At 38.2% G+C, this 144179-nt stretch overlaps 1 protein-coding gene across 6 annotated transcripts; it reads left to right on the plus strand.

Annotated features, from left to right (window-relative positions):
* The first annotated feature begins 1460 nt into the window (after positions 1 to 1460).
* On the plus strand, positions 1461 to 93745 carry OPA1 (OPA1 mitochondrial dynamin like GTPase). 6 transcript variants are annotated; one of them, XM_060150307.1, is made up of 31 exons: positions 1461 to 1658; positions 5242 to 5560; positions 6222 to 6318; positions 9001 to 9108; positions 10161 to 10214; positions 10894 to 10961; positions 19499 to 19609; positions 24987 to 25040; positions 27794 to 27898; positions 29555 to 29641; positions 30296 to 30409; positions 32317 to 32397; positions 32523 to 32597; positions 32925 to 32996; positions 33077 to 33176; positions 33881 to 34011; positions 36638 to 36710; positions 36803 to 36875; positions 38135 to 38250; positions 39161 to 39225; positions 39992 to 40068; positions 53219 to 53384; positions 55631 to 55783; positions 57159 to 57267; positions 57788 to 57867; positions 60965 to 61105; positions 62925 to 63041; positions 69751 to 69844; positions 70354 to 70464; positions 91506 to 91580; positions 93613 to 93745. In XM_060150307.1, the coding sequence occupies exons 1-30, from the start codon at positions 1627 to 1629 to the stop codon at positions 91568 to 91570; spliced, it is 3048 nt and encodes a 1015-aa protein (XP_060006290.1). In that variant the 5' UTR covers positions 1461 to 1626; the 3' UTR covers positions 91571 to 91580; positions 93613 to 93745. The 6 variants fall into 6 exon arrangements, with proteins under 6 accessions (XP_060006290.1, XP_060006292.1, XP_060006293.1 ...); XM_060150308.1 differs by having other exon boundaries at positions 1463 to 1743; XM_060150309.1 differs by lacking the exon at positions 10161 to 10214.
* The last annotated feature ends 50434 nt before the right edge of the window (positions 93746 to 144179 follow it).

Here is a 144179-nt window from a genome sequence, read left to right on the forward strand (position 1 = left end):
GTAAAGATAACCCATATATGGAAGGAGTTGCCATTATTTGGTTTCCACTTTTTTTTCCCATAAAACAACTGGAATTAACAGTAACAAAGGAATTTTTGCATAAGTCTACAATCCTGGGAAAACCTACATTTTGTACAGATCAGTATAGCAAGTTCCCATTTGTACTTGCCATTAAAACAGTCACCACACTAAATATAATAAAGAAAATCCCAGAGTCCTTCATTTGGGAAGTTTACTACCATAGGCTGGGTCTATATTTGGTGTTACTGTGAATGGATGCACACTGTCTTATGAGTCTGATGATTATGGGAAAGGAATTTTGTGGGTAGCATGTGCCGGGGGTGGAGTTCTTAAAATGAAGCGGGCATACCCAGCCCTCTGATATTGGGCCACTAATTGACTTCACTACCTTCCACAAGCCACATACCCTGTATGGCTCCGTTTCCACATAAAATGATAAGAGTTGGAATGGGAAAAGCGTATTTAAAGTCATAGAACTGACTTAGACTACTTAGATAATGAAGACAGAGAAGAGAAGGGGTCCAGGATCTCAAGAGATCCTACGTTTAGAGGCTGGGAGGAGGAAATGGCAAAGGAGACTGGGGAGTAGCAGGTCCTTGAGAAAAGGTGAATGTGATGTCCTGAAAGCCAGGAGAGGGAAGACGATTAAGGAGTGTGCTGAGATCCAATATTCTGAGCTGAACGCGGAGCGGTCCAGTGACCACTGGCAATATGGAATTGTTGGAGGCTTTGACAACAGCAATTTCAACAAATTAGTGTGATTAAAAGCCAGATGAAAGCCGGTTAAGGAGTAAATGAACAAAATCATTTTTGACGCCTTTATAAACTGCACAAGCTTGTCCCAAGCCCTTAGGTCTCCTAACTCATGACCCCTTTTAGATCTGACCTTCAGAGATTCTAAAGCATTTAACTTGTCCAGTACTTCTCCAGCCTCCGGAGACTGCTCTAAGAATATGAAAGTACTTCGTAAACAAAGAGGCCAAACAAAGGAGCAGGGCAAAGGGGCAGCCGTGGGTTTTCATTACTCTGTTCTATTACTCTATCCCTGTACTGTATTCATTTTGTATTCCCTAAAATTTCCTCTATGCTCCTGCAATACCAAATTTTCCAAATGGTAGCCACCCAGTAAGAATTTATCACTCCGTATTTCTCGCCCTTCAGCCCCTGCCCCACACCTCGACCCCTCCCCTCCCCAAGTCTTTAACCAGAGAGGCACGAATTCACCATTCCACTCTGGAAACAAAAAGGGACGGGCGGGTCGGGGCGGGGTGGGGAGAAGGGAGGGAAGAGGGGAGGGGAGGGGAGGGGAAAATACTGTGGTTCCTACAGAGGCTTTGAGCGCATGCGTGAGTCCTCCCCCGGACCGTTTGTGCTGCCCTCCTAGGAAGAGGGGTGGGGTGGAGGCTTGCCCGACGGACCGAGTACGGGTGCCGAGCAGGCTCTTACGGAAGTCCATTCGCTATTGGGAGGTCCGCAGTGGCTGCTCTGTGCCCTTGTTGCCGAGGGCCTCTTCTTCGGTCATTCCTGGAGTAGGAGCCGGGCTGGGGCTGACACAGGGGCTCCCCCCGGTCGCCTCGGCGCCTGTGTGACCTCCTCGCTGGCGGGATGTGGCGACTACGCCGGGCTGCCGTGGCCTGGTAAGTGCGGGCTCCGACCTGGCCCCGTTATTTCCGGGGCCTCCAGAAAACGAGGTTGTCCCATCACGACATACAGAATGTGCAGGTAACTCTCAGGCCAAGCAGAGAGCAGTTGGAGGATTCCGGGATATTTTTGAGGACCCGGAGTGACAGGAGCCCTGACTAGGCTTACCTAGGTGCTGTCCCCCGTACTGGCCCCTGTCCGTGTTCCTATGCCCCTCGGAAGATTCTGGGCGCTTTTCAGTCTTGGCCTTTTCTATTGTCCTTTTGTGCCTGCCCCTTTCACCCTTCTGTCCTCGCTGTTATCTCTGTCTCTGGTGGCTTCTTGTTTCTGTCCGGGCTCTATGACTCTAACCATGTGTCACCCTTGCCGCGTCTCTTAATTCTCACTGTCTTTGGCTTCTGCCTCCATGCCAGCTTACATTGCTTTTGCAGGTACCTGAGCTCCTCTCTCGGGGTGAAGGGGACTTTGCCTCTTTCCTTAGTACGCTGAGTGAACATGATTTGGAGTCAGATCTGGAGCGGTGACGCATACATGTAGTGTCAGAGATGGTGATTAGAGATATTCTCTAAATAGCAGCTTTTTTCAGTGTTTAGGAAGGGAGACTTGCTTTTTGGATGTGAGGTGGTGAATGTAGCACCACCTTTCTAATCACTGTGTTATTGTTGCCCTGGTCTGTGTTAATCCTAAACCGAAAATCATAGAAGTATTTACATTCCTATGGGTTACTATGTGCATTTTAATGAAATTAAATTTGACTTTAATCTTTACACGTAGCTGTGTTCTAGTATCCTTAGATATCTTCAGGTTTAACTCATTGTTGCAGGCATTTGATGAGAAGTAACATACATCAAGCAAGGTTGGAAAAACTTGGTTTTCCTGAATTAACTCAGTCTCTAAACACCTGTCTTGAATTTTTTTTTGGAACGTTTTTAAGTGGTGTAATTTATAGTGTTTATAAGAGAGGGGATCCATTTGTTTTGTGAAGGTTAATTTGAATCTAAATTTAGAACTGAATGGCATACAATAGTTGAAGTTTCAGTCAATTAGAATAATTGAATAAGTTACTTCTAATGTCATGGAATTTTAATTTCTGAGTAAATCCACAGCCCTTGGTACTGAACTAAGTTATTTACAACCTTTTTATTTCTACTCCTCAGTATTTACTGTGGAAATATATCTAATTTTCTTTAAATAAGAAAAGACTTTGCAGAAAATAGCATACTTTGTTGGAGCAATTAAGATATGTAGGAAAAACTTTAAAAATTGAGTTTCCAACCAACTAATTATCAACTGATAATTGTTTATTCAATTGGATGCTGTCGGCTAAATTGTTTCTAAAGTTACTTTTGACTCTGTAGTCATGATTTAAAATGTCTTATGTTGATAGCACAGTTTAGCTGCCTGCTGAAGTAGAGATGCGTAAGGTCAGATGCCCCAAGTTCTGGAGTTTGTCTTTTGATGTAGTTCCTATGCATGTTATGAAGGAGTACATTTAATTTTTTAATAAATAAACATTCTTTGACATATATATCTAAATATGTGCTCATAGACATGTCAGAAGACCAATGGACAACATTTATTTAGGTGCAATAAATATTTGCATAAACTTGTTGAAAAAATAATAACATGCTAGGAAACAGTACATAGATTAAAAGGAGATGATGGATGAGTGTGAATAGATGATTTCTGGGGTTGGGGTCGGGGAGCCTTGTTTTGCATCACATTTGATTTTTAGTTTGGCCTAATATATAAAAGTATATATTCAAATTCCTTTTCCACCATTCACTAGTCATTCTACCTTAGGCAAGACACAGTTTAAAAAAAGCAAGTTGGTCAAATAAGGATACTTACCTTACTGGGTTTTTCTGAGAGTTAACAGGAGCATTTGTGTAAACATCTGTCATAATGCCTGGCAGTTAGGTACCCCTTTCCCCTCACTGTCCGTCTTCACAACATTATTTCAATGTTCCTTGATTCCTTTTCCTTAAGATATTTCTACTCCCGTGTAACTAAATGAATTAAAAATTTATTCTTTAGTATGGGGCCTGGCCCATAGTAAGCACTATGATGGTGTGTTGAATAAGATAATCAGGCGTACGTTTGTTCGTAGGAGACTTTCATTCCCTGCCAGGAAGGACAGGAGGGAAGAGTTCAGATAGTAACATGTGCATTTAGATTCTTTTCTCTTTGGGGTATTCCCCCTTCTTTCTTTCTTTTTCTGGGGAGCCAGGTACATGAGGTGTTAATTTTTCCTTAATTTCCATTCCTGGACCATCTCAGGATTGTGAAACATAGATGAGAGGGCAAAGAATAGATGTTATAAGCTACTGGAGCTTCTGTGCTTAAAAGTAAAAGTTTACATGCCTTTTTTTGTATAGGTGCATCCATAATTCACATTTATTTTCATAGCACCATTTTAGCCTAACATTACATGAAATCTTTTCGTATATCTACATGGTCTTCATATTTATCACTTTAATGGCTATACACAGTATTCTCAGTATTCTCTTTTGTTTATGTACCATAGTTTATAAATTTCTGTTCTTAATATTAGATATTTAAGTGGTAACATTTTTTGCTATTACAGCACATCTTTTCTTCCAGTTTTACTGAGGTATAATTGACATACAGCACTGTATAGGTTTAAGGTGTATAGCATAGTGATTTGACTTATATACATCATGAAATGATGACCATAGTAAGTTTAGTGAACAGCCGTCGTCTCATACAGACACAAAATTAAAGAAATAGAAAAAAATATTTTTTGTGATGAGAATTCTCAGGATTTACTGTCTTAACTTTCATATATAACATATAGCCTATTAATTGTATTTATCATGTTGTACATTACAGTCTTAGTATTTATTTATCTTAGAACTCTAAATTTGTACCTTTTGACTGCCTTCATTCAATTCCCCCTTCTGCCACCCCCTTCCTCTGGTGACCACAAATCTGATCTCTTTTCTATGTGTGTTTGTTTTTGAAGTATAATTGACCTACAACACTGTGTTAGTTCCTATTACACAACATGGTGATTTGGTATTTCTGTACCATTTCAAAATGATTACCATGATGAGTTTAGTTCGGATATGTCACTATACAAAGATATTTTGTTTTCAACTTTACTGACAGCAAATAGCTGTCAGTAGTTAATAAAATAAGTCTCTACCTTTTTTGATTTCAGTTTTGATTTCTTGGACCAGGATCATAGTCCACATATAGTAAATTAGGGGACAGGCTCTGGAGTCCCACTGCCTAGGTTTGAATCCTTCCTTTACTCCTTATGTCAGTGGGGACTTCAGCAACTTACTTATGTCTGTCCGCCTTTTCCTCGTTGGTAAAATGGGGACGATACTAGTACTTTTATCATAGGATTATCAGCAGGATCAGATGAGTTAGCTCCTGCTGCAGCAGTGCCTGGCACACAGTAAATGGTTAGTAACTGTGGGCTATCGTAAGACACAGTGTGATTGGTCGTGTGTGCCTGTGTGTTTTCCCTTTTGCATATTGCTCTTTTATATCGTTTCCTTTGCATTGTTTCCCCATCTGATCTTTCCTCCACACCTATTTTTCTTTCAGTGAGGTCTGCCAGTCCTTAGTGAAACACAGCTCTGGAACAAAAGGAAGCTTACCACTACAAAAACTGCATCTGGTATCACGAAGTATTTATCATTCGCATCATCCTATCTTAAAGCTTCAAAGACCCCACTTCAGGACCTCATTTCAGCAGTTCTCCTCTCTAACTAACCTTCCTTTACGTAAACTGAAACTTTCTCCAATTAAATATGGCTACCAGCCCCACAGAAATTTTTGGCCAGCAAGATTAGCTGCGAGACTCTTAAAACTTCGGTATCTCATACTCGGATCTGCTGTTGGGGGTGGCTATACAGCCAAAAAGGTGAGGTTAACTTTCCTACTGCTTTTCCAGTTATTCCAGCATGATTGTTTTAAAGTTTCTTAGCATATGTCGTTTTTCTTTAGTGCAGTAGAATGTAATTAGATGTTTAAACATTTTTTGTGTGTCTCTATTATGTGCTAAATTGTTTTAATGGTGCTAATAGGAAAATGCTCTCTGAATCTTAGTTATTATAAGAGATGAAAATGGCCTAATGGAAGGAGCACTGGTCTGGGAGTAAGAACACTTAGGTTTGATTTTCAGCTTTGCCATTTAGTAGCACAGGCAGGGAAGTAAGTGGCATGCTCATGCAACTACTTTGTGGCAGCTCTGGGACCAAAGGCGGGGTATCCTGATCCGTGGTCTGTCTTCCTTGTATTCCTCAGTGTTGTTTAAAGCCAAATCATGAAACCCATTTGCAATAGGAGTACATTTTGAATTTTTCCATTTTCTGTATTTAGTAAAGGAGCATTTACATGTTTTATATGCTTGTCTGCTAATTTACTTTTAGAAGAGCAGAGGCCACTTTGTTTCTAAAAATTCTGAACATAATACATTGCTCTTAGTAGCTTAGCATGTTTTAACAAAATAAATTTAAATAGTTTTTTTTAATATTTTATATGGCATTCAGATCATTTGATTGGCATACTTTCTTATCTTTCAGACTTTTGATCAGTGGAAAGACATGATACCTGACCTTAGTGACTATAAATGGATTGTGCCTGACATTGTATGGGAGATTGATGAGTATATCGATTTAGGTTTGTATCAACATTAAAATACTTTTCTTGGTTGTATCTTTAGGAAAGAGAAATAGTTGTATTGAGATAGCTCCTTAACTCTAAGTTTAAGGTTGTAGCAGTTTTTTTTTTTTTGACATCTTTATTGGAGTATAATTGCTTTACAATGGTCTGTTAGTTTCTGCTATATAACAAAGTGAATCCGCTATACATATACATATATCCCCATATCCCCTCCCTCTTGCGCCTCCCTCCCACCCTCCCTATCCCACCGCTTTAGGTGGTCGCAAACCACCGAGCTGATCTCCCTGTGCTATGCAGCTGCTTCCCACTAGCTATCTATTTTACATTTGGTTGTGTATATATGTCAGTACTACTCTCTCACTTCGTCCCAGCTTACCCTTCCCCCTCCCCGTGTCCTCAAGTCCATTCTCTACGTCTGCGTCTTTATTCCTGTCCTGCCCCTAGGTTCATTAGAACCTTTTTTTTTTGATTCCATATATATGTGTTAGCATATGGTATATGTTTTTCTCTTTCTGACTTAATTCACTGTGTATGACAGACTCTAGGTCCATCCACCTCACTACAAATAACTAGTTTTGTTTCTTTTTATGGCTGAGTAATATTCCATTGTATATATGTGCCACATCTTTATCCATTCATCTGTTGATGGACACTTAGGTTGCTTCCATGTCCTGGCTATTGTAAATAGTGCTGCAATGAACATTGGGGTGCATGTGTCTTTTTGAATTATGGTTTTCTCTGGGTATATGCCCAGTAGTGGGATTGCTGGGTCATATGGTAATTCTATTTTTAGTTTTTTAAGGAACCTCCATACTGTTCTCCATAGTGGCTGTATCAATTTATATTCCCACCAACAGTGCAGGAGGGTTCCCTTTTCTCCACACCCTCTCCAGCATTTATTGTTTGTAGATTTTTTTTTTATACAGCAGGTTCTTATTAGTTATCCACTTTATACGCATTAGTTTATATATGTCAATCCCAGTCTCCCAGTTCATCACACCACGATGTTTGTAGATTTTTTGATGATGGCTGGTTGTAGCAGTTTTATTTTAATGATAAAAGTAGTAGAATAGGAGAAAAAAATGGTAAGAAAAAAAATCATCCACTAGTTCATCAGTTTAACACAGCTGCCACTATCCTTAGGGATGAGTTTCTTTTAATTGTACCTATTTTGTGTATGTGGTTAATATTTTACTTTGCTTTTTAAGAATTATATAGTCATAGTGAACATACACTTTGCTATCTTGTCTTTTGCTACCTAACACATTTGTCAGCATTTTCTACTCTGCCGAGCAGCCTTCTTGAATATCATTTTCAATGTTGTATGATGTTACCCAGAACAGATGCACTGTGCTTCACCTAACTAGCTCCCTTTGATTGAGTACCTTGGTTACCTCTACTTTTTGTAACCAGATTCCTTAAAAGCCTGCTAGTGTCCAGAGTAATTTCTCCTGTTAGTCTTTCATTGTTCCCTTTTTCAAATAATAGATAGATGAGAAAAAAAGTATATTTGGTAGTTATGATTGCCAGTAACTCATGGTGATCTTTAGAAAAAGATTTTTTTTCTGATGAAATTATTTTCCTCAGGTCTCTTTTTTAAGACTTTGTGTAGACATTTTTTAGACTTTAGCTTAGGTGTATATGGGGGTGGATTTGATCTCTGCATGCACTATTCACAGCACTGTCTTAAAGGTAAAATTGTTGCATTGACAAAGATATTTACAGGAAAAGCACTCCTTCAAATTACTTTTCTAACGTTTATGAGAAGAGCTTTTAACGGTATGCATTCACTAATCCCACGCTGGGTTCTGAAGCTAGACTGTCTAGGCTTAAACGTGACTCCCCCACTTTGCTGTATGTGCAGGTCCTGTTACTTAACCTCTGTGCCCCATTCCTCGTCTGTAAAATGTGGTTGATGAGAACTGTTTTGTAGCATTGATATGAAGATTAAACAAGTTAGTGCTTTTATAGCACTTAGAATAAGACCTAATACATATTCTTATTTTGAGAAACTTCGTGTTTTATCTTCTCCAGAGAAAATTAGAAAAGCCCTTCCTAATTCAGAAGACACTGTAAAGTTGTACCAAACTTTGACAAAATTGTTGAGTATTTGTAAACAAAAATAAATACTTGATCACTTTATAAATAAAGCTAGCAATAATAAAGTAATGGCTTGTCTTGAGTTCAGAGAGTTTTTTGAAGTGGTAACAAGTGTAAGTTTTCCTAGGGAATACAAAAGGAGAGAGAAGAGTAATGGAATTCTGTTCTTAAACTTGAACTGGGATTTCATCACTTTTTTTTGAATTCAGGTCAGGTGCTACAAAGGATTTTTCTTTTTTCTTTGATGCATTGCCTTTCTGCTGTGACTTCCTCCCCAAAAATACTTCTGTTTCCAATCCAGTGTTAACATTTATACAGTGTTTCTGTCTCAAGGCATTTAACTTATAAATCAAAGATAACCCTCTAAACCGTATGTTTGGTGAGTCTTTTTTAAAAATTTTTCATGGCTTATAGAAGATCATCAGAATAACACATTGTTTCAGATATACGTAGCAGTTATAGTTGGAATAGGGAGAAAAATGGAAAAAAACATTTAAGTTTATATATAATTATTTAAATTGTATGCATGTTTCAATAGTCAAATTCTTATTTTGAGACTGTTTCTTTTCTCTTCTCCAGAGAAAATTAGAAAAGCCCTTCCTGATTCAGAGGACCTTGCAAAATTGGCACCTGACTTTGACAAGATTGTTGAAAGCCTCAGCTTATTGAAGGACTTTTTCACCACAGGTAAGGAAGGACGTGTGTTTGATCTCATTTAAAATGTCGGGAAACACAGAGGAAAAATACTTAAAATGTATTCATTTGTTTATTTCCATCTTTTATTTATTTATTTATTATTTTAAATTAACATTTAAAAAAATAAATTTATTTATTTTGTTTATTTATTTTTAGCTGCATTGGGTCTTCATTGCTGCGCGTGGGCTTTCTCTAGTTGCGGCGAGCGGGGGCTACTCTTCCTTGCGGCAGGAGGGCTTTTCATTGCGGTGGCTTCTTTTGTTGCGGAGCATGGGCTCTAGGCATGCGGGCTTCAGTAGTTGTGGCACGTGGGCTCAGTAGTTGTGGCTCGCGGGCTCTAGAGTGTAGGCTCAGTAGTTGTGGCTCACGGGCTTAGTTGCTCCACAGCATGTGAGATCTTCCCGGATCAGGGCTCGAACCTATGTCCCCTGCGTTGGTAGGCGGATTCTCAGCCACTGCACCACCAGGGAAGTCCCTATTTCCATCTTTTAAATGAAAATATTTAGTACAAATAAAAGCCAGGTTTTTGATAAAAGGATAAACACAACGTTTTTTTGCTCTGTGGTTTTACTATTTTTTAAATTTATTTTTATTTTTTGGCAGTGCCACGCGGCACACGGGATCATAGTTCCCTGACCAGGGTTCAAACCTGTGCCCCCTGCAGTGGAAGCACAGAGTCTTAACCACTGGACCACCAGGGAAGTCCCCGTGGTTTTAATTTTTGTTTGGCCCAAGAAAATGAAAATTTGCAAGAACTTAAACATGCTTGGCTTTAGTCAGTGAGGGAAAAATAAATCACTTGCTCTTGACAAGTAGATGACACTTCCTATGTGTTTGCTGTTCATAACTGGTTAGAGCCGATTTGGTGATTTTAAAACAAATTTAATTATAACGGACCATAATGAGTAGAATTTACTAAGGCTAGTCCTGGTGTATTTGCCCAATTCTGCCCTATCATGATATAAATCTGAGGTCTCAGACATCTTTGTTTGCTCATTGTTAAATTTTACATTTCTATTTCCCCCTTTGCTGATTTTTCACAGGTCACAAATTGGTTAGTGAAGTCATAGAAGCTTCTGACCTACTTCTCTTGTTAGGTGTGTAAACAGATATTTTTGCTGATCTTAACATGCCTTTTAAATGCATCTAATAAACTAGCTGCAAATAAAATTGCAGACCAAATTTATAATATTGCTTATGCTAAATTTTAAAATGTCAGAATTATATTGGGCAAATTCATTATCCTTTAGGTGGAAATAATAAAATAATTTTTTTGTGGTAAAACTAAAATTCCTAAATATGTGTCTATATTATAAGATTAAAGCTATTAAAAAGAAAGTTTGGTTAACCAAAATGTTTTCTTGAACCTGATGTGTTTGTTTCTGTTAATTGAAATGAAAGTCATTTTAATTTGTCTCATCTGTCCTGTCACAGTTGACATTTTTAATTTTTTTACTGTATATGGTCTATAATGGCAGTAGTGTATGGCTGAACTGTAAGTACTCTCATGTAAAATAATCCTTATCAAAGATTGCCTTATTTTTTATTGTAATTTTCAGTGATATTTTAAAAAATCAGTTAAACATGTCCTATAATGGTTTTGAAAATTTTTTTCTTAGCTTAACACTGTGTTCCTTAAAATAAGAATAGCTTTCCAAAAAGTGATTTTTGCTCTAAAAATCCTTTTATCTTTCAACCGACTAAACATAATTTGGAATTTAGTTCAGGCTATTGACTTCACTGGAGAATTTAAAGGACTGCATATTTATCTTTAAGGTTCACCTGGAGAAACGGCATTTAGAGCGACAGATGCCGGGTCTGAAAGTGACAAGCCTTATAGAAAGGTACGTATAAGGGAGCATTCTTCACGTAGATAGTCTTGAAAGATTTTTTAAAGTTTTTACCTACCCTGGAAGATCTGAAAATGGTAGCATCCGAGAAGCAAACATAAAAGCATCCAGTGGAGTTATTGTTATTATTCTTGGTACAAAATGCAAGGTATTATTCAACAGTTCTGGAAATATAATTGGAGAAGCCAGTTTCCCTCAAATATGTCTGTGAAATATTAGTTTCCAGGGTTGTCCCCAACAAAGGGTTTTGTTGTTAAGTATGTGTGGGGGAAAGCTGGTATAAATAAAACAAGCAGGCTTCTTTTCTTTTCCCTAGGATTTCTCAGACCTTAATATATCATGTGCATTGTGAATCTCTAAGAGAAGTCAAAGTGTGCAGGGTTTTCCAGATTTATTTAGCAACAAAACCCTTCTTCCATGAAATACCTTCTAGGGACTAATGTTTCATGGTATACAGTTAGGGGAAATATTAAGGGAACAGCAAGTTTGTTACTAAGGGATAAATAGACTTCTGTTACATTGCTAGTCAACAAAATTATGTATGGGGTTATTTAGGGTATGTTAATTTCAATTCCTGCATTAAAACCCATGTGAAACTTTTAGGAGAATTGCTGATGTAGAATAACGTGCATTGTTGTGTATTTATATTAATATGTTAACCTGATACTGTCTTACTCTTCATTTTTTTCGTCTTTTGAAATTGGTAAGATAACTGATTCCTTGGAAGTTTTTTTTTTTAAATAATAACCTAGATAAATAAATATCTGGAAAAAATACTCCATGAACATTTAAAAATTCAATATGAACATTTAAAAATTAAATGATGAAGGTTATTATGGTTTTAAATCATTGAGGTAAATAATTTTATGTTTTTTGGGGAAGCAGGAAGAAAGTAATTCCTATGTGTAGATTTCCATCTTGTTTCCTGTCCTTCAACTTTGAGTTTTTTACATGATATTCCAAGTTTTAATTATATTTCAAAAGATTTTTTTTCTTTTGTCTTTTAACTTGATCTTTTGGAGAAAACATTTTTCAAAATGTGTGTGTATACGTGTGTGTGTTTGCCTTTTAACTTGATCATTTTTGATACCTTTTCCACTGGCATTATTTTAACCAAGGGATACCCTTGACTATACATGCTACTGGAAAGAAACATTTGAATAGAAATTAGCCTATGATGCACAGCTTATTTTGAGCCAAGGCCTTGTCCCTTAATGCAGATAGACTTAATGTGCAGAGAAAAGCTAATCTAACTGGGGAGAAGGAACCCCTGTTACAAGTATGGTAGTATGGTTTTTGAGCGACAGGATTTCTTGTTGCCTAGATCAGTTAAGGGAGGCTTGCATCTCTGTTCTTTTCTGATATGGCCTAGGATTGTTTTGGTAAATGAGAATCCTGTTTGGGGCCTGACAGATAATTCCCTTAAAATCCTGCTAAGGTGATAAATGAGTAGTAACTGATAAATGATCAAGAGCTCTGCAGTATAGAAGAAACAAGAGAACTGATCTCTGGGAATTTATATTTACAGATTTTATTTTATACAGTAGACAGGAGCAAATTTATTGCTTTATTTTATAATTTACTTTGCTTGAAGATAAGTGCTGTTGTAGACTGTTCCTTTTTAACTTTTCCATAATTTATGGTGATTATCTTGCCCATTAAAAACGCACCAATTATTTCCAACTATTTGTTTTAAATTAAGCCATTTTCATTATAGGTTAAATCAGATAGTATTAAATGCTAGTATAAATGTTTACTATACAGAAAAAGTATTTTCAACCTCAACTAGTGGTTTTAAATTTTATTAATATGCAGCATTATGTTTTCAAGGCTTGACTGTTACCTGTGATATTTGAAAATAATGAACTACTCAGACAAGATGCAGATAAACTGATTGTAAGAGACTTGTCTGTAAATTGATGGTTGAATGTAAGCATGGAAAGGGAGACCTTAGCAGAAGCCTTTTTGAAATTATTCTAAAGCATCAAATTTGAAAATTTGGGCAATAATCAGAGGTGGTAGGATGGCATCCAGAGTTCAGATGATACCTTTTTGATTGGTTCAGTCTGGTGTCTGAGAGCCCCAAGATTTAAAATGGTGTTCATGCCTTAGCTTAATGATTGTTGGGTTTATACCAAAGTTTCTCGCTAGACTTCTATTAGAAATGTAAAAGGAAATGTGAATCAGGTTTTTTTAATGTAATAAATTAAAAACATTTCGACTAGAAGTAAAAAGAAAACTTGTTCTTTCTAATAAGAGAACACATCTGGAAAAGTGCTGGCAAATAGAGGGACAATTAGGAACCTAAGTCAACTGAAGTGAAAGTGAACAGGGAGTTGCAGGAACACAGATGCCAGATTGACTTGAGTCAGGCAGAATGAACCACACAATAGACAGATTACCTGTGGTTCCTAGTCTGGGGTCATTGGACTTTTAGATGTTCTGGAAAGTTGTGATTGAGGTCTTCAAAAAGTCAAAAAGCATCTATTCCCACATAATGCTACACAGGCTAACTAAACCTCAAGTTTCTTTGATTTTGCCTGTATTTATATCCGTTCAGTTTGTGGACAGTAATGTTTATCAAAAGTTCTTCTATGTATTTTTGATAAAAAATGGAAAAATACTGAAACCACATTTTAGTAAATGCTTTTAGTTAGTCAAAAATTTTTAAACTTGTGTTCACTATAGAAAAATATTAGAAAGAGCCCTTAGTGTGACCTGAATAATATTCTTGAGACCTGGAGACCTTTAGAACTACCTGAAGACAAATTTGGAATTGGAGTGGCAAGCCTTTTTTAGTGAATTAATGGATTCACGTGGTTTGTAAGTCAGTAGATTTCTGTATATCAGTCATAGTATATATAGGTGACAGGACCACTTAGTGTATCTCCTTTTTTTAGATTCAGTAACATTGTTGTGTTCTAGTGAAAATTAATTTGCTAAATGAGACATTATCTGTGCTTTTGTTCTGTCATGTTTCTGATGGCTCATAAACATCTCATAGAAGTAAGGAATATGGTCATTCTGAAGGGTACAAGCCCATTTATAATTTATAGAAAATATTTGAAGTCCAAATCATAAAAAGTATTGTTACTCTTTTAAAAATAATCATTAAATAGTAATTATCTTCCTTTCCACGTTACTGTAATTCTTATTTGTGTGGCTTTACTTATTTTATACCTACCCTCTGAAATATCTCTCTTCCCTTTTCTCTGCCTAATTTCCACTCATCCTGAAAGCCCAGTTCAGTTGTCACCTCTGTGAAGCCTTCCATAACCATTTTAGTCCCAATAATTATTCTCTTAACAATTTAAAACATTTCACAGATAAAACACTATTTACTTTGGCTTTTATTCTTACTGTTTAATAGGCTATTTCTATCACAAAATCTCTGTTCTCAGAGCGCCTAGGATAATGCTGAACTCTTAACACAATTCATCAGTTGATTTAACTCAGTAAAAGTCTGATATAAAGTAAGCAAATTTGATTAATGCTAACAAGAGTGGGCCCAAAGATTTTATGTAATGTGTCTTTTTGCTCTGATTACCTTTGAATTTCTCCTGGCCTTCAATATTTGACAACTATTGAGGAGAGCAAGTATGTGAAGGTAGCACTTATACTCGGAATTCTGAGTTGTAACAAAGCAGTGTTGCTTAAGTAGGACTTAACATTTCTGGGATTCCTCATGCAACAAATAATGTAAACTGTGGCAAAATGAAATTCTCACAACCAGCACCATCAAGTAGCCGCAGATTCAGGAAACTTAGGTTTCCTAAGCAGCTAACAATTGGCAACTATACTTGGTTAGATACTTGTTTTATTCCTTAATAATAAGCATATTGCATTTTTATGTCATTTAAAAAACATTAAATATATACTGTGTACATAACACTATTTTTAGGTAATAATTTAGAACAAAGAGGATTTGGTAGAAATTGTATTATCGATAAAAACTATTGGTAATAGACTGATTTGTTCATCTCCTGAAATTAATTATTTGTAGAAATTGTCCAAATAGGATGCGATATTTCTCAGTTGGAGCAAATTAAATAATTCAAGTAGAAAGACATACTTCTTTCTGATATCCAATAATAAACATATTTTAGTTGGCTCTAAATATCTTGAGCTGAATTATATATTACTGGGAGGGAGGAAAATAGGAAAATAGATCTTTTTAGCTAATGAAATAGCAGAATTATTTAAACTTTGAAAAGTAGTTTAGTGCCTAGGAATATTTTTTAAATGGAAGGGGAAAGAAGTCTTCACTTTCACGAAGTTCTTTTCTGGACCCAAGTTACTTTTAAAACTAATAAAACGGGTTGGCAAGCTTTTCCTTAGAGGCCAGATGGTAAACATTTTAGGTTTGCAAGCCCTGTGGTCTCTAGGACTACTCAGGTAGACCACTGTACTTTGTCAACTCCTTCTCTAAAGAGTAATTTACATTTGCCCTCCGAAATATTGCAGTTTTACCATTTTCCTTATTTAAATGTAAATTGAACGTGAAGGGTCAAAGGCACTTTGAAAATAGTGAGACTGTAGAGCTAACAGGTATCAGGTGTAGACTTTGGAGTCACACTGCCTGTATTCAGACTCTGTCCTTCCTGTTTTCTGAGCTGTGTGACCTTGGATAAGTTCCTTAGCTTCTCTGAGTTTTTGGTTTCCTCTTCAGTAATAGGGGGAACCCTACCTGATAAGGGTTATTGTGAGCGTTTCGTAAAGCCCTTTAGCATAAGATCTTGGCACATGATAAAACTAAATGAATACTAATGTAATGATAATAATAACACTTAGAATTATTCCATGAGTTAGCATATTAACAGTATTTGATTAATTTCCTCCCCTTAATTCCTGTTGAATCTGTTCTGGGGATTGTGATAAGTGGGAAAATGGACTGTAGGGTTGATGTGTAGCTTATTTACAGAATAGGCAATTTTTAGGAAACCCAATTTGGATTTTGTGCTGTAAACTGTGTGCGTTTTTAGGTAAAAGTAGGTTATCATTTAATTCATTCAAGCAACAGACATGGGCCAAGCCCTATCCTAGGTGCTGGCCATAACACATCTGAAGTGTCAGGCCTTATTCTGTGTGTTAGGTATAAAAACAAACAAGGTATGGGCCCTTTAGAATACTGTTAAAAATATAGTATTGGGTTGGCCAAAAAGTTCGTTCGGGTTTTTCCATATCTTACAGAAAAACCCAAACAAACTTTTTGGCCAACCCAATATTTTATTTTATTTTATTTTATTTTTTTTATTTTTTTGGCCATGCCTCCCGGGTTGTGGGATCTTAGTTCCCCAACCAAGGATCGAACCCAGGGCCCCAGCAGTGAGAGCACCAAGTGCCAACCACTGGACTGCCAGGGAATTCCCCAAAATATAGCATTTTAAATGTATTCACATAAGAATGAGTCATAATTTCAAGATTTTAAAAAATATTTTCTAACAAGCTTATCAACTTCTAGAGGTATTTGCAGCATTTTCAGTTGACATTTTGGTTTCTGGAGTTATCACTGATTTTCTTGGTCTGACGTTATACTTTTTTAAAAACCCGAAAACACTGTACATGAAATATGGGACTATGAGAACTGCAGCGTCAAATTGACAGTAACCAGGAGATGTTTAGAGAGTATTCATCTGTGGTTGTTTACAATAACTATTGTTAAAGATCACAATTAGTACATTTTTAATGTAATATATATCATTTAAAAAACAATTATGTGCTGTTTCTTGAGAGAAGAATGTTCGAACTTGGGAAAATATTTATTGAGTAAAAGTGTTCTGTTCATGTAAGGAGGCATGAACAAATACCTCATCTTGCACAGGAGGCACACACATTTTTCCCTTCCTTATTCCACAAACCTTAGCTTTAAAAGCTAATCCAGCTGTGCTTAGGGTGAGATTTGATGCCTAAAGTTGGATAATGGTAACCTTTTTTAGTATAGTGTATATAGCTTTTTCTGTGTCTAATTCTTGTTTTCTTCCTACTTTTTTTAGGAGGTAACAGTTAATTTCAACTACCTTCACATAAAAGTGCTTCAGTAACAGACTTGGAAGGAAAGTGAGGTGTCACTAGAAAGAGAGGGTGTTTTTCTTGTAATAGATATTGGATATTTACCATATACTTTGTATGTACATATAAACAGTGGATTAGGGAGGGGTGTTTAAGCTATGAATAAACAAGAATCCTGTGCCTGATAGACCAGCACAGTTAAGAAATGTGGAATATTTTCTCACTGCTTTAGCATTTTATAACTTATACTACTGGGTATTATGTTAATTAAAGCACAGGTACACTAATGTGTAAGCCAACATGGGAAGCCATCTTTAAAAGGGAACTGTTTTGAGAAATCTAAACACTTGGATGAGTAGAAGAAGTGATTATGATAAATGACTAAATGAATAAAAATGAGTTGGATTACTTTTCTTTCTGCTTGATGAAAGGCAGTGATACAAAAAATGAAAAAAAAGGACATAAAAAATTATGGGAATGATGAGGGTAGTGAGTTGGCATTGCATTTCTTTGATAGATTTATCAATGACCATAAAAGTGTTTATTTAAAAGATACATGTTAAAAGATAACCGCAGGTTTTTATAAATATATTTTGTACTATTGAATTTGGAAACAAATGTTGAAAGTTTAGTTATGTTACTTGCCACTTTGATGTTCTCTTACTTTTCATGAAGAAATATCAACTAGTTTCATCCTTTGATTTATATAGTAAGTCAGCCAGTTTCATTATGTTGGTATAACTTAATGTATTAAAACTAAGAATCAAACAAAATAAAAATCCCCCTAATTGTTTGCCAATATTTCCCTTAATTTAAAGTGCTTTACTGTAATACAGCTTTTCTATTTGTATTTCTTTCTTTTCTGGTAAACTTTTTTATTTATATAAATCTTTGGATTATATAAACTAAGTTATTAAGCCTCCAGGTGAGTCTACTAATTAAAATTTGAATGTAACGTTAACCAATATTTCGTTTTAAGAAACTTTATAATTGTACTATACAAAATAAAATATTTTTGGCAGTTATTTTATAAAGCTGTGAAGCTATTTGAAACTCCTAATGAGTGTTAGTTTTCCTAATTCTTTTTATTATTATAACTTGGTAAAAATTGTTCTCCCAGGTAAACTATTCTTGTACAAATTAAAGAGTGACCTCATTCATTGGAACTTTGCCTTTTTAGGGTTTCTAATTGAGAAAATATAAGGTTCCTGACATTGTCAATTGCTAGTTGTTTTTTCTCCTACATTTCTTGAGGTTGATTATCTAATAGACAGCAATTAAAAACACTGTACAGAAAATGACATGTATTTTCGTTTCATGTCACAAGTGAATACATTGCATCAGATGAACATTTCATGATTATTAAATGGAATGAATTTTAAACATAGAAATGATGATTTTTTTGTGCATAGGTCCAAACTAGGTTTTGTTTCATTTTTATTTTCATAGTAACTATATTATCTCCATATCTTAATTATGTTATTTTGTTGAGCTTGTGCTTTAGTAATTGATATATCCTTGGTTATATTCTCAGAGGCCATTTTTATTTAGTGTCAAAACAGCTTATAAAAAGTGAAAATTCAGTCAAACTACTTATTTGATGTTGTATAAAGCTAAAACAGTACCTCAAACATTATTTTTTAATTTGCAAAAAAAAAAACCCTTAGATTTTAATCAAATAAGATTCTGTGCGTAGACATGTAAAATTATGAATTAATGTAAAACCTTGATTAACTTGATGCTCAAAACTATGTTTTGAGGGATCTTTATTTATTTACTTTTTGGCCACGCCATGTGGCATATGGGATCTTAGTTCCTGGACCAGGGGTCAAACCCACGCCCCCTGCAGTGGGAGCTTGGAGTCTTAACCACTGGACCTCCAGGGAGGTCCCTTGAGGGGTCTTTAATTGAAGACATCAGATGTCAAGGAAAACTTAAGAATAATAATTTAATAAGTGATTAAGCTATTATGTATTCTCTATTTAGTCTTATGAAACTTATGGTTGAGAATTAGAAGATTCAGACCTTTGAAATCAACACTGTTCAAAACTCAGTTTTGTTTTTTCCCCCATATGTATCAAGTCAGGAGCGTACACTAGTTCGTATTGGCAATTCAAAAATAAGGGTTGAAGTATTTGTTTTCTCAGTTTTTCTGTTACTAGGACATTTAGTTAACTATAGTGCCACCTTCCTTGAGCATTCCAGTTAGTCTCGGTTTTACTGTATGTTGATATTATATATCTGGCTCGTTTTATTCAGCAGTCACTTATTGCATTTTCCTTTTCACTTATTAAACTATGCTGTTTTATATTTCTGAGACATAATTTTACTGAGGAGAAAAATGGAAATGTAGTACAGAACCTAGTTATATAGTGGCTCTAAAGGTACATAACTGAGTTTCCATTTTTGTTATAAGCTATCCATTCTTCTCTGACTTACATCTGTTCCTTTATTGTGCCCTTTGGTTTAACATTGTTCTCCTCCCCAATTTTCCTCTTCTCCTCGTTGTAAACTCATGGCAGGGTCTGCTTGGTGAGCTCATTCTCTTACAACAGCAAATTCAAGAGCATGAAGAGGAAGCGCGCAGAGCCGCAGGCCAATATAGCACGAGCCATGCCCAACAGAAGCGCAAGGTGATGGATGGTTTAAGGGGGCTACTGATATGTTCACACTAATCAGCCGTTTCTACCAGGATCGTGTCACCTTAATCCATTCATGGACTCCAATTATGAGAAATTATTTTTGACAAAGTAAAAATATGAAAGGTAATAGAGATATGCAACTTTCCTAGAGTAGGTAAATCTAAAATATTAAACATAGGAATTTATTTTCTGAAAATTAGATTATCTGTGAGGGTTCACGGATTTGTACTTAGATAAGAATTATGAATTGCAGCTTACTTGGTCCAGTTATTGAGTCACCTTAAATTTGTAGCCAACTTGTCTATTCTCCAAGTTTTCATTTGTAAAATGAAAAGGGTTACTGTGAATGACCATGTTAAATTAAAGAATGAAATGTATTTGTTTTAGTTAAAATGAATCAGCAGGATTCTGTTTTGACTTAACTTTGGGGCAAAGTTATTCTTAGATACTTTGATAAATTTGTATAAAGGTTTTCCACATTTATTAATAAAGTCAGCACAGATTTTCACCTTGTCTACTGCAGGATTGAACGTTGGAAATTTGATATAATTCTGGTCAATAAAGAACAGATTCTGATAAAACTCAGCATAACAGTATACAAATGTTTGGTTATAGGAGCAACCAAGGAATCCTTAAAGATATACTTTTGGCTGTTAGATGATCCTATAGTATAGATCCCAAGGTTAATGTTCTAAAGAGACTAGAGTCAAATGAACTGTATGTAATGATTTTAAAATTATACTCTAAGATCTTGAAATCAGCTATTTGTGTTACATATATTAGATAAGAAAAATTTTGGAGTTAGGTGCAAATCTTACTCAGGAAAAAAGATTCAGTCATATAATTAGCTTCCTGTAGGTTCTGATATTGAAATCAACCAATATTGGAGATAATTAGTACAATAATTCTGCTGGCTAACCCTGTCGCATTTGGTGGTGGTTAATACTTGAGAATACTCATCATAGTTTTCATTTATTTTTTCAGTATCACTACCTGGCTTTTCTCAATTCCATGGCTGTGGAATCAACTCCTGTATGTTGTTTAGCTTTCAGTGAATGAATAACATAGGTAGAAATAGAAAACAAGTTATTTTCCTACTTGTGTTAAACCAAGGGAGGACTTATTTTGGCTGCGTTGGGTCTTCATTGCTGTGTGCGGGTTTTCTCTAGTTGTGGTGAGCGGAGACTACTCTTCACTGCGGTGTGCAGGCTTCTCATTGCGGTGGCTTCTCTTGTTGCAGAGCACAGGCTCTATGTGCGCGGGCTCAGTAGTCGCAGCACCCGGGCCCTAGAGTGCATGGGCCAGTAGTTGCAGTGCATGGGCTCAGTAGTTGCGGTGCGTGGGCCCTAGGGTGTGCAGGCTTCAGTAGTTGTGGTGAGTGGGCTCAGTAGTTGTGGCTCACGGGCTCTAGAGAGCAGGCTCAGTAGTTGTGGCACACGGGCCTAATTGCTCCGCAGCATGTGGAATCCTCCCAGACCAGGGATTGAACCTCTGTCCCCTGCATTGGCAGGCAGATTCTTAACCACTGTGCTACCAGGGAAGTCCCAAGGGAGGGCTTACTTTAAATGGTGCTTTAGCATTCTCTGTTCCTCATGCTGTTGAGAGTACCATTTAAATATTGTAACAAGTTGGATGCTTAGGCTAAGCCCTCTGTTCCTTAGCTTTGTTACAGAAAGAAGGGGAGGGAGCTACTGTGTTTTGGTACGTTAGTTAGGAATATGAATATAGCTCTAGTTACTAGTAGTTCTTGTGTTTTTCATAATGGTAAAATAATTTGCAATGAGTCCTATAGATCTGCTATTTTAGGATTCTAAGATACAGTTTAAGATTATTGATGTGCTGTTGAATCTGATGATTTAAGCAGTATCAGTAGTGAATATTGTTTATTTTCTACACTGCCAAGGGTTAATGTTCATTTGGGGCCAACTTTACTAGCCTTTTTTCAGGCTTACGGTTATCCTTTCTATTCCTAGTATTTATTGGATTATCCATGTAACCCTTTTATTCCTCACTTTACACATTTGTAAAAGAGCTACTGGCAGGACTGTACCTCCATCTGTTTTGTTTATTAAGGCATACTTAGTAGAGCACAAAACAGGGCTTGTTCCTGCCCACTTTGCAGTTACCTTGTGTGAAAGTAAATGAGACTAAAAACAATTTATGCTCCTCTATAATAATATCATTCCTTTTACTGTCCTTAAAGATGGTTTCCTTACTGTATCTTCCCCTTTATTCCCCCTATAGTTAGTACACAGATGACTTTTCAGCCCTACATTGTCATAATGACCAAAATCCTAATGTGATTAGATTTTTATCATTCTAAGCATTTGAGGTTTGCTTGAGGTACAAAGCCACAGCTACTTTTTGTTGCTTTTTGACCATTATTTCTTATTACACCTTGAAAATATAAGTAGGCCTTCATTATTTATGTCTTATTAGTAGCAGCTAATAGATTTACCCTGTATCATCTGAGCAAAGGAGCTCATGCAGAGACAGCAGATTAAGACTGCCATTGATAGGTTTGCCTCCTGTGAATATGTACACATACATAAAAATTTTTACGAGTCTTATGCATTTCTGTATTTCAGAATGTCCAGAATTGCTTAGTAGGAAGAGATACTTAAAATTTAAAAATCAGGCTTGGTTTTGTGAGGAGCTAGTAAAGGTTTTTCTCTTTCAGCTTTAGCTTGTTTCTGCAGAGGGTTCCGCTTTTTCTCCATCAATTTTACAGCCCTGGAATTGTAGAAAAGCTCTGGTTTCAAGACTATTGATACCCATTTCTGTCAGGGTGAGTTTTAAATTAATTTCATAATGAAAACTAAATATATTAAACAGTAGGACAAGAAATTACTGTAAGTAGCTGAATTTTACCAGTAAAGTGCATCAAAATAAAATATACCCAGGTTGCTAGTTAAGACCTCAAATAAATGATAGACTAACAATAGCATGTACTAGTCTCTTAAGAAAATATGTAAAAGTATCTTATCATTAATCTTTAATATTTATTTTGTGAACCTAAATGTTTTGATTTTATTTCCTAGAAAATATTAGGTCTAATTCTTGATTCCACCATCACGTGTCTTTTATATAATAACATTAATCTTTTAATTTAACATTAAACTAAGCAGATAGGAAGTGTATTGGTAAAACTGCATGAGTTGTTCCTAACAGTCTTGCCAGAAGTGCACATGATAAATTTAAATATTCCTAAGAATCCAAATTTATGAAAATCTTAACAGTCATTGTACTAAATACTAATATTAGCATAAAGATTGTATTTGTAATGTTCTAATAACCTTATATCATTTTAACTCTTTATATATCCTTTTTATTTTACCAAATTATCAAGGTAACCTTTTATAGTCCTTGGCTTATAGTAAACATTCTAACTTTGTGTAATTGTATTAGTTTCTTAATTATTGCCCCAGATATAGAGAAATGTCGGATTTTCTACTGTAATTTATATTACATGAAATCATTAAATATTCACATCTAAAACTAAAACAGTTTATACTAATATTGTTTATACATTTCATACTAATTTAACTGCATTGGATGAATAGTTAACGGAACAGAGTAAATCAGAGAAACTTTCAAAATGATTTGGGAATATAATCTGCATAACAAAATTTTTATGACCATACTATTACAGTATGATGGCATGCCATATGGTCAAAATATGGAATTATTTATTTCTTCACTGGCCTTTAAGATTTTGTTCTTTGGGTTGTGGGCTCCTCCCCAACGTGCTTGTTTCCTCACATTTTAGGAGACGATTAATAATTCTTGTCCATTTTACAAACACATAGTCAAATGAAAAACACTTATATCCACAAGTCTCTGGCAAAGTTTGTTTTATATTATCGTTTTTCTAATTACCAAACCAAATTTAGAATTTTTAGACATAGGCTTTTTAGGAAAAAATGATACATACCTATCATTTCTAACAAGTATTGTCATTTTTATTTAAAAGAATTTTGAGGGGGCTTCCTTGGTGGCGCAGTGGTTAAGAGTCCGCCTGCCGATGCAGGGGACATGGGTTCGTGCCCCTGTCCAGGAAGATCCCACATGCCGCGGAGCGGCTGGGCCTGTGAGCCATGGCCGCTGGGCCTGCGCGTCCGGAGCCTGGGCTCCGCAGTGGGAGAGGCCACAGCAGTGAGAGGCCCGCGTACTGCAAAAAAAAAAAAAAGAATTTTGAGGGAAATTTTGATAAATTATTTGGAAATAGGAATTAAACTCTCAAAATAACTTTATTGCATGGATGAGAGTTATTAACGTCTATCTCAATAAGCAAATCATTTAGAATGTTTTCATATATATTTGCTACCATGATGTCTTGACTGCTTAAACAGCCAATGAATAAAGATGAATAAAGATTTACATGAATTTTAACTTGATTTTTGTCTCCTGTGGAATAAAATCATCTCTAAACATTTTGAGTATCAGAAATTAGATAATTATTTTGAAAGACTGAGAATGGCAACTTTGGCATCTCACCAGGGAGTCAAAGTACAGTTACATGTATTTGTCATAAATGACATCATTTTAATTACAGTTGATTATTGTGTTTTATATTTGGAATTGTGACTACTTGAAAGCCTGTTATAGAATAAAGTTTTTTGTTGTTTTGAATATTTTATCTTAGAAATATTAGCATTAGTAACAATTCGGAGTAGTTTCCCCAATACCTGTGGATTTTATCCTACTTTTGTTTTATGTTGAAATCAATTTTAGTTGCTTTACTCAACTTCATTGCTCCTGATGCATTCGCTTTATTATGGGTTAGCAGATTTTGCATTGGAACTGAATTTAAAAATAAGCATCTGGCTCCACTTAAAGCTCTGAAAATGCAAGTTGTTCTTTGCATTTATTAAACGCTTTCCTACTTACAGAATAGAAATGGATAGTGTTTGCTTAAAGATACACTATGACCAATGAACTTTTCAGTAGCTGTAAATGATAACATATGTCTGACTTCCCAAAACATTTCTGTAAGGATATTATTGCCTTATTTGTCCAAGCATCCAAGTCCCTGTGCTTGAGTACAAAATAACCTATCAAGAATATAGTAACCATATGTGTTGCTTTCTTGTTTTTCTAACAAGCCAGCCATATATGACTAGAATGGCAATAGGAAGATGGTTGCTTTTTAAGGTTTTCACTTAATATAAAATTTGGATGAGCTATTTTTATTAATGAATAAGATATTTTTACTTAAGCATTTGATTTAAAATTTGCTTTGACTAAATATCCATATAAAGCCAGTAGTTTTCACTCTTAAAAATGCTTTTTTAAAAACATTAACTTACTGTATATTCTATATAAACCTAATTCTACTCCAATAAAATTATTTATTTTAAACATTTAGGTGTCAGACAAAGAGAAAATAGACCAACTTCAAGAAGAGCTTCTGCATACCCAGGTAATTCTGATGAGTAAAAAGAACCAGAAAGTTTTTCTTAAACTCTAAGTTTGGTGGTATGGAAATTTATCTTTTTTTAACAAAGCAAAATTTAGAGTGGCTTAATGATAGAACCTTATTATTATAAGTAGATGCTCCCCAAAATGCAAAAACTAATTGAGAAATAAGGAATAATGAAGGAACTTGATAAGTTTAATTAACTAATTTATGTGTAAAAACCTATATTTTAGTGAATCTTATGCTTCTAATTTTAAAGAAAAACTACGGCAAAAACTGGGGAAAGTGACCTGTCCTTATATAAATCTATGTTTGCAATTTTACATTGATAGGCTAATTAAGTAACAGTTAAAGAAACTGGAGTTGAGTCTACCACAGTTCTTCTCTGAAGCCCAAAGCCAATCAGATAATAACCTTTCCAAAGGTATTTCTAATACTACTATGAAAAGTTATTCTCTTATAATTGATGATAACAATTATCATTAAAGACTTTTTCTGTGCAATGTAATTGAGTAGGTAACATTGTAGTGAAAAATTGCCCCATCACCCACTCTATCTTTAGTTATTCTATGTAGATACAATGACATGCAATAATTAAGAATAAGTTAAAAAGACTTATTGGGTCTCTCTTTTTAGGGGAAAAAAATACAAGGACAATCTAGATGAAATTAGGAACTAGTATATTTTGAGTCCCAGGTTTTCTTAATATCTATGCATTATTCTTACACTTGACTATATGTTAGAATAGCGTTTGCTCTGAGCAGCACTGTATATATTTGTTATGGCTTCCCAGCCAGGTGATTACAATCTGCAGCCAGGGATTAAGAATCATTGGCCTCAGAATGTGGTCTCTGCAGCATTAGCATCAGTAATGTCCTTTGGGAACTTGTTTGAAATGCAGATTATTGGTCCCATCCCATCTTCACTGAGTGGGAAGCTCTGGGTGTAGAACTGAGCAATCTTTGTTCTTAAAAACCCTCAAGTGATTCTGATGAATTCTTAAGTTTGAGAATTACTGGTCTAGACGTCTTTGCAGGATGACCCAGCAGCACATCTCTGTAGGAAGACTGCAGATTGGCACCTGTACTAAAGAGTGTTTCCAGCCCCAGAAAATGTAGACCCCATAATTGATTCCATATTTACCAGGAAGTGAGCCAGTGGAAATCCTGCCACCCCTATATATACCTATTGCTATCAGCCCTTCAATTTGTACAGTTGTTGTCAGCTGCTAGGCATTGACAAACACTTGATGGAGAGTTCATGATGTAATAATAGCGTTATCTATATCAGTAGTGTCCAGTAGAAATATAATGCAAGCCATGCACTGTAAAATTTTTATATTAAAATAAGGGTGAAAAGAAATAGGTAGAATTTTGATGTTAATAATAAATTTAACCCAGCAGATCTAAAATAATATCATTTAAACATCTAATTAGTATAAGAAATATTAATGTGGTGTTTATGTATTTTTACTGAATTATAGAAATCTGGTGTGTATTTTATACTTAACTCATCTCCATTCAGGCTAGCCACATTTCAAGTGCTCAGTACCTGCATGTGGCTAGTGGCTACCATCCATATTAGACAGCACAGATCTAATTCTTAGATAATTACCAGTATTTTGTTATATATACTATTACTACAGATAGATGAACAAATTCTGTAAAAATATATTTATAATAGAATCTAGCCTGTAGTTCTACATGTCTCGTACTATTACATAATATTTTCTTTAATTTGGCTTAAGCTGGACATTCTCTGAGGATAGAGCCATGATCTCTTGTTATTTACTGTATGCTTGGAAGATTATAACAACCTAACGTTTTCTAAGAAATATTTTCCATTATAAGAGTCATGTTATTGTAAGTTGGACATAAACATCCAGTTGGTTATAGGAAAGAGTAATTCTTAATAGTTTTCTGAACATTGTTAATGTTTAGAGAAGAAATAATAGTGTACAGAGAAGACCAATTAGAAAAGGATCACATTTATTCTAGAAGAACATTGTATAGCCAAGCATCTACTTTGACAAAAAAGCCTGTCTAAATGTATTAGTTTTCTTTAAATTGTTCTTATATCAATATTTTAAAAATTAATGTGTAATTTCTGGCCACAGAAACTTACCAAAACTTGGAAGAGTTTGACCCCTCAACTCAGACCTGTATTCAAAACTCTGTGACCTTAGATAGGCTACCAAGCATCCCTGACCTCTGATTCCTAATCTGTATAACCTTTGCCTCACTTGAAGGCTTACGGGAGTTAATGCAGATCAAACAGTCAGTAAAGGGCCTGTCACATACTGAATAGTCAGGTACTGTTAGCTATTTTTATTTCATATCATTTTTATAAAATAATATGGGGGATGGGGAGAGTTTGAATTTTTGTCAAATGTCCCTTTAATGAAGACTTAAAATTTTGTTGTAATAGGAAATATTGCTTCATAGAGGATACTTAAGAACTTCCTTCTTCAACTCCTTTCATTTTTAGTATTTTTAATAATTTCTTCAACATAAACAGCAAAGACTTTTCCAAACAAAATTCCAATTGAAATAGAAAACTATAATGAAGCTCATTGTTTGAGATAATATTCATAATTTATTTGTTCAACATTTTCATAGATGACTTTTAAATGAAATAATTCATTTTAAGTAGGCAGGAGATATTGCTTCAGGATCTTGGAAGATTTTAATTTACACTTAATGTTATTTTTTAACCCATCTCTTTCTTATAAAGTTATGTGTATTATTTTGTTGCAGTTAAAGTACCAGAGAATCTTGGAACGGCTAGAAAAGGAGAACAAAGAATTGAGAAAATTAGTATTACAGAAAGATGACAAAGGCATCCATCACAGAAAGCTTAAGGTACTTTAAGTTTGTCTTAATTTGTTCGCTCTCAGAACTTTACCACTTCACATTGTGTGTTGATCAATACCGGATTTTAAGGAACTGCAAAGGGTTCTATCCTTTTATTTCTAACCTGATATGCTTAGGGGATAGGGAGGTCTCTTCCTAAGACTTTCCACAAATTATAATCTTCAAACATTTATTTTATACTATATCCATAAATTTTCATACTTTCAAGAGTCATTTCTTGTGAATCAGTTTATTTTTTCTGAAATATTTAGTTTATCTCTAGGTTTACTTAATTTATACAGCTATAAAACCAGCAGTGTAAGTTGATAGAAAGTTACATATGTCTTATTTTCATTGCCTTACTTGTATTGCCACTCAATGAAGAGGCCACTTCCTCCAGTTTTACAATAGTTAATGTTTTCTTCTGGAAGGTTCCTTAGACATTTTAAAGTATTTTTGAAAAAGCATGCTGGTATTGTTATCATCAGCACATTGGTAATTACGATTATCAGTTAATTAAATCTTATTATTCCCCACTAAACCAACCTTTATGTGCTAAATGAAATTGAAGTAATTCTTTGAACTTAAATGTCATATAAGTAAACAGAATATGTACGTAGCAAAACTGCAATAAATCATGGCACATTCATTTTGTAGCCAAGGTCAAAAGATATATAGCCCTAGTTTAACCAACATGTATTAATAGTTGTGACTCCAAATTACGACTGCATAAAACAAATAAGTAGCATGACTTTATTTATAAGTCAGCACATGGCAGGTGGGAAAAACCACATCCAAGTGTTAATATATATTGAGAATTATATATATTAACACTGAGAAATTGTATTTTCTCTCATAAAATGAAATGGTAATGAAAATTCGAAAAGTTTTTGGTTTATTTTTAGGTGGAGGGGATAACAGTTGCTTTCCTTTTATTTCTAGGTGTTGAGAGATGAAAGTCAGTGTAGACCCTCATTTTGTTCCTACTTTGGCACTGAAACTTACCTTTAATTATTAAATGCTTGATAGTAACCTTTTTCCCAGGCCTGTGTATATGTTCAATCATTCCTCAAATACTTGAAGCTTATAATTTTCCAGGCACCGTGTTTGATACTGTTTTTACTGAGATGTCTGCCCCTGGTGCTCTTACATTTTAGTCTGCCCAGTTATCAGTGTACACTAATCATTCATACTGATTTAACAATAATCTTGGTGATTCTTTCTCTACTTTACCAGTTCTTCAGTCTCTCTTTCTCTCCCACTCTGACGCATACACCAAACATTCCTTTCAGCTGGTCACCTGACCCCTTATTGGGCGTTTTTTGGTGTTAATGGTCTTCCTTTGTTGGGCACTTAATGTTAGCTCTTCAATATTAAACAATAACCTCCTCCTTTTACCATTTAATTAGAAGGTTCGGAAATCATGAATTAATATACTGTGTTAAATCATTGTCTCTTTAAAATAAATTTGATAAGAACATATGGAATTTTATTCTGTACTGTTTTACATTTACTAGGAATATTTATTTGCATAACTAGGAAAAGCAATACAATTATTATGGAAACATTTTGAATGTATCAGCTCTTTTATCGACACATCTGTGGTTTTTTAAAAATGTTTTCACTATTTTAATTTCACTATTACTAATTTCTTGAATTTTATAGAAATCTTTGATTGACATGTACTCTGAAGTTCTTGATGTTCTGTCCGATTATGATGCCAGTTATAATACACAAGATCATCTGCCAAGGGTAAGTAAAAAATTAGTACACAGTGAACTTGCCCATTAGCAAAAAAGCACTGTAGTTTTTTAAAAAGATACATACATAATACATACACATATGTATAGACATAGACAAAGACATAAAATTTTCTGTATAATATTCATGTATTCTAGGTGATGCCCTAAGCATTGAATATTGTTTGACTCTTTATTTTGGTCCATTGGTTTACTTATATTTATGCATAATAAAGTAAGGCTTTCAAATATTTGGCATTATGTATTCATGATATCCATGATATTAAAATACCTGAATGGTGGATAAGATTAGGTACATGAGTGAAATTTAACCTTATAGAACTGAAAATGTCTTTGTAAAGAGTAAACTAGCTATGGAAAAGATTTGTGGAATATTAATGTTAATGTGTTTTTAAAACTAGTGGTTTAAATTAGCATAAGTTTTTAATAAAAATTTGGCTGTAAATAATGGATCCAGTTAATGTTTTGCTGTTTATGTTTTCAATACACATCAATGTATGAACCATCATTTTTTTCTGGATGATATTTTAAAATCATTTAATTGTGGATAATTTTTAAGACTAAAACTTCTCAGCAGCATTCCAAATCTATTAAATTTAAGTTGGTATCAAAAGATATGAATATGTGGTATTTATTTTGTCATAAGGTTGTTGTGGTTGGAGATCAAAGTGCTGGAAAAACTAGTGTGTTGGAAATGATTGCTCAAGCACGAATATTCCCTAGAGGGTCTGGGGAGATGATGACACGTTCTCCGGTTAAGGTAAGAAAACAGGCCCTCTGGATTAATAGACTTACTGTGGTGGTCATTTTGTGATGTATTTAAATGTTGAAGCACTATGTTATACACTGAAACTAACATGGTATTGTTTGTCAACTCTACTTCAGTTAAAAAGGAAAATAGGCCAAATGAAGTTCCTCAGGAAAGTAGTCACTTTAATGAAGTTTGTCCATTGTGTTAAAATGAAGAATTCTGACAAAAGAAATAATTGATATGTAGCATTTGGAATTATTGCTAGTGTAGAAATCAGTAGGCAGCATCCTTCAGGCATGAACAAAGATCAGGAGTTTTTCTTGCTGTAATGTAGACACAAGGATGTGTGTGTATGTTTTAACTCAGCTGAATGGATGGAGTAGGTATAGAGTGATTGGAGAAATGGAAAATTGAAGTCACCAAGAATGAAGGCTAGAATAGTGGTAGAAAGTGAGACAATGAGGCTGATGCTGAAGTCTTGCAGAATTGAGGTCTGTTTATAATTACAACAGGCAGTCTAGTGTGATTCAGACAGTGCATCGTTTGGGGTCTGGCTGTGATTTCAACCATGTTGTGTAAAACTAGTTTCTTTTTCATTGCTTTGTGTTATTGTGTGAATATACCACACTTTATAGATCCGTTTTATTGTTGATGGGCATTTGGAATATTACAAATTTAGGGGGAAAATAATGAACTGACTATATCATGCTCTGTAATTAACTGTAAAAATATTGTGAACCTACCTTTTACATCGTAACCAGCACCCTAATTGTAGTGGCTATGGCTGATACTATATTTTAGGAAGGAGTTCACTTTCTTCCAGCAGGCAGATATCATGGACAGATTTCCTTGAAACAGACAAGGCTGTTCTCTTTTCAGTTTGTCATTACTTCACTAGTATTTACCAGGACTTCTCCTCCTTCATGGACTCTAAACTCCAGATTTTTGTCTCCCCTTGAAGAGTGAAATTGCCAAAATCTTGACTTAATATTTTAACTTCTTTAACAGCTTCTTTGTTCCTTAATGCGCAAATGCCTTAAAGGGAAATTGTGCGTAGAATGTAGGGCTCAGTTTTTGGAGATTTATTTCTGCTGTCCATTTTTCTCTGAGAGTTTGGCATCTTAGATGGTGGCTGCTTGATAGCCCTGGAATCCGATTTTGTCTCTTCAACACAGTGAGACTGCTACAAGTTTTAAACTTCTCTTTCAGGCCACCATGTGCCACAAATCAGCAAATGCCCTGAGGGAGAATAGCTGCAGGAATATACCCATCCAGATCCTTTGGGGTCCTGGACTCAGTCCAGGCTGCTCAGATGTCTCCAAACAGCTAGGTTTTATTTGTTATCCTCTGTATGCTTAGCTAATCTTAGTAGACAGAATTGTTTTTTAAAAGTGAAATGGAATCATTATAGAGAAGCTTGAAAAGTTACAACTGAAAAGTTAAGGAATGTGAAGTTTAGAAGTTTTCATGAAACCACTGACTGTTGACATATAAGTTGTTAGAGAATTTCTTGCTCAAATGTCACTCCTTGGGTGAAGGCTGCCTTAGTTCCCCTTAGTACTGCTCTCCTCTGTGGCATCCTAGGTTTTGCTACACAGACCTATTCTCTCTGTATATTTCTCCCAGTATATAATGAGGCCTAAACCAGTTACAGTCAATTCTTCGAGTTCCCCCATCTGCAGTGCCTGACACAGTTGGCTCTCAATAAATAGGTGTTGAATAAATGAATTGTCCTTTACCTAAATTTACCTTTGAAGTGAAATGCAAGATTTCCTTTTAGTTTTTCAAGTTTTGAGATTGATGGCTTTCTGCTTGGTACTCTGTATAATGTTGACTGGAAAATGAGAACCATATAAGTGCTGTGGGAATTAATAGGAATTGTAAATACAGTCTTCTCAATGTTCTGTTAATTTCAGGTGACTCTCAGTGAAGGCCCTCACCACGTGGCCTTGTTTAAAGATAGTTCTCGGGAGTTTGATCTTACCAAAGAGGAAGATGTAAGTAGAATTTGTATGAGGTTTATGTATGTAACTTTTTATAACATGTGTAAACTTACAAAAGACAACTAAATGGAATATTTAACTGAAGATTTCCTTAGGATTTTGTTGCTTTCCATTGATAGCTTGCAGCATTAAGACATGAAATAGAACTCCGAATGAGAAAAAACGTGAAAGAAGGCTGTACTGTTAGCCCTGAGGTAAGTGTTGCAATTCATTTCAACAATGTTTTATGGAAATCCAATGTTTATGATTTGAAATCATGGTGTTAGCATTGATGTTTAGATTGCAGCTGTTCCAAGATGCTTAGTCTTTTTTTTTTCTTTTAATATTCCAAAGAATATTGTTTTGTGGATAATTTTCTATGATAATTACTGTTATGGTCAGAAAAAGCATAATTTTTTTCTGAGCTGCATATCTGAATGGATGAGATACAGAATTTTCAAAATATGTGTCACCAAAAAATTCCTAACAAGCTGCTTCCCAAAATTAGTTTTTTGGTTTTTGGATTTTTTTTCCCTGCACAGACCATATCCTTAAATGTAAAGGGCCCTGGACTACAGAGGATGGTGCTTGTTGACCTACCAGGTGTGATTAATGTAAGTATCTACAAAATGTGTGTTTTATCTTCCTATTGTGAAAGACATTTATAATGACATTTAAAACCTTTTTCTTCAAGACTGTGACATCAGGCATGGCTCCTGACACGAAAGAAACTATTTTCAGTATCAGCAAAGCTTATATGCAGAATCCTAATGCTATCATACTATGTATTCAAGGTAAGTTTTATTGAAAGATTTTAATTGCACTAATATTCTTCCTTACTTAGCAATCAAAGCTTTGTTCTACATATGCATGTTACATAAACATACAAAATAAATATGTTTTGTTATCTCCTCTTACTTGTTCGTTTTATTAGTAAATAGAATTGAAGTTGGTGATATTTTGATAAATTTCACTGTGTAGGCATCATAGACATTTTTATTGGCTAGAATGTCTTTTCATAACTAAGATAAAATATTAAGAAAAATTTTCTTACTATAATGTAGACACAAGGATGTAGCCTGTTGAAGTTTTTAGAACCTACTTTGTAACCATTACAGTGTCTTATTTATTTATTTATTTATGGCTGCGTTGGGTCCTTGTTGCTGCGCATGGGCTTTCTCTTTTGGAGAGTGCGGGCTACTCTTCCTTGCGGTGCGCGGGCTTCTCATTGTGGTGGCTTCTCTTGTTGCAGAGCATGGGCTCTAGGCCTGCGGGCTTCAGTAGCTATGACGCATGGGCCCAGTAGTTGTGGCTCGCGGGCTCTAGAGCACAGGCTCAGTATTTGTGGCGCACGGGCTTACTTGCTCCTTGGCTCCTTGGCATGTGGGATCTTCCCGGACCAGGGCTTGAACCCGTGTTCCCTGCACTGGCAGGTGGATTCTTAACCACTGTGCCTCCAGGGAAGCCCTACAATGTCATTTTTCAATCTTTTTTTCAGATGGATCTGTGGATGCTGAACGCAGCATTGTTACCGACTTGGTCAGTCAAATGGATCCTCATGGAAGAAGGACAATATTTGTTTTGACCAAAGTAGACCTGGCAGAGAAAAATGTGGCTAGTCCAAGCAGGGTGAGGGCAAGTTCTTTATACAAGCTTCAGTTATGACAGGGACTGGTTGGGGGAATAAAAAATTTCCTTGTGAAATACAAGTAGTAATGGGATTTTTCTTGGTTCTCGTTAAAAACAAAGTATTGTATAGTTATAGTAAATTACTTAAGTGCAATATCCAGGTATAAGTGAAATTCCACAATTGTAATCAGTTTGCTTCAAATACTTAAAACTGCTAATGTTGCTTACTCTAATTTAATTTAAATTTTGTATGTTGACATACAGTCATTAACCTCATTTGTGGTATTTTTTGTTATAGTTTAAACTTTTTTTTTAGTTGATGTTCATTAATTAATGTAAAACTAGTGACAGTTTAAATTCCTTTTGGGCCTTATTTTATTTTGTCCTGTTTTTTTAAAATTTTTTTATTATTTATTTTTTTCAGATAAACATTGCGTTTCTTAACTGATGAAAGACTGTGAGGCAGGTTTTCATAATAGAGAAGGCATTGGATGGGGTGTCAGGGCTCAGCATTCTTATCCATGCTCTACCACCAACCAGCTGCATGTCCTTGGGCAAATCTTGTTACTTTTCTGCATCCAGTCAGTGCACCGTCCAACCTATTAGTCTAGTTGATCTCTAGGTCATTTTCATTTCTGAGATTCTGTGACTTCTATTCATGGTATTCAGTGTCCCTTCTCTCCTCCTCCCTTAACAAGGAAAGTATTTTATTTCAAGGTACGATTGTGTGCAAGGTTTATTAGGACATGCTCTCTACTTAATTATGAAGGCATAAAAAAGTGGGTAAAAGTGGGTAAAAGTGCACAATCTGTAGCCAGATTGCTTGGTTTCACACCTGCGCTACTGTTTGCTAGTTGTGTAACCTTAGGTAAGTTGTTTTACTTTTTCAGTGCTTTAGGCTTTCTCATCTGTTGGAAATGAAGATATTAATGGTACTGTCCCATAGGTAATGAAAACTTATTGAGTTAAATATCCATCGTAAAGTGGTTGAAATAGTGCTTGGCACAAAAGTGTTATGTAAATAGTGGCTATCATCTGTTGTTATTATATCTTCATCCCCCATGGAACAACTTCAGATATAAGTACCCATCCCTCTGGCTACTGCTTAGAATTTCTGTTTTTCCCACCCGAAACTCTGTAGGACTATGCCTCTGTGATGGGGTTCCCAAGACAGACCACCCCTAGACTCCCTGATTCCATAGGACTCACAGGACTCAGTACATAGTCATACTTCCACCTAAGATTTTATTACAATGATAGGATGCAAAGCAAAATTACAAAATGAGAAGGTGCAGAAGGTGATATCTGAAGGAAACCAAGCTCAAGTTTCCAAGAGTTCTTTCCTAGTAGAGTCATACAGGAAATGCTTAATCCTGCCAGCAACAAGTTACTCATTAGAGACACAGCACCTAAGGTTTTTATCGGGGGCTGTTCATGTAGCCACCCTCAAGTACCAAGATTCCAGACGCCCAAGGGAAAGCAGATGCTCAGCATAAACCACATGGATTGCACAATGAGCCACTGTTATTTAGGGAAAGTTTTATATCAGTGTAGGGAATTGTTTACCAGTTAAGTTCCCAGATGCCAGCCAAGGACAGGCAGGCCTTTCTGAGGACAGCAATCTCAGGCCTGCTGTGTTAACTCTTTTCTGTACAGCCTCAGTGACCTTAGCTTTGCCTTATTTTTAAGGGTAAGGCCTGCCCTTGGCAGTATTGGTCCTGATAGGGAGGAGGGGAGAAGTGAGGTAGAAGCAAATTTCTGCGCTTCCTTCCCATTTCCCATCATTCCTTTCATTTTTCTCCTCTTCTTTAGGAAAATGAGTTTGCATTTCCTTTGAATACAGTTGAAGCTTATATCAGTCTTTTTTTATACCAAAGATTTAGCATTAGCCTAGAAATGTAACTTGTCTTAGAGGAGGGATTCTTATCTCAGTATTAATCTTAATGAGCTTCTGGGAGTAGGAACTCTTTTATGTTATGTGTGAATGATAGATCTCTGTGCAAATGTGCATTTTTCTGGAGACAGAGTCTGTAGTTTTTATTTCATTTAGAAAAGGAGTTTTGACCCTAAAAGAGTTGAGAACCACTGGATCCAAATTTTTTTTTTATAGAGTTAAAAAAAGAAAAAAAAACTGTCCAACTTTGTTAGAATTTAGATATTGGGGAAATAATAATAGCAGCTACTATTATTGTGTGCTTCTGCATGCCTGGCACTGTGTTAAGTATCATATAACCTTTTCAACTACCAGTTTGAAAAAGTTAAGTAGCTTACTTAAGGCCACACACCTAGTAAATGCCAGAGAAGAAATTCAAACTAAGGCCTGACTCCAAAGCTCTATATGTCATTCCAAGTTCTAATTTTGGTACTTAAGTTTTAACAATACATTTTTAATATAACAAAACTAAATGTATTTCATTTTTTCCTCAAAGAGCAATTGAAATGCATTTTAGTACTTTTGTACAGACATATATAGCAGTTGAAATACATTTCAGTACTTTTGTACAGACATATATTTACCCAAACATATACATATATAGCATTATTAAATTTGCTTTCTAAATAGCATGTTATGCTTTAAAAATTATGTAAACTTACATCTGTTTATTTTTCCCACTTTTGAAAATAGATTCAGCAGATAATTGAAGGAAAACTCTTCCCAATGAAAGCTCTAGGTTATTTTGCTGTTGTAACAGGAAAAGGTATGCAAAGACAGATTATTATAGTTTTTTGTTGTTTTCAAATAATAAAAATGAATTTTCTTAGTGAGAACTTTACCATCATCTCTCCCTAGGAAACAGCTCTGAAAGCATTGAAGCTATAAGAGACTATGAAGAAGAATTTTTTCAGAATTCAAAACTCCTAAAGTAGGTATCTTGTTTAAATATTTAAAGAATTTATAGTGAGGGAGTAGCTTCAGCTGTTTTCATTTAAAAGTTTGTTTTATAGCTATCAGTTTAACATTGAATTTCCAGAATTGAATTCCCAAATAGCGATCTGTATTTAATAAGCAAGTCCTCAAGCTACTCTGACAGAATTGGGAGCAGTTTATCACACAGTACAGTACATGCTGTTGTAATAAACTGCCCCTTGGCATATGGGCATCGGAGACCACACTGACACCACTTAAGTTGTTTTACTTATAAGGTGATTTTTTAAAATCAACACTTACATGTTTAAATGCGTGTACACATTTCTCTTACAGTATTGGGGAAAGTTGGAGTGAGGGGTGGGAGTGTGAAAGGGGTGTCCTTAAATAGATATTGACAGAAATTAACAGAAAATAAGATACTGACAGAAAAGCAAAGAAGAAAAGCTAAAGGGCAACTGAATTTTAAAACATTACAACATGTAGAGAGTCTCTTGAACTGGAAGAGTGTGTTTGCCTCTATATTAGTATAGTAAGTCAAGGTAGTCTTTTCACACGTAGGCTTGAGAATTGTCTGTTGGGTTGGGAGCTGGCAAGTGGGTAGAACTATGCTATCCAATATAGTGGTCACTAGCCTTGTGTGCTTGTTTAAATTTATTTATTTATTTTTGGCTGTGTTGGGTCTTTGTTGCTGCACGCATGTTTTCTCTAGTTTCAGCAAGCAGGGGCTACTCTTTGTTGCAGTGCGCGGGCTTCTCATTGCGGTGGTTTCTCTTGTTGCGGAGCACGGGCTCTAGGTGGCGTGGGCTTCAGTAGTTGTGGCTCTCGGGCTCTAGAGCACAGGCTCAGTAGTTGTGGCGCATGGGCTTAGTTGCTCTGTGGCGTGTGGGATCCTCTCACACCGGGGCTCGAACCCATGTCCCTTACACTGGCAGGCAGACTCTTAACCACTGTGCCACCAGGGAAGTCTCTAAATTTAAATTAGTTAACATTAAACAGAAGGAAAATGTGAGTTCCTCAGTCACACTAGCCACACATTTCAAGGGGTCAATAACCCCATGTGACTAGTAGCTACCATATTGGACAGCACGGGTATAGATTACTTTCCTCATCACAGAAAGTTCATTGGACTGCCCTAGTATAAAATGATTAAGTGGCTATTCTCATTATGTTGTAACAAGCACATTCTCAAACTTGGTGATAGTATTGTCCTTTCTGCCACTTTAATATACTTTAGCTCTGGTTATTGTTTTGTAGGACAAGCATGCTAAAGGCACACCAAGTAACTACAAGAAATCTCAGCCTTGCTGTTTCGGACTGCTTTTGGAAAATGGTACGAGAGTCAGTTGAACAACAGGCCGACAGTTTCAAAGGTAAGTTGGGTTTTTAAAATAAACTCTCAAATTTAGATATTTTATTAGCTGGCAGTCTTGGGCATCCATCAGATTCTTTACTTCCTTTGTTTTAACAGTTGCTTTTCATTCATTTACTATAAGATAGTATGTAGGAAAAGGAAAACTACAAATCTTCAGTTGTATGAGAGCAGGATTTTTCTTTTCAGGGGAAACATTACTAGGAGAACATTACAAAATTTAAACAGAAAGTTTGCAGTAGTGTTTGGGAGAAAGAACCTAGTATAACCATAGAGAACTCAGATTCTGCCTTTTTAGAGGAAAGAGAGGAAATGTGTTGGGAAGCAGAGCAGACAGTGTACTTTCAGCTACATTGTACTGGTTCCTGAATACCACGCTTTCCTGTTCCATGGCTTTGCTTGCTTCCGTAGTTTCATTTGGTGAGAGTATATCCTCCGCCCATTTTCTCATTAGGAAAGCCTACTTATTTATCCCATTAGTCCCTCAGCAACCTTGTAAGTGTTATTCTCATCTTACAGAAGAGCAAACTGAGGCAGAGAATAATATACCTAAGTAACACACCCAGCATCAAACAGTAATAGATAATAGACCCAGGGTTTGAATGGGGTTCAAAATCAGGATTGAGTTGGTGGTATGACTTCAGAGTCCCATGCTCTTAGCAGCTGTACTAAATTGTGTCAGCTGTGTGCTTTGTGGACTGAAAATGGAGAAACTAAAGTCAAAGGGATTAGTTTGGGAAACTGTTGTAATAATGCTATTCTGAGATATTGAGAGCCCAGAGTACTCAGGAGCTATCTGTGCACACTCAGAAATTCAGTTAATATAGCAGATATGTGAGAGATAGCCTTTAACCACTGCATCTGGAACTGAAGAGAATCCTCAAACTTGAGCATTTTTCCTTCTTCCTCAGCAACACGTTTTAACCTTGAAACTGAGTGGAAGAATAACTATCCTCGCCTGCGAGAACTTGACCGGGTAATATTTATGTACCTCATGTATTTTGTATATATCTAATTTAGTATTGTGCTCTAACAAAGTTTATGTTGACAAGCAGAATCTGGTAAGCTAAATTGTTTTGGTTTTAACCATGATTACTAATTTAGAGTTGCAAGAATACATTTCCACGAACAGTTGTCACTTTTACAAATAACTTAAATTATTTATTACATAATAAAAAAAGTAATTAGGGATCATAGGATATCCAAACAAGTATTGAAAATCTTTTTCTGAAAAGGTGAAGAATAGTCTTTCAATGTCTTATAAATTAACATATTTATGTAATGTAAACTTAAAAATTATACATCAGCTTTTTAACCTTTTCACTGTTCATACTCTAAGTTAATAGGTCTTAAGTATTGGTTTTCCTTGATTTTAAAATGCCATCAGTTGTAAAACACAGCATCAGATTACTGTTAGTAATACACTAAATTAATCTGCGTTGATAACTTTCACATAACGTTTGTTATGTAAAAAACTTACCTGAACCAATGTTCCGTGAAAAACTGCATTCAGAGTTGAATAAGGTAGACGTGTGTCAGTGTCTTTGTCCTTATCTGGATATTGGCATTCCTAAAGAAAGAGACTAGAAGAGAAGAGCGTTACTTGTTGGTCAGGCATGCTTCAAAACTAAGTCCAGCCAGTAGCTTGTCAGAGGCCTTCCTTTTAGTTATCTCTGAAAATCATGGCAGGGCAAATTGACTATCTTATGAAAATCTTACTTACGTGTATCTATATTGCCTAGAACGAACTGTTTGAAAAAGCTAAAAATGAAATCCTCGATGAAGTTATCAGTCTAAGCCAGGTTACACCAAAACATTGGTGAGTATTTGACCTTTTCTCAAAGACTTTACTATGTGAATTATAATGGAATACTAAAACTTAGATTGATAAAGCAGTGATTTATTGTAGCCTTGGCCTGTCCCCCCAAACACTTAGTAAATAGGCAAGAACATAAAAGTATGTTTTTTTGCAGAATCTAACCACTATTCTAACCAATTAAATATTTTAAGTATAATGAATTATGTATTTATTATATATCTCTGAGAAGAGATATTCTGAAAGATAGCTTTCTCCATGCTCTTTTTTTTTTTTTTTTTTTTTTTTTTTTTTTTTGCGGTATGCGGGCCTCTCACTGTTGTGGCCTCTCCCGTTGCGGAGCACAGACTCCACGGCCATGGCTCACAGGCCCAGCCGCTCCGCGGCATGTGGGATCTTCCCAGACCGGGGCACGAACCCGTGTCCCCTGCATCGGCAGGCGGACTCTCAACCACTGCGCCACCAGGGAAGCCCTCTCCATGCTCTTTTGAAATCTTCATTCATCTTAGGTTTTTCCTTATCTTAATAAATACATAATTTTGATTTCTATAAAATCATTTAGGTAAAAGTTTTATCAAATTGTGCTTTAGCTAAGTATCAAACAGTCTAACAAGACTGGTTGCTCTTGTTGGATTACACTTAGAGAACAAAACTACAGAGAAAATTGCTGTAGGAGAAGAGTATATTGCTTTCAAATTCTCACATCTGCATAAGAACACTGGTGCTTTTGTAATATGTGTCTGATATGTTTTGTACAGATCACATTTGAAATTGAATCCTGTTTGAGATTTTTTTTTAAATAGCAAGTAAATGCATTCTTTTGAAAAATACTCATGCAAATCGCTTTTAGGGCCAAGTGTCACCTTCAATTTATGTTTTATGTAAATATTGGCGCTCTTAAATATGTTGGAATGGCAGTAACCAAAATAGGTTCCATGTACCTCAAGCAAGCTATGTATAAATAGCTTAAATTTTAAATTTTTATAATCGTATTTTAATTAACAAATCCCTTATATAAAAATTACCTTTATAATGAAGTCTGTAGTTTAAGAATTTATTATTCTTGGAGCAGAACTGCCATTTATTATGAATATTTTCTGTAACTCTTATATTTGCTCAGTTGAAGATTATCAAAATGGAACTTAGACAGTAGTGTCCAGTCCTTAAGTTTGTATTCAGTACTACTAGTTTCCTTATGTTGGTGCCCTTTCTTCCTCAGTAGTGAACCCTTTTCTCTCTTCAAGTAGTCAAAATTTGCCTATTTTTAATCTCTCTCCTTATCCAAAAAAGAATTCTGATCTTATCTGTTGATTGATTAATCATATATATATATATATATACACACACAAAAAAAACTTATCATTATTATTTGTATTTTAAGCCAGTTCTATGGCTTTCTATAAGTCATCCAGTTTTTGAAGTTTGCAAGAGATAGATATGTGTGTGTGTATATATGTATGTATGTGTATAGTATATACATATACACACATACACACAGAATGAATAGTACTACTTACCTTACTAGGTTGTATGAAGATAATGTACAGAAAAGTGATTTGTAAACTATGATAACTCATAATGCTATTTATGGGAGAAAAATGTGGTGCCTCTGTGAATTTCTGGCATCATCAAATGGAATGGTTAGTTTTGTTTGGACAGAGCAAGTCTGAAATCAAAGTGTACCTACACTTAAGCGAGCCTTGAAGATAAATCTAATTTACTTAACACACGGGTGGTGAAGGGAATTTGTGAAGGGACAAGAAACCTATATTGCCAGATTGCCTATTGAGAAGGCAAGGGAAAGAACTAGGACATCTGGCTGCTAGAGATTTATTCTTTGAGCTGCTGGATCTTTTCATCACCACCCCTCCACCTCCACCGCACCCTTTTTCCCCAGACGCTGTAGCTTAACACAAACATAGATCAAAATAGCAGGTCCTAATCTTAGCTGTTTGTGCCACATTGATTTCAACTGCATTGCACCCAAAATGTTTTATTTTTGTGACATAGTTGATGTTGTATCAGGTAGTATCTTTTTGCTGCTTAATACCTTATGTGACACTTTAGGATACAACTCTAAGATGTTTATAATTATTTAAGTCACAGGACTGTTTGATCTGTATTTGGTAATTTGGAAGCACTGTTACAAGCATTTTGTCATTCTATACTTCAGTCATATTTTAAGAAAGTTATTGGAGGTTTAGATTTGACATATGATTCATTAGAGTAAGAAATAGGCTCTCAGCGCTTTCACACAATATACTTGATCTTTAGGAGTCGATTACGGACACTAAGCAGGAGATAGTTATTTTATCCTTATTTAGAAGGATAGCTGGCAGGATTTATAGAAATACACTTAAAAATGGTATCGCAGTATACATACAATTTTTGGTGAAAAGTGTTAAGTTTATTTTGTTGAAGTTAAAAGAATGAAAGGAATATGGGAATGCACAGTTAAGTACCCTAACTCAGATGTAAGGAATCAAAAACGATTTCTTATAATTTGAGATTTAAAGAGTGAATAGATACTAGGTAAAGGCAGTGACCAGAATATTGCAGAGGCCAAGAGGTGAGAGCAAGAAAAGTGACACAAGTAACTGAAGACAGGTACCTATGGCTTTAGCATAGAAGGAGGCAAGAGGAAGAAGATGAAACGGTGGATATAAGCAAGATATAGATGATTAAGGGCCTTAGAAACCATGTTTAGAAGCTTGAAATTTATCCCACAACCAGTGAGGGCCAATGAAGAGGTTTAGGCAGATTTGCATTTTAAAAAGATTTTTGTAGTAGGGAAAGTGGAATACAGGTGGAGAAAACTGAGCAAGGAGACAGTTGACTGTTGAAACAATCTAGACCAGAAGAGATAGTGGCTTGAACTTGAATAGTGGTTGTACAGGTGGAGAAGAGGAGTCATTTTTGAGATATTTGAGAGGTTACCTAGAGGATAGAATTGACAGGATTTAGTGATTGGATGTGTAGGTAATGGAGAAGAGGAGTCAGTTAAAGACTGAGTACATCTATATCCAGTAATTATATTGCTAGGGCTCTATTGAAATGAAGATATTTTTGACGAAGATGAACACATAAGAATCTTCACCATGGTTTTGTTTATAAGTGTAAAAAATTGAAAACTTGTGTTTTTATTTGTAATTACATAATATTTGATTTATCCATAGAGTGGATTACTATGCAGCCATTGAAAAATGTAGGATGTCAACATGGAAAACTATGTACAATATACTTGAATATTATATTTATTAAACAGTATGTGTAATATCACCTGTGTAAACACACACAAATAGTAATGTAGGCATTGAATATTTTTAATGATAAATTAAGCTGTGAATAGTGGTCATTTAGTGAAAGAGACATTATGGAGGACTTCTTACTTTTTCTGTATTGGTTTTAAATTATATGGAGTAAGTCCTCTGCTTTAAAAGAAGAAATTTTCATTTTGAAAAAAATTTTAATTAAAAGGGCATATAGGTAGGGTTCAGGAGATAAAGGGGGTGATAAATAGAACTATAATGGTAGTTGTATTTTGTGTATTAGTGGTATTTATCCCTGGACGATGGCAAAACTTAGAGAAGAAGTCTACAATCACCTAGAATATATACTGGGGGAACTGGTCGATGTGAGTAGAGGACTGATGGTCTGGAAGAGAGATTGTGGGGTAAGGAGAACATCCACTTCCTGACTCTGAAGCACATTCAGCTAATGAGCAGCTTCCAGGCAGCAGAATTTGAGGACAGTTACTGCCTGTAAGGGAGGGTCAGGAAAGGTTTGAAGATGTAAGGAAAAGGGAAAGAATGAGAATATAAAATGGTTTGTTTGTTATGGAACAAGGTATTGGAGGCACAATAAAAGTTATTGTGATGGAGGGGAGCAGGGGGAGTCTGGACGGAGGACAGCAGCTTAGTGATGAAAGGGCAAGTGAGCTGGGTAAGGATAAGTGACAGCAGCCACCTTTGGTGGATTGAGAAGCTGCAGCCTCCTTTGAGAAAGTTACCTAAGGCTTGTCAGAATTTGGTGGTGTGGAATTTTGTTATGATCTCCTTGAAAGGGTGTCTGGGTTGTAGAGTCCTGTCCCATAGACTCCTAGGAAGAGATTAACAGACCATGTCTGTTCTGAGGCAGGAGCAGCAAAAGGCGTTCGTGGTCAGAGGCTGTATCCTGATTTTTTGTTCATCTTTCAGATATCTTGAGTTTGTGTTTAAAATTGTCTGAATAGATGGCCCTGACAAACTTCTTTTCTTCCACCTTGCTCTTAAAATTCTCCCATTATCTGTCATTAATGCCATGACTAAATGGACTTTGTCCTTTTGATCCTCAGTGGTGTATTCTCTCCGCATATTCATTCTCTCTCTCCTTCCTTCCTCCCTTCTTTCCTTCCTTTTGTTTTTATTGAAATATAGTTGACATGCAATATTATGTTAGTTTCAGTGCACTACATAGTGTTTTGTTTTAACATCTTTATTAGAGTATAATTGCTTTACAGTGGTGTGTTAGTTTCTGCTTTATAACAAAGTGAATCAGTTATACATACACATATGTTCCCATATCTCTTCCCTCTTGCATCTCCCTCCCTCCCACCCTCCCTATACCACCCCTCTAGGTAGTCACAAAACACCGAGCTGATCTACCTGTGCTATGCGGCTGCTTCCCACTAGCTATCTGTTTTACGTTTGGTAGTGTATATATGTCGATGCCACTCTCTCACTTTGTCCCAGCTTACCCTTCCCTCTCCCCATATCCTCAAGTACATTCTCTAGTAGGTCTGCATCTTTATTCCCGTCTTGCTCCTAGGTTCTCCTGACCATTTTCTTTCTTTTTTTTTTTAGATTCCATATATATATGTTAGCATACGGTATTTGTTTTTCTCTTTCTGACTTACTTCACTCTGTATGACAGTCTCTAGGTCCATCCACCTCACTACAAATAACTCAGTTTCATTTCTTTTTATGGCTGAGTAATATTCCATTGTATATATGTGCCACATCTTCTTTATCGATACATCTGGTGATGGACACTTAGGTTGTTTCCGTCTCCTGGCTATTGTAAATAGAGCTGCAATGAACATTTTGGTACATGACTCTTTTTGAATTATGGTTTTCTCAGGATATATGCCCAGTAGTGGGATTGCTGGGTCATATGGTAGTCCTCTTTTGAGTTTTTTGAGGAAATTCCATACTGTTCTCCATAGTGGCTGTATCAATTTACATTCCCACCAACAGTGCAAGAGGGTTCCCTTTTCTCCACACCCTATCCAGCATTTATTGTTTGTAGATTTTTTGATGGTGGCCATTCTGACCAGTGTGAGATGATATCTCATTGTAGTTTTGATTTGCATTTCTCTAATGATTAATGATGTTGAGCATTCTTTCATGTCTTTGTTGGCAGCAATCTGTATATCTTCTTTGGAGAAATGTCTATTTAGGTCTTCTGCCCATTTTGGATTGGGTTGTTTGTTTTTTTGTTATTGAGCTGCATGAGCTGCTTATATATATTGGAGATTAATCCTTTGTCAGTTGCTTCATTTGAAAATATTTTCTCCCATTCTGAGGGTGGTCTTTTGGTCTTGTTTATGGTTTCCTTTACTGTGCAAAGGCTTTTAAGTTTCATTAGGTCCCTTTTGTTAATTTTTATTTTTATTTCCATTTCTCTAGGAGGTGGGTCAAAAAGGATCTTGCTGTGATTTATGTCATAGAGTGTTCTGCCTATGTTTTCCTCAAAGAGTTTGATAGTGTCTGGCCTTACATTTAGGTCTTTAATCCATTTTGAGCTTATTTTTGTGTATTGTGTTAGGGAGTGATCTAATCTCATACTTTTACATGTAGCTGTCCAGTTTTCCCAGCACCACTTATTGAAGAGGCTGTCCTTTCTCCACTGTACATTCCTGCCTCCTTTATCAAAGATAAGGTGACCATATGTGCATGGGTTTATCTCTGGGCTTTCTATCCTGTTCCACTCATCTATATTTCTGTTTTTGTGCCAGTACCATACTGTCTAGATTACTGTAGCTTTGTAGTATAGTCTGAAGTCAGGGAGCCTGATTCCTCCACCTCCGTTTTTCTTTCTCAAGATTGCTTTGGCTATTTGGAGTCTTTTGTGTTTCCATACAAATTGTGAAATTTTTTGTTCTAGTTCTGTGAAAAATGCCAGTGGTAGTTTGATAGGGATTGCATTGAATCTGTAGATTGCTTTGGGTAGTAGAGTCATTTTCACAGTGTTGGTTGTTCCAATCCAAGAACATGGTATATCTCTCCATCTATTTGTATCATCTTTAATTTCTTTCATCAGTGTCTTATAATTTTCTGCATACAGGTCTTTCATCTCCTTAGGTAGGTTTATTCCTAGATATTTTATTCTTTTTGTTGCAGTGGTAAATGGGAGTGTTTTCTTGATTTCACTTTCACATTTTTCATCATTAGTGTGTAGGAATGCAAGAGGTTTCTGTGCATTAACTTTGTATCCTGCTACTTTACCAAATTCATTGATTAGCTCTAGTAGTTTTCTGGTAGCATCTTTAGGATTTTTTATGTATAGTATCGTGTCATCTGCAAACAGTGACAGCTTTACTTCTTCTTTTCTGATTTGGATTCCTTTTATTTCTTTTTCTTCACTGATTGCTGTGGCTAAAACTTCCAAAACTATGTTGAATAATAGTGGTGAGAGTGGGCAACCTGTCTTGTTCCTGATCTTTGTGGAAATGGTTTCAGTTTTTCACCATTGAGAATGATGTTGGCTGTGGGTTTGTCATGTATGGCCTCTATTATGTTGAAGGAAGTTCCCTCTATGCCTACTTTCTGCAGGGTTTTTATCATAAATGGGTGTTGAATATTGTCAAAAGCTTTCTCTGCATCTGTTGAGATGATCATATGGTTTTTCTCCTTCAGTTTGTTAATATGGTTTATCACATTGATTGTTTTGCGTATACTGAAGGATCCTTGCATTCCTGGAATAAACCCCACTTGATCATGGTGTATGATCCTTTTAATGTGCTGTTGGATTCTGTTTGCTAGTGTTTTGTTGAGGATTTTTCCATCTATGTTCATCAGTGATATTGGCCTGTAGTTTTCTTTCTTTGTGATATCTTTATCTGGTTTTGGTATCAGAGTGATGGTGGCCTCATAGAATGAGTTTGGGAGTGTTCCTACCTCTGCTATATTTGGAAGAGTTTGAGAAGGATAGGTGTTAGCTCTTCTCTAAATGTTTGATAGGATTCACCTGTGAAGCCATCTGGTCCTGGGCTTTTGTTTGTTGGAAGACTTTTAATCACAGTTTCAATTTCAGTGCTTGTGATTGGTCTGTTCATATTTTCTATTTCTTCCTGATTCAGTCTCGGCAGGTTGTGCATTTCTAAGAATTTGTCCATTTCTTCCGGGTTATCCAGTTTATTGGCATAGAGTTGCTTGTAGTAATCTCTCATGATCTTTTGTATTTCTGCAGTGTCAGTTGTTACTTCTCCTTTTGCAATTCTAATTCTATTGATTTGAGTCTTCTCCCTTTTTTCCTTGATGAGTCTGGCTAATGGTTTATCAATTTTGTTTATCTTCTCAAAGAACCAACTTTTAGTCTTATTGATCTTTGCTATCGTTTCCTTCATTTCTTTTTCATTTATTTCTGATCTGATTTTTATGATTTCTTTCCTTCCGCTAATTTTGGGGTTTTCTTGTTCTTCTTTCTCTAATTGCTTTAGGTGCAAGGTTATGTTGTTTATTCGAGACGTTTCCTGTTTCTTAAGGTAGGATTGTATTGCTATAAACTTCCCTCTTAGAACTGCTTTTGCTGCATCCCATAGGTTTTGGGTTGTTGTGTTTTCATTGTCATTTGTTTCTAGGTATGTTTTGATTTCCTCTTTCATTTCTTCAGTGACCTCTTGGTTATTAAGTAGTGTGTTGTTTAGCCTCCATGTGTTTGTATTTCTTACAGGTCTTTTCCTGTAATTGATATGTAGTCTCATAGCGTTGTGGTTGAAAAAGATACTTGATACGATTTCCATTTTCTTAAATTTACCAAGGCTTGATTTGTGACCCAAGATGTGATCTATCCTGGAGAATGTTCCATGAGCACTTGAGAAGAATGTGTATTGTTTTTGGATGGAATGTCCTATAAATATCAATTAAGTCCATCTTGTTTAATGTATCATTTCAAGCTTGTGTTTCCTTATTTATTTTCATTTTAGATGATCTGTGCATTGGTGAATGTGGGGTGTTAAAGTCCCCTACTATAATTGTGTTACTGTCGATTTCCCCTTTTATGGCTGTTAGTATTTGCCTTATGTATTGAGGTGCTCCTATGTTGAGTGCATAAATATTTACAATTGTTACATCTTCTTGGACTGATCCCTTGACCATTATGTAATGTCCTTCTTTGTCTCTTGTAATGCTCTTTATTTTAACATCTCTTTTGTCTGATATGAGAATTGCTACGCCAGCTTGCTTTTGATTTCCATTTGCATTGAATATCTTTTTTCATCCCCTCACTTTCAGTCTGTATGTGTCCCTAGGTCTGAAGTGGGTCTCTTGTAGACAGCATATATACGGGTCTTGTTTTTGTATCCATTCAGCCAGTGTTTGTCTCTTGGTTGGAGCATTTAATCCATTTACATTTAAGGTAATTATCGATATGCATGTTCCTATTACCATTTTCTTAATTGTTTTGTGTTTGTTATTGTAGGTCTTTTCCTTCTCTTGTGTTTCCTGCCTAGAGAAGTTCCTTCAGCATTTGTTGTAAAGCTGGTTTGGTGGTGCTGAATTCTCTCAGCTTTTGCTTGTCTGTAGAGCTTTTAATTTCTCTGTCAAATCTGAATGAGATTCTTGCTGAGTAGAGTAATCTTGGCTGTAGGTTTTTCTCTTTCATCACTTTAAATATGTCCTGACACTCCCTTCTGGCTTGCAGAGTTTCTGCTGAAAGATCAGCTGTTGACCTTATGGGGATTCCCCTATGGGTTACTTGTTGTTTTTCCCTTGCTGCTTTTAATATTTGTTCCTTGTATTTAATTTTTGATAGTTTGATTAATATGTGTCTTGGCGTGTTTCTTCTTAGAATTATCCTGTATTGGACTCTCTGTGCTTCCTGGGCTTGATTAACTATTTCCTTTCCCATATTAGGGAAGTTTTCAACTATAATCTCTTCAGATATTTTCTGAGTCCCTTTCTTTATCTCTTCTTCTTCCGGGACCCTTATAGTTCGATTGTTGGTGTGTTTAATGGTGTCCCAGATGTCTCTGAGTCTGTCCTCAGTTCTTTTCATTCTTTTTTCTTTATTCTGCTCTGCAGTAGGTATTTCCACTATTTTGTCTTCCAGGTCACTTATCCGTTCTTCTGCCTCAGTTATTCTGCTATTGATCCCACCTAGAGTATTTTTAATTTCATTTATTGTGTTGTTCATCGTTGTTTGTTTCATCTTTAGTTCTTCTAGGCCCTTGTTAAATGTTTCTTGCATTTTGTGTATGCTATTTCCAAGATTTTGGATCATCTTTACTATCATTATTCTGAATTCTTTTTCAGGTAGACTGCCTATTTCCTCTTCATTTGTTAGGTCTGGTGGGTTTTTATGTTGCTCCTTCATCTGCTGTGTGTTTTTCTGTCTTCTCATTTTGCTTATCTTACTGTGTTTGGGGTCTCCTTTTTGCAGGCTGCAGGTTCATAGTTCCCGTTGTTTTTGATGTCTGTCCCCAGTGGCTAGGGTTGGTTCAGTGGGTTGTGTAGTCTTCCGGGTGGAGGGGACTAGTGCCTGTGTTCTGGTGGATGAGGCTGGATCTTGTGTTTCTGGTGGGCAGCACCACGTCTGGTGGTGTGTTTTGGGGTGTCTGTAGCCTTATTATGATTTTAGGCAGCCTCTGTGCTAATGGATAGGGTTGTGTTCCTGTCTTGCTAGTTGTTTGGCATAGGATGTCCAGCACTGTAGCTTGCTGGTCGTTGAGTGGAGCTGGGTCTTGCCTTTGAGATGGAGATCGCTGGGAGATTTTCACTGTTTAATATTATGTGGAGCTGGGAGGTCTCTTGTGGACCAGTGTCCTGAACTTGGCTCTCCCACCTCAGTGGCACAGCCCTGATGCCTAGCTGGAGCACCAAAGAGCCTGTCCTCCATACAGCTCAGAATAAAAGGGAGAAAAAATAGAAAAAAAGAAGAAGATAAAATAAAGTTATTAAAAGAAAAAATAATTATTAAGAAAAAACGTTTTCTTAAGTAATTAAAAAAAACAACGGACAGACAGAACCCTAGGACAAATGGTAAAAGCAAAGCTATACAGACAAAATCACACACAGAAGCATACACATACACACAAACAAAAAGGGAAAACGGGAAAAAATATATATATATATTGTTGCCCCCAAAGTCCACCTCCTCACTTTGGGATGATTTGTTGCCTGTTCAGGTATTCCACAGTTGCAGGGTACATCAAGTTGATTGTGGAGATTTAATCTGCTGCTCCTGAGGCTGCTGGGAGAGATTTCCCTTTCTCTTTTTTGTTCCCACAGCTCCTGGGGTTCAACTTTGGATTTGGCCCCGCTTCTGCGTGTAGGTCGCCTGAGGGCGTCAGTTCTTCGCTCAGACAGGACAGGGTTAACGGAGCAGCTGCTTCAGGGGCTCTGGCTCACTCAGGCCGGGGGTGGGGGTGGGCGGGGAAGGGGCACGGAGGCGGGGTGAGCCTGCGGTGGCAGAGGCCGGCATGACATTGCACCAGCCAGAGGCTCGCCGTGTGTTCTCCTGGGGAAGTTGTCCCTGGATCCCAGGACCCTGGCAGTGGCGGGCTGCACAGGCTACTGGCAGGGCAGGTGTGGATAGTGACCTGTGCTCGCACACAGGCTTCTTGGTGGCGGCAGCAGCAGCCTTAGCGTCTCATGCCCGTCTCTGGGGTCCGCGCTTTTAGCCGCGGCTCATGCCAGTCTCTGGAGCTTCTTTAAGTAGCGTTCTTAATCCCCTCTCCTCGCGCACCAGGAAACAAAGAAGGAAGAAAAAGTCTCTTGCCTCTTCGGCAGGTCCAGACTTTTCCCCGGACTCCCTCCCGGCCAGCCGTGGCGCACTAACCCCCTGCAGGCTGTGTTCACGCCGCCAACCCCAGTCCTCTCCCTGCGCTCCGACCGAAGCCCGAGCCTCAGCTCCCAGCCCCCGCCCGTCCCTGCGGGTGAGCAGACAAGCCTCTCGGGCTGGTGAGTGCTGGTCGGCTCTGATCCTCTGTGTGGGAATCTCCCCGCTTTGCCCTCCGCACCCGTGCTGCTGCGCTCTCCTCCGTGGCTCCGAAGCTTCCCCCCTCCGCCACCCTCAGTCTCCACCCGCGAAGGGGCTTCCTAGTGTGTGGAAACCTTTCCTCCTTCACAGCTCCCTCCCATTGGTGCAGGTCCCGTCCCTATTCTTTTGTCTCTGATTTTTATTTTTTCATTGCCCTACCCAGGTACATAGGGAGTTTCTTGCCTTTTGGAAGGTCTGAGGTCTTCTGCCAACGTTCAGTAGGTGTTCTGTAGGAGTTGTTCCACATGTAGATGTATTTCTGATGTATTGGTGGGGAGGAAGGTGATCTCCGCATCTTACTCTTCCGCCATCTTGAAGCTCCTCCTCTACATAGTGATTTGACAATTGCATACATTATGGAAGTGTCATCACGATAAGTCTAGTAACCATCTGTCCCCATACAAAGTTATTACAATATTATTGGTCATGTTCTTCATGCTGCATATTACATCCCATGACTTATTTATTTTACAACTGTATGTTTATACCACTATCTTCTTCACGTGTTTTGTCCTCCCTCCCATACTCTTTTGTTTTCTGGTTGTAAGGGAAAAAAGACCTGAAAATTAGCAAGGGAAGACCTGCAGCTAAGCTCATTGACTCAATAGACTTAATTTTACACAAAATATTGAGTGAGTATGAGTCAACTTGCATGGCAGGAAGTGTTGGCTCTCCTCACCCAAGAAAAGTGCAGTTTGGCTTTTGGACAGAAAGGGGTATTTCTGTTGCCCTGAGCTTTGTAACTGCATCCTAAAAGGTGAGGTTACTCCTAAGACTGATCATTTGATAAACATGGTGTTTTTGTATGTTTTAGCACTGTATAACAGTAAAGATTAGTTTGGGAGAAGCCAAATAAATATTTTCTAGAGATTTCAGATTTTTTCTTGATTGAAGTAGTTTTCTTTATTCTATTTAGAGAACCGTATTCTTGTAAGATGTCTTATAAAAGGTAGAATTTTCAGCTTGATTATTCATTCTTTATGTTATCATGAAATGTTGAACAATTTTACCTAGCAATATCCCATAATGTCTCTGTGCTTTGTGCTGTGGTCTGATAAATTGTTAAAATCATACCAAGAAGTTTACAGTCTTGGACTCTACTTCACAGTCAACACATATAAAGTATGTATTAATATTAGGTAAATGAACACATAAAAAGATACTTGGAATTACTAGTCATTAGGGAAATGCAAATTAAAACCATAATGAGATACCACTGTAAACCTATTACAGTGAGAAAAATGAAAATGACTAATCATACCAAATGTTGGCAAGATGTAGAGGATCTAGAACTCTCATACTCCTCTGGTGGGAATGTCAAATGGTTCAACCAATTTGGAAAACATTTTGGCAGTATCTTATAAAGTTAAATATAAAATTACTAAATGATCCAGCCATTCCACTCCTAGATATTTGCCCAAGAGGCACAAGAGCATATGTCATACAAAGACTTGTACATGAATGCTCATAGCAGCTTTATTTGTGATAGCCTGCAACTGGAAACAGCCCAAATGTCCGTCAGCAGGTGAATAAGTGAACAGATTTATGCAATGGAATATTACTCAGCAAAAAAGGAAATGAAATATTAATATACACAACAACATGGATGAATCTCAAAGTAATTATGTTGATGAAAGAAGACAGAGAAAATAAGAGTACATGCTACATGACTGCATTTATGTTAAGTTGTAGAAAATAAACTAAGCTGTAGTGACAGAAAGTAGATCCAGTGGTTACAACTTTTGAGGATGATGAAAAGGTTCATGATCTTGATTGCGGTGATACATAGGCATGTACATATATCAAAACTTTAAATATGTATAATTTATTGTAAGTTGATACTTCAATAAAGCTGTTTATAAAAGCTTAATATTTGAATTTGGTGTTCTTGGAACTTTTTTTTTTTTAATTGCAGGGAGGAAATCCTTCAGCAGTCTTTGTGGGAAAGAGTATCAACTCATGTGATTGAAAACATCTATCTTCCAGCTGCACAGACTATGAATTCTGGAACTTTTAATACGACAGTGGATATCAAGCTTAAACAGTGGACTGATAAGCAGCTTCCTAATAAAGCAGTCGAGGTTAGGATATAATTTAATTAAATGGGTAAGAAGCATTATGTGAAGGGATTAGGAGCTGTGAATTTTAGGTTTTATTCCTATCACAGCCACTATCTTTCTCTTTGGTCCTTATGCTCCTTTTATTCTTTATTCCTAATCTCTATTGGGATTAACCTTAATGCTCCTACCAGTTACTACTGTCAAAAAAATTTACTAATTGGTATGGTGTTGGTCTGAGGGTACTGGTTCTCCTTCCAAAGGTAGCATTTAACAAAACTGGCAAAATTTGTTTGAATGTGAAATATTTTTAACTTCTTCTGTAGTTAGAGATTCCATAAGGAAAATGTTTAATGGATGAAACATTTTATTTGTTGATTTTATGCAGGGCTCAATTTTACTTAAATAATTATTTCCTTAGTTAGGACCCTGCCAGAGGGTTAGACTAGGAATTGTAAGCAAGTACCTTCGAGAAAGCATTTCTGATACCCATGTATCTTGGCTCTACCACTTTGTAGCTATGCAATCCTTGGGCTGTTTGCTTAATAACCTTCCTGTTTTCTCATTTATAAAATAAGGATGAAAGTGTTGCCTACATCATAAATTGTTGTGAGGAGTCAAGGAGTTAACATATGTAGAATACTTAGACAGTATCTGCTCCATAGTAACCATTTGGTAAATGCCAGCTGCTATTATGATTATGATCATCATCCAAGTTGATCTTGCCAGGCACATTACTCTGAAGAACGATTGTTGTAGATAAGAGCCAGTGTGTCCTTTGCTTCGGTGTGAAGTTGCTCACAAAATTAGAATCCGTGTTAAAAATAATTTGGGGGGCTTCCCTGGTGGTGCAGTGGTTGAGAGTCCGCCTGCCGATGCAGGGGACACGGGTTCGTGCCCTGGTCTGGGAGGATCCCACATGCCACGGAGTGGCTGGGCCCGTGGGCCATGGCCGCTGAGCCTGCGCGTCCGGAGCCTGTGCTCCGCAACGGGAGAGGCCACAACAGTGAGAGGCCCGTGTACTGCAAAAAAAAAAAAAAAAAAAAATTTTTGTTTTTCATACCTACCTTAGAAACAAAATGTCAGTGTCTAATTATTCAGGTGTATTTTACCCCTTTCCTATCCTTCCAGTCCTTGCTTCTTTATCTCTGTTCTCAATTTCCTCAAGTCTCTTTTTCTAAGAACTCTTACAGCCACTCTATCTAAGCTCCATGTTGCTGACCCCTGGTCTTGACACATTTCCCCCTAAAGTAATTAGAGAGCTGCTGCCACTTCTCCTCACTACTGGCTCTAACATTTTTCTGGACCCTGTCCCATGATAGCATATTTTCATATCCTAAGGTTCAAGCAGCAGAAGTAATCATAAAAATGGCAAGTGATTCTGTCTTTTGCTGCTTTCTCCCTTCACACATAGGTGTGGTAGAAAGATGTGAACCTGCTGAAGGTCAGGAAACAGATTTTAATACCTCACTCTATATTCTTGGACAGTCACCTTTCTTTATGCCATAATTTCTTAATGTTTAAAACGAAGAGGGCTAGATATAAAATACAATATTAACTAGCCCACTTAGTCCTAAGTAGGTTTAGTTCTTAATTGATTTTGACACTGTGCTCTCCTTTCACTGTTCAGATAATTGGGAATTAGCAATAGTACAAGGCTGAATAATACTCACCTGTGTTCGAAAGTATTGACACATTACCTCATATATTTGCATAAGGGCAAAGATGTGAAAAAACTAAATCATTAAGAAATTTTAAACTTTTTACAGTATGGAAGAGGCAGGCAAACTCAGATGTTGTAGAGAGTGAAGTAAATAAGTAAGTGAACCGAGTCTGGTGGCTGATGTGGCCTGCATGCCTTCTCTGAAGGGACAGGCAGCTCCTGTTTAGCTCCAGCAGGCGAAGGTGTGCAGGAACATGGGCCCAGTGTTGCCAGGTGGTTCAAGTGAGGCTGGAAACATGGATTTTATAGGAAGTCTCTCAGTTTTTAAATGTTGGTTACTATTTTTTTTTTTTAATTTGAGATGCTGTGTATGTGTAGTGAAACATGTCAGGAGGCCAAGTCTATTCCACCAGCTACCAGTATGAGCTCTTGAGGGCAGAGTTTATATTTGCTATACCTTTTTTTAAAAATGTGATTTCATATGTATTTTCTGATTAACTGATTTATCACATCTACTTGGCTTAAATTCATGTGTTTATTTTTCTTGTTACACGTTAAATGAAAGTATGCAATATAGGTGCAGCTTTTTTCTTTTAAATCATTCTAGGTTGCTTGGGAGACCCTACAAGAAGAATTTTCCCGCTTCATGACAGAACCGAAAGGAAAAGAGCATGATGACATATTTGATAAACTTAAAGAGGCTGTTAAGGAAGAAACTATTAAACGCCACAAGTGGAATGATTTTGCAGAGGACAGCTTGGTATGTCGTTTGTATATTAGGGTGCCAGCCTCATTTTTCTGTATAATTTCTCAAATTGATATTCTTTTATAGAATATTTTTATATGACTATTTAAATTAGGTTCTGAATTGAAAATAAGGAAAGAAATAGATTTACGAAATATAATCGGCCTTTTGACGTTTTTCTGCCCTTCTAAAATCGCCCTCTGCTATTTCTTTCTTGGCTATCATTTCAGAAGAAAATCAAACCTTGCAGTAAACAGGTTTCTATAAACTTCCACAGAATTTACATGGGCCTGAACTACGGATAGCTGCTTCTCATTTTACCCTCAGTGGTAAAAAGAATTAGATGCATTGGTTTTCAGTGGAGTTGAGTCACAATGTTAGATTCCTAAAATCATAATGCTAACTACCATGTGTTGGATGCTTACAAAGTACCAGAAACTCTATGTATTTTGTAAGCATTGTTTTATTTTGTTCTTAAGCAGTTCTGTTGTTGTCATTGGCAAAGCTGGGATACGAGCCCCATTGTGTCTTTATTGTAAAGCCTGGCTCCTGACCTTCATCACCTGATAAATCTTTTGTTACGTAGAGTGTTCTCATCACCTAATCAAACCTTTTTTAACCACCCTCTCTGTCCAGACAATTATGGGAGGAACCGTTAAAGATAAGACTGAGCAGTTTTCTAAAAATGCATATTTCGCTGTGGGTTGATTGTAATTATAGGGTTTTTTTTTAAAGAAATGTTTGTCTTCATATTTGAAAACCATATCCATTCTTGTTAAATGCCTTAATAAGATTGGCTTACTGAGAGAGAGTGGTGCCGTTTTCATTCATTCATTAATTCAAAAGCTATAAGATTTGGAAACCAATTTTCTTACAATAAATAACTAACATTTACTTATGATTGTCTAGACCTCTTAAGCTTCCTTCCATTACATTTTCCATTGGTGTTAACAGTGAGATAATGGTTATTGCTTTTTTTTTTCTCCTCTCCTTTTTGAAAATGCTAACACATAGGTCATATGGCAAAAAGAAGCAGTAGAGATGACCTGAATCATTAGCTCCTGAATACCAGGGTTCTAGGGTGTAATTTTATGTAGTTGAATATGTAATTCTCTACCCACCCCCCAACCCCCAGCTGTCTTCTCAATGGTGAGCTCATTTAATTTGGGCTAGGAGAAAATCTCCACTGTTTTATTTTTTAGACAGAAAGCTGACAAATAAGCAGGCAGATAATAGGACCCTCTGCATTTGTGTGGGAGGGACATACTTTTATGTTGTTGTAGATACATCTGCTAGTTTGGATATTTTCTGAGCTGTCAGTTAGAATTAAAATGACTAAAATGACAAGATATCCATCAAAATAGCTGTTTTTCTTTCCTTGTTGTTTCAGAGGGTTATTCAGCACAATGCTTTGGAAGATCGGTCCATATCTGATAAACAGCAATGGGATGCAGCTATTTACTTTATGGAAGAGGCTCTTCAGGCTCGTCTCAAGGATAGTAAGTAGGGACATGGGTTATTGAGTTTTGAGTATTCTCAGTGGATAAAGAGTCATCTAACTGTAGTGAACATTGGTTTAAAAAAAAAAAATCTAACATCTCAAGTTCTTTGTCCGTACTATTCTACTTGAATATTATTTGTGCAATTTTTTGGTCAACTGCTTGTAACTATTAAAAATGTTAAATTGAAAAAAAAAGTGTTACATTGGACACATGATATTTACATGTACTTATATTCTAAAAAGCTGAAATTCAGACTATTTTAGTGTTTGCTACTATACTTATGGGAACTTTATAAGCAATTATACTTTTCATAGATTCTAAACATATATAATTAAATGCTTTCTTATATATGTACCATATCAATTATATAGTTTTATTCTTTATTTCAACTGACTTTATATTGACACTGTGTTTTTGAAGTGGTTAAGAAAGCAAGATAGTATTAGTTATAATTTATGTACCTGGTAAGTGATAAAATTCCTGATAAATAAAAAAAATTTTTTTTTAATTTTTCTAGCTGAAAATGCAATTGAAAATATGGTAGGTCCAGATTGGAAAAAGAGGTGGTTATACTGGAAGAATCGAACCCAAGAACAGGTAAAAACAAACAAATCTTTGGCATTTTAATTCAGGCATTAAAATATAACCTCTGAATGCCTCTAAGCCAAACTTAATAATTTCAAATATTTTATATCAGCCTTTCTAAAAGACAATAAATCTTCAGAAAAAACAGTAAACTACAAAAGAAAGTCTAAAAAAATATGAGGTAGCTTTTTTTATTAAAAAGAGTGGTTGATTACTTTGTTCAAGTGCCTATTTGAGGTAAAATGAAGATTAAATTTATAAACAGAAGAAAAAATGACAGGGACTTCAGAGGATGTAGAATGAATGTGATTAGAATAAAAGATATAATGTCTTTTTAAAACCTTATTCTATTATTATCGCTGGATTTTTCTGTTAGGTGTCTATTTAAACTATTTTATCCTTTTGCATTTTTTGCTCCTATGTTCACAAAATAAGCATAAAAATTCAGACAGGAAGTAGAATTATAGAATTCATATTATAAACATTTAATGATCACTTTAAAAGAACAAAATGGTAAAGGCAAGTATAAATAACTTTACGAATGAATAAATAGAGGGAAAATGTGTAATCATTAAAATCCTCCCCCGCTTCCCCCCACCTGTTTTTATTCTTTCCTTGTTGTTATGGCTTCTTTTCTTATTAGCATTGAGTCTTACACCACCATCTCTTTCTTATGTTAATTCCTTAAATAAAAGATGGTAAATAGAATATAAAATCAAAATACATAGATGAAGGAAGTAATGAATAAGAAAAAGAGGTGGCATCTAATTTACTTTCCTTTCTTCCTTCCTTGAATTGATGTAATTAGAGAATGAGACCATCAGATGTGTGTGTATTGAGAGAGCAGATAAAGAGAATGAAAAATTACCAAATGACATATCATTCCTATTCTTTTTTTATTTTTTTGTTTTTATTTTAAATACAGAGTTAATTATATAATCAACACCCTATGTTTTTCTGGTTTTATGCATTTCTTGTTTCGTAAGATATCTATCAGATATAAGTCCCAGTTTGTCTTAAAATAGTGAGGGGACAGTCTTCCTCTTCTCTTTTTTTTTCTGATATGATTCTTGTGGGAAAATGAGTCACTCAGAGACTGAAAAGAAGCTGAAGAAATGGACAGAGTTAGTGGTTGGGTCATGCGTGTATTCAGAGTACATCAGTTATCTCTGCTATACACATGGGCTGTGAGGAGGCGGTCTTTCAGAATAGAATTCCTAGGGGATTCAGCAGAGATTTCTGACTTTGAGACAGGTAGAGGCATTGATTAGAAAGAACTGGTATAAGGCAGATAAACTCCAAAGAAAAATGGCGTCTGACCTTTAAGGCTTAGTGAAATTAGGCCTAATTAGGTCTAGAACAATCAGTGATGGCAGAACTTGCCTCAGCAACTAGTAGTAAGTATGCTTTGGCCAAACACTCTCAGAGAGGAATGATTCCTGGTTGTAAGTTACTTTCTCAGGAACTTGAACCCATAGGAAATCCCTTCAAGAGAAGCAGAGGAATTAGTTTTACTAATTCCTAGGATCTGTAGCCTAGAAGAGGAATTTGGAAACCCTTCAGAGAAGAGCTTCTCCTAGGGTTATCAGGGCAGCATGTATAAGACTCAGTCTGACTGTAAAACAAACAGAGGCCATAGTTTGGAGTGTAGCGGGGAGGGACAGGAGAACCGCTGGGGAGGTGTTTGTATACGCAGGTTTTGTTTTCTCTGTCAAAGCAAAGCGTCATGTCAGACTCACCGACTCAAGCTCTCCTCTAACCTCTCTAACCCTCCCACTCCCAGTTGAAAACCACTGGTCTAGACTTCATACCTGGAGTTTTCAGTGAGAAACAGATTCTAGAAGTTGAGAATATCCCTAGGTCCCACACTGCAAGTTTAGATAGCTGTGTAACAGTTCCTTTTCTTTTTGAGTTGGCAGGATTTAGCAGGAAAAGAAACTTAAGATTGTCCTTTGCTAAAGATGAGAAATCCATGTTCTGAAAACTATATTTTGCTCTTATATTGTTACTTTTTCCTAATCTTCTGGGGAAAAACCATTCCTTTGAAACATTTTCACTTTGAGCTAAACTAATGAAAATCTTGGTCAGGATAGATGGGAGAGTGGTGTTCTCCTGAACAACCAGCATGGTGGGAACAGGTGGACAGGTGGAAGTGAAACAGGGCAGGAAGAGTGGGAGAATATAGTTGGAATTTTCCTTCCTGTCTCAGACCAAATAGCAGAAGTTTAAGGAAACAGTGAAATTTCTCTTTATTAAATTTCTTCTCATGTTTTCAGAGAATATTATTTAGTAGTTCCATTTACAAGCCGTTTATTTGTGTTTCAGTGTTATTTTTATATAAATACTCAGATTCCGTAGCTTGGTACAGTTTGGGGCAAAGTGCTATGGTAGTAACTTGTTTAGAGTAGTGAATTTGAAGCTAGTTTCCTGTACCATGCAGTTTTGAAAGAAGGATGGAAAAAATGAAAAGATAAAGTTAATTTGACACCGTACTGAGTCTTGCTTTCAGACTTACCCCTAGTGTGTATGCTTTCCTCATTTGGTGAAGAGATTGTAAACAATTATTGAGAAGAGACTGGAAGTGAATTTAAGAATGTTGGGCACCTCACAGAAGCAATCTAAGAACGATTTCAATGCAAAGACTTTTTAAAAAAATCAGACTGAATTTTGTATTTATCAGAAACGGAGCGTATCAACAGGCACAGGGCCTTACAGTCATCCAGTTCTTAGATATGAGGCATTTATAGAACATTATATCTTCCCATGTATATAGGGCACTTTTTCCTAGATTGAAATCATACCCTAAGGTCAAGAAAGGATGTACATAGTAAGGTGCCTGATCCTGTGACTTGGACAGTAAAACATCTCAGCCAAAGTATCGATAAAGTATAGCAAATAGGGTTAATCCCCTTCCCCCCTTGCCCCCTCACATGTCCAGGTTGTTTTGCATTCTTAAGCCGGGGTACTCTGGTTTTCCTTGTTTGTTGTGGTTGAGCTTGTGTCACCAATCGTGCAAAAGTAATATATTTATTAAAATTGGGACTCTGTTTTTATAATTATGCGAAGTCATGAACCATCTAAACACAGTCCTCTTTTAAACATTTCAAAGTGTGTTCACAATGAAACCAAGAATGAACTGGAGAAGATGTTGAAATGTAATGAGGAGCACCCAGCTTATCTTGCAAGTGATGAGATAACTACAGTCCGAAAGAACCTTGAATCCCGAGGAGTAGAAGTAGACCCAAGCTTGGTAATAAACTACTGAAAAGCATGAACTTGCTTCCTTAGTCTTTGTTTCTTGTAGTAAAATGTTACTACTTCTAATGTATTACTTAGATATTTAAGTGCTTAATTGTACTTTGATCCTGTGTACTTTTGCTGACAAAAAGAACTTGGTCATTTTGAGTGTGGAAACAGTTGAAATTTTATTCTCAGTATTGCTTTAAGTATAATGCTTTAATTTGTAAATGGGGAACTTGAGACTTAGAAAAGGGAAGTTCTCTGGGCAAATTCAGCAGTAAGTTCTGGGAAAAGGGGAGAGACCCCACCGAGATCTCTGCACTACGTTACGCTGTTTCAGATTACAGAATGAAATTTTTGCTTAAATATGGCTCACTTAATATGTATGTTTTTCAGTCAAATGTATCTTAATCAGGTATGAGTAAATTGGATAATACCTTTGGCTTCTATCTCATTTTCTTTCTTCATAATAAATATGAGGATATATAATTATAGTTTAGGCTACTTTTGCTTACCTTCATGATGCTTATTTGGAGAAAAATTTAAAAAAACAATTGTGTTTCTGGGCCTGTGTTCCCTAGTTAGTTAGGGTGTAAGGGATCAAAGCTTCATTTTAACATTAGCTTAAATTAGCTTAAGTGAACCCCATTTAGAAAAGTAATTCTAGTGAGGAAAACAATCATTTAAGAAGTTTCAGGGCCATGCATAGATTCTCTTAAATATTTATTTGCTATTTATGTTTCTGCACTTGAGAAATGAGTATACTTAATTTAAAATCCACCAGAGGTCAGAACAAGAAAAGAAAACTGATGAAAAGAAACAGTTAAAGCTGCTATACATCTCATTGTTTATAAATTGAAAATGAAATTAAAACTAATGATTACATGAAATTATTAGTTGAATATAGATTTCATTTATCCACATTGGTCCTAGCTCTTACTAACAGTAAATTCTGTTCGGTTGGATACTTTTGAATTTTATAAGTGGTTAATACAATAGGAGGGATTTTATCCATATCTTAGGATATGAATTGGCTGTATATCTTACTTTCTGTGAGCGAGAAAGTATCAGATTTTTTCCAAGAGAAACTATGTTCACTGCATTTTGTGAAGCTATAAAATAGGTAGCAAAGTACTGTGATAAGAATAGTGGATAGACTAGATGTCAGGAGATGTGAATTCCAGTACACTTCCATTCTATTAGCTAGTAATATTGCCTTTAGTTATTGGTATAATCTCAGCCCCCTTTTCTCAACTGTCAAATGGTGTTGATGATGCTTGTTCTACTTTCTCAACATTATTTTTGTTGTGCTTGAAAAAAGACAATGGTGTGGAAGACCTCTGAACACCCTAACAGACTATATAATAATAAAGTGGTGGGGGTCATATTGCTGAAGGAACAATGAAATTTCATAACGAGAAAGGAAATGTTGTGGGGTTGATGGACATGGTCTGAGACCAGCTTCCTAGTCTGACTCTGACCTCTGACAAGGCTCACAACCTCTTTTTGCCTTGGACACATTACCTCTAACTAGAGGAAGATAATCTCCACCCTCTCTACTCTACAAGATGATTAATAATAATGCTTGTTAGAAACACTGCAAATATTGAAGTATATAGACTGGTAAGGAGTCAGAGTACTAGTGGTCTAATCTTTACCTTGAAAAAAATTTTTTAATGGATATAGAAGGTTGACAGAATAACAACATTGCCATTGGTTTTAATTAACTTTTTTATAGGTAAACTTTGTATATGACTTTTCAGAATGTGTTTGATCAACCTGGAGAGCATACAGTAACTCTTTGGTCTCTTTTCTTTTTATTATTTTAGATCAAGGATACTTGGCACCAAGTTTATAGAAGACATTTCTTAAAAACAGCCCTAAACCATTGTAACCTTTGTCGAAGAGGCTTCTATTACTACCAGAGGCATTTTGTAGATTCTGAGGTAAGGTTTCCAAAAACAAAGAGAAATGTTTTTTAGTGATAGTTGTTTAATTGCTTAAAAGTAAGCTTGAGGTTTAGCATTAACTTTTAAGTCTTTTGATCTTCTGAAAAAAAGTATGCGTAATTTATAGAGTGACCTAACTCTTATTTTTTCAAAGATATTTACCACTTTTGTAGTGATTACATTTTACATACATATCATCCCAGTGCATATTAGATCGTGTGCATATAATAGGCACTACAATACTTTTTAAAGATTTTTTTAAGAATTAACTATGTTAGAAAATAATACTTTACCATTATAGAAAGTAAATGGAATAAATAAATGTTAAAAAAAACAACCATGCAAAAGGAAACAATATTTTATAATCCCCTGACCTAGAAGTACTTGTAGTTAACATTTTTATGTATATCCGTTCACCTCTTTCTATACATGTTGTATGTATGTGTGTGTAGATATATAACATAACCATTTATTTGCATAATGGAAATAATAATGCACTACATTTTTTTATCATGCTTTCCCCCATATTATAATTCTTTATATCATGAAAATCTATTTTTTTGTTTTTGAATTTTTTTCTATTTATTTTTTTTATACCGCATGTTCTTATTAGTTACCAATTTTATTCATATTAGTGTATATATGTCAATGCTAATCTCCCAATTCATCCCACCACCACCACCCTTCTCCCTGCTTTCCCCCCTTGGTGTCCATATGTTTGTTCCCTACATCTGTGTCTCTGTTTCTGCCTTGCAAACCAGTTCATCTGTACCATTTTTCTAGATTCCACATATATGCATTAATATACAACATTTGTTTTTCTCTTTCTGACTTACTTCACTTTGTATGACAGTCTCTAGGTCTATCCACGTCTCTACAAATGACCCAGTTTTGTTCCTTTTTATGGCTGAGTAATATCCATTCATCTTTCGATGGGCATTTAGGTTGCTTCCATAGCTGGCTATTGTAAAGAGTGCTGCAGTGAACATTGGGGTGCATGTGTCTTTTTGAATTATGGTTTTCTCTGTGTATATGCCCAGTAGTGGGATTGCTGGGTCATATGGTAATTCTGTTTTTAGTTTTTAAGGAACCTCCATACTATTCTCCATAGTGGCTGTATCAATTTACATTCCCACCTACAGTGCAAGAGGGTTCCCTTTTCTCCACACCCTCTCCAGCATTTGTTGTTTGTAGATTTTCTGATGATGCCCATTCTAACCAGTGTGAGGTGATACCTCAGTGTAGTTTTGATTTCCATTTCTTTAATAATTAGTGATGTTGAGCAGCTTTTCATGTGCCTCTTGGACATCTGTATGTCTTCTTTGGAGAAATGTCTATTTAGGTCTTCTGCCCATTTCTGGATTGGGTTGTTTGTTTTTTTAATATTGAGCTGCATGAGCTGTTTATATATTTTGGAGATTAATGCTTTCTCCATTGATTCATTTGCAAATGTTTTCTCCCATTCTGAGGGTTATCTTTTCGTCTTGTTTACAGTTTCCTTGCTGTGCAAAAGCTTTTAAGTTTCATTAGGTCCCATTTGTTTATTTTTGTTTTTATTTCCACTACTCTAGGAGGTGGGTCAAAAAAGATCTCGCTGTGATTTATATCAAAGAGTGTTCTTCCTAGGTTTTCCTGTAAGAGTTTTATAGTATCTGGTCTTACATTTAGGTCTTTAATCCATTTTGAGTTTATTTTTGTGTATGGTGTTAGGGAGTGTTCTAATTTCATTCTTTTACATGTAGCTGTCCAGTTTTCCCAGCACCACTTATTGAAGAGGCTGTCTTTTCTCCATTGTATATCCTTGCCTCCTTTGTCATAGATTAATTGATTATAGGTGCGTGGATTTATCTCAGGGCTTTCTATCCTGTTCTGTTGATCTGTATTTCTGTTTTTGTGCCAGTACCATATTGTCTTGATTACTGTAGCTTTGTAGTATAGTCTGAAGTCAGGGAGCCTGATTCCTCCAGCTCCATTTTTCTTTCTCAAGATTGCTTTGGCTATTCAGGGTCTTTTGTGTTTCCATACAAATTGTGAAATTTTATGTTCTAGTTCTGTGAAGAATGCCATTGGTAGTTGGATAGCGATTGCACTGAATCTGTAGATTGCTTTGGGTAGTATAGTCATTTTCACAATGTTGATTCTTCCAACCCAAGAACATGGTATATCTCTCCATCTGTTTGTATCTTCTTTAATTTCTTTCATCACTGTCTTATAGATTTCTGCATACAGGTCTTTTGTCTCCTTAGGTAGGTTTATTCCTAGATATTTAATTCTTTTTGCTGCAATGGTTAATGGGAGTGTTTTCTTGATTTCTGTTTTGGATTTTTCATCTTTATTGTATAGGAAAGCAAGAGATTTCTGTGCCTTAATTTTGTAGCCTGCAACTTTACCAAATTCATTGATTAGCTCTAGTAGTTTTCTGGTGGCATCTTTAGGATTCTCTATGTATAGTATCATGTCATCTGCAAACAGTGGCAGTTTTACTTCTTCTTTTCCAATTTGTATTCCTTTTATTTCTTTTTCTTCTCTGATTGCTGTGGCTAGGACTTCCAAAACTATGTGGAATAATAGTGGTGAGAGTGGACATCCTTGTGTTGTTCCCGATCTTAGAGGAAATGCTTTCAGTTTTTCACCATTGAGAATGATGTTTGCTGTGGGTTTGTCATATATGGTGTTTATTATGTTGAGATAGGTTCCCTCTATGCCCACTTTCTGGAGAGTTTTCATCATGAATGGGTGTTGAATTTTGTCAAAAGCTTTTTCTGCATCTAGTGAGATGATCATATGGTTTTTATTCTTCAATTTGTTAATATGGTGTATCACATTGATTGATTTACGTATTTTGAAGAATCCTTGCATCCCTGGGATAAATCGCACTTCATCATGCTGTATGATCCTTTCAGTGTGTTGCTAGATTCTGTTTGCTAGGATTTTGTTGAGGATTTTTTAATCTAAATTCATCAGTGATATTGGTCTGTAATTTTCTTTTTTTGTAGTATCTTTGTCTGGTTTTGGCATCAGGGTGATGGTGGCCTTGTAGAATGAGTTTGGGAGTGTTCTTCCTCTGTTCCAATTTTTTGGAAGAGTTTGAGAAGGATGGGTGTTAGCTCTTCTCTAAATGTTTGATAGAAATCGCCTGTGAAGCCATATGGTCCTGGGCTTTTATTTGTTGGGAGATTTTTAATCACAGTTTCATTACTTGTGATTGGTCTGTTCATATTTTCTATTTCTTCCTGGTTCAGTCTTGGAAGGTTATACCTTTCTAAGAATTTGTCCATTTCTTCCAGGTTGTCCATTTTATTGGCATACAGTAGCTTGTAGTAGTCTCTTAGGATGCTTTGTATATCTGCAGTGTCTGTTGTAACTTCCCCTTTTTCATTTTTAATTTTACTGATTTGAGTCCTCTCCCTCTTTTTCTTGATGCATCTGGCTAAAGGTTTATCAATTTCATTTATCTTTTCAAAGAACCAGCTTTAGTTTTATTGATCTTTGCTATTGTTTTCTTGTTTTTATTTCATTTATTTCTACTCTCATGTTTGTTATTTCTTTCCTTCTACTAACTTTGGGTTTTGTTTGTTCTCTCTCCAGTTCCTTTAGGTGTAACTTTAGGTTGTTTGTTTGAGATTTTTCTTGTTTCTTGAGGTAGGATTGTATTGCTATAAACTTCCCTCTTAGAACTGCTTTTGCTCCATCGCATAGGTTTTGGTTTGTCGTGTTTTCGTTTTCATTTGTCTCTAGGTGTTTTTTGATCTCCTCTTTGATTTCTTCTGTGATCTCTTGGTTATTTATTAACATATTTTTTAGCCTCCATGTGTTTGTGTCTTTTACGTTTTTTTCCCTGTAATTTATTTCTAATCTCATAGCATTGTGGTCGTAAAAAATGCTTGATATGATTTCAGTTTTCTTGAATTTACCAAGGCTTGATTTGTGACCCAGGATGTGATCTATCCTGGAGAATGTTCCATGTGCACTTGAGAAGAAAGTGTAATCTGCTGGTTTTAGATGGAATGTCCTATAAATAGCCATTAAATCTATCTGGTCTGTTGTGTCATTTAAAGCTTGTGTTTCCTTATTAATTTTCTGTTTGGATGATGTGTCCATTGGTGTAAGTAAGGTGTTGAAGTACCCCACTATTGTGTTACTGTTGATTTCCTGTTTTATAGCTGTTAGCATTTGCCTTATGTATTGAGGTGCTCCTATGTTGGGTGCATATATATTTATAATTGTTATATCTTCTTGGATTGATCCCTTGATCATATGTTGTGTCCTTTCTTGTCTCTTGTAACTTTCTTTATTTTAAAGTCTATTTTATCTGATAAGAGTATTGCTACTCCAGCTTTCTTTTGATTTCCATTTACATGGAATATCTTTTTCCATCCCCTCACTTTCAGTCTGTATGTGTCCCTAGTTTGAAGTGGGTCTCTTGTCGACAGCATATATATGGGTTTTATTTTTGTATCCATTCAGTGAGCCTGTGTCTTTTGGTTGGAGCATTTAATCCATTCACATTTAAGGTAATTATCAATATGTATGTTCCTATTACCATTATGTGAATTGTTTTGGGTTTGTTTTTGCAGGTCCTTCTCTTGTGTTTCCCACTTAGAGAAGTTCCTTTAGCATGTGTTGTAGAGCTGGTTTTGCGGTGCTGAATTCTCTTAGCTTTTGCTTGTCTAAAGCTTTTGATTTCTCTGTCAAATCTGAATGAGATCCCTGCCAGGTAGAGTGATCTTGGTTGTAGGTTCTTCCCTTGCATCACTTTAAGTATATCGTGCCACTGCCTTCTGGCCTACAGAGTTTCTGCTGAGAAATCAGCTGACAAACTTATGGGAATTCCCTTGTATGTTATTTGTTGCTTTTCCCTTGTTGCATTTAATATTTTTTCATTATCTTTTGTCAACTTGATTACTAAGTTTCTTGCATGTTCCTCCTTTGGCTTATCCTGCCTGGGACTCTCTGAGCTTCCTGAACTTAGGTGACTATTTCCTTTCCCATGTAGGGAAGTGTTCAGCAGTTATCTCTTCAGATATTTTCTCAGGTCCTTTCTTTCTCTCTTCTCCTTCTGGCACCCTATGATGAGAATGTTGGTGTGTTTAATGTTGTCCCAGGGGTCTCTTAGGCTGTCTTTCTTTCTTTTCATTCTTTTTTCTTTATTGTGTTCCACAGCAGTGAATTCCACTATTTTGTCTTCCAGGTTACTTATCTGTTTTTCTGCCTCAGTTATTCTGCTATTGAGTCCTTCTAGGGTATTATTCATTTCACTTATTGTATTGTTCATCTCTGTTTGTTCTTTAATTCTTCTAGGTCTTTGTTAAACATTTCTTGCATCTTCTTGATCTTTGCCTCCATTCTTTTTCCGAGGTCCTGGATCATCTTCACTCTCATTATTCTGAATTCTTTTTCCGGAAGGTTGCCTATCTCCACTTGATTTAATTGTTTTTCTGGGGTTTTATTTTGTTCCTTCATCTGGTACATAGTCCTCTGCCTTTTCATTTTGTCTGTCTTTCTGTGAATGTTCCACAGGCTTCAGGATTGTAGTTCTTGTTTCTGGTGTCTGCCCTTTGGTGGATGAGGCTATCTAAGAGGCTTGTGCAAGCTTCCTCCATGAAAATCTTGCTTTAAATAATTCTTTAAAAGAACTGTAGAAAGTTCTTCGAATGGACAACTGCACTTTAATGTCACATTTTACAAAGTAACCCCTAGGTGGCGGTAAACTAATGTATTTTGAGCTTTTTCATACAAGGATAAATGCTTTTTAAAGTGTCCTTCTGAAAGAGCTCTGTTAATCAGCGATCTTATTTGAGACCCCTAAAGTGTTTTTCTTTTGCGTTTTCAGCAGCTTAAAAGAAATTTGTGTTTAAATGTGCCTGTGTAAAAATTGGCAAGTTGTTTGCATAATTTTCATTGTTAGTAAGACCTCTCTATTGAATAAGCTTTCTTTCTTTTCTTTCTTTCTCTTTCTTTCTTGCTTTCTTGCTTTTTCCCTTTCTTGCTTTCTTGCTTTCAAAAAGGAATATGCTATTTTTTTAATTGAAATATAGTTGATTTACTATTTTATATTTGTTTCAGGTATACAGAATGGTGATTCAATATTTTTATAGATTATACTCCATTTAAAGTTATTATAAAATATTGGCTATATTTCCCTGTACTGTACAATATATCCTTGTAGCTTATTTATTTTATACATAGTTGTTTGTACTACTTAATCTCCTACCCCTGTTTTACTCCTCACCCAGAGGATAAGCTTTTTTAAAACATCATTAATGTATTTGCATATGCAGCTGAATTTCAAAAATGGCTTGAGTGTACACTCAAAGAACAGAGGTTAGCCTAAGGACATATTTAAGATAACATGATTGTTAATTGAACTAAATGCTAAGTAAGGATATATTCTGTGAACTTCTGCTTGTATATAACATAATGAAATTCTCTACTTCCCAAGTTTACTTGCTTTGTCATTGGAATCAAAGCAAAGCTATGTAGCTGTGGTGCAAATAAAACCCAAATCATGTAGAACTTTGTGGTTCCTGTGCAGAAAAAATGCAGTAGGTCCTATCTACAAGAGGAATATATGTATTAGGTAAATCTGATTATTTTTTATTAAAGCAGAGGCTGTAGGTACTGACTTCAGGAATTTTATGTGTTCATGATTGTGGTTTTCATTTTTAAGTTTGCATCTGGTAATCTTTATTACCTAATATTTCAGTTGGAATGCAATGATGTTGTCCTGTTTTGGCGAATACAGCGAATGCTTGCTATCACTGCAAATACTTTAAGACAGCAACTTACAAACACTGAAGGTAAGCCACAGAAGGACCACTTTCTAATTTGACATGAAAAATAACAGTAATAACATTTCACTTTAAATAGATGGATGCCAAAATATTTCCTGAATATTAGATTTATTAGAAGACCAAAAATTATAATTTGCCTTTAAAATAGTAATGAAAATAAACCATAATTGAAAAAGATGGGAGATAAACATACCAGGAATCTTTCTTCATTACACAAAAACTCTGTTAGGAAAGGACTCCTAAGCATCACTTAGGTTTTTTGGGGAATCTGTACTTCCATTAAAATATTAGGGCTTAAGAATAGGACTTTCTCTGAGGATATGTGTTAGGTTCATATTGATAAAAGTACTGCATAACAGGTAGATATTCTCCCTATAACTGAGAAGTCTGAACTTAACAATAGATTTATCGTGATGAGAAAAATAAGAACTTGCTCTCCATATATTGTTAATTTTATCATCCTTGTGCATTCATAAAAATCATGCTTCTCATATTTCTTTATTTGCTTTAAACAGTCAGGCGATTAGAGAAAAATGTTAAAGAGGTACTGGAAGACTTTGCTGAAGATAGTGAGAAGAAGGTAAAATTGCTTACTGGTAAACGAGTTCAGCTGGCTGAAGACCTCAGTAAGTAATCCTTCCTGCCCTCCATCTCACTGCCTTTTCACCTTCTGCATGTCCATTTATTTCTCCATCTCATTTTAAACTTACAGAAAAGTATGTACAAAGAGCTTTTTCCCCCTGAACTGTTTGAAAGTTGCTGACCTGAAGTTCCATCAGTTCCAAGTACTTTAACGTGTGTTTTTTAGAAACAAGAATTTTCTCCTAGCAACCATCAAAATCGGGATGTTAATAACACCGATAAATTACTACATCTAATTTTCAGACTCCGTGCAAGTTTAACCTGTTGTCCTAATATTGTCCTTCCACACAAAATGTTCCATATTCATCTTGTGCTTTCCCTGACCAAGCTTCCCTTTTTGGAGAATGATATTTAGAAATCAAGAACTAGGAACCAGATATGTTCATTATTATTGAACTATCACTGTTCCCAGACCCACTCGGTGGAGCGAAGGAACAAATACCATGTGTGTGCGTGCGCATATATACACACAATTACATCTGTATTTCTAATCATATGTATATATCTGTATTGAAAACCATAAGTTGACACCAGTGCTTTCCATTTTAATTTAATAATACCGAGTTCATTCTAATTTCTTCCTTTTCCTTATTTGTAATTCCTTTTTCTGACAGTGATAAATCTGGCTCTACGTATCTTTAATATATTTCCTTATTTTGATCAGTCCTCTTATATGTAACCAAACTTGCTACTGTCCCCTTCATTGCACAAATGTCCTTCTCACCCAGCTCGGTTCTTATCGCCCAACTCCAGGCCACTACCACAATACCTTACCCTGTGTTGACACCCTTTCCACCTCATCTAGGCTCTGACATTCTGTGCCAGGTTGCCCTTCCTAATGGAGTCCTTTATACTGAGCTCATGCTCTGACACTGCCAGGCATCTCTCTCTCTCATTCTTCCTACCCCCTGCCCGGCTACACGAGGACTCTTCCTCACCTGAAGCCCAACCGTGCTTTTGTAGAGATACTGTTTTCATCTTGCTGTGCTTTGGCCGCCTGCACTGACTCTCCTCCTACACGGATCCTCTCCTCACTGCTGGGCAGGTCGCGAACACCCTCTTACACCTGGTCTGGCTTTAACACCTATACCAGGGTGATATGGCTCCTCACCTTCAGCCCCCAACCTAGCTGGGCCCTGTTAGTCACTTTGTCACTTTGTTTTTGGGGGCTTTGGGGGGGCGCGGAGGGACATTTGGTTCTTCTTTGAATGCTAGTGAATTCCTAGCTTTAAGATGTTTGGATTGCCTATTAAGATTTACTTAAATACTTGAGAACCGAAGGAAATCAGTGAGAAGTTAATATTATTAAATAAAAATGAAAATACTGGTGGTTAGTGCTTCTGTTTGAGTTTACCTTGTTATGAGTTTCCCTTATTTCAACTTAATGAAACAGTATTTTTTACTTTCAATGTGAACTTAAATTTACTATCTATGAATTTTCTGATATCCAGAAGGTAGCACATGCTCAACCAAAAGCAGTTCTTCACATTTGAAAACAGTTTCTAAGCTGAGTATTTAGCACTACAATACAACCCCTAGAACATCCAAGTGAAACCGAGCAGCGCTCTCCTGGCTCCTGCTGTGCGCCAGAACACCATGTGCTCCTCCACTGCTTGTCCTCTCTTTCTCTCTCCTCCCTACTCTCTCAGCTTCCTATTTCTTTCTTTTCCTTTTCCTTCTTTCTTTAGGTGATCTTTTTTTTGAAACATATCTCACTTTAACTTCTATTTCCATCGTCTGTTGCAGTTCTTCCAGTTTTTTCATGCTGCCTTGGTGGTGTAGTTAAGTCTGTGCTAACTCATAGAAGGCCTGTGCTTAAATCTGAACTACCATGTACTAGCTATGTCATCTTAGGCAGGGTATCTTCCACAGCCTTAGCTTCTTTGTAAGAATGATACTATAATAGTTTTCTTCTTACAAGGTTGGTAGGGGAATTGGTTCAGAAAAACATTTGGAAGTTTCTGGTTCATAATTTCATGCTAAATTAGTACTGTTACAGGAAGAGATGTGTCAGTATCACAGTGTATACAGATCTATTTCTTTTGTATCCCTCGAGACATAGTTATCAGACAGTGAAATACTTCCATGTGTTCTACCAGCATATACATTTTTAAGTGATTGGAAAATATGTCTTTTCTCATGTTTTATAATAGAGTGTTGTGTAACCCCATCATTTTCTACTCCCAATTTGATTGTTTAAGGAAAGTGTATTGCTAACACAAATTTGTGCACTGTCAAGCCAAGTCTTATGTTTTCCTGAGAAAGTACCCATATGACTCCCTTGAAATGATTTACTACTTTTGTATATATATAATTATTGTCGTGTTAATGTACCAAATAATGTCCTTGGAAGCAAGTGTTTGACCAGTGACTCAGCCTCATCAGTCACACTAAAGGAGATGAGCCATGACTTTGTCCATTAGTTGAAAAAAAATCTTGAGAGTACCTTTTCCTTACTGTTTATGTTCAGTCTAACACTTGCGAATATGGTCATGGATACTTTCAGCCAGTAAACTGTCACAGTTTAATGGTTACTACTGTCTTACACAGATCAAAGTTCCTAGTATAGCATATTCAATTAGAATATGGTAAGTCGGTTAATGAAATTTAGAGAAAGGGAGTCAGAGTTTTTGTTTTTTTGTTTTTACTACAGTTTCAAAATGGTACAGGGTAGATTATTGTAGAGATTGGTAGAAGTTTGATGCATCATATATTTTGCCAGTTTTAAACGTGCCCAATTTCAAATCATTTCACCACTTTACTTTGGGGATTCTTTGACTGGTTGTCCTTTAAGATGAGTACATAAGTAGTACGGTATTCTCTCATATTCTGGAGAAAATATACCGTGTTCAATATTGAAGTGAAGCCACAAAGCTAGAGTTAGGAAGATGAAAGAAATGAAAGAAGAGCTTGCCTCTTCTAGTTCTAGGAGGCTTATGAGATGAGGAGGCATACAAGGAACTGGGACTCTGGAGATGCAGTGGATTCCATAGGTGGAGCAGGGGAAGGTCAGGAGGAACCTGGGACATCTTAGGATATAGAAAGTAAGGAAGTAGTTGAAGGATGATAGGGACAGGTCAACAAGATACAGAAGCCAATGTGCAGAGGTTCCTGTTGGCCAAAACTAGGACAGTTTGGGCATCAATATAAATAAATAAGGAGTTATAAATTATAATCCATTGAATAAAACAGGAGTCCATAAATTGCTAATTATATAAGTAAATGAATAAAATCAGTGATGAGGAATGGGATGTTTGTATAATCACACAAATTGTCTCCATGCAAAATAATTGAAAAGGAAAAAAGAATAACTTTAAAGTGGGGAAGCCTGGTAATAACCACCTTAATCAAGTGGTCACAGTAATATTATCAGTAGTAGTCAAATCAGAACTGTGTGCCACCTTATGGAATGCAGTGAGAAGAACCCAGCGTCACTTCTATGATTTTCTTACCTTCAATGTATAACTTAAATTCAGTCATAAGGATACATCAGAAAAACCCCAATTAAAGCACAGTCTACAAAATAACTGGCTTGTAATCTTAAAAATGTATCAAGATCATGAGAGACAAGGAAAGACTGAGGAACTATTCCAGGTTGAGGGAGACTAAAGAACAAGAAAACAAAATACAATGCGTGATCCTGAACTAGGTCTTTTTGCTCTAAAGGACATTCATGGGACAGTTGGTGGGAATCTAAGGGTTACATGGTAGTAATACTTCATTGTTAATTTTTAAACCTTGTTAGATTGGGATTATTTAGGAAAATATCCTTATTTGTAGCTACTACACAGAATATTTGGGGCTTGTGGGGCATAATGACAGTAAATGATTCAGGAAAAATGTTCTTTGTAGCATTCTTACAACTGTTGCCTAAGTCTGAGAAAAGGGTAAAAAAATATTAAATTTTGTTTTTATAGCTGATAATGGATCAGGGATCATATGAAAATAATTTAGAGATAATGAGACTTGAAAACATGACCTCTGAAGATGTTGAAAGACTGGGTTGCCTCATGGACAGTTTAGTAAAATACATAGTTAATCTTTCCACCTTATTCCTTTTTTGCATTGTCTAGTCATACTCAGAACTGTCTGGTGTTTAAATATGTTCACTATGACCTTGATGAAATTCTTTTGATTTTATAGTGAATTTTATCTCAAAGGATTTTTTATAGATACTTAAATACAGGATTAATTTAGATAAAATCTATTTGGATTCTCAGCATTGTTTTTAATAATGTGTCCAATGTATTTACTGAAACAGACCGCAATTTTAAAACGCTTTCTTTGAAGAGGAAAAAATTGGCATGTTACAGCTCAATTTAAAATGTTTATTTCTATAATGATCTGCTTATGATTTATAAGATGTATTTTATGATTGTCATTATATAAAATAAGTAATAGTGCTAACATCTCACAGACTTTTTTTTGGAATTTATTCTCCATCCCAGCCTGGAAACTGAGTGTCTGACACTGGTAACAACTGCTAGTAATGTTGCTAAACTGAGTTTCATCAGAACAGCATGGGATTCTTTTATTGTTTGCTCTGTAAATATCATATCAACCTAGCTTACTGTGAGTTTTTGGACCTTGATATCAGTTGCATGGGGTTTAGAGCTTAGGTTTCTTTTTTAACTCTTGTTCACTATTTCCTGTGTACATAATCAAAGAATCGCTGATACCCAGGAATTAAAGGGGTATTACCAATCATTTAGATTGTTCTCTTCTTATTTTACAATAAATTCCTTTTCATTTTTGTATCGAAACTTGAATCTATTTATGAATATAAATTAATATTTGAATAAATTTCCTGTGCCAGATATTAGGTTATGTGTTTAACATGCAGTCTCATAGGTATAGTCATTTTTCTCATGTTATAGAAAAAGAAACAGCAGCCTAAGAAACACACAGATAGTAACCGGTAAAGCCAAGATTTGAGCCCAGGTCTTTTAACTACTCTGCTGAACTAATTTGAGAAGCAAACCCCAAGGTGTTAGACAATATAATTATATAAAATGGTCTTTTATATTTGGAGGCTCCCATAGTTAACAGTGTCCTTTATGGAGAGGGTCAAAAAAGACATACATGTTAGTTATGACCGTGATAATCATCATGATCATTATCACCCTCTGTACTTCGTACACTAAAAAAACTTTGCAGCTTAAACTTTCAAACAATATGAAAACTTTGATAGCATTAGAACATCTGGGTAAGAGAACACAGAAGTGTAAATGAAGCCAGTAAACAGATGGAAGGAAGTTAATTTTCTTTATGTGACTTGTTAAATTGTCTTGAAGTACACTCAATTGAATTCCGCCATAGGTAAGTAGTATCAAAGTTGCCCAAAATTCAGACACAGCTTTTCAGTGTGGTGTGTTTGTACTTAGAGACTTAAAATCCAGCTGTAACAGATGCAGAATCTTTACTTGAGCATATGGCTGTTATTCTAAGTTGAGGCTTTTTGTCAAGCTTGTCTGGGAGTGTTGAAATGTTTTATAATAAACTTCAGTGTATTTCTTCATATTTCTTGTACTTTACATGAAGAGAAGATATGCTTCAGTCAAAACCGAATATTTCATATTTACATCTATGTCATTTACTAATGAAATGTGAAAACAGTCTTAAACCTTTTTACTTGGGCTACCATTACGTAGGCTTATTTTAATGATAATAGTTTGATGTCCTCAATGTTAAAAACAGTGTAGCTTAAAGGGCTGGTAAATTAGAATTTTCCAATATCCGCAGCTTTTTCTCTCCCGTGGTTAATTTGCTCTGCTGACTCTCTACACGAGGTGGCAACAGCTGGCCTTTTTACTGGAGGTCCGGGGATTAGAGAGGCAGTCGCAGCAGCATGCTCGGCCTCTTGCCTCTGTTGACTGTTCTTTATTGTTTGATGCCTGAGCATCTCCCAGACAGCCGGCAATTGTTTCTGAAACTAAAGTTTGTTTCTCTTGGCCATATACAATGCTGGTGGGGCTTGTCTTTGTGTCTCCTTACTTTCCCAGTCTCCTCTTATCCTCCATCCTATGCTTTCTCTTGATAATTAGAATGGAGGAAAGATACAGGCTTTCTATCTTAGTGTGCAGGAGATTCAGTTTTGATGCTAAAAACTTAGAAATATAGATGACAGATGGAAATTTCTTTTTTCTCTGAGCTACCAGGTAGTACCAGATTATTTTTATAATGAAAATTTTGTTTGTTCTTCATAATTAACGTACTAGTGCATTTTTTAAATTATGGTTATAAAAAGGGAGTAGAGGCAGAATGATCCAGTACTACCATTTTATAAGCTAAGATCAGAAGAGAAATGCACCTTAGCTGCTTAAGTTTAAGAAGTACCTTTGGGCTTCCCTGGTGGCGCAGTGGTTGAGAGTCCGCCTGCCGATGCAGGGGACACGGGTTCGTGCCCCGGTCTGGGAGGATCCTGCATGCAGTGGAGCGGCTGGGCCCGTGAGCCATGGCCGCTGAGCCTGTGCGTCCGGAGCCTGTGCTCCGCAACGGGAGAGGTGACGACAGTGAGAGGCCCGTGTACTGCAAAAAAAAAAAAAAAAAAGAAGAAGAAGTACCTTCATTATCTCTGAAATATAATTCTAGTTTATAAGAGAGTTAAGAAATGTCTTCATGCCATGTTAAAACTTGGATAAAAAGTAGTCAGGAAATATCTAGATGGGAGAAGCTTCAGCAAGAATAATTTAGGAAAGAAAAATAGCAAGATACTCTCGAATTTAATTTTCATTGGCTCCTCCACATTCCTAAACTTCTGCCGTACTTGCGGAATCCTTGAGGGCCTTTATGGATGAAACCTGTGGCCACGAAGTAGTGTGAGACTGAAAATTATCCTAGAAAGATTATTGTACTCAGAATCTGGAACTTAAAACTGTAGAAAAGGGAAGTCATGTGTTTAAACTATTTCTCCCGAGGTAGGGCTACGGCATGCGTATTTTGCCAAGTCTCCACAGGCGATTGTTGCCACACACCGCCACCACCCACTCTGCCCCCGCACCAGTTCTCTGGAGAGTTCTTCATGCTTACAGCGGCACAGTCTGTTATTTTTATTAATGGGCATGAAATCGATGTATATCTTCTTTTAGTAGAGTCTAATAAATCATGTGACTATTGAAAATTTGTTATTTGAACTATTATCTATAGTAGCATGTTCATTTGTTTCTGTAGACATAACCAAAGAAAGTGAATTTTAAAGGGATTTAAAGGAGGAGAGGGTAGCATTGAGTTGTAGAATTCTAGGTACCTAGGCAACTGTAAAAACCATAATCTCTGTGGCATCATTTATACCTACATACTGTGATTGTGGTTTTTTGGCCAGTAATTACAGGCACTCAGTACTGCTTTCTCATCTCTCCTGGCTTCTAGCACACTTCTAAGCAGCCTTTCCCTCTTTCTCTTTTTTTCTTATGTCTCTCACTGTGCCTTCTTATACATCATTATTATCTCTTGGTCCTGAGCTAGTGTTTTTCCTCCTCCCTGCTTATTTAACTTCCTTCAGTGGTTAAAAACCTTACTGAGGTACTGCCAGTGTTGTTTAATTGAGCAGAAGGCAGGCTTCCCACTATAGACAACTGTAGATCAACCAAAATAACCAATTTAAGAAAAAAATTTTTTCATGTCTATTATGATTGATCTATTCTGCCAAAGCCATTTGCTTCTTTCATAAATTCACTATATTTTGTATGTCGTAGTGAATGTGTTTGCTGAATGTTGGATCATGACGTTTTAATACAGGCTCTTCATTACCCCCTTCTCTTAACTTAAAAAAGAGGGAGAAGAAAGCTTTCTTCCACTCTGTCTCACCAGAAAACTGCCACCTCATTTCTCTTGTAGAGCAGCTCGCATTTGCTACATTCACCCCTGTACCCACACATTCCTTTGCTGGCATCTTGCGACTAGCTTTCATCCCTAGCAGAACCACTTCTTACTTCTTTCTAGGTCACCAGTGATGTCCTAATCCCCGGTCCACCCAGTTCACCGAAACACTCATTTTTGTGTGTGTGTTTATTAGGAATTTTTAAGTCGATTGGAATATTTTTATTCTATTTGACATTTATGCACTTTCTGGAATGGTTAGTAGAAGTGAGTATATTTGAAAAATGGGAAGATTAGAATGTTTCTTTTCTTCACTACAGAATAAATAGCTTTCTGTTTTATGTTATCAGTGTTTGAGCTCTTTAAGGTATCTTCTCAGGCTTAAAGTGATTGAATTTTTAACTTCTGCCTTTGTGGAATATTTTTCCTAGTAAGGTGAAATTGACAAAGCAGCTAAGGAAGAGAGTGAAGGATTATTTTTACCTTGAGTCTGCAGAGATGAAGTAGACTCTGCCTTTGTGTTGCAGTCCAAAAAAGGGAGAGAGAGTGAGTTGACACAAAGAATAAAGTAATCCTCAGGGAGAGTCCTGTGTGTTAGAGGAGTAGTTATTTACATGCGCAATTCCACACGGTGAGTCCGAGTTTTGTGCTTTCCAGGTTATTGATGAGAAAATTCAGACTCAAAATGGGGCTTTTACAATCAAGCACATTTTTCATGCCCTAAGTCTGTCTTTTAAAGACAACATTGACGGATATTGATAAACTGGTACAAGATTAAAAGGATATTTACTTCTCTGTAATCTTTTACAGGCTACTGTTATTCAATGCTTTACTAACAAGTATATTCTTTTTGCTTTAAACTCACATTTTAACTGATTAAAAGTGAGAATAAAGATAGGAAAGGGCTGTTCAGTAATTTATGGATTGAATTTTTTGTTGATCATTTTAAAGTGGTTTCTATTTATGTGTTATGTATTATGTGCTTGTGTGTATATGATTATGTATAAAAAAGACAGTGCACATTTTTAAAGCTAGAAATGAGGCTGTTTTTCCCTTGTTATTAATGCTTACCACTCCCTCAGTGAGACTTTAGGATGAAATAATATCTTTACGTTTTGGATTAAACTTTGATTTGTTTTATTTTTTTAATTATGTATTCTCTCCATTCTAAGATGGAAAAAGATGGAATCTAGTTATTGAAAACTAAATCGAATTGCAAAACAATCCATTGATCTGTGGAACAGTATATTAAAAAATAAAATTAAACAAGATATGAATACATTTTTTAAAAAAGAGAGAACTGTCTTGAAGGACAAATTGATGCACACTGAACTGGTAACCTCTGTGAAAGAGGGTTCTCAGGATAGTTGCAGGAGGGGTTGAGGACAAAAGAAATTTTAATTTCTTTACCATTTTATACAGTTCTAAACTGTTTCTTTTTCCAAATGAGCATAATTCAAAATTACCTTAGAAATTTCATATTCTTAATTATCACATTCATAGAAATGATTAAGCTGATTAATGATATGATCAATTTTAAAAGTGACTGATATCTTCCCAAATAACCTCTTGGTAATTGTGACACCAAGAGACATTTCATGGGGCCACATAGTAATTGGTTATCATCGTATCATCCTTTGTGGTTGGGGATTCACTTTGAATTCTTCCTATCTCTAGTAACTGCCCCTCCTGGATCTGTCACCTGTGAATGAATTGAAATCTTTCTTGAACTGGTGAAGTTTTCACACTTGTGCAGCCCATTAAAGATAATAGATTTTCTCTGCTTCGTCGTTACCTACTGTGTATGGAATTAGTCCATTTTAATTTCTCTTAGAAGAACTTTTTCAGTCTGTTCCTTAGTTTTAATCTTTTGAGTTAGATCTTTTTTCTGGGCCAAGGAATTCAGGTCTTTTTTTAGTCTCTCCTTTTATTGGTACCACTTCATATTCTGTGTCATGTGTACCTGTCTTCACCCAGTACAACTACCAGAATTTTAGGTGTTTTTGTTTTAATCTTTTTTTATCACAAAACTAGTGCATATGCATTGTATAAAGTTAGAAGATATAGATGGCAGAATTTTTTAAACTATTACCACTGCCGAGATATAACCACTGTAACATTGTATTCTAACAAAATTTTTAATGGGATCTTAGGGACATAATTTCTGTTACACTTTTGGAACACATTTTTCATGAAGAAATCTTGGGCTGGCTTCCTCTTATATCCCAAATCTTCAGTTTGTTGTCATTGCTCCTATTTCTGGTTTCTCATCTATCAGAGTAGGCTCAATTTCTCTTCCTTTTCTTCATACAAGCTTATTTCAAAAAGATTCCCTGAGAGGAATAAGCAGCATTAGTAAAAATAAAACCTATGGTACCCATTGCTTTAAATAGGTCAGGGATTCCAGAGGCTATATAGTAACAAAACATGTACTAAAAATCACTCTGCTTTTAAAGTTAATCTCCACCTGTATTCAGGACCCTGGCACTTCCTATATGTACTTGTACCTTCATTATGTCTCTCTTTCTTCAAAGATGCTGAAATCATTCCTATCTTAAAATTACTAGATTGATTCTTCTGTGCACTCCAGCTGCTTTTGATCATGATTCTCTTTTACACAGGAAAACTTATTTTCCCTTAATAAATTTATTTATTTATTTTTGGCTGCGTTGGGTCTTTGTTGCTGCGCACAGGCTTTTCTCTAGTTGCAGCGAGTGGATGCTACTCTTCGTTGCAGTGCGTGGGCTTCTCATTGTGGTGGCTTCTCTTGTTGCGCAGCAGGGACTCTAGGCGTGCAGGCTTCAGTAGTTGTGGCACACGGGCTCAGTAGTTATGGCTCGCAGGCTCAGTAGTTGTGGCGCGTGGGCGTAGTTGCTCCACGGCATGTGGGATCTTCCTGGACCAGGGATCGAACCCATGTCACCTGCGTTGGCAGGTGGATTCTTAACCACTGCACCACCTGGGAAGTCTACAGGAAAACTTTTGAATATTTGGCTGCTGCCTCTACTTTAAACCGTCCACTCTCTTCTTAACTTTGTAATCTTTTATTCTCACTTCTACTGAGATTGCTGACAATCAGGAAAGCAATGAGCCAGGCAAGCATTAGGAATAGAAAGTATTCTCATGTAACTGCATCATTTGGTACTTTGGAATCCAAATTAAATCCTGTTTGGAACTCTATATATGTGCTTTAAATTTGTATAGAGCTTTGCACTTTACACCATGTGTTGTGTTTTTCTTCTAAAGGCGTATAAGGCTTGTAAGTTATTATCCCCATTGTTCAGATGGGGAAGTTGATGTTCACTAAGGGAAATGATTTAGCCAGTTACATAAATATTTATGGCAAAGCTGGGGCTAACAACATGTGTCAGAGATAGTATCTTTTTAGATTTGTTTTGGGATTCTGTTCATTTTTAGTCTGGGTTTGTGCTAGTGGTGACTGTAGATAACCAAGTTCATATAGTTTGGCTTCCTTTTTTATATTATTTTCAGTGTGTTATTTTTAGAGCCTACTCTCCTAGTTCAACTAATCATTAACTCGAGAACAATGAGTTTGTCTCCTAAAGAAATGTGTAATGGTTTCATTCTTCAAAAAAGATAACCCAGGCTTATCCATCTATGCATTCTTATTGCTATTTCAATTTTATTTCTTTTCTGTAGAAAAAAAGAAATTGTGATTTATAATTTAAAGGTGATTTTCTAAATTACTGAATGCATGAAATTAATTCTGAAGCTGCATTTATGTCTTTGAGCCTTATTCTGCCTTATGGAACCAATATCAGTAATGATATCAATTTATAGGGTTATAGTGAGAAATAACTGAAAACATGAAATCAGCCTAAAAAACACAAATACCTATTAGTTCTCCTTGTGATAAGATTAATAATACTTTGTCCTTATGTAGCATCTTATTTAAGAGATATAATTGGGGCTTCCCTGGTGGCGCAGTGGTTGAGAGTCCGCCTGCCGATGCAGGGGACACGGGTTCGTGCCCCAGTCTGGGAAGATCCCACATGCCGCGGAGCCATGGCTGCTGAGCCTGCATGTCCGGAGCCTGTGCTCCGCAACGGGAGAGGCCACAACAGTGAAAGGCCTGCGTACCAGAAAAAAAAAAAAGAGAGAGAGATATAATTGTATTCCATTTTTGTTTTTCATCTCACTTAATTCATAACTTTATTAAAGTCTGCAATTTTTAATTCCATACTTTTTTCTATAAACTTTCAGTTTGGCTCATAAATCAGAATTACATTCTCCCTTCTTGTATTATTTTCTTTTACTTTTAAAATTACATTAATGAGCTGACTGTTTAAGAATCATTCTCATGATTCATTCATCTGTTACACCTCCTTTTTAAAATTTCAGCACTGAAGGTCTTTTGACAAACCAATATTTATAACAGTTTGACAGCAGGATGAGGAACAGCGTTTGTCTTTGTAACAGCTTGAAGAAAGACCCTTTCCAGGACCCAGTCATGCAGTTACAATCTTGACCTCTTTCTTATGCTGGGAACATACATACAGCGGCACCTCCCATGTGTTTTCTTGTCCCATTGACTGTCCATTCACTTCCCATCTGTTTTGCAGTCTTAAAGGAACAGAAAGGGCCCTCTTCTTATAAATCTGTCTTTTCAGGTGATAAATGATGTCCTGTCTCTTTAAGGGCTGCCTGGGTGATTTTCCTTCTCTTAAAATGTTTCAATTTCCCTCCTAACAAAATTCAGAGTAAAATATGCTTTTAAGAAGAGGAAAATAGAAAAGAAAAAAATGATTAATTATTTTAAAACCTTAATTGTTTGGGACTGAATATTTTACTGGTCATTATGCTAACGCTTTTTTAGCTTTCCCGATTACTTACCTATATCATAGTTTTTAAATTGTAGTGATATTTAGGTTTTTTTATGGGGAGAAAAAGAAATGTATTCATTTTAAAGTAGCGTATTTACTTAAACTTTTTTGAGAAAAAAATGTATCATTAATGAGTTACCACATAAAATAACTATTTTTTCATCATAATATGAGTTGATAGATATAATGAATATGGAATATTTTATGGACTGGATGCAGAATAAAATAATTCACAGGAGACAATTATAACCTTACGGTAGAATCTATCTAACATTCACATTTAAAAAGACGATCATGAATCATAAAACTGTATGATTTTTTTCTTTTGCTGAAAATAATGACTTTAAGTATAGATTTTTATATCATTGAGTTTTCCGAGAATTGAGCAGAAATAAAAATAATTTTTTTTTTCTCTCATGTAGGGATTATTCATAGAAGGTTAAATGTGACAAATATTGTCCTCCCAAAATGTTCTTAAATTACTGATTTAAAAAGTATTACCAGTATAACAAGATTATTTTTAGAATATTATAGTATATTATATGAATCAGCTACCTAGTGGTATATCTTCTACAAACTAGCTTGTTAGTTTAATTCCCTGCCTTATTCCCCAAACATTTTGAGGCAGCTTGTAAAGATCTACCCTGTGCAAAAAGTAAAAATACTTGAGTGGAAAAATTGGGTGGAAGGGAAGAGAAAATCCAGGCAAGTGAAATAATGTGAAATTTGGGATAAGATTGGTGCTCAAGGGTTCTGCGTACTTTGCTATGAGCAAGCTGCATATCTGGCCCTGAGCTTCCTAGTAGTGTTACTGAACTGAACTCTGGTCCACTCGCCCTATGCACAACAAAGCCAATCAACTGACAGTGGGCTGTGGTGAAGGAAAGTACAGCATTTATTGTAGGACCCCAAGCAAGAGCAGGCAGCTCGTGCTCAAAAGACCTGAACTCCGTGCTGGCTTTCAGGAACGGTTTTTAAAGGCAACCATTAAGTGTGAAGTTCACAGGGTGACTGATCAGCTCGTGGACATTCTTCTGATTGGCTGGTGGTGAGGTAACAGGATGATGTTTAGGGAATCTCAGTCATCAACTTTCCAGTTCCAAGAAGTCTGGGGTCTACTTGCTTGCCGACAGCATGTAGTCACCTTCCTCCACTGGGTGTGGCGTCTTAGTTTCCACAGAACAACAAGATATGCATCAGATTGTCATCTACATCCCTTCAAGAGGAACTCGGAGTCCTGTGACTCTGTTCTAATCGTTAACTGCTTGAGTCTACTCTTTGGAACTCAGGGAAGGTCAAACACGAAACAGGGGACATGGAGGGCCTTGTACCTGGGGAATGCTCCGTGAGGTCCTGCTCGGTTTCAGTCCCCTCTTTTCTTTGCTACTTCTCAATCTTCAGGGGAACAGGGACGGGACAAGAAAAGGGATAAAGTTTCGGGTAGAGAGGTTAATCATAAGCCCTGCAGGGGAACTTCGTTTTAGGGGGAGTTGGTTTCAGTAGCTGATGGAAAATGGAAAACAGAGTTGATTACATGATTTATGGTAGCTCTCAGACAACAGCACAGCAGTTGCTTAGTTGAAGCATAGATATACCTGGTACACACACCTGAGAGAAAAGTCACTAGTCCTCATAAGAGGAACACTGAGTTATATGATATACTGAATCAAATGACTGCACATAATCATGAATTTCATGGGGCTCTTTATTGTAACATTCCTCAGTGTAGGCCAGTAACAAGCAATTCTGGACAAAATCAGAATGATGCCATCTAAATAAATAGCTATTTGGTTTGGCCTATCTAAAGATGAAATATATAGCATCTAGAGAAATAGATGAATTATATATCCCCCATACAATTTTCCATAAATGTGATTTCTTCTTGCAACTGAGCCTTTTAATAAGTATCAGGTAGCAGAGAAAGTTCAAGATTTTACACTGATTGACACTGACAAGCGCCTGGAATGGTGTGACTGTTGGTTAAGGGCAGATCCATAAGAACAAATAGCTGAGATGAAATTAGGGTTGCCATCTATTTATGAAAGCTTAAGGGCCTAACCAATATAAAGGCCTGGCTATAAAGCTACTCTTTGTTCATCCATACTAAAGTCTTTTGGAGACTAGGCTTCAAAATTCAAGAAAGTATTTTTTAAGAGGTTTTGATTAGCCAGAAAGGAGCCTGGTAGAAATGCTCAGTTAAAGTTGTTTTTAAAATTTAGGCTGAATTTATTCACAAGTCACTTTGAGTTGTTTATACATTCAGCAGACATAAATTATAATTTACTTCACAGACTTTATTATGGCAGCTTTCTTTCTAAATCATATTGTTTTGGGGTCTGAAATAGCAAATTTTTAAAATAATCATCTCTAATGTTTGGATTAAGTATTGGTTAAGTCAGATCACTCACCAATAAATAAATGAATGAGCAATGAATGAATATTCATGGACATCTATTACATAGCAAGTGCTGTAGCACTTGCTGAGTGATTTTAAATGACAGGCTTTTTTGTAAGTAGGTAATTCATACAGTCACACGTTGATTCCTGGGGGAAGAAAAACAGTATAAAACTGATCTTTCTAAAATGAATTCTGTAACCCTATGAGAATAATATTATCACTTGTGGTTGCATTTTTTACTAGGAGCTTAACATCAAATAAAAAGATACTAAAGAACAAAGAAAAGACCATTTACAAGTTTTAAAAGGTACAATTAAAACATGATCAGTTAGAATAGTACATTTCAGTCCTAAATTTTAAAGTAATATGGGCTTTTTTTAGACTGATTCCCTCATTTTAGAGATAAAGAAACTAGCACCGTGATTTGTCTACCGGGTCTAAGATTAAAGGCAAAACCAGGACTAGAAACTTAGTTCCCCTGATCACGTTATCGTATACCTGTTAATACATTATGTTCTCATCTTGATAAAAAGTCATATGAAATAACTACTCCATTGATTGTTAGGGGCATTAGACCAGGGATTCCTAACTTTTTTTTTTTTCATCAAACACTCCTTTCATTATTGTATACTCTTGTGAAGTCCATGTTTTATAAGATTTGTCTACAATGCACATAGTTTTACTTTGAAACATAAAATTGCAATTATATCTTTAATCAGCCTAAATAACTAATTGTTACAAGAGTAGATGTAATTCTGGCCCAAACAAAGATATCCATTTGAACTTTTGAAACAATGGAAATAACCCAGAGAACTCTATTTCCACCTCACAGACTCCTGGAAGTCTGGGACCCCACCCAGCTTTACAATTACTGTCCAAGTCTCAAACAGCTTTCCAGGACATAGGAAACGATGCCTCCTTCTTCTCTAACAAGCAAAAGTATACTGTTTGTCTTCATTAATGAGTCTGTTTAAAAATAATCATACCTATTTGTAGGGAAAAAACACTACAGGGCCAAGATTCAGAAGATAAGTGTTAGATTTAGCTATACATCTTTGATTCTGTATCTCTGGCTCTTCCTTTCAGCTGTAAGAGGTGTACATCTTTTCTTGTGCCAAGTCTAAGATTTCGACTGTAGTTTTGAGACTCTTGAATTTGGTCTATTATTCACTTTTTTCTGTTGGTTTTCTTTGCTTGTTTCCCTAGATGATTCCTTTAGATACTGAATTTCTAAAGAGTACTTACAGTGTAATTGTCTAATGAAAAGCAAGCCTGTTTAGGAGCAACATATATAACATAATAATAAGAAGTGTTCCTTCTTTTAGTGAACAGCTTTTTATAGCAAAATCTCACCTACAAGGTGTCCTCAAACTTGGTACAAAATGTGTATGCAGTATGTTATGAAGCAGTTCTGTTAAGGTACATTTGGATCTTTGGATGTGTGGTTTGTTTAAAATACACTGCATTAGTAAGTTTGCAGCTCGTTTCTTTATGCTTTCTCTAAAAAGATCAAAAGCTGTAAAAGGTTTATTTCAGTTCATGTGGCAGTGTTTTGTGTGTGATTCTTTGTTCCTGTTCTAAACTGTTATTAACCACTGAAGTGAACCTTCTCCCGGGTTTGGCCTTTTGGTATTCACAGTGTATTCAAATCCTAATTACAGATTAGTCTATATTTGAGACTTTTAGAGCAAGTATCAGAAGTCTCAAAAAAAAAAATGAGAGTAGCAGTATCATTTCATGTGGCGATAAAGAGACCCAAAACATGAATGAGTGTCAAGTCATCCGAAGAAAAGAAAAAAGAGAAGGAACTTCATTCACTGAGACTGACGGTTTATGAGTTGGGGATTATGGGAATATTCATGACTCAATCAAGAAGCACAATGAATTGATGTTTGAAATTGTTCATCTTTTAAGTAAACATTGGACAAATGGAAAGTAGACTCAGTATTCACTACATGTGGAATTGGCTATTTCAGTGTAACAAAAATAGCAGTTTGTTAATCCCTTCCTGAGTTGGTTTAGTTTATCAAGTAAATCACAAATTTATAAGAATTCTTTAACTATATAAATATTTATTGCAAATATTTAATAGAAAAAGGAGTTTGCTCTATAATTAGCCATGCTAATATATACACATTTTTCTGTGGGAAAGTAAGTTCTAATGGTGAAAAAATTAAATACCATAATATTTGGGGATTTGAAAACACTGTAATAGTGAAACATTAATTTGGAAGAATCAGAAAGTGTTAAGTGTTAGTTGCTAACATTCCAATTTGATTTTTATACATAACTCAGTTTTCTGTGCAGCCAGGAGGCATAGTTGGTATACAAGACAGTGCTGGAATGTTACATCAGAATTTAAAATGAATGAATTCAAATATGGAAAATAATGCTGCTATATTATTTGTAATATAGCTTCCTTGCAAAGCATGAAATCATGCTTGTGTGTGCTTGTGTAGTCAGCATATTTTAGCCTTCTTAAGGTGCAATAATTAAGTTGTCCCTCACCCCACCCCCTGTTCCCCCCCGCCCCCACAAAATGCTATTGTGTTCTAAGACCTGAGTATTCTCTGTTCCTTGGTGCTTTATGTGGTTCAGGTGACCCACCAGCTTTCCTTGATCTTCATTGTCAGTGTATACCCTGCCTCCTGTTCTCAGACTTGCTCTAGCTCTTGTGATCCTGGCATAACATCCAGGAAGCATGTTAAGTGCTTTTTTTCCCTTCTTGATAACCTACAGCCCTCATTTTCCATGCCATACTTCTGGGAACTTCATTTATCAAATATTTATTGAGCATATATAGCGAGTCAGACATTGTTGTAGACACTGAAGATGCTAAACGTTTTGGGGCCAGTTTCCTACTCTTATATTGTTCTCCAAGGGTCTCTCCAAGTGTGTATAGATCTAATCTCCTCAAGAGGTAATAATATTCATCCGAGTATGGTAGCATAGTATACATTTTTTTGACATTTCTAGGCACAGAACTACTTAGGAGGTGCTCAGTAACTATCTCACTCCCTAATTTTTATCAAAATGTCTTATCTTACACAAAAGGTAAAACTTTCACCAAATACATTTGAAATAATAGCATTTGTTTTGTTACCATTTAGAGTCTGCATATGGTAGCAGATCTAGTATGTGTTTCTTAACTGGAGGAGTGTGGACAAGGCTAACTCTCCAGGCTTAATGTCCTCATCTTTGGCAGTAAAACCTGCTGGGTTGTATGAGGACCAAATGAAATGTGGGATCTGACATCACGCAAAACATAGTAGACACTTACAGACTTAGAGAGAGGTAGAAAGTAAGCAAGGAATTTTTCTCAAAGGCAGGGTATAATGTGTGTCCCCACGTCACTCCATTAAGTACATTGTATAAGTGAAGGAATGAATGAAGAAATGTGTTTTTCAATTTAGTATTAAAAGGATACATTTATCACAACTATTCTTTTTTCTTTTAACATTTACTTCCATCCTCTTCTCTCCTCTCCCCGCATTACTTCCTAGTAACTTACTAATGTTTTTTGTGTCATTCTTGAGGTTTCAGTACAGTGTCCTGATATTCCGATTGTAAAATATTTTGTATAAAAGCTTTTTAAAGGGAAATTTGGTAATTTTTTATTCTGTGGTTTTCATATTTAAATTAATTTTTTAACTTTCATTTACATAAAACATCACTTATCTCTAATTTTAGAAGAATTTGAATTTGATTCAGATTCCACAATTAGGCACATGCATCAGAGTGGCTCTTGGCTTCTTTCGATACAAATAGATCTTGCTCTGAACAGTGTCTTGTGAGGGATGCTACTGTATCACTCACTCACAGATAGTCTGTCCAGCTGAACATAGAGGTCATTGACAGGGCAAAAGGATGGGTAGAGCTGGCCGTTCAGCTGCCTGATTGTACTCTGATCATGGAGCAGATAGAATGATTTCCTTTCTTCATACAGTACAGTTTTCCCAAGTAGAAATAGTTCTCAGTCTAATGTTAGAGAGCTGCTAAGGCTCTGAACACTTGGTTTAGATTTCCATGTATTGTGCTATTTAAGCTAGATGATTTTTTAAAGACCCCATCCATTTCCAAAATTTTGAGACAGTTTAGAAAACTTTTTTCCACCTGTTTCCCAACCCCCTTTAAAAATTCTTCAACTGATGACCTATAGTATCTGGAATTCTCTAAATGTTCATTGAAGAAAATAGGTGAACTCTTTCTAAGCAACTACATAAAATAATTTTTAAAATAAGAAATGTGGCCTTATTTTGAGAAAGGAAGTATGTTTACTGGTTTGACTGCTAGTTTAAAAACAAAAAAAAACAAAACAGACTACCAAAAAGTACAAACTAAACTTCCAAGAGTTTAATTTTTTATATATAAGGAGTTACTCCTGCCTTTGTGATAACTAAAATCATATTTTCTCAGTAAATAATTTGATTAAAACAATAGGGGATCCCCCTCCCCTGGCTTTTTTTGGTGTGTGTTAGTCTCAGTCTAATATCAAGAATTAGAAGTGCTGAATTACTGGAAAAAAGAAGATGAAGACATTACATTCTTTATATGCAACCCTGGTAGGCTGTGTTGAGTTCCTGCAATGCTAATAAGAATTTACAAAAAGGATAGTTCTTTTTATTGGCTACTCATCACAAATGCTGTCTCACTGTTAAAAAGGGATACTTATATCTTCAATTGCAGATTATTTATTTTTAAATGATACAATTTGTATCTTTTAAAAGATAGAAATGTAAATCAACTATACTTCAATTTTTAAAAAAATCTGAAAAAGAATATAAACATCATGAGAGTGAGAATATTGTCTTATTCAGGCTTTGCACTATGCAGCCATTCAGTGACTGCCAACAAATAAAGTATGCATGAAGTTCTGGGCGGGGGGAAATATAAATGTTGACTATTAATACCTCTTACATGTTTTTTTCTCTAAGATATAAAGTAGAATGCTTTGCAGTTTTGCCTCTAGATCACCAGCTTTGAACCAGTCATTTCACTTTAATTGATAATTCTCACCATGTTAAATTGTGTTAACAGGACAAAAATATTTGTTACCATGCTTACTATAACCTGTATTTTAAAATGGGAGCTGCATGATTAGGTTAGTGAAGTAGAATAAATCATGACTTCTGTTTTTAATATTAAGAGATAGGCGTGTGTCCTGTGAATAGTTTACATTTTGAAGGAAATTTTTATATTTCAGAGAGAAATTGTAGATTTTATTTGAACATCTATAAACATGAAAACCTAAAATCAAATAAAATAATGTAAATCTGTCATCAGTGGTTCTGGTGTTTTTAAACTTTCCTTTCCTCATTCCCAGCAAGCAAAGTGCGTTTTTATTTTTTAAAGTGTTATTTCCTTTTTCATGTTTGTTGAAAATATTTCGTACAATTTATTTTGCCGTTCAATTTTAGGACATTTTGACATATAAAGGGTACATTTTAACGTCATATTGGTTGATCTTTGTAACTCTTCCCATTACTTCATACTTAGAAAGTCATTTCCCAGTTGAAGGCCAGTTATATACTCACCTGTATTCTCTTCTAATTTTAAAAAATGGTTTCATTATTGTATATTTTCCTCTGTTCCAGATAATGCTAACTGTGAGTCCTTGGTTAGACTCCAGAGAATCTGACAACTCCTTAAAATTCTATACATAATGGTATATTTACTATACTTGCATTTTTCTGTGTAAGGATCCACAGCTTGTATTAAATCCTCAAAGGTATCTGTCACAAACCCCCACCCACGCTCCTCCCCTTCCAAAAATTTAGAAGCTCTTGCTATTACATAATCTGTTCGAACTTTATTTGGCTATAAGATGGAGTGTGGTGCTAAGGTAATTTTCTCCCCTTTTCCCAAGTCGTTAAAGTATCCCAAACCATTTATCTTCTATGATTTGTGATGCCTTTGAAAAATAAATTTTTTTTAACTAATTTATTATCTCTTTTTATCTCCACAGAGAAAGTTAGAGAAATTCAAGAAAAACTTGATGCTTTTATTGAAGCTCTTCATCAGGAGAAATAAATTGTAATAAGTGAGTAAAAACCCTCTTACTGCGTTGGTAATGACTAAACACAAAATTTATATTTTAGACTTATTTTAATAATCATTCTATTTAACTGTATCCAACTTGTTCCTTAATAATAATCTTAATGTAATTAAATAATTTAAAAAGGAGGAATTTCTGAAACTAGATTCTAAATTTTGTATGTATGATGTTCCTTTGAATAACTTGATTGTCTTGTGGCTTGACTAAAAATATCCTCTAGAACTCTTTGAACAGAAGAAAGGTCAATAAAGCTAAGATATTTCATAGTGTGCAGGTGGCTCGTAGAGTTTCTGTATGTGAAGAATTGAGCTTTAGCTCTCATTGTTTCATTTCTCATTGTTCATATTCAATGGATAATTGTGTATATGTTCACTTGCAAAACTTTTTATTTGTCTTGACTAAAAATTTTAACAATTGTTCTTAATCTTATTCTCAACGTTTAAAAACGTTTAAATAAACCATTTTTCAATTTAAAGTAACTTAGATAGCTGTAGAATTTAGGACTCTTCTGAATATATGGGTTCTTGTTTAATTCTGTAGTCTGGCATTATAAGCAGTTCCCAATAAGGTATTGTATATTGGAAGACTTCTCTTAATAGCAGAGTTAATTGTTAATTATTGCTGAAGAATTATAATTAGTAAGTCTTTTATAGAAGAAGTTGAGAAAGGGAAAATGCTATAATTAAGACCTTATCATTAATTTGAAATATTTAATTACTCACTTTATCTGTGAGCCTTACACTGTAGGCAGCCTGCAACACAGTCAGAAGTGAAAGTAGAAATGTGAAAGATTCATTCTCTCCCTAGATGCATTCTGTTCAGAAAAGGCCCTTAAATCAGACTACCTACTTACTTGTAGTGTAGGGGCGATATATTTGAGAAAGCAAGCTAGAAAGGGAAGCACAGCTCAGACCAACATCATTCAGAACAGTATACCAGCAATGAATGAGAGAGGAAGGAGTTAAAAGCTTTAGAATAATGCTTTGTTACTTTGTCTCTTGCATAAGTTAAGACTGGTGTATGGGTGTATACAAAAATATATCTAGAAACTAAATATCAATCATCTTTAACTCAGACCAAACATAATTCAGTGTTTTTAAGTGTCTGTGTTTGTAAATGTTTTATACAACTTCAGTGTATGAAAATTTTCTTTTAAAACCATAAAGTGTTACGATGTCTTCCTCATCATCATAATTACTATCAGTAGTTAACGTTAGGAACATTTTGAGAGTCTTCTGGATTTGGAGATTCTCTTCATAAACACCAGTTTACTTGGTGTCTTTGTTTACACATATGGTTTTTTTGGGGAAAAATTCACAGAAACCCCATTAAAAATATAAGGTATGTTTCTGTCTTTTCAATGAAATAAGGTAGCCCACAGCCAACCAGTGTTTTACGGAACAGTCACTGTCACTTCCCTAAGCTGATCAGTGTGACATCTGGAGTTACTGTTGCTGCTGGGAACATGCCTTTTCCTGCCAGAGTGTCTGCCTCAGCTGCAGGCCAGGGCAGTCCTATGAGGCCAGCTGTGTACAGGAAAATTGTCCCAACTTTCTTTGTTCCCTACTTGTCTCTACTCTCTATGCCACGAACTGTTACATATATCTGTGAATTGGACAGATGATCTATTTTGTATCCTGCAAATCCATTTAAAAGAATAAATCTGGTAAAATTGTAGCCTTGCTTCATTCTGACCATTTAATAAAAGTTACCAAGCATCTTAAAGAATACTTCCGCAATGGCAGTTTTAAGATGCATGGAGTTACTCAGCCTGATCATTTTCAGTAACCAATTCTGATACTTGCTGAAGATGAAGTCCAATATTTGATTCATATGTCATGTTTGATAAATATTTTATATTCTGGTGGTGGATATTTTAAATTTAATAAAACTAGCAAACTTAGGCAGTTAAGCTTCAACATTTTTATGATCATGCAGTAGTAAAATTTACTTAGAAATTTTACATTTGTCTCCCTAGACCTAAATTTATCAATGAAAATTCTGTTTATTTTTACAGACCTCCTACTCATAATATAATCACCTGAAGATTATAAAGAAGAAAGAAAACTCCAGAGCCTTTTGTCCTGCCTTTTTTTTCTTCTGCTATTCCACCTTTCTAAACATAAAATAAAGTCATGGAATAAAAATAATTTATGCGTGTTAGAGGCACTTTAACCATCAGCTGCCTTTTCAATGGGAAAGCAGTGGAAATGGCATTAACATTGTATTTTTTTGTATTAAAGTGACAAATTGGGATAATTTAACTTGGTGTGGCCAGTAGGCTCAGTCCTTGAAGATAAGAAGCTCGCTCTCCTGCTTGTTGTCTGATTTGTAGTGGCACTAGTTCAACTAACTCATTAGCTGATGTTACTCCATGTCAGTTTCTTTTCCAGGAAAAGAATGCTAGGTGTTTTGAAATAAAACTGATGGCAATTTTCTAAAGGCTATCAATTGTGTATAAATTGATGGTAACCTGCTGAGTTGTTGTCTGTATCTGTAATGTTCTATATCCAGAAACTATTTGACCATGATAATTCAGTTTATATTCATCTCATGAAAGAAAGCGAGTTAACAGAAGAAACCCTCAAATAGGTTAATTTGTATTACAATTCCGTGTACATTCAGTGAAAGATTTCAACCCTTCATTGACAGCTTAGAAGTTGCCTTAGAAGCTAAGTGAGTAGCAGCTTACCTATTTGATTCAGTTGATGTTTTTGTACTCTCTCTACCCATTTGAAATTCACTCATTTTGGATGTTGTATACTTGAGCTAGGCTTTCTTGTTAACAGTGTTTTTTTTTACCATTTGACAGAGCTGTTGGTTTGTGACATAGGATAAGAAAGATTAAGAATAATCAATTGACTAATTTCATTTAGACTAATTTCAACTATTGTCAAACATTTCAGCTAGGCCTCAGGAAAAAAGCCTTCTTTCATAAGACTGTATTTTAAATAGAAATTATTTCAACAATTAGAATAGTGTTGACCATCCACCTCTTCATGGAATGTTTAAAGAAAAATATAAAGTTTAATTCATTGCAGTTCAATTACAATAATATCCTCACATCATTTTCATTTTTTATATAATTTTTTTATTGGCTAAAGGACTTTAAAGCAAAGAAATAGGCCATTTTTTACTTTAAATGTCTATCTCATTTAACTCTGCTCTTTACTGCCATTTCATTAAGCCTTTATTCTAATAAAAATGCCCATTGTGTGACAGTTTTTATTTTACAGTTTACTTAAATTTACAGTTTTCTTGAAATTACGTTTCGGTAACAGTTCCCTTGCCACCCCACATTTTTTTTTTTTAATTTAACGTCTACATTCTTTATTGTGATCTCTATCAAGATCTGACACTTAATATGGAAGGTTAAAGTATACCCACAAAATATTTCCGAAATTGAGAATTCAGGAAATATTTGTTTTAAACTGGTTGGTAAGAAAAGTAGATCCAGTTTTAAGCAGCTAGTAGCAGTATACTTTATTTGGGAGCTGAGTAGTCAAGGACGTTTCTGTATCCTTCAGACCTAGGGATAGTGGGTGAATGGAAAGGGAGTAGAGCTCCCCGGTGTTCTGTGCAAAGGTTAGGAAATGACCTTACCGGTTAACTACCTCTAACCAGTGTTGGCCAGTGGGTAAACACCCTCATGGAAGCAAACATCATGCAATGATTAATTAATATTTTTGCAGTTGTAAAACAGAACCACTTTATAACTACAAATCTATTTCTAAAGAAAAAAAGAAATAGGACCATGTTTATTTCTGTGAGCTATGGATAGGGAAGAATGCTCTCAGCTGTATTTCTACAGATTGCCCCCAAGCAAAAAGGCTGATGTTAAGTCAGTACTACTATTGCATCTCTTTGTATAAATTTAAGAAAGGTGTGGGGGAGGGAGGATGGATGTCTCCATTTCTTTGAGATCAGTATTTGTAATTTAAATATATAAATAGATAATAAAAATATTATTTAAAATCCCACATTAGAGTCCAGATATTCCCCGTCCTCCTCAGTAATGCAACTTCTTTCATGGATTATACATTTTTTTCCTTTATGGCTAGTCTCACACTAAGCATGCTTCCCTCCCCACCCAAAAGCCAGGTATTTATTAAATGCAGATGTTATTAAAAGAAAAAAATAAAATTCAGATTCTCAACAGTAAACCCTGTGTATTGTGTCTGTAGTTCAGAACTTACAAATGATTCAGATACCAACAAATCACTATACAGAAGTATACAAATTTAACAAATAAAAACAAATTCAATATACAGAAGTTAAATTCTAACCAGACCAGGAATCATTTGTTTTTCATGTCAGAATTTGCAAAGAATAGAATGAACAAAGCTCTGCATGGAAGACTGAACAACTGTAAATAGATTATATCTAAAATTTACTCATCCGGGTATCAATTTAAAAAATCAAACTGTGTAGGCAAATCATGACAGGAAACAAGCAGTTCTTGCAGCTTCACGGTTGAATTATAGTTCAGCTGAGCTTTAGTTATAGGCGGAGCAATCAGCCTTTCTTAGCGGCTTAATTATATTCTCTTTTCTTTGTATTATCCCCTCTTTCCAGGCTTTACTCCAGCAGACTCCTTCCCACAAATTATTTAGCCTCCAGATGCAAATGAATAGTGTAAAAATAAGTAGGGAACATTGCAGAGAGTGGTGTTTCCTGACCTTATAATTTGGGAATTTTACACATGGATAAGATTCAGAGTGTAGGTTTAAAAGGTAAATCCCTTAACTAGTTAATAATTTTATTTTTTATTTATTTTGGAGGTATTTATCTGCTAAAAAATTATAATGGTGTTTTAGTTTACCAATAAAGGGGATCAAAGTAATTGTTTTTTAAATTTCAGTTCTCTAAGCTGGTATATGCTATAGTTTCAGGAACTTTAGCAGTATAGAAAAGTGCTCATAAATATGCTTACCTTTTGAATAATCATGGCTTTGTGTTTGAATATTTAAAACTTAACCTTGTTTTTACTTGCGCACTATGAATGAACTCGTATTATTTTTAAAAACCTTCACACTATGTGTAGATATTACTGCAATTTATATTTTGCCTGTGCTTGATCTAAGGTCATTTGTGTAGATGAGTAATTAAAGATACTGAAATCATGTTATAATTCTCTTACTGGAGAACAGTTTTTAAGTTGTCTCTGTTTTAACGAGGGAGAGAGAGAGAAACCTGTGCACCTAGGGAAATAACTTGACGTCACAGTATAACCAAATGCATGGTCTTACAAGCCTCTTAAATGTAGCTCTTTTTTGAATGCTTGAATTTCACATGCCTCCCATTGCACAGTTGTAATTTACGGTCTAACAATGCTCTTTTTCATGTCTTGATACTTTGCAATACATTTTGGTATTTTCTTTGGTAAAATATATTTTTTAAATGTTTTTAATTGCATTTTGCTGCCATGGCCACCATATTCTTTCTTTCTTTTTTTACATTTATTTATTTTTGGCTACATTCTGTCTTCGTTGCTGCGCGTGGGCTTTCTCTAGTTGTGGCGAGCAGGGGCTGCTTTTCATCGCGGTGCGCGGTCTTCCCATTGTGGTGGCTTCTGTTGTTGTGGAGCACAGGCTCTAGGCGCAAGGGCTTCAGTAGTTGTGGCTCGTGGGCTCTAGAGCGCAGGCTCAGTAGTTGTGGCGCACAGGCTTCGTTGCTCCGCAGCATGTGGGATCTTCCCAGACCAGGGATCGAACCCGTCTTCTGCAGATTCTTAACCACTGCACCCCCAGGGAAGTCCATGGCCACCATTTTCATTAATGATGCTAACATGTTCAGTCATATATGAGGATTACTAACAAGTCATCGTTAAGTCTTAGAACTGGAAGGAACCTTAAAGATCACTTAATTCCATCTACCACCTGATTATGAGCTCCCATTTTTTATTTTATAATTCTTCCCAGAACTTTGCTCATAAATGATGCTTATTAAAGATTTGGTGATCATTAGATGTGTAAAATAAGGCAGAGCATGGGTGTGTCTTCTCCAGGATTCATGTGGTTGGCTAAAATCAAAACCAGGAAAAGATTGTAAACTCATGATTGCTTCCATAAGTGGTAGACAATAGCTGGAGTGTGGTATATCTCTGGTGAATAGGTGTCAAGACAATCTTTGACTTCCTTTAGAAGGTTTATACAGAAGAACATATTTCAGTCATATGAGCAGTTATTTCACTTGTCAGCGTTAACAGACCAATCCTAGTTTGAGGCCCCCAAACTGGTTGCATTTTAAATTGTTTTCATCCTTTGTGCACTTCAAGTTCAAAATCTTCATGGGTCAAGAAAGTTTGAAGAATTTACTTCCTGAAGATTTAATAGGGTAATTTATGTGTTTTCTTCTAATACTTTCAGCTGAAGAATTAATATCTTTGTCCAAGTGAAGTAGCTACCATGTGCTTGTAAATAATACAGATGCATTATTTAATTATATTACAAAATGTGTTTTAAAATAATAATTATTGTTTCAATAAAATTTAAACAATAAAATACCCAATTTGTGGTAACTAAGTCATAATTTCTGCACATATTAGACTAAGCTGATAGATGTAGAAAACTTAAAAGAGTTAAGACAGGTACTCCAAAAGTTGTCAAAGGTTGCAAAGCAGAACAGTGCCAGGACTGTTTAAATGTGAGTGATCTTTAGCCCGAAGAAGACAGTTTTATAAAATAAGGGTAAGAAAAACATACATCATAAGGCATTGGGTTAAATATGTATCTTGAAATGAGAGTTGTTACCAGCTTGACAATGAGAGAGTGTATATGATCGCCCTCTGGAAACCTTCTTGTGTGTTTTGTTCGCATTCTATAGGATCAGTGTTAAGGTTCATTTGGGGTCAGGTCACTGATAGGGGGTAACTATAGCTTTTAAATGTTTTTAATCAGTTCCTTATTCTTTGTGGTAAAGGATTCTTATTATTTGTTTTGTTTTTAACTGATTAACCCAGGTGTAGCCTGGTTCCTATCCAAGTATTTGAGAAAATGCAAAAAGTCTTTAAATATATATATATATATAGGCCATAGACCTCACTGAAGATCCAGTGAAACTGTCAGCAGCCTCCACAGAGGCATATCTTATGGTTGTGTTAAGAATACAAGTTTCACTGCTTAGAGTTCAAAGCAGAATGTCCATTCTGCTACTTACTCTTGAAGTAACTAAATCATAGCAACAACATGGAAATTAGAATTTTATCCACTTGTCAAAAAATATGTTCATGGTGTACGTGATCTAACACTTGCCAGAAGCTTGTGAGACCTCTAACATTTGTGAGAAAGTATGTAGGGAATAGGTTAACTCCATCTTCTTGCTTTGATAAAGTTTATCTGAGAATTAGGCCAAATCATCAGAAAGCAGTACTACATGGACTACTTACCTTTACCGACTTCTTAATTTATCTAGTATTATGCCCTTGGCTTTCGCAGACAAATACTGTATGATGCACCTATTTGACAAATACACAGTAGCTTTTGCAGTAGTAAAATCTAATGACATGTCTCTGTTATCACTTAAGTTCTTTAAAGTAAGGGGTACTAGATAAGTCAATGCCAGCAAAGTTTCCCACTACAGACAAACGCATATGGTGCTTCCCTTCTGTCAAAGAGAACTCAAGACTTCACCTGTTTCTTTGCTTCAGCTACCAGGAAATACTGAAATTAATATACCTCTTAAGGGATGAACCTATCCATTTCTCTGCTCCCTTAGTTTGTGTTCCATTTTTGTTTTTATCTCTCTTTTCCATGCATCTTAACACAGAAGTCGTATTTGTCTAGAGGGCTTAAGTCAAAAGTCCTCACACTTGCAGCCAATGATGCTCCAAGTGGTACACAACCAATTCCTCTGATCACAGGAGTTTTGACCTGCTCCGTTTCCGACCTGAGCCGCTTCACCCCTCCTTAGGCAACCTGGTGGTCCCCCACTCCCGGGAGGTCACCATACAGATGCCGAACTTAGTGCAGACACCCGATTGGCACAGCACACTACAGCGCGGAGCTCATGGGATCGAGCGATCCTCCTGCCCTCAGCCTCCCAAGTAGCTGGGACTACCGGCACGTGCCACCACACCTGGCTCACAGCCAATCCCTCTGGGTGCCGAATGTATATCATTTTTGTCTACCATCAACGTATATGTAGTGAAAACCAGGAGTCACCTATACCTTAACACAGCACAGCACAGCACACTCCCAGTAATGATGGTGAACCCGCCTCCCCACCGCCATGAGCAGCGCTAATGCGAGGGGGCGGTGTTTGATGTGTTTTGGGAGAAAAGGTGCACAGCCATTGCAGGGGTGGCAGCACACCCTGAGTAAGAGCCTGTATAAAGGTCTTAGTGGGACTCAGCACACAGTGTACTCTCGCTGGCCATGAGCCTTTGGGGATCTATCTAGAGACCCCCCTGAAACCTTTTTAATGGTCAGTATCCTATCTTGCCAAGGATTAATCCTGTGAAACGTTTTTGACTTTCCTTTTAAATTTTGAAGAAAAGAACTGAAATCTAGAGCAAAGGAGCCAGTACGTCTTATGTTATGCATCCATTATCATGGGCAGTATTATTTCCATTTTTATAGATGAGAAAATAAGCTCAGAAAAGTTAAATAACCAAGGTCATTCCAGTGACTAGCAGAGTCTAAATTGGAAAACAAATCTGGTTACAAGCCTACGCACTTTCTAAAACGTGCTCTTTCTCAAATATACTTTTAGGAAAATGAATTTATTTATAAAATTATGAGTATATTAGGGCACTGATATACCTAGAAAGTGCAAGTTGAGCTAACTTTACAGAAATGCCCTAGGATGGTTTTCCCTAATTATATGAGACTTCTGTTGCACCACAAGAATAGAAACCCCTGCAGAGATGGTTTCCTACCGGGCCCTGGGGGACAAGGTGATACTGAGATTAAGGAGTTTCTAATCTCAGGTCTACCCCAGACCTTAGGAGTGAAAATGAATACTCTGCAATTTTCCCTTAACATGTTAATCATGTTAATTTTCCCATTTTACCTCTACAGATTCTCTGATCCTTTTTGAGTTAGCCCAACTGTTAAGATGCAGAATTATCTTTACCCCAGTTTTCAAAACCTTGATTGAATATTTTATTTTCCCCAATTTTGACTGCCTTTTGATTTCTAATAAATTTAGCACTTGAAAGGAAAGCTATTAACAGAAGCCTTTACAATCTCTAAGTTTATCTTCAGGAATATCATTTATATTCTTTATTTAATTTTCTTGCCCTGAGAGTTTCTAGTTTCCCCGGACCATTAAGATAGGAATAGGTAATAAATACTTCCCTGCCAACATTCTCGTGAGTTCCTCTAGTCCAGTATCAGATCCCCCCAAGTACGAGTGCCTAGTTGAATATCCCTGCCCTCTGCTGCTTCTGCCATACCGAAGGCTCTCAGCAAGAGCACGAAGCCACGCCCATTTTCATACATTCAGATTTCTCTTTTTAAATATCTGAGACACTTACATTCTTACTAATTATACTAATTGCTAAATCAGGATCCTGAGACTGTGGGCCCATTCACGTCAAAAGCACTATGTTTTGTCACCGTAGCGGTGGACGGGGCATTAGGATCTCGTTCTCTGGGACAGGCGCCCGGGTTGGTGTGGTTCGCCAGCTGTGTACCCTATGATTGGCTGGGCTTTTGATGTGCAGATACTACAAGTTGGTCACCAACTTGTGTACAATGGGCCTGTTCTGGTTCATGTGAAAATCAACATCCTTTTTTTGTGTTCCCGGGTGACAGGATGCTACAATACTATTAGCATTTGCAAAGAGTGCGCTCTGTCCAAGGGTGTAACCACAGATCGTGTGCTGCTCAGTTTGTGTTTCTCTATTATGTGAGAGACACAAAGAAGCTGAAGGCTGGCAAAGGCCTGTCAGATCTTGTAATGTAGCGCTCGACCCCCAAACTCCACTTGGCCTCCGAGGGTCTCTTGTTCCCGGTCCCACCCCTTCCCCTGAATGGGCTCTGAGGTAGGTAAATGAATTCAGGGGCCTGGTAGGCGGGGGATTCCTTTCTGACCTCATTCCTGTACCATTTGTTTGTGGGCTTGTAGGGGGAGAGGAGGACATTTTGGAATCCTTTGTGTCAAATAATTTTTTTGCAGGTTGGGGAGTTAATGGTAACTTTGTCTGAAGCCACTGGAGCAGAAAGCCTCCACGGCCGAGGCGTGGCATGCTCACCCTCAAAACTACAAGATGAGAATGTGGAAATAAGGAAATTTCCATGGCAGATGGATACACGACACGTCTGCATGTTCAGCATCTGGTGGTGGGCAGCTTCCATCTTCCCGTATGAGACAGAGCACTTCTTCCTTTAAAAATAGTTTCCTCTTTCTGAGTTACCATGGCTTTTATACCGATGCCTATAGTTTGGATAATCTTTTGTGTTACCAGTTTTTTATATATATATATATATATATATACTGAAACCTTTTTAAAACCTTCTACCACCTAGCTAACTGTACAGAGTATGGTGTGATTTCTAGAGGAGTTATATCATTTTTTTACCCTTGGACTTGCTTTGCTTATCTAGAAAGTGAATTATAGTTTTAGAACAATGATAGCTCTTGTTTTGTTATAAAAAAAAAAGAAAGAAAGAAAGAAGACGAGACCCAGAGAGAAGAAGCAATTTGTTCAATTAGTGGTCGAGCTAGAACCCTTGCCTCCTGACTCCCAAGGGAAGTATTGCTTCTGTTCCATGAAGATTTAAATCAGGGGCCACAAATGTAATGCCTCAGTCATTTGTGTTTTTTCTGTTTTGTTATTGGGTTTTTTTGCGGTACGCGGGCCTCTCACTGTTGTGGCCTCTCCCGTTGCGGAGCACAGGCTCCGGACCCGCAGGCTCAGCGGCCATGGCCCACGGGCCCAGCCGCTCCGCGGCATGTGGGATCTTCCCAGACCGGGGCACAAACCCACGTCCCCTGCATCAGCAGGCGGATTCTCAACCACTGCGCCACCAGGGAAGCCCATGCCTCAGTCATTTGTAAAAGAAGTTGGGGGTCCGGATAATCATATGAAACCTCCTGCCATTTAAATATTAGCAGCTGATTTTAAGAATCTTTTAAACAGTGTGTGTCAGACAGAAACATCTGTAACACACTGCCCACCCATGGGTCACCGTTTGAAACCTGATTTAAACGGTAACTTTCTGCTCACCTCTAGCCTCCATGGATTTGAGTGACAGTATTACTAGGGCTTCTGCAAATAATATGATTTCTGCTCATTCTTAGAGATGCATAGATTTTTAGCTTCATTTATATACCTAGAGCTCTAGCTTCACTAATGATGAGGCTGGACTGAAGGGAAAATTTTACTGTATGTAAACTCTGGCTCAGAGAGGCTGCCTGGAGTTCCGAGGCTGGCTTGTTGGCCAAGTCTTTCTGGGATTCCAGGAAGGTTTGAGTGCAGAGCCTGGAACAAAGGACAGGTATTGGATGGGCCGGCCGTGTGCTAACAGCCTTTTCCCTCACCTCCTCAACTCTCCTGCCATGGCGGTTCCTTTTCATGTTGTGAGCTGCTTGGCAAAACTGGGGGTATGTTCATAAAGGGAGAACTGGACTCCGGCACATCGGGCAAGTCCTCGCTAAGGGAAAACCCCAATTGAATGAGATGCACGTACTTACATAAAAGTCTTTTGCTCTAAACATCAAAGTTTTTCAAGTTCTGAAGGTCACCCTGGTGAACCTCAGCTGGGGAAAATGGCACTTGTCATGCTAGTTTTTCATAGTTTAAGTGAATTCTGAGTATTCAGAGCACATTTATTTATTTTTTTTAATTTTTTTTTTTTGCGGTACGCAGGCCTCTCACTGCCGTGGCCTCTCCCGCCGCAGAGCACAGGCTCCAGACGCGCAGGCTCAGCGGCCATGGCTCACGGGCCCACCCGCTCCGCGGCATGTGGGATCCTCCTGGACCGGGGCACGAACCCACGTCCCCTGCATCGGCAGGCGGACCCTCAACCACTGCGCCACCAGGGAAGCCCCCAGAGCACATTTATTTTTAAGGTTTATTGAGGAGGAAGTAGTCCAGAATTTTGGTAATTATTTTGTATTTGTGGTGCAGCTTGAATAAAATAAGCTCACTAACTAAAGGGTGCTTTTTTCAAAAAGGAGAGTCTATTGTGTAGTGTGTGTGTGTGTTTATCCTGGATTTGTAACCAAGAATTCATCGCTGTTTCCAGAAAAAGAAATCTAGTTGGAGAAACTCTACCAGGAGGAAGGCCACTGCTGAGAAGGGCAAGGCCCTGACAAGCACACACATACAGGGTTTGAAACCTATGTGTTTATCTACAGGAGAGCAAAGGCAGAGCACAGGCCATGAAGCCAAAGGGCCATGCTTCTAATCATGCTCTGCGTTCATGTGATGAGTGACCTTATCAGAGCCCCTTCCTCTTCCAGGATGGTCCCAAAGTTCCTACCACTGATTAAACTTGGCATCTAAAGATGTTCTCCCAACACCGAGGAAAAGTGTCTCCTGGTCCAAGTAAGTCAAGCAGGACACTTTCCAGATTACATTCTCTTTTAAGTGAAAGGCATCATATTTGCCTCCAAACCGGGTGCAAGGTGTTTCTCTCCTAAATCCTTCTAAATAATGATACCAACATTTATTGAGTGCTTATTATGTGTCAGGCACTGTTGTAAGCACTTAACCTGTGTGTTGGTTTCCACAACCCTGAGAGGTAGGTACTGGTATTTTCCCCTTTTACAGATGGGAAAAAAAAAATGACATCTCTGAGTTGTTCAAGTTGTCGGTCTACTTAGCTTGCAAGTGGCAAAGCTGGGATTTCCACCCTGGCAATCTGTCCCCTCGTCGGTGCACTTAACCACTGCACGGTGCTGTAAACTGTTTCTCTACTGGAAATAGCCTGCATTGCTTATTAGTAGGAAGCCTGGGGAAGAATTTGCAGTCGGCAAAGGACGTCAGAGAAGTTTGAGAGGTTGTGACTTCAGAAGGCTGGCATCTGGGAGCTGTAGATAAGAGAGTTCCAGCCCCCTCGGGAATGTTTGCAGATAGAATATTTTTCTGTTTCTCGGGCTCAGTGCCACACCTCACCACACGCAAATCCCTGGGAACCAGGCAGCCCAGTCTTGGGATGCTCCTGACTCCCAAGGAGACACCTCACACCCAGCAGCCCCTCCCTGCCGGAGGGAAGGGCAGGGGCTTAATATGCGCTGGAACAGGGGAGGACAAAGACCTGAAACCAAGTAGGTTTTTAAAAAGACTATGGAGGAACTTTCCTGGTGGCGCAGCGTTAAGAATCCGCCTGCCAATGCAGGGGACACAGGTTTGAGCCCTGGTCCGGGAAGATCCTACATGCCACGGAGCAACTGAGCCCACGTGCCACAACTGCTGAGCCCGCGTGCTACAACTACTGAGCCCGTGCGCCTAGAGCCCGTGTTCCCGACAAGAGAAGCCACCGCAGTGAGAAGCCCATGCACCACAATGAAGAGTAGCCCCCGCTACTCTAGTGACAACTAGAGAAAGCCTGCACGCAGCAACGAAGACCCAATGCGGCCAAAAAATAAATAAATAAATGAAAAAAATTTTTTCAAAAAAATTTTTTTAAAAATAGCTATGGATAGGCTGCCTGAGAGGGCACAGTGAGAGTTGTGTGAATCCTTATGTTCATGGCGGGCAGCAAAGGGACTGGCTCGCTATGTCCTGCTAGCCCTGCCACCAGGCCATGCTTTACCACGTGGGTACGAGGAAAGTTGGATCGTTGGCCTCTTACTCAGTGTGGTTGCTCACGTGAGCTACTTCTACATTTTTCGGTTTGAATGGGTTTTCCTTTGTCTCCATTTTATACCACCACTTTACTGTCTTCTGGGTACTTCTGGAGAGAGTTATCTGGAAATAAAGCCAATGAACTTTTAAAATGTCCTTGAATCCCAGGATCTAGAAGTAAATTGGTATCTTCAGTAAACCCCGTATATCTGTAAACCACGCACTCTTTCATTCTCAGCCAAGTGCCTTGGAAGAGAGATCCCCCTGTACTCGATCTACAGCTCACTCCAAGCTCCAAGCTGGCATTTCCTTTGTCAGCTGGGCCTCCCTCCCCACGTCCTTGCTGCTCCCACCACTGCCCCTCGGCCAACCCCCCTCTCGGAGGCCCCCAGTGACTTCCGTGCTGCTAGTGCCCCCAAACGCTGCTCTACTTACTTTGCTTGATCCATGAAGGCCATTTAATTCTTTGTGACATGTGTGCTCTCTCTCTCTCTCAACTCTTACTGCTTTGACTTCTGTAATTTTGTGACCCCACTTTCTCCTGGTCTTCGTTCTTATCACACTGGTTGCTGATTGTCAGGACTGTCCACAGAGCTTCCCGAGTGCGGGCCTTTCCTGGAGCGCTCCCTCAGCACTCTCCTTTTCTGTCTCCTCTTCCTCCTGGCTGGTTGACCCCCAGCCCCATTTGCTTGTGACTCTCAACTCTCCAGCTCCATCCTGTTCCTGTGCCCACACTCCAAACCCCAGCTCCAGCTCCCTACTTGCATGTGCCCTAGGTGTCTTACACTCAACCTGTCCGAAGTGCAGCCGCCCCTTTCTCCACTTTAAACCTCTCCCTTCTCCAGATCTCACTATTTTGGTGACAGGCACTGTAACAGCTACCAAGAAAGACACCTAGGAGTCTTCCTGTCCCTGATACAAGCACCAAACCCAATCACCAATGTCTACAGTTTTGATCTTAGTATCTTCAGTGCTCATCCTCCTGTCTCTGCACACCTCAGATGGCCCCATGGCTCACCTCTCTTCCTGCCACATGCCTTCATTTTCATTTCTATCTTAAGCATCCCTTACACTCTTGCCAGAAAGAAGACTCTAAAATGCAAATGTGACCGTTTTTGATTAAAACTGTCTCCAGATAACTTGCAAATAAAGTTCAGAATCTTCAGCACATAGCCCATTTCTCCGATAGCAATTCCAACCATCCCCTCAGCCCACACCCATATCAAGAGCCACAGACCTTCCTGCACACACACTTGCTCTGATAACCTTCGTCCATCCATGGGGACCCTGATCCAGCACCACCTCCTCTGGGTAACTTTTGTGACCCCTCCCTTCCTTCCCGACTCCCACCTGAACTGGCTGCTTTTCCATTAGCGCCCCACGCATCTGCCTGTCCTAACACAGCATCGTGTCCTGGGACTGCCGCTTTACATACATTTCTTCACAAGAGTGAACGGTCCTTAAGGGCAGACACTGGGTGTCATAGATCTTATCCCTAACATCTAGCACAGCATCTGGCACATAACAAACATTGAAAAACTGTTCAGATGAGTGAACTGTTCACGTCTGTAAAACATACAGTATATAGACGTTGAGTTACGTATAAGGTAATGCTCACTGCTATATGTTTATTCAGGTTTATGTGTTTGTGAGCGTGTGAGTGTCATCTCTTTTTTCATTTGCTATCTGGGATAAATAATTAACTTTTCACTTCAACTGGCAAAAAATTGGCCCAGGATTTGCTGTGATTTGGAAGGTCCTTTGCAACTTTAGTCTTAATTTCCTTGTTGATAAAATAAAAGGGTTTGATTGACTGTTCACTAAAGGTCCTTCCAATGCTGACATTTGTAAAAACTTTGATTCTATTTTTTATAATTAATTTTTATTGGAGTATAGTTGATTTACGATGTTGTGTTAGTTTCTGCTGTACAGCAAAGTGAATCAGTTATACATATACATATATCCACTCTTTTTTAGATTCTTTTCCCATATAGGTCATTACAGAGTATTGAGTTCCCTGTGCTATACAGTAGGTCCTTATTAGTTATCTATTTTATATATAGTACTGTGTATATGTCAATCCCAATCTCCCAATTTATCCCTCCTGCCCCCCCCCGGTAACCGTAAGTGATTCTATTTTTATATAAAACTGCCTTTTCTAAATAAAACTGCCCTGAATTGGCATACAGCTTTCAGAGCTATTATCTCATTGAATGTTTAAAATATATCAGTATGGTAGATAAGATATTGTGATGAAATGAGTAGAATTCAGTTATTGGCTTATATTAAGCATTTATCTAACCTTAATCAAATAACTTGATTCTAGCACTAAACTTCTGAAATATTTATCACATTATAAACACAGGATGCATTTCTGATTCCTTTAGCTCTCAGAGCTGTACTCAAAATATTGAACATTTTCAGAAAGAAATCCTTGCCTTTTCCTTTTTTGGCATCTGGAGTCTCTCCTAGAGTACCTGCCATCTTAGATGCCAAGTCTTCCTCTACACCAGCAGTTAGTTGGTAAGGGTGGGACCCCGGGGGTACTCAAGACCCTGTCAGTACTCAGCAAGGTCAAAATGATTTTATAATAACACTGATATTTTATTTCCCCTTTTCACTATGTTGACATTCACTGGCTCTGCAAAAACAGCCATGGGTAACACTGCCTAGCATGAATCAAGACAGTGGCACAGCCTGTGCTGATGAGCGTTGTGTCATCTTTACCGCCATGCGCTCACAGTTTAAAACAAACAACTAGTTTTACTTAAAGAATGGCTTGATGAAACAGTAAAAATTATTCATTTATTTTATTAATTCGTATTGCTATGATATTAATGTATTTTATCGATTTTTAGTTTTGTTAAACCTCAGCCCTTAAGTACATGCTTTTTTAATAGTCTGACAAAGTAGGAGTGTCACATAAAACCCTTTGTAACCCAAAATATCACAGTCATCTTGATAAAAAGTACTCGTGCAATTATTTGATGTATGACCTAAACTGTCATTTTTTTCAAGGAACACCATTTTGCTTAAAAGAATGACTAATCAACTATGGTAATTCAAACTGACTCATAAAGCAGACATTTTCTCAAAACTAAGAGTGAACCTGCCACTTTAAGGAAAACACCTCTGTTGTATTTGTTGCCAATGGTAAAACTTACACATTTAAGCAAAAATGAGAATTTGGAAAAACAAAATGAGCTTGACAACTTCTCAGTATTTTTCTGATGAGATGGAAGATGGTATTCATGAATGTGATTTTTTTCATATTGTAAAAAGAAATGTGTCGGTTGGAAGATCTGCATAAGCAAGGAAACCAATATTTTCTGAACGGCTAGTGCATAATGGGTCCAGATCAGGCATGAGGAAAGGTCCTCTCCAAGCAGGAGATAGACCAAGGGATTTTATGTCATAGAGGATAAGTTTACTGACGTGTCAGGTGTTTGTGTAGCATCAAAGAAGCTGCACAATTACCTGGAAAGGCTATTCCATTCTTCTTGTTTTTTCTCATCCCATTACTGCGTGAGACCAGGTTTTCTTCACCTCCTTAACCAAAACAACATATTGCAACAGATTGAATGCAGAAGCAGATAGAAGAATCCATCTATCTTCTATCAAGCCAGACACTAAAGAGAATTGCAGAAAAAAAATTTTTTTTAAAGCTACTCGTGGACTTCCCTGGTGGCACAGTGGTTGAGAGTCCACCTGCCAGTGCAGCAGACACGGGTTCGATCCCTGGTCCGGGAGGATCCCACATGCCACGGAGCGGCTAGGCCCGTGTGCCACAGCTGCTGAGCCCGCGTGCCAAAACTACTGAAGCCCGCGTGCCTAGAGCCCGTGCTCCGCAACAAGAGAAGCCACCACAATGAGAAGCCCACATGCAGCAATGAAGAACCAACACAGCCAAAAATAAATAAATTTTAAAAAAATAGCTACTCGTGTTGCCACACTCTTTTGTTTTTCATAAGAAATGTATTTTATATTAACATGGAATCATTTTATTTTAAAAAATTTATTAATGAGTATTTTAAATATTTCTCAGTTTCAGTTTTGAATATATCAGTATCAACTATTATATCCAATAGTAAATATCAATCGACATAAACCCATGTCAACAAAAACTTTGGGGTGTACGATACTTTCTAAGAGATTAAAACTTTGAAAATCATTGCTTTGTACTATAAGGCTTAACGATAGGATCAGAGCCTTTGTTTAAAATATCTGCCGCAATGCAATCCCCATGAGAATTGTTTCTTAGCCTGAATTCAGGATATATTTTAAATACAAGGGTTAGATGGGAGTCTAGTGAATGTCAATTATCATTGCTGTGTGAGTTGCAAGTTCACCCATTTTAAAGCACAACTTAAGGAAACTGTTACATCAGAGATGATATTTTTAATGAAGTACCTAGTGTTTTTGTTTATTTGAGGACTCACCATTTCACCATTCCTGGGGGCCTTGGGCGGGGAGTCTCAGGCCTCAGATTCAAGGAGAACTGTGCTTCCCTTGAGAGACTGGTATGCTCTGACCTTCTATCCACCACTTTTCTCCCTTTTCTTTGGCTTCTAGGAAGCTGGAAGCTACATTCTCAGCTTAGCCTGAGCCTGGCTCACAAATGGAAACTTACATTTACACGTCTAAACCTATTTTACTCTGCCTCGATTTCATTCTGCCACTCCCCCTGCACTTATCTTTGATTTCTTCCTCTGAATTTTCATGGGTATTTCCAAAAGCTACCTCCAAACCTTTTGCCAAACAAGGCAAAGTGTAAATATATAAGTGCCTGCAGCTACCAGTGATGCAGGAAGTTTGTTCTCCCCTGGGTACTGAACCCAGCTCCTTTCTAAGCACAGGTTGCGTGTCTGTAACTTCTTTGCTGTTATTTCCTTTATTTCATCTATAAAATAGGGGCGTGGATTCGCGATGGAAAGCAGCATAGCCAGGCCTTAGGAAAATCTGGAGAAGCCAGCTGGGCCCCAGAGGCTGTGGAGCGGAGAGGCAGAGGAATCTGCTTCTCTAATGAAAGGGCCCTTCTTTCCAGGGGATTATAAGAATATTCATGACCCTTGAGATCAGCAGGTGAGGCCCAGCCCTCCCCACTCATCCTTTGGGCAAATAGTCCAAAAAGCTGAGGTTGCCTGGGTAAGAAAGGAACAGTGGGAGCTGGAAGATTTTCCCGCTTCTCTTGGCCCCCAGCCCCTGTATTTTCGGGGAAGGGGAGGGGGACTTGTCCTGAGGTGAAGCACGGACTGTGTCTTTCATTTCTAAAGAGCAGGCAGCAAGGCCGAGGCAGAAGTCCCGTGACATGACTTGAGACACAAAATGGAATCTTAGCATCGAAGACCCCCTTTGACAACAAGAAGAAAAGCCCTTTTCTTCCTAGCCCGGATTAGGCGAGAAGGGAATTCTCTGGAACATGTGTGCATTGTTTCGTGGAGGGCAGCCAGGCTGGCCCGGGGCTTGCCTCCCAAAGTCAGCCCAAGGAAGCTTGTCCCCGTGTAATTAAAAGGGAAGGGAAACAGCAGGGCGTCTTGTTCCGCTGCTGCCCACCAAAGTGGGGTCCCCAGGGGATGCTGTGGCCCAGGAAACTGGCTAAATGAATGGCTACCGGGGGGCTCGCTGAATGTGTGGGCCCTGGAGACAGAGAGAGGGCAGGGCACGGAGTCTCGGCAGAGCTCTTCTCATAAAACGGGAAGAAGAGAAACCCTCTCAGACAGCAGAGATGCCTGAGCTTCTTGCCACCTGACCGGACAGCAAGGCTGCCCTGGGGACAGGGCACCTGCTGCGAGGGGTCAGCTCCTCGCGGAGAGCAGAGCCCAAGGCCGTGTTTCCAGGCCCTCGTTTGTCCAGCTGACGCAGGCTGGCCCCTCGCTTTCTCCCGCTGACAGCGAGGCTGGGAGCCCAGAGGTCACAGGTCAGGGCGGGACGCTGAGGCCTGGGGCTCTCAAAGGGGAGCGGGGAGCTTCCCCTGGCAACACGAGTTTCTGGAAAGTGGTCTCTCGTATTTGTCAGTGGTGAAGTGTCTCACTCAGAAATGATTGGGAGCAATAAAACCCCGAGCTAGAGGCTAAGATATTTGGCATTTATAGAGTTTAATCCAGTTAAGGAAAAAAAAAAGTTCCTTTTCCTATAAAATAAGAAAACTTCCTCATGAAAAGCTTTCTAATGCCATTTCCCGAAATCTTCAGTTCAAGATGTAAACTTTCTGCTTCAGCTTCCCCAGCTCCCTCTGCAAATCTGGCAGGTTGGATTATAGAGGACTTGAGAGAATCTTGATCGGCAGTCTGGAAATTTCTGACTCCTGACCCCCAGGTCCACAGGGAAGATAAGAGTGACAACAGCCAAGCGGGTCAGTTTTCTAAGACCCCGCACATTCTGCCTAAGGTCACGCACATCCCAAAGGCCTCAGCAGCGAGCCAGCAGGCCTGGGCGCTCTGCTTTCTCTGGTAAGTGATGAATCTAAGTCAATATCGTAAAGGCGACCCGGCCCTTCTGGCTCCGCAAATATTGGAACAAAGCCCTGAGCACAACGATGCTGTTGACAGTTACGAGATGGTGGCATTGTTGTCTTTGTCACCATGAAGTGCAGCTCGGTGGAGCCTGGCCTAACACCCTGTGTACACAGAGGAGACAGTGCACTCGGAGGCCCGGCTGTTAGCTCTGACAACACGCGCAGGCGACCGGCCCTCAGCCCCTCCCAGGGGCACAGCTGGGGTGCCGGACACACTGCCCTCTTCACCTACTGGGGGCTGCCCAGCACAGTGTCCGGGCCACATGCTTCCTTTCCTCTCTCTTTTCATTCATTTGTTACAAATACTTTCTTATTGAAATATAACGTACATGTGTCACCTGTCCAGCTTGATGGAAACTGCCACACCCTTGTATCCCTCAGGTCAAGAACCTGAACGCTCCCTCCCAGGATCACCTCCTGCAACAGTGACCACTCTCCTATTCGGACTTCTAACGTAAATTACTTTCCCCTGTTTTAAGCCTTTTGCATTTGAAACTTTCCCTTGGCATTTGAAGCCAAGGTACTGTGTGTTTGTCCAGCAAGGCGTGGTTACAGTGCAGCGCTCACGCTGATCTCACCTCCACCCTTGCTTGGGCAAGCCCCTCAGTGCTCTGGTATCAGGTTGGCCTTAACAAAGGACAGAGTTGGTCTGAGTCTCGTGGGGCCCTTCCAGTGCCAGCGTGTGGTCCCGGGCTCCATTATGGGGCCGGATGGGCTGTGCATAGGAGGACTATAAGCCCATGTCCATGCACAGGCTTGGGAGTATGTTCTAAGAAGGAGGCGCTGCCCTGCCCATCATGCCTCACTGTACCTTCCATGCCGCCATCCAGAAACATCAGAAGACAGGTCAGTTCAGGATTCTTTCCATACCACTGGAATACACCTGATTCGTTCCTGTCCTGAATCTGGTCCGTTCTCCTATCTGAAAACTGTCCCAGGAGATGGAGGCTGGAAAATTCCCTCTTACTACATTCTGCTGAGTGATAGATATCCCACTCCTTTTTGCATTCCTAAAGCCTTTTTCTGTGTGTGCGTGTGGAGTGGTAGTGGTAGGATAGGGTGGCAGGGAGAGGAAATGGCTTACAGAAAGCATGCCAGAGCTGGGAGTTCAACTTCTTCCCTCACAGGTGAAGAACCAAACTTGAGTCTGCCCGCCCGACGTGCAGCAAAGCCAGTCTACTTACACCGGGTGGTGGTGAAGGAAAGTACAGCATTTATTGCAGGGTCCCAAGCAAGAACGGGCAGCTCATGCTCAGAAGACCTGAACTCCCCGATAGCTTTCAGAGAGGGTTTTTAAAGGCACCATTAGGGGTGAGGGTTGCAGGTGCATGATCAGCTCGTGGACATTCTTCTCATTGGTTGATGATGAGGTAACAGCATGGTATTTCTGGAGTTAACATCATCAACCTGGTTCTGAGGTCCACATGCCTGTGGTCAGCATAGTTAACTTCTTCCACCTGCTGGGGGTTTTATTTTATTTTGTTTTTATTAACATCTTTTTTGGAGTATAATTGCTTTACACTGTTGTGTTAGTTTCTGCTGTATAACAAAGTGAATCAGCTATACGTATACATATATCCCTGTATCCCCTCCCTCTTGCTCTGCTGGGGTTTTTTTGTTTTGTTTTGTTTCGTTTTGCTTTTGTTTTTGTTTTTGCAATACGCGGGATTCTCACTGCTGTGGCCTCTCCCATTGCGGAGCACAGGCTCCAGATGCGCAGGCTCAGCGGCCATGGCTCATGGGCCCAGCTGCTCCGCCGCATGTGGGATCCTCCTGGACCAGGGCACGAACCCGCGTCCCCTGCATCAGCAGGTGGACTCTCAACCACTGCGCCACCAGGGAAGCCCTTCTGGGGGTTTTAGTATCTGCAAAACAACTCAAGGATATGGCTCAGGATATTACCTATAGCCCTTGAGGAGGAACTAAAGGTCCTTGACTTTGTTTTATGGCTAAACTATTATTATTTGTCTTGCTTGACTGTTTTCCTTTGCTTTTGCATTTCCTCACTTCTCTGATTAAATTTGTTCTTTCGAACTCAGAGAGATCTAGGGGACTCAAGCTTTTCTACAAAGAGTTTGGTAGGGATTGAACATGAGGAGGAGAGTAATAATGCTGGATCACAGACAATAACTTTAGAGAATGAGCACTCCTAAAAGGGGCATGGAGTGCTGTGGGAAGACAGACCAAAGAAAGCCCATCAACCTAGTTGGCCTTTTTGGAGGAGGTGGCATTTCAGCTGCACGGAAGGATGTACTTCAAAAAGTGAACTGTCATATTTCACCTTTGGCGTAATAAGCTCTTAATTGTGATAATGGCTAAGAAACTTTATACAGTGTATTGATGTCATACATTTTACTTAGACCTATGTTATAAAGTCCCCAATACATTGCTATTATTTTTGCTTTAAACAGGCAATTATGTTTTTAAAAATGATCTTTGAAAGGGACTTGTAATAAGAAAGATCATATACACTTACTCATGTAGTTACCATTCCTGGGACTCTCCAGTCCTTTCCATAGATCCAGATTTCCATCTGGTATCATTTTTAATGAATTTCTGTTGCTATTTCTTATAGTATAGGCCTGCTGCTGCTGAACTCTTTCAGCTTTTTATTTATTTAGTTTACTGAAGTATAGTTGATTTACAGTGTTGTGTTAGTTTCAGGTGTACAGCAAAGTGATTCATATATATATATATATATATATATATATATATATTCCTTTTTAGATTCTTTTCCATTATAGGTTGTTACAAGATATTGAATATATAGTTCCCTGTGCTATCCAGTAAGTCCTTGTTTTTTAATCTATTTTACATATAGTCATGTGTATCTGTTAATCCCAAACTCCTAATTTATCCCTCCCCACGTGCCACCCCTTTGGTAACCATAAATTTGTTTTCTATGTCTGTGAGTCTGTTTCCATTTTGTTTTGTTTGTTTGTTTGTTTGTTTTTCCTGTAGAAAGCATCCCTTTTTATTCCTTTTATAGCAATCTAAACCGACAAGAAAGGAACTTCCTAAAAGATTTATGAACACTAATTTAATGAAACAGTAACTTTTAAAAACCAAAGACAAAATGCAACACACATTATTTTGGTAAAAAACTGAGAAACAGAATATTAAGCCATTAGTATATTAAATAAAAACAACTTTTAGGGGCTTCCCTGGTGGCGCAGTGGTTAAGAATCCGCCTGCCAATGCAGGGGACACGGGTTCGAGCCCTGGACCGGGAAGATCCCACATGCCGCGGAGCAACTAAGCCTGTGCGCCGCAACTACTGAGCCCGCGTGCCACAACTACGGCAGCCCGCGCACCTAGAGCCCGCGCTCCACAACAAGAGAAGCCACTGCAATGAGAAGCCCGCGCACCGCAACGAAGAGCAGCCCCTGCTCACCGCAACTAGAGAACGCCTGTGCACAGCAACGAAGACCCGACACAGCCAAAAATAAATAAATAAAATAATAAATAAATTTAAAAAAAAAACAACAACTTTTAGTCCCCCATACCTTGTTCCTATATCAACTAAAGATTCTTAAAATAATTTAAAGCACTTGGATGTCCTTGGAAAGTAATATTAAAATGCACAATGACATTTCTGTATTACATTTTCATAGATATGATTAGAAGGAATAGTAAATTGCATATTCTTTCATTCAAAATATGGAAATCTGTAATGCTAAAACAAAATTGACAAAATTATTATCGGTTTGTGCTGGGTTTTACCTAGTTTTAACCCAAATAGTGATTTTTATTACATACTACATACATTTGAGGGTATAAGAAATATATTTTTCTTGGTTACATAGAATGCTTAATTGTAAAATGCTTAAATACAGCTCTCTAGGAACATTTCCATGTTCTTATCAATGACCATAAAGTGAATAGAAGGCATTTTTCAAATTTTTGAGTGTGAGTTTAGGGGAAAGCAGGATGGAAGGTGACTGAGATCCAGTGTTTAGGTGACGTGGCAAGGTCATCCAATTAGCAGGCTGCAGAGTTATGGATGGGACCCAGGATTTTCTTGTCTAAAAATGCTGCAGATTAGTGTACTCAAGAAGAAGGGGAAGAGAATCTAATTACAACTATAGAAACTTTTAATTTTTCAAAACTAAATTAGGTGTGTGTATGGACCATTGGTGTCAGGCTTTAACACCTGCCTGTTGCCATAAGTGCCATGTTCCACCACAACCCCCAGCTTCAGCACACTTGCTGGTAGCAGTTAATTCTTTTTTACAGAGTCACAAATTGGGAATAAAGTTCTAACCCCTCTTCTTTTCCAGAGTTAGAGTGATACTGCACGCTTCTTCCTTTTACTCTCCCCGCAAGGGTGGCTTGAGGGATGGTAAGAATGTTGCCTGATAGATCCAATATAGAGACGTGCTTGCCATTTTCTGTTTCACTTAATTTCACATTTAACAGTGTATTAACCATTTTGGGAAGAAGCTCTTTATCAGCTCCCTTGAAAAATCACACGTAGATCACTAATCCTCTCTGGACCTCCACCCACTGGGCCGCAGTGTCCCCCTCAGCAGGGCATACTTGCAGCTGGGCGTGCAGGCACTGTTGCAGGAGGGCCCGGGCCTGAGGGGGCTGGCCACGTTCAGCCACGGCTCAAGCCCACGCGGATATCCCACAGGTTCCGGCCTCCCGCTGCACAAGCTCACCCCCCGGGGCTCAGGGCTGTTTCCATTTTGTAAATAAGTTCCTTTGTAACATTTTTTTTAGATTCCGCATATAATTGATATCGTATGATATGGAGGTGCATTTAAAAAACTAAAAATAGAGTCACCATGTGATCCAGGAATCCCACTCCTGGGCATATATCCAAAGAAGACAAAAACTCTAATTTGAAAAGATACATGCACCCGATGTTCATAATAGTGCTGTTTATAATAGCCAAGACATGGAAGCAACCTGAGTGTCCTTTGACAGATGAATGGATAAAGAAGATATGATATATATATATATATATATATATGTATAAAATGGAATATTACTCAGCCATAAAAAATGAATAAAATATGGGAATTCCCTGGCGGTCCAGTGGTTGGGACTCAGTGCTTTCACTGCTGAGGGCCCGGATTTGATCCCTGGTTGGGGAACTAAGATCTCGCAAGCCTCCTGGCACAGCCAAAAAAAGAATGAAATAATGCCATTTGCAGCAACATGAATGGACCTAGAGATTCACATACTAAGTGCAGTAAGTCTTCCAGCTTTTATATGTCTGAAGAAGTCTTTATTTCACCTTCATATTCAAAGTTGTTTTTCTGCTGGGCAATGAATTCCTAAGTTGGTTTTCCTTTTCAGAACTTTAAAGATGCTTCTCCACTGTCTTCTGAGCGGTGGTGGTTTCAGTGTGAAATCTGTTATGATTCTACTTTTTGTTCCTTTGTACATGCTGTGTCTTTTTTCTCTAATTGCTTTTTAAATTTTCTTTTTACCACTGGTTTTAAACAGTTTGATTGGGATATGCCTTGTACTTTCCTTCCTGTTTCTTGCGTTTGAGGGGTTGTCCACCTTCTTGTATCTGTGAGTATACAGTTTGTTTGTTTTAATTAAGTTTAGAAAAACTTCAGCGATTATTTCTTCAATATTGTGCTCCTCTTCTGTGATCCCCATTACACATGCATTAGGTCACTTGCAGCTGTCCCACAGCTTACTGATGGTCTGTTCATTTTTTTTCCTGTTCTCTTTTTATCTCTTTGGCTTTTGTTTTGTGTTTCTGTTGCTATGTCATCAAATTCACTGATCTTCTCTTCTGTAGTTACCTATCTGCTGTAAATCCCACACAGGGTATTTTTCATCTCAGACCCAGCTGAATGAAAACTTGGGGTGGTGGTGGAGAACCTATGCATGCAGCTGGGGGAATCAGAGAAGGTTTCATGGAAGAGGTGGCATTTGAGATCAGCCTCGAATGACGGGGAGTGAAGGTATTTCAGAAGAAATAGACGCAGATAGGAAAAAATAGATGCAGATAGAAAAAAAGAGTTCATCACTAGCTGAAGACAGCAGAAACAAAGCACAGAGATCAGGAAGGGCTCTGCTGGTGTGGGCACAATTTGAGTGGAGTATGGTAAAAGGACAGGGGATGAGCTGGAATGCAATTGAGGAGAGCCTTGAATGTCACAGTGAGTCTTTTACATATTTAGAGGCAAAAACGTTAGACCAGACTGAAATAAAAATCCTGAGATAGAGCTCAAAACCAAACAAAATCAAACCCAGAAAATCTGTTAGAGGTGGTGTTACAAGATGTCCCTTCCTCTCCTTGGTAATCAGCTCTCACATATGAAATAACAGAGTTGAATATTGCTTCACCGCTGTTTGGTATACATGATCTCTGAGGTCTCTTTCTACTCTGAATATGCTCTAGGAGTCAACTTAATTTCAGTAAGACTGGGGAGTCATCAATTGTTTTTCAACAGGAGAGTGACGTGCTTTTCAAGGAGATGAATATTTGAACATTTATAAACAAGTCTAGTAAGTTCTCATTATAATAACAGTTAGTGAGACTTAGAGGGAACATATTATACCCATAGATGAGAGTGTGCATTTTTCCCCATTCACGGAAGAAATGAGGATGAAGAGAGGACCAGAGAGAGCATGAAGAATATGTTTTTGAAGGCCTATTTTGCAATCAAGTAAACAGCAAATGATGGCTTCAGGTGTTAAATACAATCCAAAACTGTTCCAATGAGGAGTGCCAGCTGAGAGCTGGGACACCATATGACCCAGCTAGCTCCTTCAAGCGCTGTGGTAGAGTGGTAGCAAGAATTACAGCAGACTTGGGTTCAAATGTTTACTGTGTCACTAATGAGATTCTATAACCTATATGAGTCTTGGTTTCTTCATCTATAAAATACTAAGAATAATGCCACAACTCAATGATTTTTGGTAAAATTTAAATGTGATTAGTGGGACGTCCCTGGTGGTGCAGTGGTTAATAATCCGCCAGCCAATGCAGGGGAGATGGGTTCAATCCCTGGTCCAGGAACATCCCACATGCCGCAGAGCAAATGATCCCATGCGCCACAACTACCGAGCCTGCACTCTAGAGCCCGCAAGCCACAGCTACTGAGCCTGTACACCAAAACTACTGAAGCCCATGTGCCTAGAGCCCGTGCTCCACAACAAGAGAAGCCACTGCAATGAGAAGCCCACGCACCACAACGAAGAGTAGCCCCCACTCACCTAGAGACAAAGGTGAGAAAGCTCATGCACAGCAACAAAGATCCAAAGTGGCCAAAAATAAATAAATAAATAAAAAGTTTAAAAACTGTGATAAGCATGTAATTAAGGGCAGTTTCATCAATATCCCAGCACATTTTTTTTAGTAGAAATTGACAAACTGATTCTAAAATCCACATGGCAGTAATTCAAAGGACCTAGAAAACCAAAACAGCTTTGCAAAATAAACTAAACCAGAACAAGATTAACAATACTTGATTTCAAAACTTACTGTAAAGGTAGATTAATTAGGACACTGTGATGGTGGCATAAAGACAGACAAATAGATCAGTGGAACAGAATAGAGAGTACAAAAATAAACCCATGCACATATGAACACCTGATTTTTGACAAAATTTCAAATATTATTCAATAAAGAAAGGATTTTTTTCAACAAATGGTGCTGAAACAATTGGATATGCAAAAAAATCTTCAACTCGTGATAAACACAAATTATCATGAAATGGATTATAGACCTAAATGTAGAAACTGTAACTATAAAACTTCTAGAAGAAAACATAGGAGAGAAGTGTTGCAAGCTCAGGTTAGGCAAACACAACTAAAGCACCATCCATTAAAAAAAGAAATTGATAAATAGGACATCATCAAAATTAAAAACTTCTGTTCTATAAAAGACACTGTTAAGGGAATGAAAAGACAAGCCACAGACTGGAGAAAATATTTATGTATCTGAAAAAAGACTTGTACTCAGAAAATATGAAGAACTCTCAAAGGTCAATCATAAGACTCAAATAACCCAATTAAAAATATGGGCAACAGGGGTTTCCCTGGTGGCGCAGTGGTTGAGATGCCTGCCGATGCAGGGGACACGGGTTCATGCCCCGGTCCGGGAGGATCCCACGTGCCGCCGAGCAGCTGGGCCCGTGAGCCATGGCCGCTGAGCCTGCGCGTCCGGAGCCTGTGCTCCACAACGGGAGAGGCCACAACAATGAGAGGCCCGCGTATCGCAAAAAAAAAAAAAGAAAAAAAAAAGGGCAACATATTTGAATAGACATTTCACCAAAGAAGACGTAGAATGGCAAATAAGCACGTGAAAAGATGAGATACAAATATACACCTATTAGAATGGCTAAAGTTGAAAACTGACCATGCCAAGTGTTGACAAGTATCTAGAGCAATTGGAACCTTCTTACACTATTGGTGGAAATGTAAAATGATACAACCACTTTGGAAAACAGTTGGCAGTTTCTTAAAAAGTTAAATATATAGCCCACCATATGATTTAGCCATCCCATTCCTAGGTGTCTACCCAAGAGAAATGGAAGCCTGTGTCTAAACAAAGATTTGTACACAGATGTTCTTAGCAGCTTTATTTCTAACAGCCAGAAACTGGATATCACTCAAATGTCTACCAACAGAGAAATGGATAAGCACACTCTGGTATATCCACACAACAGACTACAACTCTGCAATTAAAAAGAATGGACATGCATACAACATGGGTGAATCTCAGAATGATGATGCTAAGTGAAAGAAGCCAGATTAAAAAAAAATTAAAAGAGGACATATTGTATGATGCTAGGAATCATACATTCTAGGAATTGCAGACTAATGTGATAGAAGATCTGTGGGTGGCTGGGGACAGGATGAAGGCATTATAAAGGGCGCAAGGGAACTTTTGGGCCCATGAGTATGTTCATTATCTTGATTTTGGTGATGGTTTCACATATGCAGAGACTTACCGCTTGTACAGTTCAAATATGTGCAGAATATTGTATGTCGATTATACCTCAATAAAGAAACAAAGAATATAGACTTCTCCGTTGCACAGACATGGATTCAAATCCTGCACTTAAATCCTAGCTCAGCACTTAAAGGCTGTGGGAACTTTGGCAGGTTGCTTAACCTCTCTGAACTTCAAATTCTCATCTGCAAAATGAGAATGATAATATTCCTACATTCCTTAAAAGATGATTATGAACATGGAATGAAACAATATAGATAAATTGCTTAACAGAACACCTGGGACATAGTAGATGCTTAATAAATATTAATTGTTATTGTATCTTGATAGACAGTGCATTAAACCTGTCTATCAATTTGTGATCATTTGACATCATTTCTATATTATGCCTTTCAATAAATGGCTATGGTATGTCTATTTAAAAACAAAAAAGTGCTTCCCACAGCACCTGGCATTTGGTAAATACTCAATAAGATTTCACTCTTTTTCCACGCTTACCTTCCCCGACTGAATTTTCTGTGTTTGGTTATGAAGAGTCTTGGCACTCTAGATCAAGAGGGGACACCAGCTATACCAGGCAGGAAAAGCCAGCTTCTGAGAGAGACAATTCAGCTGAGTCTAGGTCTCCCGTCTTGTCCCCAAGTGGATGTGGCTGATGTTGACCCCACCTGATGAGGCCTGGAGGTACCCTTCTCTCTGGGTTGTGACTTGGCCTACGAGGGGCCTGGCACTGTGGAGGCCCAAGCTCTCCTTTTCTCCCAGGCCGCATGGAACTTTCCACATCTACAAGTGCTGGGCCGCCAGGCAGTTTGTAAGCCTCGGCTCTCCCTCCAGGGTGGAGCAGGCTCTTTGAAGGAGGTGGCCTTATTGTCCAGGAAGATTCTCTGGCCACAAAGACCCTGCCGAAGTCTCCACGACCCTGGAACAAAACTGGGACTAGAACTTTCACAAAAGAACAAGGCTTGCTCTGTGTGGCCGCAGCAGCTGAAACTTCAGCCAGGAAGGCTGAGAAGACAACCCCACCACTAGTTTGTTCGGGCAACAAAGACGGCCCCCTTTTGGTTAACCTTTCAGTTCCTCCGAGTTCCCTGACAAAGGGCCCTGGGGGAGCTGGGAGGTGTGGTCAGGATGGGGTAGTGGCCAGGACTAGCTAGCAGGTTTCAGATGCGGTGGAAATAAAGGGAGTTTGTTTAGCTTCTGCTGGAAGATTTGCCTGTTTGCCTGGTGGCAGCTGACAGTGCCAGTTTTGAGAATCAGATCGGACCCACAAATAAGCCCCAATGGGAAGTGAGCTGAGCTCTGAAGCCCAAACCTCTTCAAAAGGAGATCTGCGAGCATTGTCTGCAGTCTGGGGTTTGGGGAATTCTGGAAGGCAGGTGGCTTCCATACCCCTATGTTTACCAAACATTTTAACTTCACACCAAGCCCATCTGTTTCATGTTATTTCTGGAGGCAATGGCGGCTCAGAGTGTATTTGAGCTTTGGAATCAGAAGAATCTTGTCCCAGTCGTTCATTCAACAAATACTCAAAATTGCAGTGTAGGCAGGTTGTGGAGGATACAATAGCGAACAGAAGGCAATCCCACCTTAAGGAGTTCACAGCATAGTACTTTGGGTAAATTGGATCTCGTTGTATGGTTTTGGGCAAGTCACTGAACTTTTTGAGCCCCAGCTCCTACATTTAATAAGTGGGATTATAACCCTTTTAAAGGATTGTGATAAAGATGAAGTGGAATTAAATGAGATGATGTATGTCATTCCCCCAAGGCCTAGCACAGAGCAGATACTCTACAAATCTGGCCATGATGGCTCTCAGTGATTGGCAGGCTTTCGGTCCAGGCTGGTCTCATGGTCCCAGGGGACCTACATCAGATGGGAAGGGCCAAGGCAAAGTCTGAAGAGAGGCACCTGGAAGTTTCCCAGAGCCTTATCCACCCTGGGGAGGTGGAAGGTCCAGGGGGCCATGTTACTGAAAAGGTAGCTCTCTCACAAAGCACGAGTCCTAGCTTCACTAAGAGCATAAAAGTGAGTCACTCTCGTTCCTTCCACACACATACGTATTAGCACCTTCCATGGGCCAGATGCTGGGCACCTAATATTGCTATGACACCTGTTTCAAGGAATGTATGGGCCAGTGTGGGAGACGGACAAACCACAGACAGCTACAATGCCTTGCACGGATGGGGGTGCCCCGGATGACAGACGACCCAGCCTTGGCGTCCTGCGGGCTGCCCCCTCCCCCTCCCCCCACCCAGGCAATGACCTGCAGAGTCCCCTTCCTGCAGTGTGGGTCTGAGTCTGCCTCTCTCCAGCATCTCCCTTCCCCGTCCAATGCGCCCTGCCGCGCTGACCACACTTGGAGCTCACAGCACCCTGCTTCATGGCTCAAAGATCCTCAAGGGTTAGGGAGCCACTAACGTGCATGTGGGCCTCTACATCCCCAGCCTTCATGTCCAAACGTACCTCGCACGTCCTCTTGGCTCCAGGAAAACCGGTCACCATTTCACATTCAGACCTACCCAGGTCCCTTCCCTAATGTCCTCCCACCCCACTTCTGGCAGCAGGGCGACCATAATTTTATACATAGATTCTTTTTCTTAAAAAAAAAGTCTTTGATTCTGTTAATTCTCAAACCCATTTCTAAGTAGTGAGAGCAATGGCTTAAGGAATAACATTTCCCAGCACAGGAAAGCTTGCTTTGCAGTCGTTTATATGATAAATGCTCTTTACAAAGTGCTCTTCACAGACATTCTCTTCACAAACACTTGGAGAAGAAGGCAGTGTGGATGGTATTGCTATTATTATGCCCATTTTACAGATGAGCAAATAATATCAAGAGCTAATGTGACATGGCCCAGTTAAAATGCAAATTCAAGATCTGTGAACTCACAGCCCATGTTCCCCACTCCCCACCCCCCCCATGTTAAATTTAAGCCCAAATGAGCTCTTTTTCATTGGGAGATTGGCGTCATGAATAATGTTGACTGAACAAATTGGCAGAAGAACCTTCCAGTCAGCACGGCTGGTATCCTGGTGAAGGCAGGGGTGAAAGCAGGTGAAAGCAGGTCTCAGCGTCACCTTCTGTCACCTGCGGTTCTGCTCAGACATGTTGGATACCTATCATGCGGCAGACCAGTGGTGGCAGGGGGATTTTAGGGGCATCTCAAATCCCACCCCTGCCTTCAAGGAGCAGGCGGTCCTGGTCTTTGGTGGGTAAGCCACGTAGGCAAGTCTGCTCTGTGAGAAGAGAAGGGATAACATGGCATTGGCAGATGTGGACCAGGGCTGCCGTGATGCTGAGGCAGCCATCAGAGGGGCAGGGACAGAACCCCAGAATGCTCTGTGGAGGCAGTGGGATCACGAGAGCTGAGGGAGGGGACCACAGATTCAAGGAAGGGGCAGAGGAGCAAAGGAAAGGACGAGGATAGGATGGATGGAAGTAGAGGGGGGAAGTGGGGGACCCGTTCCAGAGAAGCCTGTTGCTCTCTTCCTTCTAACTCTCTGCACTCTTTCTAACTGAATTTTCTTTCTTTTCTTCCTAAGTCCCATTTGATACCATAGCTTCAGATTCAAAATAGACATCTTGTATTAAGTTTCATGCCTTTAATTTTATTATCGGATAAATGGAAAGTTTAGGATTTTTTAAAACAGAAAATACGAGATGATTTTGAATGCACATGATCCCTGATGGATCCCTAATAGGAAAAATCCCCAAACAAACCATTTCCTTGCTCCTGCTATAAACCGGCCTACACTCGAAATGAACCCTCTTTGCAGCCATATAAAAGGCCAGCGACGCCAGCGGCCTGCTTTCGGCCTTCTCCAGGGACTGGCGACTGGCGGTTTTTTCCAGCAGGAGCCCGGGCTGCTTGTGTCTGGCTTGGACGCCCCTGTTGCCGGGAGTGCCACCCACTCCTCCAGAGGAGCCCACCTGGCTGGGTGCGGCTGGAAGGAGCTGCTGGAGAGAGACCTGCAGTGTGGAGAGGGAAGTCGCTCTGAGTGTCAGAGTGACCGTCCTTACAGGCAGTCAGGGGACAAAGCCCTGGAAGGAGATATTGAGATTTAGTTGTGCAAACCCACGTGGCTGATGGGAAGGACACGGGAGGCGCTCTTGGGGGCTTCTTTCTCCTTTCTTCCCTTTCTTTCCTCTTTCTCACTTTTTTCCCCTGACTGATGGAATAAAAAGAAACGATGCGTCTGTCTGTCGTGGCCTGGGGACCTTCTAAGGGGTTATTTGAAAAAAATAAACCTCCCAAACAAAACACAGTTGTATTAGCACAAAAGTCCAACGCCATGGTTGAAGTCTCCCTTTCCATTCCCAGGGACGGGTTTCCCAAATGAACCCCAGCTCATCCGTGCAGACAATGGGGTCCCCAGGGAGCTGCACGTGATCAGAGCAGTGAGCGAGGGGACAGGCGGGTCAGTGGGAGGGGAGACTCTCCTGCCTGCCAGCAGGGTCTCTGTGACCTGCCCCCCAGCCCTGTGAACAGGGCATATGAGTTTCCTGCTTTCAGCCTATGTCTCCTGTGTTCAAATGTCCAAAGATCAAGGTACGGGGCACGTCCTGACGTCGCTTTCTGTTTGCGTGTCTTGTCTGCATCTCCCATGAGACTGTAGCCTGTCACCCAATGCAGGGCCTGTGCTGAGGGTACTGGATGCATTTTTGCTGAACAGATGTGTATGTTTACCTATGCCGCTTCTCATGTATTTTTTAAAGTTTATGAAGATCCTAATTTACCTTCATAAATTAGGAGTTTAGAATTAACAGATACACACTATTGTATATAAAATAGATAAAAAACAAGGACCTACTGTACAGCACAGGGAATTATACTCAGTATCTTTTAATTGCCTATAATGGAAAAGAATCTGAAAAATCATATATCTGAATCACTTTGTCATACACTTGAAACTAACACAACATTGTAAATTATACTTCAATTTAAATAAAAGGGGGGGGGAAGTTTATGAAGGTCCTTTACAAAAAAGCAAAAAACAAAAAAGATATTCCTCAGATGCTGGACTCTGGGAAACCGTGAAACCTGGCACCAGCACCTAAAATGGGAGCTTTCAGACCTGGAGGAATCTATGGGGGTGCTCCAGGCAAAGCTCTGGCTGAATTAAAGGAAAGAGGTAAGAACTCTTACCTATATTATTATATTAAATAACCATGTAACTGAATGTAGCTGAATTTGGGGCTGTCACAGTTAAACAGAATATTTTCTTATTTTTGATGCTGAGAACCCTTGGTAAGCAGTGGCCTCTCTCTGTGATAAAATCTCGTGTGTGTCCACCAGGAGCTACTGCGTCTGGGAATGGATATAGCCTTGCAGAAGTGAAGGTGTGGGATTTCCAGAATCATAGGAGAGCAGAACTGGAGAGACTGGAAAGTTCCTTCTGTCCCTCATTCTGCAGATGCAGAAATGAAGGCCCCAAGAGAAACCCTACTTAGAAGGAAGATGGATTGGATCCTCTCCTGCACCTTCTCAGCCCAGGAGGAGTTTACCTGTGGGAGCTTCCAGCTCCCACCTCAGACTCTTAGGTTGTCCAACGTGCTGATATTTTAAGTGGGGAAGTTTAGCCTGCTGGGCAGGTACCTTGCCCGTTCTCAGGCTGGCCCAGGGCTTTCAGTCACTTGAGAAATGCTCCAGAGGAGATACAAGTCCCATTTGGGGTCCGCATCAGCCGCAGTGTAAGATAGCACCCTCAGGGGTTCCTCCTTATCCAGGGTCCCTTGGTGCTGGTTGAGGCCACATCCCCACATGGCCTCTGGTCCACCTTGGGCAGTGGGCACCCTCCAGAGCAATGCCAGGGTGGAGACTGCAGGGTAGAGTCCCAGCTAGCAGGGAGGGGATGCCCACACCAGCCTCGCCTCGCTTTCCTAGATGCTGAGGGCCTGAGCCCGGGGGGCCAGGTGTAAGCATGGGGACTGCCTGGGGGCTGGTGTTCCCTTTTTTTCTCTCTCTCTCTCTATTATAAATGATGTTGCTGAGTGAGGCTGCCATGGCGATAGCGGTCCATGACTTGGCCTCCTTCATCTGGCAGTTCCCTGCCCTTCTTCAAAGTACAGCTTAAGGGCTCTAAAGCTCTTGTGTGGCCTCGGGGTGGGCACTGCGGGCCCAGGGCAGACCTGACCATCTGTGTCCTCTTCTTCAGTTGCATCATGGAGCCTCATTGGCCGGCCTCTGTTAAGCCTTGAGCAGAGTGACCGACCATTCACAGCCATCAGGAGGACCTTGGCTTTACTCTCAATCAGACCCTGAGAATCAGCCTGGATAATCTGGGGCTTTCACAGGATGAACAAGCCCCATGTTCGTTTTTGCTGCTGCAGCTCCCTGGGCTTCCAATAGTTTTCTGTTCTGTCACACTTTCCTTTTACTTTTCTTCTCCTAAAAGAGGACTTCTCTTCCCCATGGTAACGAAAGATGGTAGATTGAAGAGGGCAGAGGAACTGGTTTAGGAACAAAGACAGGAGGAAAGGATGAAGCTGCAAAGGGGCCAGTGGGACCAGAAAGAACATGCAATGAGGAGCTGGGAGAGCTGGGTGTCAGCCTACGTCTGCGCTTAGGTGAGTCTTCCCTGTCTTTGCCTCACTGTTCTCATAAGTAAAATGGGGATCAAATAGACTTCCTCTATGGGTTTATTGTAAAACTGAATAAAATAATGAATATGATGGAGGTTTGCATACTCACATGGCCCAGGTCTGCAAACTTCCATTGACCCACAGAAACTTCTCTGGCGGAGCGAAGCTAGCAGACAAGGTGAGCATCCTCTCTTTGCTAATGAAGTGGTTACATAATACTATGCCAAGCCTCCAGGTGTTGTGGGTGCAGAGAGGAAATCTGATTCCCCCTCGTGGTTGGGTAGGGAACAGGTGCAGTGGGCGGGGCAGGGCGGGGCCATCGCCCCAGGATAGGAGGAGGCCCTCAGTGGGACCCTTAGAGTGTCCTGAAAGGGAAGATGACTTACGATTGCCCTGATGTGCACGCATTAAGTTTTGCATGAGAGATGTTTGGCCAAGTCTTGGGAGTTTGGGGAATTTTTTAAATGACAGATCCAAGAATTCCCATCAATTCTGGATCCCAAGCTTCATTTAAAAAATGACCTAAACCACCCCTTGTGGCCAGTGAGTTTCCTTTGGTCAAGTTCTGGGACTGACCCTCTCTGAGACTGGATTAGCAGGTAGCTAGGAGATTTAATCAGCAGAGCCTCTGCACCTAAACTCTCTTCCATTACCTACCAGCCTGCCCTGCTGCCTAAAACCATGGAGGGGCGGGGCAATCACACAGAGGGAGGGGCCAATATCTGTCATCAGTCACTGAGCTGTCTCAGGGTTTAGCGGGGCAAATCCTATTTTTTTAAACACATTGCTCTGCAGCTTGATCTTTTTCATTGCATATATCTTGGGTATATTTCATTCTAGTATAGTAGGCTTCCTACATGCACATTTTAATTGCTGCATAGAGAAGGAAGGACCATCCAATAATCAGAGCTGTCCAGTAACAGCAGAAGTGCTTGGAAAGTAATGAGCTTCCCATCATTAGAAGTGGTTAAGTGGATACGAGCCGCACATTAGTCATAGTGAGGATTCCTGCACTAGGTGCAGGGATAAGAATAAGCATTTGACACTTACTGAACAATTGCTGTGTCCTAAACACCATTCTAAATACAGTTGACCCTTGAACAATCACGGGTGTTAATCTGTGTATAGTGTATAGTCTGCCCTCTGCATACACAGTGTATATCATGGGTGTTAATCTGTGTATAGTGTATAGTCTGCCCTCTGCATACACATCTGCGTATTCAACCAACCATGGACTGTGTAGTACTGTAGTATTTACTATTGAAACGTATCCACCTATAAGTGGACCCCTGCAACTTAAACCTGCAGCTGTTCAAGGGTCAACCGTGCTTTCCGTGAGTTCTCTCAAGGAACATTCACAGAGCTCTATGAAGTAGGTAACATTATTATTCCCATTAGCACAGATGAGAATATGGAGGCCTGGGGAAATTAAGAAACATGCCCAAGGTCACAGAGCTGATAGATGGCAGAGCCCAGACTCAAACCTGGGCAGGATGCCTCCAGAGGCCAGGGTCTCAATCTTATTTCCGTAACACCTACCTTTATAGGAGATCTCCACGCAAGCACCCTTCTATCTCTGGGGTTCAATGAATTCCCACTTTGCCAAGGAATGGCGCCATTGGGGTTCTTGTGAAGTTGGACCTAACTAGCTGGTACCTTCCCTTGTTCAGCTAGGCGGTAAGGCCAACAAGAGATGCATGTCTTTGAGGAATGAGAGGCTGCCCCTCGAGAAAGGAGACAGTAGGAATATCTACCCTGTTGCATGATCAGCCTAGGGAGGGGCAGGGGCCATCAGGGTGTGTCCTCCAGTTGGCATCCAGGGCCCAGTCCTGGGGCAACAGAGGTTCCCCCCCAGGGCCTTTGCAGTCCTGTGGGTGCTACATCGGCCGGCCCTTGGGCATTTTAACCTGGCACTCCTCTGGTTTGTGTGCACAAGGCTTAGCTTCAGGCCTGCAAGGAGATGAAACCAGGTCCTGGCACATCTTGACTTGGCAGCTGAGTGGAAGTCAGCCGGTCCCAGAACTCCTGGCCCTCTGAGGACTGGCTCTTCTGTGGCCAGAACACCTAGCTCCGTGGGGACCCATGCCTGCTCATTGGATTTCCTCACAAGGGCTCCTAGGGGCCTTTTAAAGAAAGAGTAGGAACAGTAGAAAACACATTCCCAGACACAGACTCTTCAAGCTACCATTTACTGAGCACCTACTATAACCCAAGCTACCATTTACTGAGCACCTACTATAACCCAAGCCTTTGACAAAATGCAATCTCAACTGTTGCTTCTGGTGTTGCCTCTACTCATAGTAGGAAACATGGATGGAGCACGTGTGTCAGGCACTGGGCTGCACGGGAAATTGAGGGCAGTTGTTAGAAGTGAGCTGGTCCTGGCTTTTCCACTTACCGACTGTGTGACCTTGGGCAACTTATTGAACCTTTCTGTGCTGTGCTTTTTTTCATCTATGAAATGGGGATAAGAATAGTATGTTGTTCCACATAGGTGTTGAGATAAGATAAAAGATATACGAGAGACTGATTCACTTTGTTATAAAGCAGAAACTAACACACCATTGTAAAGCAATTATGCCCCAATAAAGATGTTAAAAAAAAAGATATATGAGAGACTGATACACTAGAGATTGAGATAAGACATATAAAACACTTAACATAGTATCTAGCCCTTAATAAATATCATCTTTATTATTATCTCACTTTTTTTTTTTTTTTGGCTGTGCCACGTGGCATGCAGGATCTTAGTTCCCGGACCAGGGATCGAACCCATGTCCCCTGCAGTGGAAGCACCTAGTCTTAACCACTGGACTGCCAGGGAAGTTCCAGCATCTCACTTGTTGTTAGCAATAATTTATTAGGTCAGTGTTGTTATTATCTCCATTTTATACATGAAAAAAGCGAGGCAAAGAGAGGTCCAGTAAACTGCCCCAAATTATATAGCTCATGCATGGCAGAGCCAGAACTGAAACTCAGGTTTAAATTTCTGGCTCCAAAACACTCCCTCTTACCTGTCAACTGAAAGGTTAACATGAACTTTCAGGAATGTTCCTTAAATTCCTTCTAGTCATTGACGTTATATGGAAATGTCAGCAATTCCCACTTATAGGCTGTTCATCTGGAGAAATTGCTTAAACTGGTCAAAAGGTCGAGGGCCTTCCACAAGGAATTTAAGTAGTAAATCTTCCAAAGAAAAAGCAGTGGCAGATGTGAATTGAAAGGTAATATAGTTTGTTGGAGAGACCCCTAGGCTGGGTCAAGAGATCCGTGGTCCCTTTTTGATCTGCCACTAATTTGCCACATGTACTGTATTGGCCTTCTCTGGGTCATTTTCCTTATTTGTACAGTGAGGGTTGAGTCTCAGTGCCCTTCAAGGGGCCTTCTGATTCAAAGAATTTTTATACTCATTCATGCAACAAATTTTATTGAGCACCTACTATGTCAGGAACCATTTTAGGAGCTGGAAGTGCAATAGCAAACAGCACTATGAGTGTGGGCCTTGCCTTCCCAGGGCTTGGAAGGAGACAGAGGGAAGCAGACAATGGCCGCAAAGTGGTGGATGTCCTGAAAGCACAGGGCTGTGGCACCCACAGGAGGGCTCTGAATCCAGCTTGGGGGGCCAGGTGAGTTATCCTAGAAGAGGAGTGTTCCAGCTGACACCCCAAAGATCCAGTAGGAGCTACATGGTGCAGGGACGGGGAGAGGTTTCTGAAAGACACGTTTGTAGAAGTGAGTGAAGTGTAGGGTGGCTGGGTCACAGAGGGTGAGGGGAGAGGAGGTGACTGGACAGGAAGCAAGGCCCTGATATCGTGCCAGACTTTGGTCACCTGGTAAAGCGTTTTGATTTTATCTTTAAATCATTCAGGAACATCCCAAAAGTTTTGGGCCAACTTGTAATTCAGAAAGATCACCCCGACTCCATGATGGAGACTCAGAGGAGGTAAGAACGGAAATGGACAGACCTGAAAGTAGCTACTGCCTCAGACTCTACAGCAGAGATGCTAGCCCTGCCGCAGAGGGAGGCCATGGGGAAGAACAAGACGGGAGGGAGTTTAGAAGGCGGAACAGGCAGAAATTGGTTTCTGGTGACTCAGTGTGTAGCAAGAGTGGAGGAGGGAATCAAGCAGCATAGCGACAGCAGAACTATGTGAAAGGGATTGGGTCGTAGTTGGGTGCTGACCTCCAGCTGGGCCACACCCGGGGCCCTGAGCCGGGCCTTCTGCTCTTTGCTCTCAGCCTTTGCTCTCAACACAGCCTCTCGGGATGATCACGCGCCCCTCTAGGCTCACAGCTCCAGCCCAGACCTCTTGGGCAGGTCCTGAGCTCCAGATCCCTCCATCCAGTCGCCAAGGGGTCGTTCCTTCTTGGCCGTCGCTGAGCACCCGACACCAAGGTGTCAAGCCAGAGCCATTCGTCTCTCCCACCCTCAGCTTCCTCTCTTCCTTTTGGGACCCACATTTCTGCAGAGGGCCCCATCCTCCATCCGGCCCACTTTCAAACACAGGTTGTCCACAGCCACGGGAGCAGTGTGTGCCTGCAGAGCCGCCGTGCATCTCTGAAACCTTGGGCCTGGCTTAGCAGGTGGCAGGGAGGGGCGGCGGGGAGAGAGCAATTATCGGCCTTCAAGACTCCGCCTGTGCTGTTGGCAGCAATGTTTCTTTCCTGGGTGTCGATACGAACCCAGGGTCATTTTTCAGCATTTGCCTGTGACTATAATTGCATAAGGCTGAGTGGCTCTCCAGGGAATCCCCACCGTCCTCCATTCTCTCTGCCTGGACAGTGCTCTATAGACACGGCCCAGGCCACGGATCATGTTTTTCACATAACCCATTAATTACTAAATAAAACAGCCCAGCTTTCAACCTGATTAGCCCAGATTAATGGCCAGCAGCGGGTTTCACGCGTCTGCAAAATTTATCACTGAAAAGAACTGTGTTTTTAATGATTTAGCTACCTGGCCTAGTAGGGCCGGCTCAGGGCCCCCGGCCCCCGAGAGGAGTTAATTGCTGTCCTTCGTTTCTGACCTGGAAAGGCCCAGGTGACAGTTCCCATTAGCCAGGCTTGGCCTGCTTGATGACAAAGGATGGCAGGAAACCCTTCCCTCCTACTTTGTTCAGAAGATATATCGAGGTCAAATGTCCCCCAGCTGGAACAGGTTGAGTCAATCTGTAAATTTATATGCTTTTTTCCCCCTTCCCCAACTTCTGCCTTTTCTTTCTTTCTTCCTCATTATGTTGAAAGAATGAATGCTTTTTAATTGTTAAATTTCACCAAGAATTCTAGGACCTTTCACAGAAACGAGAAAAAATTGTATATCCCCTATTTCCTTTTCTCTACATTTTGCATGATTTAGGCCTATTGTGGAGGAGATAGAGTGAAAAAATTTCTTTAATCATTTATCATTGAAAGATCCTTTGATTAATAGGCTATTCAAATATCAGAAGTGATCACCAGCATCTAACCCAATTCTTGTGTTTTCCAGACAAGGGCGCTGAGTCACAAGGTCAGGGAAGTGAGCTATCCAAGGTAACATGGAGGGTTAGTGGTAGCACTGAGGATCGCCAGGGCATCCCAACAACCAACACGGCCGACTCCTTGTTTATGAGTCATAAAGATACCACCACTTACTGAACACCTATTCTGTTCCAGACATCATTTTATTTAATAGTCACAACAACCTGTGAGATGGAAACTATCCCAGTTTTTGAGGTGAGGAGACAGAGCCCTCATTTTGTGCTAGGTTGGTGCTGTCCAGTAGAACTTTCTACAGTGATGGGAATGTTCTATGTCTGTGCCATCCCATAGAATGGCCACTAGTCACATGTGACTGTTGAGTGATTGAATTAGGGCAACAGTGATTGAATTTTCAGATTGTTCATTGCTGTTAAATAGAAATACTATGGGGCTTCCCTGGTGGCAGAGTGGTTGAGAGTCCGTGTGCCGATGCAGGGGACATGGGTTCGTGCCCCGGTCCTGGAAGATCCCACATGCAGCGGAGTGGCTGGGCCCGTGAGCCATGGCCGCGGAGCCTGCGCGTCCGGAGCCTGTGCTACACAACGGGAGAGGCCGCAACAGTGAGAGGCTGGCGTACTGCAAAAAAAAAAAATTTACGGGAGTATAGTTGATTATAATGTCGTACTAGTTTCAGGTGTACAGCAAAGTGATTCAGTTACACATATACATATATTCATTCTTTTTGAGATTATTTTCCCATAGGTTATTATAGAATATTGAGTAGAGTTCCCTGTGCTATCCAGTAGGTCCTTGTTGGTTACTTATTTTATGTAGAGTAGTGTGTGTATGTTAATCCCAAGCTTTTAATTTATCCCTCCCCACACATTTCTGCTTTGGTAACTATAAATTTGTTTATAATTAAAATTTAACTTATTTGGCTAAATACCGAGGAGTGTGATTGCTGGATTGTATAGTAAAATAATGTTTAGCTTTGTAAGAAACTGCCAAACTATCTTCCAAAGTACCTGCACCATTTTGCATTCCCACCAGTAATAATAAATAAGAGTTCCTGTTGCTCCACATCCTCACCAACGTTTGCTGTTGTCAGTATTTTCAGTTTTCACCATCTGAATAGACGTGAGATGGTATCTCACTGTTGTTTCAATTTGTAATTCCCTAATGACATATGGTGTTGTGTATCTTATCATATGCTTTTTTGCTGTCTGTATATCTTATGTGGTGAGGTGTCTTTTAAGACCTTTGCCCATTTTCCGTTTTTTTTACTTTTAATTTATTTATATTAAAATTTTTTTCTCATATTAGTCAACTATTTTATATACATCAGTGTATACATGTAAATCCCAATCTCCCAATTCATCACACCACCACCTTCACCCCTGCCGCTTTCCCCGCTTGGTGTCCATACATTTTTTCTCTACTTCTGTGTCTCAATTTCTGCTCTGCAAACCAGTTCATCTGTACCATTTTCTAGGTTCCACATATATGTATTAATATACAATATTTGCTTTTCTCTTTCTGACTTACTTCACTCTGTATGACGGTCTCTAGATCCATCCACGTCTCTACAAATGACCCAATTTCATTCCTTTTTATGGCTGAGTAATATTCCATTGTATATATGTACCACATCTTCTTTATCCATTCGTCTATCGACGGGCATTTAGGTTGCTTCCATGACCTGGCTATTGTAAATAGTGCTGCAATGAACATTGGGGTGCATGTGTCTTTTTGAATTATGGTTTTCTCTGGATATATGCCCACTAGTTGGATTGCTGGGACATATGGTAATTCTATTTTTAGTTCTTTAAGGAACTTCCATACTGTTCTCCATAGTGGCTGTATCAATTTACATTCCCACCAACAAGAGGGTTCCCTTTTCTCCACACTCTCTCCAGCATTTGTTGTTTGTAGATTTTCTGATGATGCCCATTCTAACTGGTGTGAGGTGATTCCTCATTGTAGTTTTGATTTGCATTTCTCTAATAATTAGTGATGTTGAGCAGATTTTCATGTGCTTCCTGGCCATCTGTATGTCTTTTTTGGAGAAATGTCTATTTAGGTCTTCTGCCCAAGAAATGGCAGAAGACCTAAATAGGCCTAAATGTCTACTTAGATCTTTTTGGATTGGGTTGTTTGTTTTTTTAATATTGAGCTGCATGAGCTCTTTATATATTTTGGAGATTATTCCTTTGTCCATTGATTCATTAGCAAATATTTTCTCCCATTCTGAGGGTTGTCTTTTCATCTTGTTTATGGTTTCCTTTGCTGTGCAAAAGCTTTTAAGTTTCATTAGGTCCCATTTGTTTATTTTTGTTTTTATTTCCATTAGTCTAGGAGGTGGATCAAGAAATATCTTGCTGTGATTTATGTCAGAGTGTTCTTCCTATATTTTCCCCTAGGAGTTTTATAGTGCCCGGTCTTACATTAAGGTCTCTAATCCACTGTGATTTTATTTTTGTGTAAGGTGTTAGGGAGTCTTGTAATTTCATTCTTTTACGTGTAGCTGTCCAGTTTTCCCAACACCGCTTATTGAAGAGACTGTCTTTTCTCCCTTGTGTATCCTTGCTACCTTTGTCATAGATTAGTTGACCATAGGTGCATGGGTTTATCTCTGGGCTTTCTATCCTGTTCCATTGATTTATATTTCAGTTTTTGTGCTAGTACAATATTGTCTTCATTACTGTAGCTTTGTATTATAGTCTGAAGTCAGGGAATCTGATTCCTCCAGCTCCGTTTTTTTCCCTCAAGGCTGCTTTGGCTATTCGGGGTCTTTTGTGTCTCTTTACAAATTTTAAGATTTTTTTTTCTAGTTCTGTAAAAAATGCCATTGGTAGTTTGATAGGGATTGCATTGAATCTGTAGATTGCTTTGGGTAGTATAGTCATTTTCACAATATTGATTTTTCCAATACAAGAACATGGTATATCTCTCCATCTGTTTGTGTCATCTTTAATTTCTTTCATCAGTGTCTTATAGTTTTCTGCATACAGGTCTTTTGTTTCCCTAGGTAAGTTTATTCCTAGGTATTTTATTCTTTTTGTTGTAATGGTAAATGGGGGTGTTTCCTTAATTTCTCTTTCAGATTGTTCATCATTAGTGTATAGGAATGCAAAAGATTTCTGTGCATTAATCTTGTATCCTGCAACTTTACCAAATTCATTGATTAGCTCCAGTAGTTTTCTCGTGGCATCTTTAGGATTTTCTATGTATAGTATCATATCATCTGCAAACAGTGACAGTTTTACTTCTTCTTTTCCAATTTGTACTCCTTTTATTTCTTTTTCTACTCTGATTACTGTGGCTAGCACTTCTATGCTGAATAATAATGGTGAGAGTGGACATCCTTGTCTTGTTCCTGATCTTAGAAGAAATGGTTTCAGTTTTTCACCATTGAGAATGATGTTTGCTGTGGGTTTGTCATATATGACCTTTATTATGTTGAGGTAGGTTCCCTCTGCCCACTTTCTGGAGAGTTTTTATCATAAATGGGTGTTGAATTTTGTCAAAAGCTTTTTCTGCATCTATTGAGATGATCATATTGTTTTTATTCTTCAGTTTGTTAATATGGTGTATCACATTGATTGATTTGTGTATATTGAAGAATCCTTGCATCCCTGGGATAAATCGCACTTGATCATGGTGTATGATCCTTTTAATGTGTTGCTGGATTCTGTTTGCTAGTATTTTGTTGAGGATTTTTGCATCTATATTCAGTGATGTTGGTCTGTAATTTTCTTTTATTGTATTATCTTTGTCTGGTTTTGGTATCAGGGTGATGGTGGCCTCATAGAATGAGTTTGGGAGTTTTCCTTCCTCTGCAATTTTTTGGAAGAGTCTGAGAAGAATGGGTGTTATCTCTTCTCTAAATGTTTGATAAAATTTACCTGTGAAGCCCTCTGGTCCTGGACTTTTGTTTGCTGGAAGATTTTTAATCACAGTTTCAATTTCATTACTTGTGATTGGTCTGTTCATATTTTCTATTTCTTCCTGGTTCAGTCTTGGAAGGTTATACCTTTCTAAGAATTTGTCCATTTCTTCCAGGTTGTCCATTTTATTGGCATAGAGTTGACTTGTAGTAGTCTCTAGGATGCTTTGTATTTCTGTGGTGTCTGTTGTAACTTCTCCTTTTTCATTTCTAATTTTATTGATTTGAGTCCTCTCCCTCTTTTTCTTGATGAGGCTGGCTAATGATTTATCAATTTTGTTTATCTTCTCAAAGAACCAGCATTTAGTTTTATTGATCTTTGCTATTGTTTTTTTTTATTTTGTTTCTATTTAATTTATTTCTCCTCTGGTCTTTATGATTTCTTTCCTTCTGCTGACTTTGGGTTTTGTTTGTTCTTCTTTCTCTAGTACCTTTAGGTGTAAGGTTAGATTGTTTATTTGAGATTTTTCTTGTTTCTTGAGGTAGGCTTGTATTGCTATAAACTTCCCTCTTAGAACTGTTTTTGCTGCATCCCATAGGTTTTGGATCGTCGTGTTTTCATTGTCATTTGTCTCTAGGTATTTCTTGATTTCCTCTTTGACTTCTTAAGTGATCTCTAGGTTATTTAGTAATGTTTTGTTTAGCCTCCATGTGTTTGTGTTTTTAATGTTTTTTTTCCCCTGTAATTGATTTCTAATCTCATAGCGTTGGGGTCAGGTAAGATGCTTGATATGATTTCAATTTTCTTAAATTTACTGAGACTTTATTTGTGACCCAAGAAGTGATCTATCCTGGAGAATGTTCTGTGCACACTTGAGAAGAAAGTGTAATCTGCTGTTTTTGGATGGAATGTCCTATAAATATCCATTAAATCTATCTGGTCTATTGTGTCATTTAAAGCTTGTTTTTCCTTATTAATTTCCTGTTTGGATGATGTGTCCATTGGTGTAAGTATGGTGTTGAAGTACCCCACTATTGTGTTACTGTTGATTTCCTCTTTTATAGCTGTTAGCATTTGCCTTATGTATTGAGGTGCTCCTATGTTGGATGCATATATATTTATAATTGCTATATCTTCTTCTTGGATTGATTCCTTGATCATATGTAGTGTCCTTCTTTGTCTCTTGTAACATTCTTTTTTAATGTTGAGCCTTCTTTTAATTTATTTATTTTTATTTTTGGCTGTGTTGGGTCTTCGTTTCTGTACAAGGGCTTTCTCTAGTTGTGGCAAGCAGGGGCCACTCTTCATCGTGGTGCACGGGTCTCTCACTGTTGTGGCCTCTCTTGTTGCGGAGCACAGGCTCCAGTAGTTGTGGCTCATGGGCCTAGTCGCTCCGCGGCATGTGGGATCTTCCCAGGCCAGGGCTCGAACCTGTGTCCCCCGCATTAGCAGGCAGACTCTCAACCACTGTACCACCAAGGAAGCCCTCTTGTAACATTCTTTATTTAAAGTCTATTTTATCTGATATGAGAATTGCTACTCCAGCTTTCTTTTTATTTCCATTTGCATGGAATATCTTTTTCCATCCCCTCACTTTCAGTCTGTATGTGTCGCTAGGTCTGAAGTGGGTCTCTTGTAGACAACATATATATGGGTCTTGTTTTTGTATCCATTCAGCAAGCCTGTGTCTTTTGGTTGGAGCATTTAATCCATTCACGTTTAAGGTAATTATCGATATGTATGTTCCTATGACCATTTTCTTAATTGTTTTGGGTTTGTTTTTGTAGGTCCTTTTCTTCTCTTGTGTTTCCCACTTAGAGAAGATCCTTTAGCATTTGTTGTAGAGCTGGTTTTGTAGTGCTGAATTCTCTTAGCTTTTGCTTGTCTGTAAAGCTTTTGATTTCTCCATTGAATCTGAATTAGATCCTTGCTGGGTAGAGTAATCTTGGTTATAGGTTCTTCCCTTTCATCACCTTAAGTATATCATGCCACTTCCTTCTGGCTTGTAGAGTTTCTGCTGAGAAATCAGCTGTTAACCTTATGGGAGTTCCCTTGTATGTTATTTGTCATTTTTCCCTTGTTGCTTTCAATAATTTTTCTTTTTCTTTTTTTTTGCCAATTTGATTACTATGTGTCTCGGCATGTTTCTCCTTGGGTTTATCCTGTATGGGACTCTCTGTGCGTCCTGGACTTGGGTGGTTCTTTCCTTTCCCATGTTAGGGAAGTTTTCAACTATAATCTCTTCAAATATTTTCTCTGGTCCTTTCTCTCTCTCTTCTGTCTCTGGGACCCCTATCATGCAAATGTTGGTGTGTTTAATGTTGTACCAGAGGTCTCTTAGGCTGTCTTCATTTCTTTTCTTTCTTTTTTTCTTTATTCTGTTCTGCAGCAGTGAATTCCACCATTCTGTCTTCCAGGTCACTTATCTGTTCTTCTGCCTCAGTTATTCTGCTATTGATTCCTTCTATTGTATTTTTCATTTCAGTTATTGTATTGTTCATCTCTGTTTGTTTGTTCTTTAATTCTTGTAGATCTTTGTTAAACATTTCTTCCATCTTCTCGATCTTTGCCTCCATTCTGTTTCCGAGGGCCTGGATCATCTTCACTATCACTATTTTGAATTCTTTTTCTGGAAGGTTGCCTATCTCCACTTCATTTAGTTGTTTTTCTGGGGTTTTATCTTGTTCCTTCATCTGGTACATAGCCCTCTGCCTTTTTATCTTGTCTCTTTCTGTGAATGTGGTTTTTGTTCCACAGGCTGCAGGATTGTAGTTCTTCTTGCTTCTGCTGTCTTCCCTCTGGTGCCTTTTGCCCATTTTTTAAATTGGGTTGTTTCCTTTCTTATTGTTGAGTGTTCAGAATTCTTTTTATATTTTGGATAACAGATATGTCTTTTGCAATTATTTTCTTCCAGTCTGTGGCTGAGAGTCTTGACAGACTCTTTTGCAAAGCAGAAATTTTTAATTTTAGTGAAGTTCAGCATATCAGTTGTTTGTTTCATGGACTGTGCCTTTGTTTTGTCTAGAAAGTCTTTGCCGAACTCAAGATCATCTAGAATTCTGTTATGTTGTCTTCTAGGAGTTTTATAGTTTTGTCTTTTACATTTAAGTCTCTGATCCATTTTGAGTTAATTTTTGTGAAGAATGTAAAGTCTGTGTCTAGATTCTGTTTTTTTTTTTTTGTGTGTGTGTGACTATCCAGTGGTTCCAGTACTATTTGTTGGGGTTTATCTTTGCTCCATTGTGTTGCCTTTGCTTCTTTGTCAAAGATAAGTTGACTCTATTTATGGGGGTCTATTTCTGAGTCTCTATTTTGTTCCATTGATCTATTTGTCTATTCTTTCATCAATTCCATACTGTCTTAATTACTGTAACTTTGTAATAAGTCTTAGGGTAGTGTCAATCCTGATTTTGTTCTTCTCCTTCAATATTATGCAGGCTTTTCTGGGTCTTCTGCCTCTCCATATACACTTCAGAATCAATTTGTTTATATCCACAAAATAACTTCCTGGGACTTTGATTGGGATTGCACTGAATCAAGTTGGGAAGAACTGACATCTTGACAATATTGAGTCCTCCTATCCAGGGACATGAAATATCTCTCCATTTATTTAGTTTTTCTTTGATTTCTTTCGTCAGAGTTTTGTAGTTTTCTTCGTATATATCTTGTACATATTTTGTTAGATTCATACCATATTTATATTTCATTTTGAGAGGGTGCTAATATGAATGTTATTATGTTTTAAATTTCGAATTCCAAATGTTCACTGCTAGTGTATATAGGAAAGCTATTGATTTTCATATATTAACTTATATCCTGTAATTTTGCTGTTACTGCTTATTGGTTTCAGGAGTTGTTTTTGCTTTAGGGTTTTGTTTTGTTTTGCTTTGTTTTTTGGTCTAGTTTTTTGGATTTCTACATATACAATTATATTATCTGCTAACAAAGACAGTTTTTTTCTTCCTTCCCAATCTCTATGTTTGTATTTCCAAACAAACATTTTCTTATAAATGATATTCACTTGCTTTGTTATTGTCTTTCTTCTTTCTTTTCCTCCTTTTTTAAAAAGATCTAAAATTTTACTAATGAATAAGTGGCAACAGAAAAGTCTTTAACTTCTAACATTTATTTTCAAATCCTTAAACTGCATTTAAATGGTCAAAGTAGCACAAATTTGTGTATAAACCTTTAATAATTAGGACCTAATAAAGGAATCCTTGTTCTAAATGGAAAATCATTTCTTCTTGAAGCTCAGAACTTCCTGACAAGGCTCTCTTCTTCCTCTGAAGTACTCCTTTTTTAGAAATTCCTTTAGTAACTATTCTGTTTATAATAAAAGTTCTCAGTTTTTATTTGTCTGAAAATGTCTTTGTTTTGTTCTTTTTCTTACATAATATTTTAGTTGGGTTTACAGTTCTTGCTTGACAATTATTTTCTTTTAGCACTGTTTTTCTGTTGATTCCAAAAAAATATGTATTCTGCATATTCCATTAGATCTATCTTCCAGTTCACTAATTCTTTCTTCAGTGTGCCTAATTTCATGTTTAATGTCCTCTTACTTTTTTTCTCATCCATTTAGTTTTTAATTATAAAAATTATATTTTCTTGTGTTCAGAATTCTATTTGGTCTTCTTCCACAAATGCTTGGGCCTTTTTTAGGGTACAGTCGACCCTCAGTATCTGCAGGGGATTTGTTTCAGCTCCGGCTGCAGATAATAAAATCTGTAGATGTTCAAGTCCCCTGATCAGCCCTCAGTATTTGTGTATTCTGCATCGCACAGTGAAAATCTGGTGATTTTCCTTACTTTCAGGTCAGCTTAGTTCTGAATCTAAAAGTGTGCCTGTTATATTTTATACAGAATATCTATGTGTTCTATTTCAGGAGGAATTTTCAAGCTCTCTAGCTATTTGCCCTAAGTGCCATAGCATGGGCATCTTTCTAAAAGTAGCCACATTTTCACTCATTGTAAAATATCACCTTTTCTTTGAAAAAATGTGTTTTGTGTGTATGGAAAATATCTACTAGGCAACATACTACTGGCATACTACCTATCACCGAAAAGGCAGCAAATTTGGAATAATTTGTCTTTTTGTAAGAGAAAAAAATGTGCCTCATTTTTAAGTGCCTTGCCATGAGATAACCCGTGGGGTCTTTATTGTTACCATCTGCTATTTAAAATAATTACTAAATTCATCTAATTGTGCACATGTGAACTGCAACCTCTTGTAATAAGCCTAGAGGGAGAGAACAAATGAGGGTTTTTCTGTCTACCTGTCCAAGTAATGTGTATCTCAGTGACATATCTTGGATGAGGACATCATTAATGTTAACAAAATTTAAATTCTATAGGTTATAATCAAATAAAAATATATAGAAGTACTAATATTTTATTTCCCTCCTCCCAGTCGCTAATCTCACCTTCTCTCTGAGGTACAGGTACCAGCCCCCACACGGAAAATATTTTTGGTTGTCACAGTTGGGGGAAGGTACTTCTGGCATCTAGTGGGTGGAGGCCAGGAATTCTGCTAAACCCCCTGCAATGCATGGGATAGCCTCTGACAACAAAGAATTATTTGTCAAAAATATGAAAAGTGCTCAGGTTGAGAAACACTGAATTAAAGACAAATTCCTCAGAGTGGCAATTCCAGTGTTTTAATTTAATTCCGCACTGCTAGCCTTCACAGTCCTCTGATTCTGATACACTGGGTGATATATGCTTCTCTCAACCAAATAATCCATATGTTGTTCATTTCTGAACTTCCAGTTTTTAACACAGTTCATGGGGTTTGGTGTGTGAATTGTTTTCCAGCTGTAGTATTTCTAATTTAGTCTCTACCTCAGAGCTACACGGTTTACCAGGTTTAAGAGAAAGGCACTTTTCCTAATGCTTTACTTCAGGCAATTATTCAGGTAACACTGTTATTCTAAACCATAGAGACTGGTAGGTATTTACTTTTCCTGTGAAAGTAAACTCGGGGTGACTACAATGCAATAGCGATATCTTGTATGGCCACGGGGTTCTTGTTCCTGTGGGATCAGAGGTGGGATGGAGTGAGATGGGGTGAGGGGTACAAGAAGGGAATAAACATGATAGAGTGTGTGTATTAGGGGCAGATTTTAAAAGTTCCATATTTGGGCTGGAGGGCATAGGAGGTTCAGATGGCATATGTGAACCTCAGGTTAGCTTGGATGAGCTGGTAAGCAGGGTCCAGAGCAGACAGGTAAGTCAGGAGGCCAAAGAGCGGGAGAAATGGAATACAGACTCCAAACCGCTCATTAAAGAAGGCTTGGAGAAACGTGTGCTAGACATTAGTGGGGAATTCTTCACCTGTTTCTGTTCAAACATGATACACACCCGGCTCAATCGAAGAGTGAGAGGTCCATGGATGGAGTAAAATAAACCATTGCGGTGAGGCATGTCCTGGATTCCACTGACCTGTGGACCAGGCGGCGTGTTCCTCCCCTTTCTCCCCTCGTGACCTCACCCGGGCCTGAGCCCACCCTGCCTCCAGATGCTGTCTGGCCCATTGGTGACTTTCCACTTCACAGAATGTCCAGATCGGAAGGCCCTTAAGCCTCGTGTTTTCCATTTTTGCCCTGTGCTTCATTCCCTTGGAAGAAACCAAGGGAATGGTGGCGTCCGGTTCCCTTTCCAAGTCAGGCTTTTATTTTTGAGGGCAGTCCTCCTTGGTTGAAGAGGCCTGAGAGTATGCACTATCCTTGATCTCAGAGGCCCAACAAGGGAAGTGAGTCAGAAGCGTGCCCAGGGCTCGCCGGGCATGGGGAGCATCCGGCTTGTGCCTGGAGGAACCCAATTCTCAGCCTCAGGGAACAGATACAGAGAAGCTCCTTAAGCCGGAATCAATGTCTTTTCCCACAAGGAGTGAGAAAATAAAATCCATGTTGAATCCTCTGCTAATGAAAAGGAGACAGGACCGCTGGGGTAGAGGCGGCCAGGAAGCATGGGAGGAGGTATTTATCCATTGAACTTTTTCTGCTTATGCAATAGATCTTCATTATCTACACTGTCCTGTGGTTCTCCAGCTCCCCTGGGAGAAGCTTAATTGACATAAACTGCTTAATAAGTGGTGGCTGGTGCCCCCGAAGAGCTGATGGAAGGGGAAGGCTGTGTCTTCTATCTCTCAGTTCAGTGTGTTTCCTTTCTCACGGCTTATCTTTGAGATACTGGCCAGAGTCAGAGAAAAGAGGCAGCTGGCCCCCATAGGCATTTGCTCTGATAGAAGCTGACTCCAGGGCAAGACTGCCAGTCACTTTCCCTCATGAAGGGACACAAGGCATCCATTCTATGTCCTCTTTTGTGCAGATTTCCTCCTTGGGCACTGTCTTGGGCTCCCCACAGGAGTCCTGCTTCCCTTTATTTTATTTACCAAACAGTTACATATCACTCACAGTGTTCCAGATCAGATTCTAGGTGCTTTATAAGCATTAACTTATTTAATCTATAGAAGAGGGTT

The sequence above is a fragment of the Lagenorhynchus albirostris genome, chromosome 5 (assembly GCF_949774975.1).
Source record: "Lagenorhynchus albirostris chromosome 5, mLagAlb1.1, whole genome shotgun sequence".
Taxonomy (NCBI): domain Eukaryota; kingdom Metazoa; phylum Chordata; class Mammalia; order Artiodactyla; family Delphinidae; genus Lagenorhynchus; species Lagenorhynchus albirostris.

Excerpts from the sequence above, each read along its gene's own strand:
- OPA1 (XM_060150307.1), top strand. The coding sequence starts at position 1,627 with ATGTGGCGACTACGCCGGGCTGCCGTGGCCTG. Across the intron at positions 38,251-39,160 it reads ACAGGCCGACAGTTTCAAAG|CAACACGTTTTAACCTTGAA; the intron begins GTAAGTTGGGTT and ends CTTCTTCCTCAG. Across the intron at positions 53,385-55,630 it reads TTCCTAATAAAGCAGTCGAG|GTTGCTTGGGAGACCCTACA; the intron begins GTTAGGATATAA and ends AAATCATTCTAG.